The 110,642-nt window shown below is 40.9% G+C and overlaps 2 protein-coding genes across 3 annotated transcripts; both read right to left on the bottom strand.

Moving 5' to 3' along the window:
* Positions 1-3,363: 3,363 nt before the first annotated feature.
* On the bottom strand, positions 3,364-37,034 carry EPHX4 (epoxide hydrolase 4). The gene is made up of 7 exons (XM_072638614.1): positions 36,511-37,034; positions 34,129-34,214; positions 18,225-18,382; positions 16,193-16,321; positions 10,113-10,216; positions 5,689-5,837; positions 3,364-4,025 (listed from the first exon to the last, which is right to left on the bottom strand). The coding sequence occupies exons 1-7, from the start codon at positions 36,757-36,759 to the stop codon at positions 3,788-3,790; spliced, it is 1,113 nt and encodes a 370-aa protein (XP_072494715.1). The 5' UTR covers positions 36,760-37,034; the 3' UTR covers positions 3,364-3,787.
* Positions 37,035-49,032: 11,998 nt separating this feature from the next.
* BRDT (bromodomain testis associated) lies at positions 49,033-88,203 on the bottom strand. 2 transcript variants are annotated; one of them, XM_072649070.1, is made up of 17 exons: positions 87,536-88,203; positions 82,198-82,436; positions 80,754-80,891; positions 79,152-79,266; positions 77,103-77,245; positions 76,400-76,753; positions 74,041-74,169; positions 73,390-73,578; positions 72,563-72,741; positions 72,156-72,445; positions 71,747-71,896; positions 54,803-54,906; positions 53,695-53,818; positions 53,492-53,583; positions 51,821-52,026; positions 50,363-50,519; positions 49,033-49,190 (listed from the first exon to the last, which is right to left on the bottom strand). In XM_072649070.1, the coding sequence occupies exons 2-17, from the start codon at positions 82,429-82,431 to the stop codon at positions 49,116-49,118; spliced, it is 2,679 nt and encodes an 892-aa protein (XP_072505171.1). In that variant the 5' UTR covers positions 82,432-82,436; positions 87,536-88,203; the 3' UTR covers positions 49,033-49,115. The 2 variants fall into 2 exon arrangements, with proteins under 2 accessions (XP_072505171.1, XP_072505172.1); XM_072649071.1 differs by lacking the exon at positions 50,363-50,519.
* Between the last annotated feature and the right edge of the window lie 22,439 nt (positions 88,204-110,642).

Genomic DNA, 110,642 nt, shown 5'->3' with positions numbered 1-110,642 from the left:
TTGGAGTTACAATTTATAATATTCTCAAACAACAAACAAAGTTCCATAGTCAAGTGTAGAACTTGGGTAACAGTCTCAGAACAACAATTATTTAAAATATCAGCATACCCTCTCTCTAAGAGTCTGTTGTGATGGATCTTTGTATCTGATTCTTCATGGCCCCATTTAGGGTTTTCTTGGGAAAGATACTGGAGCAGTTTGCCATTTCCTTCTCCAGCTCATTTTACAGATGAGGAACTAAGGCAAAAAGAGAGAAGTGACTTACCTAGGATCACATAGCTAATAAGCATCTAAGGCCAGATTTAAACTCATGAAGATGAGTCTTCCTGCTTCCAAGCCCAATACTCTATCCACTGCACCACCTAGCTGTTCCAGAAACTGGTTAAACCTTCAATAAAAATAATATAAAAAGATTTCTGTGCAGAATATTGTTTTCCCAGAACACTGATTAAATATTGATAGGCATTTCTCATTCCTTTGAGAACAAAGACTTTAGACTAAAGTACTGTCCCATATATTATTTTGTACTATGTAGCCTAAAGAAGAAAATGCTCGAGGGAGGCATTCGGTATCTTTTCATGCTACCATTCTGTCTATATTGCTATCCATTCACAAACTCTTCCAAATTAGGAAGTTTGAAGCCTTGAGAGTCAGATTACATCCATTCCATCAGACACATCTAACCAAAGGATCCTTGCTTTCATTTTGCAAACCAGGAAAATGCAGTCATTTAAATCGGCCACACTGCAATCCAAATAGACTCTGAGGATAGCCCAAAGCAGAATTTATGCAGAGTCTGCAGTACGCAGGCCCCATGGAGAGCCTACAAGATTGTTTTACTGAGCATTTCAGAAAATTTGCTGATTGCAAGTGGAGTGCCAATACGATTGCTTTTGGTAGCTTTGGCTCCAATAGTCTATAAATAATGTTGCAGGTATATAACTAAAGCAGCTGCAAGCCAGGCTTCTTACAGAGAAGTACCTTCTTACAGCATTGGTGATTCCCTGGACAGTGCAATGTCATGTTAAAAGTACCACTCTTGGAGTCATGAGGCCTGGAATTAAGTGCTGATCTAGACATTGATTAAGTGACCCTAAATAAATCATGTAATGTCAGTTTCCTCATTTACAAAATGTGAAAAATAATACGATCAAAAATTAAGAGCTAAAAGGGAATTTAGATGCCCCTGACTAAAACCTCCTAATTTTGTAGAAGAATCACAGAACGAGTAAGTGATCTCCCCATGGTCACACAGCAAATATATATCCAAGGCAGAATTTGAATCCAGGACTTACTGATTCTAGGTCCTGGGCACTCTCTACTATCACAACCTCACAACATTGTTGTGAGCAAAATATTTTGTAAACTTGAAATCCTTTTAGAACAATGGTAGGACACTTGACCTGGAGTGTCTTGAGTTCAAGACACTCAGACACTTGCTGGTTGCATGATCTGAGCGAATCACTTCACCCCTGTTTGCCTCAGTTTCCTCACCTGTACCTACCTCCTAGGGTTGTTGTGAGGATCAAATGAGATGATTATAAAATGTTTAGCAAAGTGCCTGGCACATAGTAAGTGCTGTATGTGTTAGCTATATTACTGTTATTATTTAAAAACACAAATTACAGTAACTGCATGCCTATATTTGTTAATTACTGGCTTATCTCCATTTTCACAGAATGAGTATGTTGTCCAACCCTTAATTCTGAAGTATAGCTTTTTTTGTTGTTTGTTGGAGTGCTATCAGGTGACTAATAAAAGGCAGATGTCATAACATGGGTACCATAACCTCTTAAGCAGAGAAAAGAAATATGCTCATGAGAGTACAGGGTTGGGTGATTCTCATCTTCTTAGCACTGTGGCATAATGAATCTTATTCAAATGGACTTGGTTATCTTTAACCACACAAAACATGGTGGTTAGAGTGCTGGACTTGGAATTAGGAAGACACAAATTAAAATCTTTTCTCAGATATGTACTGGTTGTATGACCGTAAGTCATAATCTCTCTCAGGCTCAGGTTCCCTTATCTATAAAATAGGAATTTTATTATACCTTCCCACACTTGTGAGGATCAAATGAGATACCCTATGGAAAGCACTTTGTGAATTTTAGAGTTCTATAGAAATGCTAGCAATGGTTGTGAAGGACTATTTTACATTCTAGCTATGCTTTGGCTTAGCACCGCTGACCATGGCCACTGGCCCAATGTTTCTGGTCCTCTGTCCTGCCAAGGGAATGCCACCCAGAGTTTGGGCAACCGTCCCTTTGTTTTATAATCCTCATTTTGGACCTTAGACATAGGTATCCCAAGCTTCCTGAGAGCAGGGGCTTACACTTCTTCTGTTTTCCCACATTGCTGGACATATCACTCAATAAAATACTCATTGTACTGAGCACCCATTTGGGCAAAGGGAGTTGGGAGTCTTTTGAGTGCTGTGGCTGTTTAACTGGATAAAATAGGATGAGTAGTTTATGTGTGTGCTTCTCCTTCTCCCCCGTTCTTTTTTTTCAGTTTTAGATGCTTTAAGATGAATATATGGATATATAAGGACAAACACAATGAATATATAAAGAATACCATTATTTGTATAAGTATCTTATTGTTTAGTCACTTTCAGTCATGTTTCCTCATTGCAGTCCCTTTTGAGATTTTCTTGGCAAAGATCCTGGAGTGGTATACCATTTCCTTCTCCAGCTCATTTTACAGCTAGTTGCAAACAGGGTTAAATGCCTTGTCCTGAGTCACACAGCTAGAAAGTGTCTGAGGCCATATTTGAACTCAGGTCTTCATGACTCCAGATCTAGTGGTCTATCGACTGTGCCTCCTTGAGCCTCTCAGCAACTTTGATGAGCAAACTGAGGCAAACAAGGTTAAGCTACTTGCCCAGGGTCACACAGCTAGTGTTTGAGGCTGGGTTTGAACTCAGTTCTGACTCCAGGCCTGGCCCTCTCTCTACTGAGCCACCTACCTGTCCATAAATATATGCCCTTGTAAGTATAATACAATGTTATTATTGCAAGTAATATTACTATAAATATATTACTATGTTATTGTAAAAATATAGTAAATTTCATTTCAGCTAATGACCACAATGGAAATTAGGGTGCAAGCCTGAACAAATAGCTTTCACCTATAAGTGAATGTTATACAGAAAGCTCCATTTTTCTACCAATTACTGGGACATGTGAAACCAATTTCCACAAATCAGTGATTGATAGTAAGAAATTTACAGTACCAGGGGGTATTCATAACTCTCTCAAAGGACACAAACACCTCTAAACATAGCTGTCTTCAGATGAATATGGTGACATACCATGAGACCCAAAGATTTGGTAACAGATTTTTTTTAATGGTTAAAAAAAATAGTCGAAACAAACCAAAACTTTCCATTAATAAAATGAAAATTGACATCATCACATAACTGTCTTTTCATATGGCACACTTATCTCTTCTCATTTTAAACTTGTAAAAGGCACCACATGTTAACATAATGAAGAAACTTTAAAAAAAATTCATCCAATTTCAACAATTTTTTTATATAAGTAAATATATTTTAAGGCAGGTATTTTATGTGCAAAACAGAAGAACAGGGAAAAAACCCACATTAACATTACAGTCTTACACAATCTTTTTTTCAACACAGTGAAACAACTGTGTGTCATCCTAGTCACAATACAGTACAATGAAAACAGTGTCTTCTGTAACAAAGCCTAAACAGAATGCTGAAACAGTCATCCCCTTTCACATCATTTCTTTTTGGCTGTTACAGGCTTTTCACTTGTCCTTAAAAAGACTCATTTTTCCTCATTTCTTCTTTAAGAAATGTCCATATTAATTTATTCACTATGTCAGGTTGATCTTGCTGAAGCCAGTGGCTGGCTTCGGACAAAATCGTCAGCCTGAAATGGCTCTTGACATAAATCCTTGTGACTTCAGCCATCTCCACATCCATAAATGCATCTCTTTCTCCCCACAAGAGCAATGTTGGAGTGGTCACCTTATGATACTTTAGTGGCAGGCAGCTGTGAAGAAAAGATGCAGGGACTTTCAACGTATCCTCAAAATTAATACTTTTCTAATGTGGCAGTATGTGTTCTCCTGGGAGACCAACCTATGTATTCAATCTATTAAGATTTTCTCTCTAAAAAAGGATCCTGGAAATAATAAGAGCTAACATTTGTGTGGGACTTTAAGGATTACAAAGTGCTTTTATATATTTTATCATCTGAGCCTTTAAATAACCCAGTGTAGTAGGTACTATTATTATCACTATTTTACAGATGTGGAAACTGAGGCCAAGAGATGTTAAGGCACTTGCTCTAGATTCTAGATTCAAAAATCAGGTCTTCCTGACTCTTAGTGGTTAGCTGAATTTAAATTCGATTCTAGTTAGATAAGAACATTCATTTACTTTAAGTATATATACATATATGTGTGTGTGTGTATATATAAGATATAATATATATAATATAATATATAAAATATATATATACACGTACAAAAACTCCTGAATGTTGGAATGAAAGGGAGCTTTGATCTGTTTCCTTATAATTGTTGTTGTTCATGTCCAATTCTTCAAGACCCCTTTTGGGGTTTTCTTGGCCAAGACGCTGGAGTGGTTTGCCATTTCTTCCTCCAGCTCATACTACAGATGAAGAAACTAAGGCAAACAAAGTTAAATGACTTTCCCAGGTAAGTGTCTGAGGCCAGATTTGAACTCAGGAAGATGAGTTCTCCTGACTACAGGTCTGATGCCCTATCTGTTGCACTACCTAGATGCCAAAAATAATTGATATCCCACAAAGAGACTGTTGTTTAGTCATAACCAACTCTTCATGACCCCTATTTAGGGTATTCTTGGCAAAGGTACTGGAGTGGTTTGCCAGTTCCTTCTCCAGCTAATTTTACAGATGAGGAAAATGAGGCAAACAGGGTAAAGTGACTTGCCCAGGGTCACACAGCTAGTAAATGCCTGAGGCCAGATTTGAACTCAGAAAGAAGAATCTTCCTGACTCCAGGCCTGGCATGCTATCCACTGTGCCACCTAGCTACCCTATAAGCATATTTAGTTTTTAATGCTTGTAAATAATTTCTGAGATTTTTTTTTAATGAACATCTGAATTAGGAAAATGTCTTATGTATTTAACAAAACTTAATAACCTTTCTCATCATGCCTAATATTTTGTTCTACTAATTATATCATTCTACTCAAGTAAACATCTATCTTATGCCATGTTAGTTGATTGACTATTGGACACCCAAGCTGTATAATACAGGAAGGAGTGGAATGATGATTTCATGAGAATAGTAATGATCATCCCTCCATAAATTAGGATGTAAGTCATTCCTTTCATGTCATCGAAAACATGCGGATCTGTATGACTTCCTGAACTGTTAGCAGAAAGTAACGTAGACTGGAGTTTCCCCCTCCATGACAAATAAGCTGGAAATTCCCACTTCTTAGATGAAAATAAATAAGATAATTGAATTTCAAACATAGTTTCCATTTTTCCTAGTAAAAGACACACAGACACAAAAAGCAAAGCAGACAAATGACCCAAACCCATGCAACTGGATTCCCCCAAAGACTAGAAAGACATGGCACTCCTCTCTCCTGTCCTTGAGATAAATCTTTGGTTCTCCAGAATTCAAGTGGAATATTTTGCCCAGCCAAAAGACACTGACCTGAAGATATTTCGGAAATGGTTAATTGGGCCCGTCAGTGCGCCAGGTTGAGAAAAGACATAAACATAGGCTTCAAGATCTTCTGGGGTTAATCTGCACCCTTTCTTTCCAATACCAGTCCTCTGGCTAGTAAATAAATGTTTCAGAGCCTATGGTAGAGAAAAGGTGAGTCTTTATATGCTGTTCCATAAATCCAATTGTTGCTTTCTGATGGAAGGTTGAGGTGGGGGTAGCTACCCAGTATGCCCCTCCTCCTCTAGATAGGTCAGTCACCGTCCTCACCCGCCCCACACTCATTATTATCTTTGCTTGTGCTACTTTTGCCATATGTGTTTCCAAATTCTAGGGGGCCCATCACCATGAAACTTTGCCTGAATCAATTCGATTCAATCAATATTTATTAAGCAGCTTCCATAAGCAAAGGCAATTTTGCTGGGTGTTAGGGATACAAGGAATCAGTCCTTGCTCTCAAGGAGTTTACATATTATTAGGGATATATAATGGGTAATGGTTAAGTATAATATAAGATAGAGTGTGATGAGAGCTCTAGGAATCATTGAGAAAGGAGAAAGCACTAGTAGTTGAGGGATTCAGATAAGAGAAGGTATTTTACTATTATATTAATAACCAATTATTAAATTGGGATTCAGACTGTTCTCCTCCATTTCCTCATTAAGGCTCAGCTCTTGTTAAAAAGTCTGTCTCTGAAGGACATGACTGATTGGTCTTAGCCCTCAAAGAACATGCTCTTCAATCTTAGGAGGGACCTCACCTCCCACTCCCCACTCCCACCCAACTAGGAGACCTAACTTTTGTATAAACAGAATCCAGTCTGGGTGAGTTCTTACCCTGGGGAAAGGAGCCCCTGTCCTTGTACTCCTCCATTAGAGTTTAGGGTGACCCAGCTCATGAAAGAGAAAACCAACCAGAATGGTTCCCCTGTCCAGAGCGCTGGAGGCAGCTGAGTCTCATGATCAGTTCTTGGCTGAAGACTTTTAGCTCACCTCCTCATTAAATGTCCACCAATCAGGATTGATTTTCACTTATCAAAGGAATTCCCTTTCAGAAGAGATTTAAGCTGTCAGGGTCTCCATTACGCATCTTTGGTTACTGAGAGAAATGACTGACCATTTATTGATTGCAGGTTAGCCTAATTAATAAATTGATTGTTAATTACCCAGAAACTCTGTCTGTGGGGGTTTTTCATTCATCACACCATCACTGGGCCTTGAAAAAAGAATTAGGACTCTATGGCCTCCCATTGCATCCTGGGCCATCTCCAGTCATTCTGATGAATATCTGGTCACTGGACCCAGATGGTTTAGGAGGCTGGTGACCCTGCACAGTCCTTCCTCACTCAAAACAAAGTCAAGTGCAAGTCATGTCATCATTTCTCTGGTATCATGGTCTTCTTCCAAAACAAAGGATGAACACAACAACACAAGGAGTCTATGGGGAAAGATTCATTCATTCGAAAAACATTTATTAGGCACCTACTCAGTAGCAGTTACTGTGAGGAAAGGAGGAGTGCATTCCAAGATCGGTGCATGGAGGAAGGTGATGGAATATTCAGTTTGAGGTACATACAATAGTCTAGATTTTTGGTACAAAGAGTACAGAGAGGAGTATAATGTGAAATAAAGCTGAAAATGGAAGTTGGTGCCTCTCTTTCAATGGGAGTCTGCAGGACCTGTTGGAGGTAATAAGGGGCTGTTGAAGACTTTTGAGTAGGAGAGGGACATGGCCAGACCTTGACCTTACGATGAAGGTTTGGCAGCTGTGGAGGATGGTTTGAAGAGAAGAGAGACTGAAAGCTGGGAGGCTAATTAGAGGGCTTTTTGAATAGTTTAGAGGATAAGTAATGAAGCCTGAATTGTTGTGACATATTCAGTTCAAAAGAGAAAGGGATAAATGTGAGAGATGTCATGGAAATAGAATGAACAAAACCTGTCAGGGGAGTGGACATAGGCAGTAACAGGGAGAAGTCAAGGATGACTGAGCTTTCAGACTTGGATGTCTGGGTGTATGGTAAGTATAGGATGAAGAGAAGGGACAGCCAGGTGGAGGTTTCCAGCTAGGGATGTTGGTCTGGAGTTCAGGGGAGAGATTGGGATGAGAGATGCAGATCTGGGAGGCATCTGCCTCAAAGTGATAACTGAACACATAGGAGGAGGTGAGAGTAATAAAGGAGAAAAGGAGAAGGAGCCTGAGGCAAAGCCTTGGGGAACACCTATGCTTAGGGAAGACTTGAGAAGACACTAAACAAATAAAGGAGATTGAAAATGGAAGAGAAATGAGGATAATGGTGCCTATTATTTGTTGTGAGGATCAACTGAGATGCTATATGTAAAGCACTGTGCAAACTATAAAACTCTATGTAAATGCTAGCTATCATCACCAGTATCTTTGTTGTTGCCACTGTCCTCCTCCTCCTCCTCCTCCTCCTCCTCCTCCTCCTATTAAAAGGAGTATTCATACACATTAAAGGAGAAGCCTGGAAGAGCAGTGTCTCAGAAGCCAAAGGAAGAGTGTCCAGAAGAATGACTTGGTCAAGACAAGCTCAGGCAGGCCAACAAGCATTTATGAAGTGCTTCCTGTGTGCCTGTCTGCTAACATGGAACTGGGATAGCATTTTTTTTAAAAAAGAACACCCAAGGAGGTAACTGGGTTCTTTTTTCCTCTGTGGTGCGCTTAGAAGATGAGCTACTGGGAAAGTCCTGTGGGTGGGAGAGGGAGCTAGACCCTGGAAAGCCACAGAGAACACACAGCACTACTCTTGTTGAGAGAAAGGCAAGAGTACGACTTTTATTCTAAGGGAAAGAAGCATCTTCCAGGTTGTGAACTTGTGAGCTACAAAAGGGCAAGAGAATATCCGGAGATTTTCTCTGCCAGAGATCCAGAAGGTTCAGTCCATACCAGATTTTGTAGACAGCTGAGCCCCAGAAGGAATCAAGTCTCAACTGACCTGCCAGACTCTGGCAAAGCAGAGAATGCAAATCAACAAGCAAAAACCATTTATTAAAGACTGAGGCTATATAGGGGAGTGTGTGCCTCAGAAGATTGGGGGCAAATGTTTGAACTTCTGTTCTTACTCTATCTTCTTAATAAATCTCCCTTTGTAAAAACTAATTAATATTGGTTGGTTAAATGATTCTGGGGTTTAAATCACTGTGGGGAATTGTTGATACGATGGTACTGATGATAAGAGGTAGCTAGGTGGCACAATGGATAGAGCCCTGGGTCTGGCTGGAGTCAGGAAATCCTGAATTCAATCCAACCTAAGACACTTACCAGTTGTGTGACCCTGGGCAAGTCACAAACTGTTTGCTTCAGTTTCCTCAACTATGAAATAATTATTGTACCTACCTCCCAGGGTTATTGTGTGGATCAAATGAGATGATATTTATAAAGCACTTAGCATAGTATCGGGCACATGGTAGACACTATAAATGTGGAGGATATAAGGGAGATCTTAATTGTAACTACAAGTTGTGATTTGGGAAGAACACATAATGGTGGGGTCTCAAACAGGTGTCTTTAAAGAAGGGCAACCTCAACCTCTCAGGGGATCCCCTAGAATCCTGAAGGAGATGTGTCCTTGCTCTGGGGATTTGACTTCCCAGTTTGAGGCAGATTTGAAATAAGGATCCCCAGAGCTGTAAGACCACAAACAGAATGAAAAATTGAAAGGATGTCAGGGTCTAATGAGTCATTTGAAAGGATAGTAGATCCTTGGGCATGTTTATCGGTAGGGAAAGACTAGTGAATAGGGATTGATTAAAAACAAAGGAGAGAAAGAATGATTGATGGGGCAAGCTCCTGGAAAAGGTGATTCCAATCAATATTTACTACTCCCCCACCTGACTGTTCAGGGTACCTACTGAATCTGTTCAATTTAACACTTTATTGTGTAATGTTTTACATTATTCTTTATTTGTTTTAAGCCTAATTATTTCATGTTTGTTTAAGTATGACACATGGCATTATTTCAGTGTGCTATGCACAAGCACATTGGTGAGCATCTTTCTGGATTTCTTTGCCCACAGAGGCCACCTCTTTCTCTGGTTCTCTTTTTACCATCTCCTGCCCTCCCTGCCATCCCTTCTCCTTCCCCAATATGAACTTGACAGTCCTTGGCTTTTTATGTGGGCAGTTCAAATGCCAGCGCATGCCAAGTGTCAAGAATAATGACAGGTTTTTAAAGGCTTTCTGCATGATGCAGACAGTCAGGAATAGATGCACCAGAATGGTACTGAATGAGGGCTATTGCCTAAAATATAGAAAACAGAAACAAAGCAATTAGAAAGGTGAAATCTTTAAATCATATGGTGAAGTTCCCCATTGCCTGTGGGTTGCTTTTTAAGGCCCAAATTTGATTAGAATCTTTCTCAGGAACATTAATAATTGCACTTGGATAAGCTCACCTTGAAGTCATTTATGGAGAACATGAATTCTGGGAACCAAGGCATTTGAAAGAAGAAGTAGTGACCAGATCTGATCAGCTGCGAAGGGTGCCAGAGGATGTATTCTGAAACAAAAATGCCCAGGAATTAAAAGTAAAAATTGATGATTATTTGGGGAAAAAATGATGGGGCAGACAAACTGAGTAAAAATTATAAGGAAGTTAATCAATCAGTTAGTCTTTATTAAGTACCTACTATGTGTCAGACACTGAATTAGGTGCTGGAGATGTAAATGCACATTTAGGGAGTGCTAATATATGACATGTTAATATGGGCAATCTCTAAGCAGGTATAAATACAAAAAGTATTTACAACAGACACTAGAAATTTATTATAATGTTCTTTGCTCTAGAGGGGAACTTAATAAGAGGCAGGTCCATTTTAGACCATATCCTGAAGGGATTAAGAAATAATAATAATAATAGCATTTATATAGCATTTTAAGGTTTGCAAAGTGCTTTTACATATTGTATCTTAACCCGATGAGAAAGGTAATGTTATTATCTCCATTTTCCAGATGGATTTAGGCTCAAAGAGATCAAAAGACCTGGCCTGAGTCACACAGCTAACAAGTATCTGAGGCAGGATTGGAATTCATGTCTTGCTCATTCCATACTCAATATACTCTATCCACTTCATCACTTAGGGGTCACCTAGATTTTGCTAATGAAATATCAAAATGGCCTTGTTCCATGATGATTTCATCTCATCTCGTGCTTCTTATCCTATCCAGCCATCCACCTGGCCATTTTCTTGCACACTCTCCTGCCTTGAACATATACCCTTGATATACACCCCAGATTTCCACCTCTTGCCCTGGAACAGAATCAAATCCACACTATCACTGCTTCTGGAACTAAAACCCCCTTCCCTGGACTCTGGTCTCATATCTGTGTAGTCTCCCTGTATTAGAATATAACCTCCCTGAGGGCAAGGTTTATCTGTGTTTATTTCCCTGGGCTTAGTGTAGTCCTTAACATACAAGAAGTCCTAAGAAAGGATTTTCATTGATTCATTAAGATGGTCCATCATCTGGATCCCAAGAACAGTAAAGTGGCACTGCTGTAACTATTTTAGTGATTCATTTCTACACTTCTTTTTAACAGTAGTATGTTAAGTGTTCAAAGAATTCACAAAAACCTCTGAGAAAGTCAGGGATACACCTTGTAAAGACCAGATATTGCAGGGGATGGGGAGGGGAAGGTCAAATACTGCCCAATCTCATGTTATTCTGTACAATGTCATCCTTGAAATTCATGCAGTCTGAGCCTCAGTCTGAGGAAAGCTGAGTTCAGCCTCTTAAGTTCACTGTCAAGGTGACTCAAAGCTGTCTCCAGGGACGTATGGGAAGGTAATTATTTGTTGTTATTGTTTAAAAAGTTTCCACAGTATTATACAATGAAAGAAGGAGACTGGGAAGGGAATTGAGAGGCCATCTAATTGAATACTCCCATGTTATAGAAGAGGAACCAAAGGTCCAAGAAAGATGGACCATGGAAGGGAAATAACTTGGCTAGCAACACATGGAGTCATCAATGAGTGGTCAGAAGCAGAATCTGAACCCAGGTCCTCTGATTCTAGAACCATAATGTCTGGCTTAGAGTTGCTATATCTCTTGTCACAATTAATGTAAGGATATATTTGCTATTTAGGAGTTTTATAACTACAAGCGCCATATTTCTTTTGTGAATGTAATTGACATTGCTCCTTGGAGAATGTGTTCATGCCTGCTCATATTTTTCTGTAGCTAGAATAAGAAATTGAGGACTTTTCTCCCTAATATTAAGATTGTAGATTAGGATTTTCTCCCCTGTGGAAACTTCCCCCTGGACATATGGTAGCTCAGGATGTGCAAGGCATGTGTTTGACACATCCATTCTAAGTGATCTTAAGGACTCTTCTCTCTCAAAATGGATGGTCAGTTTTGCAGTGTTCTAATGGAACAAGCCCCAGACTGTCAGACATTTTAAACTTCTGTCCCTTGTGCTCAAAGCTTTCCCTTTTCACAATTGTTCATGTGTACACATCACTTTTAATATACTCATCTCAATCCATTGTCTAGGAGAAGGCCTCAAGGTTCTAAGTATGTAGGCTCTGAGGCAGCTATTTTCCTCAACACTTAGAGGCCTCTTCAACAATTAATTTTTGCTTATTTTTGGGTTCACAGCTATATTCCAAAGAGATGATGTTTCCAGAAATGTGATCTGGATAGATGAGGCATTATGATAGTAAGTTTTTTCTAAAAAATCTTAATTTAGCAAGAAGATCTATTTGGCAAGATGATTAGAGATCTCAGCATAATTAAGGGAAAAGTGTATACTAGTAGGTAACAGTTACAGAACTCTGTAAGGTTCCTCACAACAACCCTGTGAAATAGGTGCTGTTATTATTCCTGTTTCACAGAGGAGAAAACTTAGACTGAGTTGCTCACGGTCTTATGGCTAGGTAAGTGTCTGAAGTAGTATTGAAATCTAGTTTTACTGTCTTAAAGTCCAACATTCTGTCCACTACAGCATTCAACTGCCTTCAATATAGAATGGTTGGCAAATTGTAGGGAGAAAGAGATTGCTGAATGTGTCCTTTGATGTTCATATTAACTCAGGCTGTGCTCTAGTTCTTATTGACAGAAGAGTTCCAGAAACATAGCCAACTGTCATTTTAGTTGAACTGACTAGCCAGCAGTCTCTCTGACAGAATAAACTGAGAAAAGCAGACTTCTGGGTCAACTGGGCAAACATGAAGATGGTTCAATACAAAGTTATGGGTGAAAAGGCCTCTGAGAATGACTATCAACGTAGCTCAGTTCGAAAACTTGAATTCTCTACTGTCTGATTGAGGGATTAGATGTGTTCTGCTTGGTCCCAGAGGGCAGACCTAGGGACAATGAGGACTTTCAGAGGGACTAATTTAGGACTGGTATAAGGAAAAACTTCCCAAAAATTAGTACTATCTCAAAATGAAATGGGTTTCCTGAGGAAGTAGTGGTTTCTCCCTCATTGGCTGTCTTTAAGCAAAGCCTGGAGTATTGTGTGTGTGTGTGTGTGTGTGTGTGTGTGTGTGTGTGTGTGTGTGTGTGTGTGTGTGTAATTCTTATAAGCCTGGGTTGGACTTCAGGGGTTCTTCACCATCTTTTGGGCCTGGACCTCTTTGGCAGTCTGAGGAAGCCTATGAACTCCTTCTCAGAATTATGTTCTTAAACGTGTAAAATAAAGTACATAGGATTACAAAGGAAACCAATTATATTGAAATAGGGTTTCAAGTGCCTACTTAGTACAGTGCCTGGCACACAGAAGATTATTATTTTAAAAATACTCAAGTTGAGAGATCGCTGGTCGATAGTCATTGAGGTACCTTCCGACTCTGAGGCTTTGTGATTCCCTGGCCCTATCTCTAATATGGCAGAGTTAGGACAACGGGATATCTGCACAACTCAAATTGTATGTTCATAATGTAGCAAAATTTATATTTAGGGATCATTTCGAGAGTAGTTATTCAGGTATACTCCCCCATCTCTTCCTGGCTCCAAGCCATGAGAATTTCCATTTTTTCTTCTCTTGGTTTATTTTAAGGAAGGAGGGAAATCCAAGATGATTTTTCTGGGCACTATTTCCACATTCCCCAAGCCCCCCATTTCCCATAGTAACAGGAGTTCTTAATTGAAACTATGAGCTCCTTGAGGGCAGACACTGCTTTATTTTTTTCTTTTTTTTGGGGGGGGGTACATCCAGCACTTTGCACAGCCTGGCACATAGAGTCATTTTTTCAGTCATGTCCGACTGTTCATGATCTCAATTGGGGTTTTCTTGGCAAAGATACTGGGGTGGTTCACTATTTCCTTCTTCAGCGCACTTTACAGATGAAGAACTGAGGCAAACAGGGTTAAGTGACTCACCCAAGGTCACATAACTAATAAGTGTCTAAGGCTGGATTTGATCTCAGGAAGGTGAGTCTTCCTGATACCAAGTCCAGTGCTCTATCCACTGCACCACCTCGCTGCTCCCTAGCACATGTAAACCCTTAATAAATGTGCATTGACATGGCTTGACCTGAACTTGTGAAAACTTGGTAAATGCCAATAAAAGGGATGGAAACGTTTAATGAAATCCTATTTGCTAAAAGTAAATATAAGTGAGGTCAGCCACTTTTCCTATTTCTTTCAGTTCCTCTTATCACAGCTTCAGAGTTCCTCTGAAGAGGGCTGCCACTACTGATAGCCATAGCCATCAGCCAGGAGGCAAATTCGTTTCATAGCTGCCATGACTCACTATTGTCAAACCAATGTCATTGCATAATCCATTCCTCCTGCATTTTCCTTCCTTACCTTCCATTTAAATAAGCAAAATAGTAGCTTAGAGGGTTTGTGCATGTGTGCATAAAATTATACAAGGAAATATGCTAAGATCTGCTTCTTTAAGATTGTTATTAACCTTGATTTTCCTGTTAGGGATGTTCCCAAGGCATCTCAAAGTCACCATATCCACAAGAGAACTCATTACGTTTCTGCTCAAACCTATTCTTCTTTTGAACTTGCTGACTGACGTTGGGGGCAATATGGCTTCTGGTCACCCGAGTTCATAGCCTGAGATTATCACCAGCTCATCCCACATATCTGATTGGTCAAAAAGTCTTGTATCTTTCTCATTTGCCCACGTATCTACACTCATACCTAATCCAAACCCTCTTCTTTCACATAAACCACTGTAACAGCCTCCTAACTGGGCATCATGTCTGAAGTTTTTCTCCTCTCTAATCTACCTTCTTTGCTGTTGTTTTTGTTTAGTCATTTCAGTCTTGTCCAACTCTGTAACGCTATTTGGGATTTTCTTGACAAAGATATTGGAGTGGTTTGCCATTTCCTTCTCCAGTTCATTTTTTACATATGAGGAAACTGAAGCAAACAGGGCTAAGTGACTTGTCCAGGTTAACACAGCTAGTATGAGTCTGAGCCTGGATTTGAACTCATGAAGAGTCCTTATCCCAGCCACCTGGCAGCCCTAATCTAGCCTCTACACAGCTGTCAAAGTGACACTTCCAAAAAACAAAGGTAAAACTATGTCACTCAAACTCTGCTGGCTCCCTCTCACTTACAGAATCACATTCAAGATCTTAAGCTTTTCGAAAGCCTTCCCAACCAGACTGTAACCTATTTTTCCAGCCTCAGAATATATTACTCCCTTGCATGCACTCTTTGAACCAGCAGGACTGGAGTTCCTGCTGGTTCTCACATGGGACATTCTTTTTCCTATCTCTATGACTTTGTTTTCCCTTGCCCAGAATGCATTCCCTTCCTTCCCTTGGTCTCTTACAATCCTTGCTTTCCTTCAAAGCTCAGTCTAATTGCCTCCTCTTCATGAGGATTTTCCTAATTCTATCTCCCTGTATACTGTGTGTGTGTGCGTGTGGAGAGGGAGGGAATAAGCATTTAAATAATACTTACTATGTACCAGGTACTGTGCTAAGTGCTTTACAAATGTTATCTCATTTTATCCTCATAGCAACTCTGGAAGGTAGATGCTATCATGATCCTTATTTTAAGATGAGGGAACTGAAGTGGATGGAGGTTAACTGATTTGTCCAGGGTCACATAGCTAGGAAGTGTCTGAGGCTGGATTTGAACTCAGGTCTTCCTGACTTCAGGCCTGGTGCTCTATGCACCACAGCACCACCTAGCTGCCCCATGTATATGTGTGTATATTAAATATATATATGTATGTGTGTATGTATGTATATGTATGTGTGTATATATGTATGTATGTATGTATTTATAACATATGTCCCCAGATAGAATGTTGGTTCATTGAGGGCAGGGAGAGTTTCATGCCTCATTTCTGTCTTTGTCTCCCCAGCACCCATCACCAAGCACCATGTCTGGCACAGAGGAAATGATCAATAAAAGGTTGTTGACTAATTGATCCATCTGTCATCACTGCGCAGTATTCAGTGACAGGATTGGTGCAGATTTCTATTTTGCATTTTGATCAACTTGGGCTCATTTGTTACATAAACATGGAAGCTAACAAGTAGAGACTTGTAAAACTCACCTGTGAATACATTCGGGTGAGGAAAATTAATCACCACAAGCTTGGTCACCAGTTCTGGATAACAGATGGCAATGAGCCAAGCAATCATCCCTCCCCAGTCATGGCCAATCAGAACACACTTACTGTAACCTGAAAAGAGAGCAAATACATACACGCACACGCACACATTCATAATATATATATACACACACATATATATTCACATACATATGTGTAATATATATGTTATATATATATATATATGGAGAGGGAGAGAACAGTAATTAGGTTTTATATATAGTTGCTCCTCTGATCCCTCTTTGTTCTAGAAATAACAGTAAACTTTGACATAACGCTTTAAGGTTTGCAAAGTACTTTACAAATACCTGATTTATCCTTACAACTACCTTGTAAGGTAGGTACTATTATTATCTCCACTTGATAGTTGAAGAAACTGAAGTGGCCAGAGGTAAAGTGACTTCCCAAGGTCTCAGAGTTACTAAGTGCCTGATCCTGGATTGGAATTCAAGTCCTCCTGACTCCAGGTCCAGCATTCTATCCACTGTACCACCTAGCTAGCTTAGTAAACATGGCTTCAAAAAATGCTCTGCCATCATGTTCAAAAGTATGATCAAGGTCCAAGTTTCATTAATTTTTATGATGAATATAAAAATTACTTCTTGAATGCTTAAAGAAATTTTGTTTACAGTAAATCCAGGCAAGTCCTATTAAAGTTTAAATTTATAATTCTCTAAATGTGAGAGTCTCCAATGAGTATTAAAAAAGTAAAACCCATTGATCTCAACTAACGGGGAGTAGGCGTAGGTGGGGGGATAATTGAGTCATAGATTTCAATGTGGAAGGGACTTTGGAGACCAAGTCAAATGCCATCAATTTAAAGAGAAGAAAACTGAGTCTAGGGGAAGATTAAGTGACTTGGCCAGGCCATGGAGCTAGTAATTTTCTAAGGCAAGATCTGAATTCACAACTTCTTGATCCCAAGTCTACCCACTGTACCTCCTGGAAGCCAGTTAAAATCAGGAAAATCTGAATTATAGAATTTATGTTATTTTTTCATTTTCTTATATTTTTCAATAAGCATTTATTTCCTCTCCCTATCATCCAACACCTCATGACAAATACAAATAGTCAAGTCACACCATTCAAGTCCAAAAATGTAGGTTTCATTCTCCATCCTGAATCTGTCACTTCTCTGTCGAGAGGCAGGGAGCATGCATCCAGCCTCCAGAATCATGGCTGCCAGACCCTGAGTCTTTTGGTCGTTTGGCTTTGCAACAGTGTTATCATGATATAAATTGTTCTCTTGGTTCTGATCACTTCACTCTGCCTCAGTTCAGCCAAATGTTCCAGGTTTCTCTGAATCTATTCCTTTCCTTATTTCTTATGGCACACTCGAATTCCATTACATTCATAAGTTGTCATTTGTTGATTCATTCTCCAATTGGTAGGCACACTTTTAATTTTCAGTTCCTTGTCACCAAAAATAGCTGTTATACATGCTTTTGTACAATCAGATATTTATAGAATTTATTTTAAAAAAATGAAATTTTATTACTCCGAGTCAAAAAGACTGTGTTCAAGTCCTGGTTACTTACTAGCTTTGTGACCTTGGGGAAATAACTTTCCCTCTCTGGGTCTCTTTTTCCTCATCTGGGAAATGATGGAGTTGGACTAAATAATAGTTCAAGTTTATATTGTTCATTAAGGTCTGCAAAGTGCTTTATATATATTATCTCAACAATGCTGTGAGGTAGGTAATACAGATATTATCATTTGTTTTACAGATGAGGAAACTGAGGCTCAGAAAAATTATTGGACTAAATGATGTCTGTGGTACCTTTGCTAAACCAGGCTAATAAGATGTTGCTAAATAAAGATTCTATAGGGATTGCTTTTTAATGAATGAATAGCGAAAAAACTTGTTTGTAAATGAGGACCTCTCCCCTTTGAATTCCTGTTCACACTAGTGATTCCCTTAGCAAAAGGAATGGTGTTACCTATATCTATATCTATAATGATGTTGCTCACATACCTAAAGAGTCTAAAATATCTTTTATGTCCACAACAATGCAGTCCAACTTATAACTCTCTTGATGAGAGGGAGCATCTGTTTCTCCATAGCCTCTCAAATCCAAAGCTACAACTCGATATTCACTCTTAAATTCCCGTAACTGGTGTCGCCAAGAGTACCTGTATCAGAAAGAGAAATTAAACATGGGAGATGAAGTTATCACTATATTATATATATAATACTATAATGTTATATCATATTAAATGCTACACAATTTCTAAGTAAAAAACCATAAACTCAAATCATTTGAGATGAAAAAAAGAATAGCCAGTATTTACATAACGCTTTAAAGTTTGCAAAATTCATTACAAATATTATTAATTTGATACTCGTAACAACCCTCTTTGGTAGGTGGTATCATTATTCCCACCTTACAGATGAGAGAACTGAGGTAGACTGAGGTTGAGGATCAAACAACTAGAAAATTTGTGAGAGGATTTGAACTCAGGTCCTCCTGAATCCAGGTCCAGAGGTCTGTCTCCAATGCTTCCTAGTGGCCTTCAACAGAAATAGAAGTGATGTGTCTATTGACAAGCAGAGAAATGACATTTGAGATGGAAATGTTAGTTTTCTTCATTAGACAAGAACATGGGATCTCAGATTTAGATCTGTAAAGGACTTAGCAGTTACCTGGTCCAACACCTTCACAGTACAGATGAGGAAACTGAGGCCAGGAGGGATGATGTGATTTGCCTGGAGGCAGACAGCTAGTAAGGGGCAGAGCCAGACTTTGACATGGGGCTATCTCTGCCTCAAGGAATATTTCTTTTTGCACTCTGCCAAACTGAGCTGTCCTTGTTGTCCAAATCACCTTTCTGTTATATTTTCATTTACTCTGATGCTATCAATCTGGGGGGCATTAACTGAATGATGAAGCTGAGCCACTGGCTTTTGTGAAGTCACATCTTTTATTTCTAGGGGTAATTAAAAGATTTGACGATGACAAAAAATGAAAGGGAAGATGAATTGGAGAAATTGGTCAAAGCTCATTAGCTAGACCAGCAGATGGTGGAGTGAAAGGACTAAAACCCTCTTTCCCTGCAAGATCATTTGATTGACCTGAGACCATCAACTTACTTCCCTGAAGAAGCACACTTTACTCACCTTATGCCACTGTAGAATGGGGCCCCATTTTTTTTTTAGTAGTAACAGCTTAGTAATGGATGAAATAGTCTAAAGATAAGAGAAAATCACCAATTACCATAGAAATATTAAAATTATAAAAATTAGAGATGAACCTCTGCTTACTAAAACTTAAATCCTCCTATAGTAATGATTTCAAATGAAGAATAGAAGTGAAATAGAAATAGAAATTGGGGAGAATAAACTAAAAATTATTAATGCAAGAAGAGTCTGTAAGGTTTTGTGAAATCCAGAGATCGATGAGATTTCAGTCTAGATGAGAAAAAAGTTTGGGGGAAAAGTTAGATTAGAAGAATTACAGAAGTTTTTCATCAAGAAGGGACTTTTAAAAGCATCAAGATGAACCTTCTCATTTTACAGATGAGCAAACTGAGGCCCAAAGAGGGGAGAATTTTGCCTGAGTGGGGGGAGGGGACCAACAAAGATCTCCTGAAGAAGATGGCATTTGAGTTGAATCTTAAAGGAAGTCAAGGAAATTAAAAGTTGGAGCTAAGGAAGGAGAGCATTCCAGGCATGGGGCACAACCACATCAAAGGTGCCAAGATAGAAGAAGATTGTCATGTACCAGGAAAAAGCAAATAAGCCAGTATGCTTGGATTGTGGGATATGTGGAGGTGAGAAAAAGTAAGAATATGGGAAAGCTAGGAAGGTACTTGATTGTTTGTGGTTGTTTAGTCAGTTAGTTGTGTCTGGCTCTTTCTGACCCCATTTAGGGTTTTCTTGGCAAAGATACTAGAATAGTTTTCCATTTCCTTCTCCAGCTTGGCTCATTTTACAGATGAGGAAACTGAAGCAAACAAGGTTAAATGACTTGCCAAGGTCACACAGTTATTAAGTGTTTGGAGGCTGAATTTGTATTCAGGTCCTCCTGACTCCAGGTATGATACTCTATCCACTGTGCCACCTAACTGTCCTGTGTATCAGGTTGTGAAAACATTTAAATGCCCCTTCATATTTTATTCTGGAGGTAACGGGGACCCCCAGGGGTTTAACTGAGGGTCATTTGTATGTGTGTGTGAAATGGTCTGACCTTTGTTTTAGGAAAATTGCTATGTGGAAGATGCACTGGAGAAGGGGACAGATGAGTCATGGCAACCAATTAGAGGTCAAATGTCATAGTTCAGGCTGTGTGAGTGAAGAGAAGGTTGATGAGAGATGTGGAGAAGTTAGAAACAAGATCTGACAACTGGGGAGGTGAATGAGAATGAGGAAAGGGGGCATTAAGTTTGTAAGCCTGGGATTCTTGGATTGTCTCTCTCATTAGAATGTACTCTCTCTGGGGGACAGAGCCAAAATGTCAGAGTAGAAAGAAGCACATATACTAGCTCTTCCCTCACAGCCCATAAAATACCTGTAAAGAAAGACTCTCAACAAATTCTAGAGCAGCAGAATCCACAGAACAACAGAGTGGAGGAGATTTCCAGCCCAGGGTGACCTGAAAGGCTGACAGGAAATGTCTGTCACACTGGGAATGGAGCCTAGCCCAGCCTTGGCTGTGCAGCATGGCTCTGGGAGGAGGAGGAGAACCGGCTGGGGGTTGGAATCCCCAGTTGCAGAACCCTCAACCCACAGGCACCAAAGGTTAGTGACAGGTTTTTTCCAGCTGATCAAGAAGGGAGAAGAGCCTTTCCATAGCTCCGGCCTCAGGCGGCAGCCCCAGAGGCCCAGAAGCCACATTGGGCCAACAGCAGCAGCTTCCACAGCAGCCCCTACAGCAGCCCCCATCCATTGTTAGATCATAAAACCCCTAGGGGCACTGAGCAACTGACTCTTACCTCAGCCTTGTGTGGTGGCTCTGCCCCCACCTAATACTCCTGGGGGATTTGAGCAGCTGATCTTTATCTCACACTGAATGTAGGCCTTGCCTCTGAAACTTATTTGAATCTCAGCCCCCACTGCTGGCTTGGTGGAACTGGAGGCAAGGTGGTTGTGAAGAGAAAACTCTACTACTCAGATTCTGGACACAAAAGTTTCTGCTTACTCTCAGACCAGTGTACATGCTTGATTGTGCCACCTTGGATGAACTGAGATCTTACAGATCCCCAGAGTATACCCTACTCTTGACAAAGGATCCAAAAGTCAAGTAACTGGTTGGGAAAATGCCCAAAAAAGGGAAAAAATAAGACTATAGAAGGTTACTTTCTTGGTGAACAGATATCTTCTCCCATCCTTTCGGATGAAGAAGAACAATGCTTACCATCAGGAAAAGACATAAAAGTCAAGGCTTCTATATCCCAAACATCCAAAATAAATATTCAGTGGTCTCAGGCCATGAAAGAGCTCAAAAAGGATTTTGAAAATCAAGTAAGAGAAGTGGAGGAAAAATTGGGAAGAGAGATGCAAAAAAATCATGAAAAACAAGTCAACACCTTACTAAAGGAGATCCAAAAAAATGCTAAAGAAAATAACACCTTTAAAAATAGGCTAACTCAATTGGCAAAAGAAGTTCAAAAAGGCAATGAGGAGAAGAATGCTTTAAAAAGCAGAATCAGCCAAATTGGAAAGGAGGTTCAAAACCTCACTGAAGAAAATAGTTCTTTAAAAATTAGAATGGAACAGATGAAGACTAATGACTTTATGAGAAACCAAAAAATCACAAAACAAAACCAAAAGAATGAAAAAAATGGTAGATAATGTGAAATATCTCATTGGAAAAACAACTGACATGGAAAATAGATCCAGGAGAGACAATTTAAAAATTATAAGACTACCTGAAAGCCATGACCAAAAAAAGAGCCTAGACATCATCTTTCATGAAAGAAATTATCAAGGAAAACTGCCCTGATATTCTAGAGCCAGGGGGCAAAATAAATATTGAAAGAATCCACCAATCACCTCCTGAAAGAGATCCTAAAAGAGAAACTCCTAGGAACATTGTGGCCAAATCCCAGAGTTCCCAGGTCAAAGAGAAAATATTGCAAGCAGCTCAAAAAAAAAAAAAAACAATTTGAGTATTGTGAAAATACAATCAGGATAACCCAAGACCTAGCAGCTTCTACATTAGGGATCGAAGGGCATAGAATATGACATTCCAGAAGTCAAAGGAACTAGGACTAAAACCAAAAATCACCTACCCAGAAAAACTGAGTATAATACTTAAGGGGAAAAAATGGTCTTTCAATGAAATAGAGGACTTTCAAGCATTCTTGATGAAAAGACCAGAGCTGAAAAGAAAATTTGACTTTCAAACAAAGAATCAAGAGAAGCATGAAAAGGTAAATAGCAAAGAGAAATCACAAAGGACTTACTAAAGTTGAACTGTTTACATTCCTACATGGAAAGCCAATAATTGTAACTCTTAAAACTTTTTTCACTATCTGGGTAGTTGGTGGGATTACACACACACACACACACACACACACACACACACACACACACACACACACAGAGTGAGAGACAGCCAGAGAGCACAGGGAGAGTTGAGTAGGATGGGATCATATCTAAAAAAATGAAATTAAGGGGTGAGAGAGAAATATATTGGGAGGAGAAAGGGAGACATGGAATGGGGCAAATTATCTCTTATAAAAGAGGGAAGTAAAAGACTTTTCAGTGGAGGGAAAAAGGGGGGAGGTGAGAGAGAAAACATGAAGCTTGCTCTCATCACATTTGACTCAAGGAAGAAATAAAATGCACACTCATTTTGATATGAAAATCTATCTTACAATACAGGAAAGTGGGGGGAAAGGGGATAAGCAGGAGAGGGGATGATGGAAGTGAGGGCAATGGGAGGAGGGAGTAATTAGAAGTCAACACTCAGGGAGGGACAAGGTCAAAAGAAAGAATAGAAGAAATGGGGGGCAGGATAAGGTGGAGGGAAATATAGTTAGTCTTACACAACAGGACTATTATAGAAGTCATTTGCAAAACTGCACATATATGGCCTATATTGAATTGCCTGCCTTCCCAATGGGGATGGGAGGGGAGGAAGGAAGGAAGAGAAGTTGGAACTCAAAGTTTTAGGAACAACTGTTGAGTATTGTTCTTGCAACTAGGAAATAAGAAATATAGATAATGGGGTATAGAAATTTATCTTGCCCTACAGGACAAAAGAGAAGATGAGGATAAGGGAAGGGAGGGATGTTAGAAGAGAGGGCAGATTGGTGATGGGGTAATTAGAATGCTTGGTGTTTGGGGGTAGGAGGAGGGGAGAGATGGGGAAAAAATTTGGAACTCAAAATTTTGTGGAAATGAATGTTGAAAACTTAAATAAATTAAAAAAAGAATATACGCTCCTGAAAGCAGAGACTTTCTTGTTGCTTTTCTCTGTTTATGTCCCCAGAACTTGGCAAACAGTAGGTACTTAATACATGCTTATTCATTCATTCACACTAACATGAAAACATTAAGCATAAAATTGACACTTAGATTTATGACTGTTATGATAGCTGATGCCCTCCCTTCCCCTTATTATACTCCCTCTACTGATAGGGAAGATTGGAGATTTAGAATGTTATAACTCAAGGGGCAGTTCAAGGAAAGACTGGTTTGAAAGACAAAGCTCATACTAGGACACAAGTCCCTCAGTAGGTAGGCACCAGTTCATTCTTTCCAGTGTCTCATAGTCAAACACACAGAACAAAAAAAATCCTGCAAGGAAACCTTGTTCTCCAGAAACAAGGAGAGCAATAAAGGCCTACCCTATATAAACAGCCTTGGATAGAAACAGGACTTCTATACACAACTCTCCACACCAAAAATGCCAAGTCTGACCACTAGACAGTGTGGCAACAAGGTTCCTTCGATAACAACGTCAAGCTATCACTTAAGAAGACACTCAGCAAAGAAAAGCAGTGAGGTTCAGGTGAAGGGAGGCTGAGTCTAAATGGTGACCAACAAGAGGTCAAGTTCCCTAATTAGGTCTGATAGTGCTTGCCTACCCATCTGCCTTGCATCCAGGATAGGGCAGAGCTGCTGTCTAGCCTAGGTAGTAACAGCTGTGATGTCTGGGCAGTCTGTTTTCCTGCACTAATGCAATGCTGGAAGCACATAGTGCCTTGGCAATGTCAGCACCATGGCCAGAGATCTGTCTAACTTAGTGCGTCCAAAATCTTTCATGAGTTGTGGGAAATGAATGACAATAACAGGCCACATTTATATAGTGTGTTAAGGTTGGCAAATTACTTCTGTCACCACTACCTTGAGAAGTAGGTAATACAAGTATTATAATCCCCATTTTACAAATGAGGAAAGGAATGTCACTGTAGTAAGAGGGATTTGGAAATATTGATAAACACTCACTCTAGGTTGGGTGATGGTAGCTTACTTTGTTATTATTATTATTAGTAGTAGTACTTTAATGGAGTAGTACTTCATCATTATTATTAGTAGTAGTAGTAGTAGTAGTAACTAGTATTTGACTATTCATATTTCCTATAAAGGTTTTTGTTTTTCTTTTCCTTTTTCATTGGGGAAGGTGGGAAAGTAAAGTGATTTTTGTTCATTGAGAAACAATTAAATTTAAAAAATCTTAAATCACTAGAATTTATATAGAGCTTTAAAGTTTGCAGAGCACTTTATATACTTTTTTCCCTCATTTGATCCTCACAACAACTCTGGGAGGTAGGTGCTATTTCATCCTTAGATATCCTATTTTAGCCACAGATAAGGACATCAAGGCATAGAAGAGGTTAACTGATTTGCCCAGGCTTACACAGACAGCACATGTCTGAGGCAGGATTTAAACACAGATCTTCATGACTTGACGACCAGTAAGTATTCTCTCTACTGTGCCACATAGTAAAAAATGTACTGACATCTAATCTGCATTTCAACTCTCAGCTCCCTCAACAGACTATGAGCTCTTTGAGGGAGTGGATTATCTTTTGTTTCTTTTTGTATCTCAGATGCTTAATACAGTCCCTGGCACATAGTAGGTGCTTAATGAATGTCTATTGATTTATTGATTAAATTTATGAAATAATTGCTATGCCCACTTTCTACGATAAGGGACCTCTTTTTGCTGTTGTTTTAAACCCAAATCATTAAGTCAGTTCCTAAGAAAAACTGTCAAATCTCATTGCAATGATGAAGTAGATTTGAACAATGGCAATTCCTAGGCAATTTTCATCTCTTTGATGAACAACCAATTAAGTAAGCTATTTTAGTCAACTATTTGAGAGGCAGTTAGGGGGACAACATAGCTTTCCTGAGTTTCTTGAGTTCAAATCTGGCCTCAGACACTTACCAGCTGTGTGACCCTGGCCAAGTTACTTAACCTTGTTTGCCTCAGTTTCCTCATTTGTAGAATGAGTTGGAGAAGGAAATGGCAAACCCCTCGAGTATCTTTGCCAATAGAACCCTAAATGGGGTCTTGAAGAGTAGAACATGATACAGCTGAACAACGGCAAAAACTATTTGAATCATTTTCATCTATATTTCCTTTTGCTTCTGCCAAGGAGTTTATCAGTACAATAGACACTTTCCCAGGTTTTACTATATTAAAATAACAAGGGTTCTCATCTTTACCAGGCAGACCTCACTTCAGATAAAGAATATCCTTTCTTTCTCTGTTTTTTGGATCTCTTGTAGAGGCTGGGCTGTTGTGATCAGCCACTTTGTGCTCAGTGGCATAAATAACCCTTTGTAAAATGCTCACATGCCTCATCACTCAAGAATTTTGATGAATACATTTTAGACAGCTGGCGAGAAAAAGGACTCAAAGCACTCAAAGAAACTGCTTTGTCAGCTCAAAATATTTTTAAAAACTGATTCAGAAGGAGGAGGGGAAAGAACAGCAGAATGTCATCTTTTGGCAAAAATCAATTTCATTTCCAAGTGTATCTGGCCAAAGTACCTTGGTGTGTGTTTATTTGTGCCAGGTCTTTGTTAGTTTCCTGTAGCCCAACAAAGAGTTTGCATTGTTTTTGAAAACTCCCTAAATCTATAGAAACTGAGCTGGAAAGTGGAAAAAAAAACACCACCTTCTCTGGAGTTAGAGAACTGGGTTTAAAATCCTGCCTCCGACCCCATTTATGTGCCATTGGATGTCGTTTAATTTCACTGGGACTCAGTTCTCTTACCTTTAAACTGCTAGGGTTGTACTAGATGGCCCTTGAAGACACCCACCTCTAAATCTATACTCTTGTGAGTGACTACAAGTCAATTGACCTCCCTGGGCCTCAATCTTCTCATCTATAAAATGAAGGGCTTGTACCAGATATGGTCTCTGAGGAACCTTACAATTCTAGTGCTGTGATCCCTTTCCATGGATAATTCTTAGATGGTGATAAGAATGCAGTATGAGAGGCTGTGTTGTTGAGTGGAAAAGGGATGGATTTGGAGTGATTGGAATGGGTTTGAATCCCAGGTTCTGACACTTAGTTGGTGCATGAAGATGGGGAAATCTCTGGCTTATTCTCTAACTCTAGAATGGGGATTGTATCTTGTCTTACCTCCTTTCTTAGGGTGCAGGTAAGAGGGATACTTTGCATGTCATCAAGCTTTCCATAAAAGTAATATTAGAGAAAAGTGAACCAAAGAAGGAAGAAGACTCCCACCAAAAATTAATAGGATGATGATAAGTGAGAGTGCAGATCTTTTCAACTCCCATTTTTCATCTTTTGCCTTTCAAGGAGAATGATCTTTGTACTAGAAAGAATTGGAGATAAATGGGTTAATTCCAGTTGATAACTGGAATAAGTAGGGAGATAGTAAGAGAGTGCCTGGTTATTCTTCTTGAGTTCACATCACCAGTACCAAAAGAAAAGGCAAACAGGGTTGTTGAGCCACTGTCAGTGTTTTCTGAAAGTTCAAAGAGAATGGGAAAGGAAGCACGGTTTGGGGGAAGGGCAGATGTCTCAATTTTTAGAAAACTGAAGAGAATGGACCCTATAAATATTGACTAGTTTTGCTTGGCTTCAGGAAATTAGGTGGAGCAGTAGACAGAATGCCAGGAGTAGAATCAGGAATACTCATATAAAATCCAGCCTTAAATACTTACTAGCTGTGTGACCCTGGACGAGTCACTTAACCTCTGTTGGTCCAACTGTTTCCACAACTGTAAGATGAGGATAATAACAGGGTTATTATCCCAGGGTTGTTGTGAAAATTAAAATGAAATGTTTGTAATGATTAGTTAGCACAGTTCCTGGCAAATGATGGCTACTTAATAAATGTTCATTTCTTTCCTTCTTGGCAAAATTCTAGTACAGAATTTGTATTTCAATATAATTAATTTCCTTTGCAGTGCCTTGTATTTAAAATCATTACTGTAGGAAGTGTTCTATAGGCTTTGCTAAACTGCCAATAAAGTCATGACCTTTGGAAAGCAATTTGGAATTATGCCCAAAGAGTTGTAAGTCTGTGTATACTCTTTGATCCAGCAATGTCACTATTAGGTTTCTTTCCCAAGGTGATCAGGCAAGAAGAAAAGGTACTTATATGTTCTAAAATATTTATTGCAGCTTTCTTTGTGGTGAAAAAGAATTGGAAATGGAGGGAATGGCCATCAATTGGCGAATTGCTGAACAAGTTGTGGTATAGGATTGTGATGGAACATTATTGTGCTGTAAGAAATAATGAGCAAGATGCTTTCAGAAAAACCTGGAAGACTTACATGAATTGATGTGGAATGACATAAGCAGAACCAAGAGAATGTTGTATATAGTAACAACAATACTGTTCCAAGAGTAACTGTGTAATGTAACTCTGTGTAATATGATCTTTCAAATCAGCTATGAAGGACTTATGAAGGAAAATGCTATCCATCTCCAGAGAAAGAACTGATATATGGAAGTATGTATTGTTTGGTTTTACACACACACACACACACACACACACACACACACACACACACAAAATGTTGGCCTTCTCTAATGTGGATTTGGGAGAAAGGGAGGGAGACAACTCAGAACTTGAAATGTAAATTTTTAAAATAAATATTTTTAAAAGTCTGTGACTAAAAAATAGAAAGGGTAGGACACCTTGGTCCAAGGCTTTTCTCCTAAATTATAGGCAGGTTTGACACACTGCCCTATTATTAAGGGAAGGTAAGCTGTTAATTGGATAGCTAGTTGGCACAGTGGATAGAGCACTGGACCTGGAAAGAGGAAGACTCATTTTCATGAATTCAAATCTGGCCTTGGACACTTACTAACTGTGTGACCCTGGGCAAGTCACTTAACCTTGTTTGCTTCAGTTTCTCATCCGTAAAATGAGCTGGAAAAGGAAAAGACAAACCACTCATTGCCAAGAAAACTTCAAATGGAGTCACAAAGAATCAGACATGACTGAAATGACAGAAAAACAAGCTGTTACCTAGCAATATTCTCACTTGGGACAAGTGGGTATGCCCTATAAACCAATGGTGTCAAACTCAAATAGAAATGAATCCCTGAAGCCAAATTTTGACTTAGAGGACTACAAATTAGCATCATTGATGTTATACTGGATTTTCATTTATTTTGTTAAACATTTCCCAGTTACATTTTAATCTGGTTCCTGCTACACTTGGGAGTCATGCTGGCAGCTTATGGCCATTAGTACCAAACTGGAGTTTGAAACCAGAGATGTCTACTCTGCTGGAAGAGCTGCAATACAAGCAGGTAGAAACTGCCAAGGATGGAGCCTGGCAAGAGAAGAACAGTGCTGTCCATGGATGGGGCCACTGGCTACCAGAGCCAGGGCAGCCTGGAAACACCTCCCAGGAAAGCCCTGTGACTTTACCACCCTAATGCGAATGTATGACTGACCCATCTCATTGTGACTCTGATTAAAGGGATGACAGATGAAAAAGGAAGTCACAATTATGGAGAGCTAGTATGGCTTCATCAAGATTAGGACATGTCACAGTAACCTCATTTTCTTTTTTGACAGGTTTTCTAGACTGGTAGATCAGGGGATGCTATGTGTGTGTGTGTATGTATGTATGTATATATATATATACACACACACATATATAAAATACAAATACACACACAAATAAAATACATATACACACACACGCATACACACACACACACACACACACACCTGGTTTCCAACAAACCATCTGGCAAAGGTTCCCCTGCTATTCTTGTGGATAAGATGGAGAGATGTGGTCTGGGCAATAGGATTTACAGCTAGGTAGATTTTGAAACTATTTTAAATATAAGACCCAAAGAGAAGCCATTAATGATTATGTGTCAGCTTGGTAGATCTTTAGGGTAGTAATCCAATAATTACTTGTGGCCCTTTACTCATTGAACATGGTTGTCATGATTTGGATAAAGGCAGAGATAGACTGCTTTTCAGATAAGACAAAATAAGGCGCATAGCTAACATATTGGGTGTGTGTGTTTGTCCTTTGTTGCCAAAGAAGATCATGCCATCAGAGAAATAATGACATGACTTGCACTTGACTTTGTTTTGAGTGAGGGAGGGCTGTGCAGGTCACCAGCCTCACTTCTCCTCCAGAGCCATCTGAATCCAGTGACCTGATATTCATCAGGATGCTTGGAGATGACCCAGGATGAGGCAATTGGGATTAAGTGACTTGCCCAAGGTCACACAGCTAGTGAGTGTCAAGCATCTGAGGTGAGATTTAAACTCTGGTCCTCCTGACTCCTGCACTGGTGCTCTATCCACTGCACCACCTAGCTGCCCTAAGTCAGAATCCAAAGACCTTGACAGGCTAGAATGTTAGGATTAAACTCATAAAAAGAAATTTAATAGGGCTAAACACAAAACATTACAATTAGATTCAGAATAGCCAACTCACAAGTACAAAAGGGGGCAGACACAACTAGACATGCATTCATCTGAAAACAACCTGGGGTTTCAGTGAAACTGCAGGCTCAATAGTAGGTAATAATGTGATATGGAAAACAAGCTAATACAATTATTAGCTGAAACAATAAATATCAGAACATATAAATGTGAGTTCCTTGATTGTAGGAATTTTTTTTCTTTGTTACTTGTATCCTCAGTTCCTAGAACACAGTCAGCACTTAGTAAATGTTTGTTAATGGACTGATTAGGCACATCTGTACTGTTATTTCCGGTGATGGAGGCAAACTTTTAGGAGGATCATCAATAAATTGGATCACTGAAGAGGGGTGACCACGACAGAAAGAGGACACAAGCTCCCATCAGGCACTGTGTCCTGCATTGGGGATATAGTGACAAAAATTAGACACATCTTGGTCTCAAGGAACTTTTGTTATTCAGCAATTTTTCAGTCATGACTTTGTGACTCAGTTTGGGGTTTTCTTGGCAAATATACTGGAGTGCTTTGCCATTTCCTTCTCCAACTCATTTTACACATGAGGAAACTGAGGCCAGTGGGGTTAAGTGACTTGCCAGGATCACACAGCCAGTAAGTGTTTGAGGCTGCATTGAACTAGTAAAGATGAGTCTTCGTGATTCCAAGATCAGTGCTCTATCCACCACAAGACCTAGCTTCTTACTTGTCCTATGCAGATTGGTTGAAATATCTGGATAAGCTTCCTTGGCAGGCATCTTATGCCTTGCTAGGATCTTATGAGAGCCTTCATCACGTATTTGAAAGGCTATTATGTGGGAGGGGGATTCAACCTATTTTCCTCTGCCCCAGAGGGTATAATTAGAAGCATTAGGTGAAAATTACAGGGAGTCAGATTTTGACTCACTATGAGAAAAGAATTCTACAGCAATTCGAGAGCTGTCCAACAATGCCTTTGAGAGTATCATTGAAGTTTTCCAAGCTGGGTTTGGTATTCATGCTTTGGGTTGTTCTTAGGGCAGCTAGGTGGTACAGTGGATAGAGCATCAGTGTGGGAGTCAGGAGAACCTGTGTTCAAATCTCACCTCAGACACTTGACACTCACTAGTTGTGTGACCTTGGGCAAGTCACTTAACCCCAATTGCCTCATCCTGGGTCATCTCCAGTCATCCTGATGAATATCTGGTCACTAGAATCAGATGACTCTGGAGGGGAAGTGAGGCTGGTGACCTACACAGCCCTCTTTCATTCAAAAACAAAGTCAAGTGCAAGTCATGTCATCATTTCTCTGATGGCTTGATCTTCTTCAGCAACGAAGGACGAATACACATTTTTGTTCTTAGGCAGCCTGGAAATCTCCCCTCTAACTCAGGGGTTTTTTTATTTTATGAATGTAGAATAAACATTATTGCTGAAAAGTAAGAGGCAGCTCATCGTCAGTGACTACCTTTTCAATAACCTGGAATCATATGAATCAATTGCCATAACACCAGTGAGTAAAGGGAAAGAAGGATGTCTCTGACAGGGACAAGGAAGTGTTTGCTACAGCCACTGTACTACCCATAATGTGTCTGAATGTTTCACGTTTTGGGCTCTGATCATGTCACTCAGAAAATGCTTCTCCTGAACGCAGACTGAGCCCTTCATTTTGCTCAAAAGCCTTCAGTTCTCTTTTGCCTACAGGATGAGATCTGATCCTTCAAAGCTTTCCACGGCCCCACCTTTCTGATTTTATTTCCCATTCCTCTCCTCAGGCACCATGTGCTCCAACCTTGAATATCTACCATTCCCCAAATGCTCCATATGCCTTTTTACCTGCTTCTGTGCCTTTATTCACATTATCCTCTCCACCTGGAAAGCCCTCAATGGCTACCTGCCCAATCTTACCCTTGTTTCAAGGCCCAAATCAAATGCTGCCCCCTTCCATGGAGTCAAATCATGGTCCTCCTCCAAATGGATGTGATCTCCAACCCCCATCTTATTTTATGTACACTTATCTTATGACACTAATCATAATTTATTTTTCATTACAGTTGTGTTGATGTCTGCCTCCCCTGCTAGATTTAGATTCTGCATACATCTGATGTTTAATAGATACTTGTTGAATTGAATGGAATTAATCTGTAATAGAATAATTTCAAGGACTGAGGGTAGGGTAGATATTTTGGGCCAAAACATAGGATCCTGGCCTGAACCCATATTACATTATCTACTCTACCTCTTTATGCAACCCATGGTATTAATCACTTTATATCATAAATAGAGTCAAACTCCATCGTACTTAGTTAGAAAAAAATATGGCAAAACATTCATTTTGACATTTTATCGAAAATAAAAGTCCACATATAAGGGACTCTTTAGCAACAATTTTGTATTTATTCAGTAAATTCTGATTTTTCCATCCAGCTATTGACCAGGCTGACCTATTTAGCTTATGAAACATCACAAGATCACATTTAGACCTATGTGATCAAAACCCAACTTCTCCTTTCACTAGCATGAAAAAAAATAGTTTTCAAGTTCTGGTAAAAAAAATCAATATGTTGTATTTTTCTGTACTTATTATTTCTCATACAGTGTTCAAACATGGACCAGTTTCCTCCTCAAGTATAATGGGAGCAGGCTGCTAGCTATTGTAGGGGGGTGGGAGTGATCTGTGCTAACCACTGTCATGAATTGTAGTACACATAACCAAAAGGAAAAGGTAAAAAAATGTGTTCACTGGAGCAGATAGCCACCTTCCAGGCCTCAATTTTCTCAGTTGTTAAATGGGGGAGTTGGATGAGGATGATGTCTGCTGTGCCTCCTAGTTCTAGTTTTCTATGAACTCATCACCTTGTTGATATGTAATGAGGCAAAAGTGTATTGTAAAGTTGATGCCCATTGACTGGGGAATGGCTAAACAAATTGTGGTACATGAATATAATGGAATATTGCTGTGCTGTAAGAAGTGATGATTGTGGTGAATACAGAGAAGATGCAAAGATCTATATGAACTGATGCAGAGTGGTGTAAACAGAACCAAAAACACAATATACACAGTGACCACAACAATGTAAGTGGAAAGCATGACAACACACCCAAAAAAATCAATGGTAAAAAAAGCAAGGAGGACTCTGGTAAAGAGATATGAGAAGACACCCCCAACCCACCCCTTCATGGAGGTGGGAGTTCCATGGCATAGGTTTTCAGACTTTTCCAGGGTATCCATCAGCTGTACTGATTTTTTTCCCTTTGAAAAAAAATACTACTTGTTATAGGGGACAAGTCTGTGGGAGGGGGAAGGGCAAAGATACTGGAGTTAGCTATGATAATGTAAGAAACAGAAAATATAAATAAAAACATTTTTTTAAAAAAAAGTATTTGATGATTCCTATGTACATTCATGTACCACTTTCCTCTCCCAAGACTAAGCTTCCTTAAAAGCAGTAGCCTCCTGGTTTTTTGCTTTCCTCTTTTAAAATTTTCTCTATTTTCTTTTCTTCTGCCCCACTGCCTTGTCCCTAAGGCCCGAGTGTATCTAGTGTTCACTTTGTAAATATTGACTGATTGATCACTATTATTATCATATCATTCCTGTTAGGATTATTTTGGACCTGTGATTTCATTGGAGTAAAGAATTTCCTGTATGGAATCTCCTTCCACTAATTCAGACTCATTTATTTGTCTATGTCTTATAGTCACGCAGCACTGAGAGGTGGCTTCCCCAAGGTCACACAGCAGGCTTGTGCCAGGTCTTCATGACTCCAACACTCTATCTACAATGCCATTTCTCCTAAGAGCATGCCTCTTAGTAAAGGGAAATGTGTAGCCTAAGTTCTTTACAGTTGCTATTGGAAACAGATTTGTGTTGTTAAAATATAAACTTAGGAGGCTGTGATGTGCATGAACAAAACCCCACCATTCAGGCCACAAATTGGAGCAAATCCCAGTGGTAACAACAAATTAGAGAGAGCTCTGGCAAACGTCATGACTTGAAAATGAGAGGTCATACCATGGAAGGTCAGTGAAGTCTTTAATGAAAGGAAGGGAAGTGGTTTTTACCAGAACTCAGGAAAGCCGTGTAACAGCAGCAGAAGAGGCTTGCCCCTCTCTCCGGCAGCTACATAATGAAATCTTAGCCCTGAGTCCTGCAGGGAAAGAAGGGCAATAGAATTTCAGCAATATTTTGAAATAACAAGATAATAAGCTGTTTTTACATTCTATTTTTAAGATACTCATTTGTATTATTTTCTAACATCAACAAGAGATAAATGAAGCCATGACTTATTGGTGGAGTGAATTCTTCCCAGTAACTTTCCTCCCTACACTACTCTAGGGGCAGATCACACATTATGAGGTAGAGGTAGAGAAGCAGGGTTACCACTGTGACTTTCATCCCACTGAGGTGTCACATTTCATCGGTTCAGGCTCTGCAAGGCAGAGAGAGAATTCTAATCTGAACGAACCTCCCTGTCTTGTTTACCTCCTCATCCCATATTTTGCTCAGCATACTAGTCAGTATCTATGCCATCAGTTACATAATTCACACCTCTCCTCCCTCCCTTTTTTTAGGTCTTTGCTTCCCACATTTTTTTCCTGGTCAGATGCTGTTTATTTAGTGTTCCTCATTGCCTGTTTTCCTCCCTCTCTTGGCCATTCCAGTAATCATTCCTGACAGTGGAATGCCCTGAGTGTTCAATATTTCACTTCATAGGTAAGTGACATGGCAAGACAAGGAGAAGAAAAATTACAGGAACAGAGAGAGAGAGAGACAGAGAGACAGAGACAGAGAGACAGAGAGAGATAGAGAGACAGAGACAGAGAGAGGCAGAAACAGACAGAGATAGAGAGGGACAGAGTGACACAGTGAGAGGTAGAGAAAAAAACACTAGATGAACAGGAAAAAAAATTTGGAGTAATCAATAGAAAGAAAAGCAAATGAATGCATAAGGAGGAATGAAAACTAGCAAAGGCATGAAAGGCCCAAGGCAGAAAGTTAGAAACTAGAGTTTGTGTCAAGTGTCCCAGAACAGCCTTACAGGTACTCAAAGAAAAAGGAAAGCCCCTGGAATTTCCACTGCTAATTCCAATTGGTCCAGGAGAACCTGTCTGACTTTTGTGTTGAGTTTAGAAGATACACCTACCTACTAACTTGTGAGGGGTTAAATGGTTAAGAATGGATGGAAAGATTCTCCTGGCTTGCTTGGTACAATTAGGTATATTGTGTACTGCCAGGATTTCGAGAGAATGCTGGCCCCCTGGCCCGGCCCCTCTATCTACTGGGCAATTTCCATCCCAACGGGAGGACTTCCTTGTCCTGGAGCCTATACTGCAAAAATGTCACGAAGGCTCAGGCTCCCGACTCCAAAAGGAGCCTGGGAGCAGATCTGTGGCCAGGTAACAGCAAGTAACCCAAGAGCCAGATTGCTTGGTGCAGTGTGCCTGGATCTGCCCGTGTGGCAGGGCTCTGAAATAGAGGCCCTGGGTGCTTGTATGTATCTGCCAGGCAATCGGGAAGCACCGGGAAGGAAGGAAAGGCTTACGTTTTATCCAAGTCCTCCTTAAGCTTACTGCACCGCTCCCGCCGCCCCCCCACCATATGTACTGTGAATCGTTTGCTAATCATTTCTAGGGCATCTGGGGATGCACAATTCCTGGCTCTTCTAATTTTCACTGCCTCAAATTTCCTATGAATTACTCTATTTACTTTTTCGTTCCGTGCATTTTTGACGCGACCAGGTGCTCATAACCCCTTGGGTATCATAGTCCCTTAAGGCTGATCTGAGTTCTAAGGGCAAAAAGGAGAAAACCCCTCTGCAGAGGAAAAAGACGGAACTACTGTGTGTGTGTGTGTGTGTGTGTGTGTGTGTGTGTGTGTGTGTGTGTGTGTGGCGGGGCGGGGAGTGGGGGGAAGAGGCCCCACAATTGAGGACCGGATCCTTTTTAAAGAAATTCAAATTCCCCCTGCCCCCCTCAAACCCGAGCTTTCAATATGGACTGCTGTTTGTCAGGTCTGAGTAAGTGTGCGGATGTGCCCCTTCCCTCCCCCCCCATCTCTCTCTCTGTCTCTCTCCCTGTGTCTCTGTCTCTGTCTCTCTGTCTGTCTGTCTGTCTCTCTCTCTCTCACACACACACACACACACACACACACACACACACACACACACACACACACACACGCAGGAGGGCTAGAGAAGAAGCGAAACGTGAGCACATCCACAACCCACAAGCCTTGGCCCCTCGCACCCCTCCCTCTGTTCCGAGCCCCCATCAGTCCTCTCGCTGCCCTCTGCGAGCCCTCCACGCTGGCGGCCCACCGTCCCGGTCATGGCTTGGCACCAAACTGCCCCGGGGTCACGAGGGCGATTGGGTCTCCCCGGGGCTTTCCTGCCTCCTGTGCTCCCACCGCGGCTGAGCCGTGGCCGGGGGAGCCTTGGCCTTTACCTTAATCCGCACGTAGCAGTGGGTTCCCAAGGAGGGGTCGTTCAAGCAGGCTGGGGGGTTCTCCCGCACGAGCCGCTGGAAGGTCTGGCCGGGTCCTCTCCCGAGGCTCCACAAAAGTTTCAGCAGGTGCATGGAGGCGCAGAGCCCACAATAGCCATACACCAGGGTCCAAAAAAGCAGAGCCCGGAGAGCGGCGGTCAGCCGCGCGGTCAGCCGCGGCCAGCAATCCCGGAGCCCGGCCATCGCCATCGGAGACGCGGAGCTGCGTCCTCGGCCCCTGCGCCCGGGTCCCCGGACAGGCAGGCGTGGGCAGGCGGGCACCGGCTCCTCGCACCGCCCTCAGCCCAGCCGGGGGCACCGACTCGGGGCTGACTGAGGCGAACCAAGCAGGAAGACGGGCTGCGCCGCGGGGACTCCCCCCTCCCCCGCCCTCCTGCAGAGCCTCAGAGGCGGACTCCCAGCTCCAGGCTCCCCAGGAGCCCGGCAGGTCCCAGCGCTCCGGTGCCCAGCCCTGGCGTAGCTTCGGAAGGGCTCGCTTGGGCCCCGCCCGCTCCGCGCAGCTACTGGCTACGCTGCCAGCCGTGCTAGGGAAAAGACTTCACCTGGCTAAAAGGGAAAACAAACGATGCTGGCCTTCAGGGTTCAGCAGGTTAGGCGGGGCTGGTAATGAAGAGACTAGACTGACACAAGTTGTGGCACGATTGTGATGGAATTCTATGGTGCTGTAAGATATGAGGAGCGGGGTGGTTGCAGAAAAACCTCGGGAAGACTTAAATGAACCGATGTAAAGTGAATTGAACAGAACCAGAACACCTGCAACATTGTACCCTGTAACTGAAACATTGTACCCTGTGACTGCAACATTGTACCCTGATCAACTGTGAATGACCTAACTATTCTGAGGATCCAAGGATTCAAGGCAATTCTGAAGAATTTAGGATGAAAAATGCCACCCATCTCCAGAGAGAGAACAGATAGAATCCGAATGCAGAGCAAAGGATATTTTTTAAACTTTATTTTTCTTGGTGTTTTTTCTTTTGCCACACAGCTAATACGGAAATGTTTTGAACGACTTCACATGTATAATCTACATCAAATTGCTTGCCTACTCAAGGTGAGGGAGGGAGAGAATTTGGAACTCAAAATTTAAAAAAGATGTTTAAAATGTTTTACATGTAATTGAGAAAATTTTTTACAAATTAAGCTAAAAAGAGACTAGACACACTGTCTCTAAAGGGGCAGATTCAAAAAGAAGTGAAATCCCTCCATGCTAGATTGTAAACTTTTTGAGGGCAGGGACCATCTTGTACTCTGTCTCCCCACCTCTAGCGATGCTTAGGATGGAAGTTTTAAAACGTAGCTTTGGCAGAATGGAAGCCTGGTTATAACAGTGAAGACATATAGGAGACCATCCCCACTGGATCACCTCTGGCATGCCTTCAAGGTTTATGATTAACTCCCATATGGCCATCTTTTCTAATTTGTTATTACATAGCATAACCATTTCATATCTATGCATTTGTGCGTAGGATCTTTCGATTCATCAGCAAATGTCTGTTCTTTGCCCATTGCTTTTAGACCTCTGTGAATGTGCTATAAGGTGCTCATGAAATATGCTGGGGACCTTTCTCAAGTTCTCTTGATATTACACTAAGTATATTTGCTGTACGTTTATGCTATGTAACCAGTCCATCTTTTTATTTTTTAAAAGTCAGATACAGAGCATATATAAAAGATAGAGAGTATAAATGGAAGTTCTTTTCCTCATAGAATTTACAATTCAATGTTGAGTAACATGTATGAAATCATATGATAAAAATATAAGACAGTAAACTAACTGTGTGATCCAGATTCTAAGTGCTAAGGAACAAGATGGCCTGGGAAAATGTGTGAAATTTGTAAAACAGGCAGAGTTTGACTTCATTACCTATGGCCACCCAACCCTGTATTCCCTTCCTCAGTGATCCGGATGGAGCACGAAGTGGTTGTGTATACCCAGCCACCAGGGGTTCATGGAAGCTACATGAATAAGAGAGAGGGTCAGTAATGTGGCTAAGTCAGCCAATTTAAGATATTTCATAGAGTGAGAGGAGACTTCAGGGGCCAACATACTTATTTTATATACAAGGAGGCTGATGCCCAAAGAGGTTGTCCAAGATTACTGAGTCAGGATTTGGACTCAGGTCCCCTGTCTTCCAAACTGGCATTTGTTCTATTGTGCAATTCAGATATAAGACTCGGGACAAATCAATAAGACACTCAGCTGTTCTGAATTCAAACATTTATTAATCAATCAACAGATATTTATTAAGCTCCTTACTATGTGTCAGGCCATGCATGAGGTGCTGGGGATCCAAAGACAAAGCTTTCATTCTATGACAATGATATTAATATTAATCTACAGAATGATAATTCACATTTCAATAGCATTTGAAGGCTCATGAAGCCTCATCTTCACAGCAACCTTCTGTGGTAGCACAAGAACTATTATTTCCATTTCACATACTAAGAAACAAGTTCAGAAAGTTATTTCCCACCTACTAAGAGACGGAGCCAGGATTCAAAGGCAGGTTTTTAACTCCAAATTAAGTGGTCTTTCTACTATCAATATTTATTTCAGCAATTCCATTTCTGATGATGTCCAGCATTGAGTCCAAACTAGAGGTAAATTCCTGTAGAGGGTGAGTTCCTTCAGATTCTCTTGTTTACAGAGGATAGCATCCTGATTACATCAAATCCTCAACTATTGCAGAGCATCCTGAATGAATGCACGTTAAAACGATTCAAGAGTTTAGAGTAACTACATAGGAAAAACCAAGTGGATGAAGAATATTTTTTGTCCAGATTATTATAAGAAGTTGGATGGACAATCCATAGAACTGTTCCATTAGTATACTCTTCTTAGACACTGTTAATGGATGTTGAATTGAATCCAAAGCTGGATAGGAAAAAAGCGAATTGAATTTCCTTCCTTAGGAGAAAACATGGCATTTCGAAGGACCCTGAGCCTCTGTGGAAGGGCTTCTTCTAGCCATAGGTAAATTGCCTACTGTCTCATCTCATAGGTAACAAAAGGCTCTAAGAGAATGTTAGGAGCTGGAGACTGGCACAGTTGAACTGAGTTAAAGAAAAAAATGTAGGTCATGAATAAACTTTGGCACCTTTGTTTTTGTATGAGATCATGATCTCATACAAAAGCCCAGCCAAGAGAATAAAAACCAGGTTCTTGTCTGAGATTTGGTTCAGCATCAAGCAAGGGATGCGTCAGAATCTTACTTCAACTTCTTTTTCTCCTTTCTTTATCCCCTTAACCAATCAAAATGCTCAAAAAATCCCAAAAACTGCATGTGCAATGAGTAGATAACTCCATGAAAAGTGAGAGAGCATTCCTGTAACACAGATATTGTACAAAAAGGGAAATATGGAAAGCCATCTTTGGAGAATCTCTCACACCACCACACTTTGGACAAAGATCTGAAATACCATAATATCCCTCCCATAGCTAGTCAGCTGCAAAGAACACTCTTTAATCAATCTCATTTGGATGCACAAAATCTTACTCATGAGTTTTCTCCTTTCCTCTTTTCTATAGTTCATTATATATGCTTTTTGAATAACCAAAAAGAAGAGTTGAAATGGGTGGGAGAAGCTAATCAAATCTCACTGCAAAGCTCACACAACTCGCCTTCCTTCACACTGTTAACAGTGAATATCCCCATTTCAGCATCTCTGTGAAACAAGGATCCATCTCTGTAACATCGGCAATTGTGTGGCTGAAATTCACAGAATATTCTAAAGAAATGAAGTTGTGGGTAATTGACCAAAGCCCAGAATAGCCATAAGTAGGATGCAAAATGTTACCAGTGAAGAATGACGCAGGAGGAAGGAGTGTAAAAAGTAGCATTAAGGGAGATTCATGCCCTACAAAGGAGGTAGGTGGCCATATAGTAAGAACATGGGATAAACATGCTTCCACTGGAATGCATGCAGTATCAAAGATCTATCTTCCCTTTAATCCCACTTCATTAGGTAGATGCCATGTGGAGAATTTTTAAGTGAGGAGAACAGAAAGGCAGGGAAGGGTAGTTTTGAAAGCTACCTTTTAATCTTAGTATATACTTAAAGAAAGTCAAGCAGTGCATAACAGAGGCTGCCTCACTTAAATCTAATTCACACAGAAGTCAAGACATCACCCTGAGATATCACTGGTCCTCTTTCAGAAAGAAGAACAAACAGCAACTGTGAATATGAAAATGCCTATTCTATTTATTAAGTTAAGAATAAAAATCAAAATTAATTTTAGAAAAAGAATTTATGTGAGAACAAGGGCAGAAGTAGCACAAGGATGGGTGGGGTTGGATAAGTTGCAATCTGCACTGTTCAACGAAAAATGCCCATCAAAGAGATCACAGATCCATCAAAATAGCAAAGAAGGCAGGATGTGGTCAGATCATAGGGCTGGAAAGACAAGCAGAGTTCATGTAGTCAGTTAGTAAACATTTATCAAGCACCTATGTGCCAGGCACCGGGTATACAAAGAAGGGCAAAAGACTCTACTCTCAAGGAGCTCACAATTTAATGGGGAAGGCAACATAAATACACGTAGGTACAAACAAGCTACACACAGGATAAACTGCAAATAACCAACAAAAAGAAGCCATCAGAATTGAGGAATTGGGATAAGTTTCCTATAGATGGTGAGATTTTAAGCTGGTCACTGAAGGAAGCCAGGGAAGCCAGGAGGTAGAAATGCAGCGTGAGAACATTCCAGGCATAGCAGACAGCTAGAGAAAATGCCCAGTCAGGATGGAGTTTCTTGTTCAAGGAACAGTAAAGAAGTCAATGACGTAGAGTACCATATTGGGGTGGAGGTGGGGGACGGCACAGGATGTGAAGAGACTGGAGAGGTAGGGGGAGGCAGGTTATGAAGGGCTCTGAGTACCAAGTAAATGGTTTTAAATGTCATCCTGGAAGTGAATGGGAGTTGCTGGAGTTTACAAAGGAGTGGGAGGGTGAATGATATTGTGGTAAGATCTGTATTTTAGGAAGATCAATTTGACAACTGAATGGAGGACGGACTGGAGTGGGGAGAGACCAACCAGCAGGTTACTGCAGTAATCTAGGTATGAGGTGATGCCAAAGGAGAGAAGGAGGCCTATGTGAGAAGTGCTACGAAGATAAAATCAACAATCCTTGGCAACAGATTGGCTATGAGAGGTGAAACCTCGTAAGAAATTGAGGATGATACCTAACTTGTGAACCTGGGTGACTGGGAGGACGGGGGTACCTTCAACAGTAATAAGGAAGTTTGGAAGGCAGGAGAGTTTGGAAGAAAGCTACTGAGTTCGGTTTTGGACATGTTGAGTTTAAGATCTAATAGGCAATTGTAGATGCAACATGGAAGGTCAGCAGAGAGGTCAGAGCTGGCTAAGTAGATCTGAAAATCATCAGTATAGAGATAATCACTGAATGCATGGGATCTGATGAGATCACTCAGTGAAATAGCATAGAGGGTGAAAAAGAGGTCCCAGGATAGAGCCCTGTGGAAAATCTAGTTATGCTGACCTAGATGAGGATCCAGCAAAGAAGATGAGAGTGGTCCAATAGGTAGTATCAAGGAGATGAGGGTGACTGACAGTTTTAAACACTGGTCAAGGTCAAGAAGGATGAGGACAGGCCATTCAATCTGGCAAATAAGACCATTAGACTTGATTCGGTAGAAAATGGACGCCAGTTTTTGAACTGAAATGATTATCAAAGAAGAATCTAAGTCTAGCACCTGAGAACTTTTGTCACCTGTGGGTTTCCTAGAAAAGCCACCTGTCTTCAAGCACTGTGGTCAACAACCACCAAAACCTTAGCTCATCACCCTTCACTTATATGTTGTTGTGGTTTTTTGTTTGAAAAAATGGTTTGTTTTTTAAGTAATCTAGTATTTGATAAACCCAAAGATCCCAGCTAATGGGGTAAGGTTATTTGGGAAAAATTGCTGGGAAAACTGGAAAGGCAAAAAGTAGATATAGATCAATATCTGACAAGACACAGTCCAAATGGGTACATGACATAAAGGATGATGTGTTAGAAGATCATGGAAAAAATTTACCTGTCAGCTTTATGGATAGAAGAGTTCACGACCGGAGTAGAGAGAGATCTATTCACAGGAGGCTAGATATACATAAAATTTAAAGCTTTTACACAAACAAAATCAATTCACCTAAATTATAAGATAAGCAGTTAAAGGGGAAGAAAATCTTTGTAGCAAGTTTCTCAAATAAAGGGTTCATTTCTAAGATATGTGGGGAACTTTATCAAATCTACAAGAGTAAGTAAGAGCCATTTTCAATTGACAGATGGTCGAAGCATATAACTAGGCAATTACCAGATGAAGAAATCCAAGCTTCTAGTAACCACATGACAAAAGTTCTGTAAATTTAAATAGAGAAATGCAAATTAAGGCAAATCCTACCAGATTTGGCAAAATTGCAAAAAAAAAAAAAAGTCAAAAGTTGGAGGGGCCGTGAGAAAAAAGGTACATTATTGTACTGTTGGAGGAACTATAGACTGGTCCAGCCCTTCTAGAAATCAATTTGGAACTGTACTCCAAAAATCTGTTAAATTATGCATATCCTTTGACCCAGTGATATCAATAGTAGTTTTATACATCAAAGAGGGAAAGGACCCATGTGTATGTATGTGTAAATATATCATACATACATATATCAGCTTTTTGTGGTGACAAAGAATTGGAAACTGAGGAGGATTCTCATCAATTGGGAAAATGGCTAGACAAGTTAACAATATCCGAATGTCATGGAAGACTACTGTGCTGTAAGAAATTACAAAGGGACTGGTATCAAGGAAAACTGGTTTAAGATTTGTATGAACTGATTAGTGGATATAAAATAACGATTTATACAGTAACATTACTGCAGAGTCAGACAACTTTGATGGACTTTAAAAATCTGATCAATCAATGACCAACCATGATTCCAGCGTACTCATGAGATGTGCTACCCACTTCCTGATAGATGATGGCCTCAGATGGCAGACTGAGGTTTTTTTTTAATATGGCCAAGGGAATTTATAAATTTTGCTTGGAGTGTACTTTTTGTAACAAGGATTTGTTTTCTTTCTCAGTGGGGAGTGGAAGGGAGAAAAACAGCGATTTTCACCACTGAAATTTTTTTAAAAAAATTACAAAATTTGACAACCACCAATAAAAGTGAATTCTTCTATATGCAATTAATTAAAACAAGATTTTATGAAACTGAATTTCTATCCTAAACATCTTGGGGTTTTTTGGGGGGGGGGAGGGGGAAGGCAAGGCATTTGGAATTAAGCTACTTGCCCAAGGTAGCACGGTTAGTGTCAAGTGTCTGAAGCTGTATTTGAACTCGGGTCCTCTGGACTCCAGGGCCAGTACTCTTATTCACTGTCATCTAGCTGCCCTATAGATCTTGTTTTTTAAACTATATATTACATTAACACAGAATTGCCAACACTGCCCTGCCTCTTTGGTGCTTTCTTTTGTATATTTTTAAAAAATATTTCATTGATGCATTTCTCTCTTTTTCTTTCAAAATCATTATCACTCCCCCTCTGGCACTCTCTCCACCCAAAAGGAAAGTCAAGTCTTTCCTTGTAGAGTGAAACAAAACAAATTCAGTCTTTTCTGAAAAAGCATGTCTTGTTCTGCTCCTGCACTCCATCCCTAAACCAAGGTGAGAAGCTTCATCATAGGTCTTCTGGAATTGGGATTGGTTTTTGAGTTCATCTGGGTAGCTAGGTAGTGCAGTGGATGGAACACTGGACCTCAAGTCCTGAACATCTGAGTTCAGATCCAGCTTCACATACTTACTGGCTGTGTGATCCTGGCAAGTCAATTAACCCATCTGCCTCAGTTTCTCATCTGTAAAATCAGAGAAGGAAGTAGCAAACCACTCCAGTGTCTTTGCCAAGGAAACTTCACGAGTAAGTCCAAGGGGGTCAGACACAACTCAACAACCAAAAACACTCCAGTTGATCACAGTTCTCAAATCTTTCAAGTTTGTGTTCCTTGCAACATTGTAGTCATCATACAACCTGCTCGTAGTCATTTCATTGTGTATCTGTTCACAGTTACCCAGTTTTCTCTAAATCCAAATCCATCCAGTATTTCTTATGGGCAATATCCCATTAAATTCATATACAAGTAATTCATTCTTCAACTGATGAGCACCCACTTTGTTTCTAGTGCCTTCCTCTACATTCTTCCCCAGACTGATAGCTTTGGGACATTAATACACATACATACACACACACGGACACAACACACACATATATGTAACGTATTAAGCACTATGTTCCAGCCATTGTGCTAGTGCTTTACAAACGGTATCTCATTCGAGCCTCACCATAACCCTGGGGGAAGGAGTTGTGTTATCTCCATTTTGTAGTTGAGGAAACTGAGGCAGAGGTTAAATGATTTGTCCAGCGTTATACTGCTAGTAAGCATCTGAGGTCACATTTGAACTCAGGTCTTCTAGACACCAAGTCTATTGCTCTACAGCCACTTTACCACCTAGTGGCAGTAATGCTGAGTAAAATGAAATGACAACTAATTGACTCCAGGGCTTCAAAACACATCCTCCCCTTCCCCAAATAAAATTAAAAACAAAAATGTTACAAACATGCTCCATTGGTCGTGGCCAAAAAGCTGAAAAGACACATCTCATTCCGTACTCTAAGTCTTTCCCTACCAGGAAGTGGAGGGCCTGTTTTAGCCCCAGTCCTGTGGAATCCTGGTTGGTCCTTAAGTTGATCTGAGTTCCTAAGTCATTTAAAATCGTTTATAACATGAATTGTTCTCCTGGTTCCGTTTGCTTCAACCTGCATTAGTTCATACACGTCTTAAGACATCAGGTTTCCCTGAAACCAAACCCTTAATGACTTTGCTCAAAATGATGACCCTCCACATTCACATGCCGTAACTTGTTTGGCCTTTCCCCAATTATTACCCTACGTCCCCACCTTTCCCCCCATTTCTAATTTTGCCACTGCACGAAAGGCCCTATTTTTATACTTCCTTGGTTGGAGTTTGTTTTGATTAACCTACCCTATTATCTCCAACTCCCTCCTTTCCCTTTTGACAGCAACGTATTTTTGTACCCACCTCTTGTCTATCTTCCTTCCTTTGCCCAGTTCTGATGAATGAGGTTCAAATCCATTACCATTTACGAAGAGAGAGCCTACTATGTGCCAGGTACTGTGTTCAGTGCTGGCAGCCTCCCTCGTTTGTATACACTTCTACCTGCACACATAATGTGGCAATTATTCCTAACTTTCCTTGCCCTTCCAACCCCCTTTTCCTTCTAAGATCAAGACCTAACAGAACCACTCCCAGGCTCTCTAATTTGACTTCCTTTATGACCCTCCCAAAGGATGATAGGATTGGCTTGTATTTGCTCTATTTCAATTTTCAAGGAGCTTGTTACTTGGGATAGGTTTTTGTACCTCCTTCAGGAAGTTCTGAATAGTAGCCTTATCAATAGTAGTGTTTTACCCACGTTATCTTGAGTGCCTCAGGGATTTGAATTGATCTCCACATTAACTCTGAGAAAATATGAACAGAAGTCTGGACTCACAGAAATATTTACGCTGGAACGGTAGACCCACAAAAGGGCTTTGGAGAGGACACGGGGCTGTTTTTGTCTCCACACCGTATCCTCAGGAGCCACTGTTTTTAAGGCGTTTTTTCCCCTCGAAGAGCAGGGGGGAGATCTGTCCTCAGCTTACCTTCCTCCTCCCCAGTTTCCCCTGGATTACAGTTTTGCTAGTATCATTACTGCCAGAGTACAGGCCAAACACTGAAGGCTATTATAAACACTACAGCAGGTTCTGTGGCCATCTCTACCATTCTCTTAGTCATGAGCAACTTCACAACACTCTGGGTCACCAAGACCATCTCAGCCCAGCCATAATCAATGCAAGTTTGCTTTCCTCAAATTAGGGCCTGGGCATCAAGGGAAAAAGGATGCAACCCTGGCCCTGCCCCCCAAGTGCTCTTCTAGGGTCCAGAACCTGGCAGGAGTTCACTGCTTGGAGAAAGAGAAAGGGCCCAATATTGGAAGGTCCCCATGGAAGCTTAGTCTCCCCATCCCACTTCATATTTTATCAAGACAGAGTAATGAATCAGAATTGTGATTATAAAATATGTAAAGATAAAGTGGATTGTCAAGGTTGTATTAACATCTGGGGTGTGTGCAGGTGTGTGTATATAGACATCATTAGATATATAAATATATACTGTACAATGGGGAATCTTATTTTGAAATGAATATCTGAATTCTTGAATTCAAAGTTTATTGTTTCGCAAGACCAAAAACTTTGAATGCATTTTCAAAAGTTAAGTCAACAGAAAAATTTCTTGAATTTTTTTGCACAGCTTTTTAGAACATGTCTAAGGGACAGTGTAAAGGCCGACATACTTCACATTATACAACCAGGATGCTGCTACTCATGACCATTTATTCTGCAGGACTAGGCCTTGTTTTCAGGTGCACAGCCTAATATGTGAACACCTTTACTCCCACGTTCCATATTTGTAGAGACTACATCATACTTCTACTACAAAAAAAAAAAAAGCTGCTGAAGCCTTCAAGGAACATGCAAATCCTTCATTAAAGCCTTGGTGACAGCTTGGCTTCCTCATGTACATGTGAAGGCGACCCTGAATTCTTCAAAGCTATGCATGAAGAATATAAACTCTGGTGCAACAGACCAGTTTTGAGTGTGGCTTATCAGTTAAATGAAGACCAGCCTAGCAAAATGTGGATAGGCTTCTAACCAGGTAATTGTTCCTCATGGACCACTGACCTTCAAGAATTCTAGGGAAGAAGCACCCAGAATGTGAATATCACAGAATCTTGTAACGTACTCAAGTACAGCAGGGTGCTCTTACAGAGTTATACAGATGTATCTATGTTCAATAATTATTTAGGAAATGGTAGTAAAAATGGGGTGGTTGTAAAGTCTTTGCCCAACTCTGGTAACTTTAGACACGATAGAAGTGCACTGGTAAACATCAGAAAAGGCAAATTCTCCAAGTACTTTATGAAGCAGTTTTAACTGTGAGTTAACTTTTACTCTTCTGACTTGCGGATTATTTATATGTTGTTGACTGTGTGTGCTCACTGCAGTTTATTTTCAATTCATTTTTTAAAAACATAAGTCATTAAATTACTGAGCAGAAACTAAACAACTGGTCTGAAAAAATGTGTCCAGTTAATACTGAAGGGCTAAAAAAAAAAAAAAAAAATCAAGTTGTATGGTTCTAATTTCAATTTCTATCATGTGGATACCTCAAAGTTATTAAACTTTAAAAGTGTACAAGCATTTTCTACCTGGAACTTAGTTAAGAAAAAAAAATCTAGAGTTTAGAGTTTTTAACGTTAGATGATATTAATAATAGCTAATAATTATGTAGTGCTTACTACGTGCCAGACACTGGGGTTAAGGAAGTGCTTTATAGAAATGATGTCACATTAGATTAGATGATTACACTGTCATCCAAATTTCAGAATGAAAAATATGGAGGCAGAAGCACTACCAAAGTTTTGTTGTGTGGACAGCAACGGTCTTTTGGACTATCAGACTGACAAACGTAGGCTGATTTACTTAATTTCTGCACACTTTTAGAAAATAATTAGGATGAAATAAATTCTTAAAAATATTCTTTCTGAAAAAGCCATCTAGTATGCTAAAGCCTAGACAGTCCATGTGGCTGACTACAAAGCTGGGAACACACACTGGAGCCAGGCCCAAGGGTGTCATATGGATGCTCCCAAGGGGCATAATTACTACTAAGCTCTTTACAGAAGACTTCAAAAGGAAGTACTTTGTTCAAGTTTAAAGCATTAAGAGCACAGAGCTCAAAAAGTAGTGCTCACAGTTGAGGACGGGGTGGGGAACCTGAGGCCTCGAGGTTACATACATCCTCAAGTGCGGCCCTCTGACTGAATCCAAACTTCACAGAACAAATCCCCTTAATAAAAGGATGTGTTCTGCAAAACCTGGACTGAAGTCAAACGGCTGAACCAAAAAACCTACAAGGCTACATGTGGTCTCAAGGCCACAGGTGCTCCACCCCCGATTAGGAGAAAGCCTTACAGCAACCCACTGACGGAGTCTTCTATTAAGGTAAGTGCTCATTTTCAAAGGCAAATAAATGCTTGATTAAAAAAAAAAGGTAAAAATTAGAAAAACACAAGGGTTGAAGGTTCAAAGTCCTTTAGGTTGTTCTGGAATATTTCTATATGGGCTTCCTAATATTTCACAAGACTATCTAGTAGGCACCCATAATTAGGCAATCAGGATTACAGAACTATGAAATTCCTTGTAAATATAGCTCATATAAAAAATACTTGGAATATAAAAGAAACCAGATTTTAAAGAAAATAGTTCAAAGTTTTCTTAATCACCCTGTATCAGAACCCACTGTGACTGATAACCAGGGTAAAAAAAAACCTGCTCTCACACCCGGGCTTGGGCTCTGCTGTTAAAGTTGGCTCCCTTTATTTAGGCCCAGAGTTTAATCAAATGAACCAACCGATGACTAGCGCAGAGGGTCAAACTTCACCCAGGTTTTCTTCAAAGGTCATCATGATGTCACTTTGCAGATTCATGTCAATGGTGCTGGCCATCTGTGGACAAGGAAGAGAAATGAAACAGATGCCGAGAACTAGGAGAGAAGGAGTCATTTTTTCACAAGAAGACCTTAATCAATCCATTCAGAATTAATTCTAATAAATGTCTTTTCCATTTTACCAGAAGCAGTTTATTATTGCACTCTTATTTTCCTGAGCACTTCAGATACTAGACTAAATCTTTACTCCCCTTTGCCTATAGGAAGAAAGCACTGTTAATTTTAATTTTAACAAAACGTGTCCCCCCCCTCCCCCCTTTTTTTTGTTCAAGTAGGTTTTATAAAGACCAAGTGTTTGTTCTGGTACAGACGCTCCAGAGAAGGAAGCAGAATATCACAAGGAAGCATCTGGTAGGTTAGGATTCCTTTGGTCACGGTGCAGGAGGCCCATGAGCACTGCTCTGTATAATCAAGCTTGGCTAAGAAAACATCCCCTCAGGGATGCAAACATTTGAAGGGCCAAGTCTTCAATTCAAGTCTGACAACCCTCACCCAAATATCCAGGAGAACCAGCACAATGCTCCCTAAGTAGTCAGAACAGCTGCTGGACATGGAAGACCTGGTCTGAAAGGACACTCACTGTGAGGTGATGTGGATTTGGGGACCAGAAGCCAATAGGCACTCACTGGCGGGCAGCAACTGCCAATTAGGCTGCTTTGGTTTAAAAAAAAAAAAAAGCTTGAAAGCTACACGAGATGGGGAAAAGAAATTAAAGAACAAGACAGTGCCCAGGCAGGAACGTGGCCTGGGGAGAGAGAAGGAAGCTGCCCTCCTGAGCAGGGCACACGCTCCAATCAGGCTTCTGCTACATTGCTACAGTCCCAAGACACCTTGCTCAAATGACCAAACAGCTGATGTGCAAGCCAGAAACGAAGACCATGAAGCTTTCCTGGTTCTGCTTGGAAAGGCATACGCACACAAATGAACTCAGTCATTCTCACACAGGAAAGGAAAGTGGGAGCCAGAGGAAGGGAGAGAACGGTAACTTAGAGGTCTCCAAGACTGGGCATCAGGAGAAAGAATATCTATATTCTCTTGACCTTGGCCTGGACCTCAGGAAACTGAGGCCAGGGACAGCGAGCAAGGCAGAGGATGAGCCCTGGGCAGATATGTAAAGTTTTGTGGCACTGGGAAGACCCCCTGCGAATGAATGACCCATGTTTTACTTACAGCTTCCCTTCTTCTTCTCTCCTGCTCTCTCTTTCTTGCCAAATTACGATCTTTGATAAGCCAGGGATCTTCCTGAACTTCCAATGGTGCCTGATGCGGCTTTTGTAATTCAATGTAACATTCATCTTGAATTTTATTTGCATTCTTTTCAAAGTCCCTTTAAAAACCACATTTTTGTTTCATCAGAAAATATTAAAAGCTATGCAAGGACTTTATTATCTGGTTAATATATTTAAAGCCTGCAAAAGGTCTACTAAGCTGTGTTACTTTATGATACAGGGTATTGTTTTGAAAACAGTGTAAAGTCACAGAAACTTTTGTTTAAAAAAAAGTTAAACTTTAAAGGTAGGTGTGTGTGTGCGCACGCGAGCGTGTGCATGCACACATGTCCCCACAACTTCCCTGTATTGGACACAATATACAGCTTGGGAACAAAAGCGGCACACAGAAAGGTGGTCTTCACATAAGACTCACGTGTCATCTTTACAGTTGACTTCACTGTTGGCATTACATCCATCATGGCACAGTTCACATGGTTCATACTGACATAAAATGGACATACATATATAAAATGGATATACACACACATATACATACATATATACACACATATATACACACACACACACACATATGTATATGAAAGCGGGGTTCTTGATTCCAAAATGAGAAAGGCTAGGTCAAAGTGAGGAGAGATTTGCAGAGGGCCAAATAGCAATTATTAAGAATTCTGAGGACAGTACCAATGCCTGTGAATCACTGAGCCAAACTGGCCCCATGTGCTATTATTAACTCAAGCTGCCAGTCCAACTCTGCGCCCTGGCACAGGTCCTGACCTCCTTAAGACTAAATTCAGATGATCCCTTGTCAGCATTCTCTCCATTCTCAAATTATCAACTTCCTCATGCAGAGGCATCTTTGATTCCCCACACACATCTATGCTCAGTGACAATGGAGGCGTTGATGTATTACCCTTGTATTCTCAGCACCTAACTGTGCAAATGCCATGCACACTTCTTCAGTCTCGTCAAACTCTTCGTGACTCCACCTGGTATTTTCTTGGCAGAGATGCTCACGCAATTGGCCATTTCCAACTCATTTTACAGTTGAGGAAACTAAGACAAACAGGGTTAAGTGACTTGCCCAGAGTCACACAGCTAGTAAGTGTCTGAGACCAGATTTGAATTGAGGGAGAGGAGTCTTCCTGACACCAGTCTGGGCACTCCCTGCACCATGGAGCCACCTAGCTGCCCTGCCTTGCACATAGTAGGCACAATTAATGTTCAACTGAGAAAGAAATCTGATCCATTCCAAGTTATTGTTACTTCTGAAGAGCACTTATATGATCAAAATATGAGGCCATCTATTCAAACTATAATGTGAACAAAAAGGCTGAAGTACAGACTACGTGGGTCCACTTCAAACCGATGCCCTAACTTCATTGCAAGAATCTCATACCTCCGTTGATCTGGTTTGGCTGTTGATTCCTCCGGCTTCTGATCCATCTGCTTCCTTATCGGTTCCCGTGTTCGGGTCTTCACTTCCTTTTCTATAACTGCTTTTCTGAACTGCCTGAAGAGATCATCCGAACACTCTGGGAACACTGAGGTTGTGACTGTTTTGCCTAGACTTGTCCAACAGTCCACGTTCTTGATCTTTATATCCTAAAAGAAATGTTTCAATGTTAGCTAACCCAACATAAGAAAGGCATAAAGGGGGGATCAACAGAAGCATTTACAAACACTATCCCCCTAAACAAATCTAAGCTCCTACAACAAAAAAGAACACTCCACTCCACATCAAGAATAAAAGAAAAAGAGCCCTCCTCAGGCTGCTGTTAATAAACAACGAGCACCAATTTCCTTGTAATCAGTGATATTAAGGAGAAATATTTACATGGCCAATTTGGAACAGTTCTCACTTAGGCAGAGTTTTGATAGAAGAATTAAGCAGCAGATTAAAAGAGTTCATTTTAAAAACTTATATACCTAGGTTACAGATTTCTGGGGTTTTGTTTGTGGGTGTGGGTGAAAGGCATGGGAATAGAGGGACAGGTTTAGACCAGACCGAAGAAAGATGTCTTGGTACAGAAAACGCCAAGGGAGGAAGCCCCCTCGGGCAATTCTGTTTACACCCTCCTTGCCTGAAGCTCTGGTCCAGAGGGTCAGAGGCAAGATCTGAACCAGCGTCAGTCAGTCAGTCAGTCAGTCAAGATTAAATTCACTAAGATTAGTTGGATTCCATTGTTCAAATTAGTAAAACTCAATTGAATTAATTTTGCTGTGTGCACAGTCACTTAGTGGCGTCAGGTTTGCACATCTCATGGCTCATGTTTCTTTCCTGCAACTACTAACTCAACTGCAAACTAAGTCAACATTTTACAAGTCCTTGCTGGGTTAGTCAGCATTATAAACAGTTCATTAGGTCAAGTACAAAGACTAGACGGGCTCATATGGCCAATTAATAAGACAACAAACATCTGAGGAACACTGCCACGCTGTTATAAAAAAATCATGTCAAGCACAGATCATCTGGTAGCATTAAGTGAGGTTAAATCACACAAAGTATGGTGAAATGAACACTGGAAAGGGAGCTGCATTTGAATTCTCCTGCTGCTACCCTCTTTCTCTGTACGTGACCTGTGAACAGAACAGGCTGGAGAACTTTCCAACTCTAAGTCCTAGGATATCTGACTTTTAGATCAAATTCAGGTAAAATGCCAAAGCCTGAAAAAAATGTCTTTAAGGATAAGATTAAATGGAAGAATCAAATATTTGTTTTTTCAAGAAAATAGTAGGATTCAGTGTTAGGAAGTGTTAATACAAAACAGGACTTAATATACAATGTTAATATACATGTTTCACGAAATCTATTTCATACACAAAAGCTACATCTTGGTGGAACCCAAAAATGGTGTAACTGATGGGGCAAATTTAGAAAAACAGCAGAAGGCCTGTTAACAAAGCTATTACAAATAGTCAGGAGGTTTGAGGCTGAGTACGCACTAAGATTTAACAGAAAATGTCCACAGAAATATCTTCAAGACAACTTCTTTATCTTTTGGACAATTAATATGCAGTCACTGCATCAACTTCCTCCCAAAGAAGAGCCCAATGGAAGTACTCTCACCTTCTTAATAGGAGCGTCAAGTTCAGGCTCTAACATATCTGACTTACTGCCGGTCTGGTGCACTATGTTAGCGATGGGCTGCCCAGGCTCCCCTACAACACAAATTGTACATTTCAAAGATGTGGGCATTGTGGAACAGCATGACAAATATTTAATTTGGAGATCCAAGGACCCAGGCTCAAATCATGGCTATTCACACTCACTTTCCACTTTTTTCATAGGTTTAGTGTCGATTCCTTCCCGCATCGTATTTAGGAGAGGGGTTGAATTTCCAGCACTCGCTACAGACATGGCGTCATCTTTTCTGTCACCACTTGATGAAGTATTCTAGGGGGAAAACACACCCCAAGGTAGTTCAGTGATGTTCTGAATTGATCAGCTGGATGTTACTAGATTGTAGAACTCTTAGTCACAATTCAGCTTCTCAAATCGTTTTCATTATTCAAAAGTTTTTAAAAAACAAATACCCTCAGTTCTAACAGGAAATTGTGGCTGTGTAAAGCCAGTTGCTACTGGTAAATGCTTTTACTATCTTAATTTCAGTATCTAATTTTATGTTCAGGTTTAATCTCAAATTTTACATCAGTTCCATTAAATGGAACCAAAGAACATAACTGATCACATTTCACTAGCAGCCAGTTAGTCAAAGTTAATCAACAAGTACACAGATAAACCAAGTATTTTCATTATACTTTCAGAAATACGGATGATAAAATATGGATGAAATAAAAGAAGGGTGGGCCTTGAATTTAAAACCTTGGACAAGTCCTTTACAAAAGCCTGGACTTCAAAAAGAAACCCAGAGGAGGAGTTGGACTAAGTAATTTTGAAGGTGAAGGCTTCCATTTTTAAATCTGTGATCTTACAATGGAATGTTAACATTTTTTTTGTAGAGGCAACCTATTAAAATCCTAGAACAAAAAACCTACTTTTTCATTTTCAGAAGAAAAAAGACCAGAGCAGTCTTAGAAATCATCTCCCCCAGCTCTCCTCTGGCAGGTGAGGAGCTAAGACTAGCCACAGGCCATCTAGCTGGCCTCAGGATCCCACTCATGGATGTTTCCCATCAGACACCACTGTCTTTCTGAGAAACAGTTAGAAAGAGAACTCACAATTCTAAATGGAGCTGATGTGCAAACTAGAAACACTTACTCACTGCAAAAGAAGCTGAGACCAACTCCATGTTTCTAAAGACCTTCCTGGTACCTTCAAAGCCAACTCCAAGGCCACTCTGACAAAATGGACTAGACAGACACTAGAACCAGTATTTTAAGCTTCCAAGTCCTATTTGGTACAGTAAAAAAGAGTTACCTCTGAAACGGTAAGAGTAGGTTTGATGGGCTCCAAAGTGAGGACATTCAGGGTATTTTGCAGCAGAGAACAAGCACCTACTGAGGACACAACTTCAGGAAGACCTAAAAATTGAGAATAATGTCAGCACCACGTTGTACAGGCTCAAGTTACCAGCATAAGTAGCTTATCTGGCATAGTTAAAACAAAACAAGTGTACTGGTACTCTTTACCTAGCCTCCTTAATTGGTTCAATACAGACAACTTCGTTTTGCCTAAAAGAAACTGATTGGAAAGTGGGGGATAAGGGGATAAGCAGGGTGGGGGGATGATAGAAGGGAGAGCATGGGGAGGAGAGCGCAATTTGAGGTCGACACTCATGGGGAGGGATAAGATCAAAAGAGAATAGAAGTAATGGGGGACAGGATAGGATGGAGGGAAATATAGTTAGTCTTATACAACACAACTACTATGGAAGTCATTTGCAAAACTACAAGGATTTGGCCTATATTGAATTGCTTGCTTTCCAAAGGGAAGGGGTGGAGAGGGAGGGAGGTAAAGAAGTTGGAACTCAAAGTGTTAGGATCAACTGTCGAGTAACGTTCTTGCCACTAGGAAATAAGAAATACAGGTAAAGGGGTATAGAAAGCTATCTGGCCCTACAGGACAAAAGAGAAGACGGAGACAAGGGCAGAGAGGGAGGATAGAAGAGAGAGCAGATTGGTCACAGGGGCAATTAGAATGCTTGGTGTTTGGGGGGGGAGGGGATAAAAGGGGAGAAAATTTGTAACCCAAAATTTTGTGAAAATGAATGTTAAAAGTTAAATAAATAAATTAAAAAATAAAAAATAAAAGAAACTGATTCCATGGCAACAGTGCTATATATGCCAGATGATTCCTGGCCAACCTAAACACAAATGATAAACATTTACAACTGAGCAGAACCAGAACAAAGTATATGTTATAACAAATAAACATGACACAAAGCATTCAGGATGCTGATCAATGAACGCACTAAGTGGTTCAGAGGGAGGCAGATGAAGCACGTAACGGAGATAATGGGCTCAGAATTCAGAGTGAGACACATCTCTAAATACCCAGGTGCCTGCTTTGCACTTTGGGTTTTCTTTTGCCGACTGCCAAATAGGAGGAGCCTCCTTGCTTTCTGGGGCAGCACATTCCATTTCCAACAAGTTCAAATTGTTTTTCTTTATCATCCCTAAAATTAGTTGCTTTTCCAAATTCTCTCTGTAGTCCTTGCTCTACCCTCATCTAGGGATTAAAAAAGGTAGTGTCCCCTACTCACCAAATATTTGACTGCAGTTATGCTAGAAACCTTAAGTATTCTATCCCTAATGAAAAAGCCGCTCAGGGGTAGAGCCAGTGATGGTTCCAACATAACACACACAAAGATGTAGAAAATGCACCAGACTGATCCTGATGAGAAAATTTAAAAAAAAAAAAAAAGCACAGCAATTTCCTTCTTCAGTCCAACCGGGCCTGGGAGATCACTGGCTATAGAGACGTTATCTGACTAGGCTGGTGCTACTGGAAGTACTGCAGAAGAGGGACAGGCTGCGCCTTCGGCCAAAGGCCCTTGTGTAGGGTGCAGGCACAAGCACCAAGCGGCAGCTCTGTCACCTACTGCTTTGTTCCAGGTTGCAGATCCAGAGCAGAAAGAGGAGGGAGACCTGGTCTAGGTGTGGCACTCCAGGGTGAGGAGGGCTCAAGCAGTTGTGTGGCTGACCCCAGGGGCTGAGGGGTTCTAATTGGTCCCAGGCTTCCGACAGCCAGGGCAATCCCTGACCAAAGGGAGCCTGCACTTCAGCTCCTCCGAACCAGCAGAGTTCCCCACATGACTGAGAGGGGGGATGCTGCCAGCAGTCTACTCGAACCCCAAATGGGGCAAGCCCACAGGCCAGTTGGCCTCAGATGCAAACCTGGGCCTGGAACTTACAGACCTAAGGGTGCCCTAAGGCCATTCTGGGTTTGTAAAAGCTTGCAAATCCCCCAGAGGGCACTGTCTCTGGGATCAGAGAACAACAGAATGCTCAACACCCCAAGAAAACAGCAACAGAAATAGCCCCTACACTGCCTTTAGAAGGACAAAGTCAGGTCCTAGTGAACGAGCAGACAACGATAAAAAGACACTCGTAAAAAGTGATTCTGATGACAATGACATTCAAGACAAACCCCTAAGAGAACAACTCCCAAAGATCGACAAGCAAAGCTCTGAAGATAGAGAGTTTGGGCACAAGTTCAGTGGGCATTCTTAGAAAAGATGAAGCAAGAGTATTTAAAAACAGCTAAAAACATGGAAAAGAAATGAGAGGTATGAAAGAAGGAAGCGGAAAGAAGCAACAGCTCGGAGCAAGGTAACAAACTCCTGGAAGATTAGAATGGACTGAACAGAAGCCAACGATTCCATGAGGTAACAAGAAATATAAAAACCATCAAGAGACTGAAAGCGTGAGGTAACAAAAACCAATGATCTGAAGAAAAATTTAAGAACCTTGGGACTGCCTGAACATCATGGCCAAAATAAAGAGCCAACACATCCTAAGAGCAAACACCAGAGGCTGAAATAAAAGGAGCCCCCAGTCACTCCCTGAAAGAAACCTCCAAATGTAAACTCCCAGGAACATCTCAGCCAAAATCCAGAGCTTCCGAAACAATGACGCCGCAGCAGCCAGAGGAGCTTCAGTCACGATCACCCACGATTTAGCAGCCACTACAATACAGGAGCAAGCTTAGAATCTGATACTCCAGAAGGCAAAGGAGATGGTTTACAACCAAGAAGCGCTTACCCAGCAGAACGGAACATAATTCCACATGGAAAAAGCTGAACCCTTAATGAGAAAGAACTTACAAGCATTCCTGATGAAAAGATTGGAATTGAGTTAAAGCTTTGAAATATCAACACAGGACTGAATAAAAACATAAGGCAAACATGAACAAGCAATCCTCAGTGAGTAGACAAGGACAAACTGTTCACATTCTAACATGGGGAGATGACACATGTCCACTATCGTCGAAATCACAGAGGTAGTCAGATCAGACGGAAGGCCTTAGAGTGGTTCTATTATGTCTTGATGATCCTTCAAAGAAAAATGGAATGAGAAAAAAGAATAGAGTGGAAGAGGGGGAAGAGGTGAAACCAGAACCATGTTCACACACTTGGTACACAAAGACATACAATTGGGTAAAGAAACATTTCACACCTGGGGCATGGCTGACCAAGCTGCAGTATGTGAATATCATGGAACGATGTGAACAGAACCAGGACATCACACACCCTAGCAGCCACACTGTGCAAGGACGGTTTCTGATACACTTAGCCCTTCACATCAACACAAGGACCTGAAACATTCCCAAAGGACTCTGATACAAAACACCATCCACATTCAGAGAAAGAACTACAGACCTGGGACGCACAACGAAGCAGACTATTTTCTACGTTGTTATATGTTTTACGGTTTCTCCCATTCGCTTCAGTTCTTCTCTGCAACATGACTAATGTGAAAATGTGTTTAACAAGAATGTATGCGTAGAACCCATATAAGCTTGCATGCTACCATGTGGATGGAGGGGGAGAAAAATTTATGGAAATGATTGTTGAAAACCGAAAAATTATTAAAAAACAAAAACAAACATAAAGAAACGTTTCACACAGGAGGGAATAAGGAAAACGTGAAAATAAGAGGGAAGGTAGACTCGGTGAGGGAAAGGGCCTTAAGCACAACTATGGAAGGTGGATTTTGAAGGGCTTAAAAGAAAAATAGATAAGAATCCATTACTGGTCTCTGGTTGAGCAGACGAAGGGGCAGAGGAACACTGGCAGATTACATCAAACCTGGAGCACTGGGGATGAGCTCACAACACTGTTCTTTAGACAAAAAAAGGAAAAATATAGCTGAATGAAGTATATGTAAAGTAGAATCTAACAATTCTTTTGTTTGTTCTCAACGTGAAAGATCCAGATGTACACAGTTAAAAATAAAGGGCTCGAGTAGAATCTATCATGCTTCAGCCCAAGGCAAGGACAGCAAAAATGACCTCAGACAGTAACATCAAACCCAAGCCTAATTTACAAAGATAAACATATATTTAGCTTCAAGACACCATACAGAATGAATTCATCTTCATACTAAACATACGCATGTAATAACACAGCATCTAAAAAATCTCAGAGGAAAAGTTCAATGAGTTTTCAGGTACAAATAGACCATAAGACCACTAAACTATCAAAACTCTCAGACCCAAATAAATGCAATAATAAAAACCAAGGAATTTCATAAATTCAATACAACTTCAGAATATATTAGACATGATAAACTTCTGGAGAATACTGGACAGGAATAAAAAGAAGCATGCATATTTCTCAGGTGTGCACGGCACTTGCACAAAAAACTGTCCATGTACCAAGGACAAAACCTCACAAAAGCAGACAGGTTAAAAATCTTCTTTCATATTTCAGAGAGAGAGAGAGAGAGAGAGAGAGAGAGAGAGAGAGAGAGAGAGAGAGAGAGGAGAGAGAAAGACAGAGTTCAACAAATTGGGTATGCCACTAAAACAATAACAAATTAAAGCCTCCAAATTAAACATCAAAATAGAAACCACAAAATCAAAGGAGAGGTTAACAAAACCAAAAACCCCAATGAATTAATAAAATTTTCTCGATAACACTATTGTATCATTATTTAATCTATTAGTAATTTTAACATAATTTAATCTTTTAACATACATATATACATTTACTGTTCACAATTTCTCAAATGACATTTTACTTTTAAAATTCTTACTTGAGAGAGATATGCTAATTTGTGCTGATGGAAGGCTTTGCAAAGTCTGTAAATGTTGAGGTTCTTGGCGCTTAAGAGCTAACAGATCTTGATTTGATTTCCTACAGGAAGACAAAGTCTGAAAACCAACAGCAATATTAGAAACACAATCCCTTCGCAGGGAAACGTATTTGCTAATGAACAATCTAAATGATTAACTGCTATTTAAGTTTCCTTGTCATAAGAGACTACAAGCAATAATGAAATCAACTCTGTTACACAGAGATGTGTAAAAGCATATATATAGAATAAAATATACATGCACATAAAAATTCCACCATAAACATTAATCTTTGATATTGCTTACGAAAAATTACATTGATGCAAAATAAAAACATACTCACATTAATAAGCTAGAATGTACTATTTTCAAATGAACCCTTTATGCCCAACCCCTAAGGACAATTATGTACTTATCTGAAGCACTGCCTTTCCAGGTGGCTGAAGTTCCACACATATTCCCCCTCCTCCTGGCCAATTTCACTGCTTAACAAAAAGTATGGTCCAGCTTGATCATCCATGTTATTCAGTATGCTTAACTCTGAGTATTTTGAAAATAAGATTTCTTTCACTGAGAGTAAGTAAAAGATGTATCACAGACTCTCAAGAGAAAATTCCAAAAAAGTTTTGAGCCATGAAAGCTTCACTGGAAAAAAACCACACAGCCCCTTTTTAAGGGACCTCTTTGAAAAGAGGAATATTTTCATAAATAAATCTTCTAATTAAAAATATCTAGACACACATTCTTACTAGGCTTCTATGGCTGAAAAATATTTCACCATTTCCAAATCCTTATAAATCTCAGTACTTTCCCAAGTGATTTTATTACTCGTCTAAGCTGCACTCTCCTCCGCATCTTGGGCCCTCAATGAAACAGTTCACCTTTTCCACATTCTCCACTCCTCAATCCCTTGTTCCTACGTCGTCCTCTAGTCGCTTGTGCTTGGCCAAACCACAACTCAGCATTATTCCCACATACATCTTCCACTTCTCATAGCACATGATGCTTAAAAGAGCTGAAGCTAACCTTGCTAACTTTGTCCAATACATACTGAGGTTACCTGATCAGAACTGGGCAAAGCAATCCCCATTCACTTCAACGACCGACTTTCACCATCTTCTTCTCAAGCCTCGTACCTTACACCAAGTGTAATGCTCTCCTTCCCTCAATCTTCACCACTCTTGTCTCCTCTTCTACTCCAGATCCTTTCCCTCCTCCCAGGCCAATCTCTTTTCCCTCTTGGATCCCAATCCCTTCCACCTTCACTAGCAGACTGATCACCTTGCCAAGTGGCTCTTTCCTCACTGTCCATATACACAAGCAGGTCTCTGCCCATGCTTCAAAAATATCCCCACTAGATGTTACCAATCCCTCCCATCATCCTACAGGCTCTTCTCCATCCTCATCCTTCCTGACCCCTCTGCACCAGCTGACTCAACTGACCACTCTCCTAAATCCTCTCTCTGCTCTGAATTTGCTTACTTCTGCTTCCTCCCCCTGTCTCACTGAGCTCCTTTGCTTGACCTTTTTCCTCTCTGCCCTCCCTAAAGGCTTTGTCCTGGGCTCTCTTCCCTCCAGTCTCTTACTTGGTGATCTTGTCTGCTCCCTGAGTTCATTGTCTTCTCTAGGAAGATGACCCACATCTAGACGTACAAGCCCCTTCCTGGAACACTAGTTCCACATTACACACTGCCTTTAGGGAATTTCAAATTTGTTGCCCCATAGGCATCCCAAACTCAGTACGGGATACTCAGAGCTCTTTATCTTTGTACTCACACCTATCCTACCCCTCTTCTCAACTTCCCTGTTACTGATGAGAATATCATTATCCTTTCAATAACATACATAAAGAGAGCTTTTTAGAAAATGTTTTACATTCAATAATGGGAGTACAACAAAACTCTTGTGAAGTACTGCAAGATTATCTCCCTCCAAAACCCCACGAACTTTCACCACCAGCAACACTTTATAAACTAACATTAAACACCAGTGAAATTAAGTATACACCTGAAGCCACTCCTGTAAACATCAACCTCTCACACTCTTAGGTAGGCTGACAGAGTATGTACAGGGTTCACTTTCCCCGTATTTTCTCCACAGTCCCACTAGTATTGACGTTGACTTTTCCCAATTCTGAATCCATTTATTTTATCTGACTTCCACCTCAAAAGTAGTTTACTATACTGTGAACTACAGATTCCACTTAGAGCTCTAGCTCTTTGGAAGGAAAAGATTTTTGGTGTTTTTTATGGCCAAGTTGGAAAAGAAAAAAAGGCAAGTTCACTCCAGCTGGTAAATTTAAACTCTGAAAATGATGACTGATGATAGAAGCTCCTATTTATTTAGTACTTCCAAATTTGTGTAACCCTGTATTTACATCAGGAGACAGCTAGGTGGTGCTATAGTGCTCAGAGAACTGGGTAGGAAAGACTCAGCCTCAGACTAAAACTCAGAATGACCCTGGGCAAGTCACCTGGTTTGCCTCAGTTTGCCATGTCTTGTCTGGTTTGCCATGTCTGCAAAGTGAGCTGGAGAAGGGAACAGCAAACTACTCCAGTCTCTTTGCAAAGAAAACCCCAATGGGTCACGAAGAGTCAGACATGACTGAACAACAAATGTTCACGTTATCTGATTCTCATGACAACCGTGTCATCAGAGTTATAATCACCACTCCCATTTTGTGGATGAGGAAACTCAGGCTCAGGGAAGGTTAACTGACTCAGCCCAAAGACACACAGTAAGTACCTTAAGGTAGGATTTGAACCGGGGACTACCTACTATACCAAACTGCCACTGAAGCTGCCACAGTCCCAGGCAGTTAGATAAAGCATCATGCAAGAAAACAGGCTCAGATTGCCTAGGTTTTTAATTCGGCACAGAGCAGAGCCTTCAAACTACATTTTCAATGTTAAGATAGGCTAACATTCTTAAAAACCTTAAATACTTTAGAATCTACTTACCTTCATTTTTCCCTTGGAAGGGGAACCACTCTTTCTGATTCCAGTTAACATGGGGAATACTTCTGTAAATGCATATAAATCCGTTTCTCAGTATTTATTAGTTCAGAAGGCTACAACATCTTATTGCAGGTTACTCTATATCCCCTAATTTGTATTGTTAGAAGCTAGATTACTGAAGACTCATTTGAAGGTAATTAAGTTAAGAAGCAACTCCCAATTTAAGAAACTTTTATACAGCATTTCTATGCCCCTTTACCACTGGTCAAAAATCTCTAGCTATTAAAAAAAAAAACAAACCTCCAACACTCATTTCCAGTTAAACCTTCATCCCCCACAGTCCCCATCTGCCTAGCATCTGATTTCAAACTCAAAGGGGCATGCATCCAGTCTAACCCCTTGTTTTAAAGACAAAGAAGCTGATGCCCAGAATCATTCAGGAAGACTTGGGAGCTGGGACAACTCTGGTTCCCTGCCCACCCTCTCTGAGTGGGACTGAGGCATGTCAGAAAAAGGACTTGACCTCTTAAGATTCAGGGCAAAATCCAGCCTACAAATCTGCTCAAGTGGAACTCCTTACAAATGACTGAGGGCACAAAAGGGCCACCCCGTGATGCCATGGTTCGGCAACTAGAGCGGAGGATGGCCCTAAACCTGGGAAAGCAGTTTGTGGACACTGTCTCCAGTTTCTGTGCAGTTCCTGCCTTCCCAGTGACAGACGCAGACACACACAGATAAGTAAGGGACTGACTGAAGCACTTGCCTTGGTCTGACCGTCCTAGACCCTTCATAGCCTCTTGAAATGTTTCACTAGATGTGTTCCTGTCCTCCCCTTTCCTAAAATGTTTGATGCCATGACAAAATTATGTTCCACTTGACAAAAGAATTTCAAATCCTTGAAGTATTATCTAAATGCCACATGACTAAAAGTATTGATTAATCAGGAGTTTGGGTAGGGTGGTGGAAGAAAAAAAAGATGGGGTCAGAGGAGAGAACAACATTAGCCTGTCCGATTAGGAGAGGAAATTCTACCTGACTAGCTTCATCTGACCCTGTGTGTGACTATCTCTCTTTACATATACATACATGCATGTTACATCTAAATGTATATGTGATATACACTCCATTTCCTACATGAATGATTAACGTAAAAAAGGCCTTAGTCAAATGCTCCTGTAAGGCTACTGTTCAGTGAGCATGTTGATAGTTATTAGAAATAATTACAATTAAATGTAAGCATTAAGTGACTATAACGTTCAAACGAAGACTGCTTACGGCCCAACTATGATACGCAGTTCATTTACAAAACTGCTCTCTACCAAGTTGGGTAGACAGTGTGAACAGGCTGTGAATTGTCTACTGCCTTTGAAAAATTGCCCAGGGCCATCATCACTGCATTTCTAACAATTGCAAGCTTCTAATTGGCACCAAGGCTTGTATCTTAAAAGTCAACCTTCTTCTGGTGCTGCAGTCGTCTGCTAGTTTCTAAGGTATTACAGTTGTAGGTTGTCACTGGAAAGACAAATCAAGGAGCTTGGCAGGTGCCCAAGCACACTGCAGGCAGGATCCCGGGAAGAATTAGAGGAGGTCAGGTAAGAGGGAGTAAACAGGCAGCTAGCTCACAAGCTCCACTGATGTTTGGGGAATGGCCAGTGAAGCAGCATTCATGGGAGGACAGAGTTGAGAGTGGCCCAAGATGAAAGGGCAGGTATGGCTTGTCATTTGCTGCACCACTGGGCGGAGGGAGGAGCCAGAAGAAGACTGCAGGTGCCACACAACTGTGCTAGGGACATCAAGTGTAACAGAGTAAGAGTTAGAATGTTATTTCCCTCACAACATCCCTGTGAGGTAGGTAATACTAGGTATTATCATGCTTACAGTCACCTGGAAGGTAGGTTTCAAAGTCAAGATTTAAACCTTAATCCCCATCCCTTGGGATATTCACTTTAAGGAGCTTACTTTTTCACATGGTTGGGGTAAAATGACTAGCCTACACACAGATAATTTATGTAATGAGAGGAAAAAAAAATACAGAAAACAAAACTAGAGGATTTAGGTAGAAAAATTTTAAAAGATAGAAATGAGTAGACAGTACAATTGATTTTTTTTCCATTAAGAAATATCTTCAGACTTGAAAGAATAGGACAAAAGTGTCTAACAAGCTAATATACATAAGATATGTAGTCATATCTTTTCTCAAGAGAGAACTTGGCTGGGCTGGATGAACTCACACCACTTTGTCCAGGCAAACTATTCTCAGTATTGAAAGAGCTGGCAGATGTGATTACTGAACGACTGGGAAGAAACGCCACAGGAGTGAAGGATTCACACTGGCCTGACTCCTAACACCGAAACAGAGTAAATGAGCACAGGGAGCTGGATTTAAAAAGAATGATGCATGAATATAGAAAATATAGTCATAAAGCCACATAAGCAACAGGGTGGATTATTTAAAATGCAGAAAGGGGAAGGCAGTTCATTTATTTTAATAAAGCATTTGATAAGTCTCCATAATGTTTTTCTTGTGTAAAATTTGGTAATACACAAGCTAGAAAATAGTATAAATAGGCAGGACTTGGAACTGGTGGAATGCTCAGGCAGAAGTCATCAATAGATTAATTATCTCTCTAGAAGTCCATACTGCACTGCCCTAGGAAACTGGACTTAGCATGGCACTGTTTCAACTTTTATCAATGACTAATAAAAACAGATGCCATGCTTACTGAATCTGCAATTAACAAAGCTGAGAGGTAAAGGTAAAATGCTGGATGAGAGTGAATAAAATGAGTAACAGGATAGAACTCAATGAAATCCATTAAAATGAAATTTAAGTCACAAGTCTTAGACATGGGCTCCCAGTAGAAGCTAGAATAGACACTGCTAGACAGTATCTTCTATGGAACAAGAGCGGAGGGTTTCATTGGAATGCAACCTCAATGACTGAAGAGCGTAATATGTGACATGCCAAGGGAAAAAAAAACCAAATGCCACCTTAAGCTAACACAATAGTAATTGCCATATAATTAACCCCATCGGAATTCATTCCATATTACTGTGATTCCTTCTGGCCATACAGTTGAAGGAAGATTCTGAATGGAGCAGCTAGGGCATGCAGAGAAAGGCAAGCAAAACAGTGATAGTTTTCACGAAAAAGGGTTCAAGAAACTAAAAATATTTAACCTAGAGGAGCTTAGAGATGGTAAAGTGGGAGAGTGCAATGTGTCCTAAAGCAAGTGACATACTTCCTGTGCTTAGTCCTCCAGTGGTGTAATGATCCCACCATGGAACAGGCTGCCTGGGAAGGGAACATTTTCATTCGCAAACAGCATAACTGGTAGAGAACCATCCTTTTTCAGATATGGTATGGACTGAATGGTCATAGGCATCTCTTCTGATAATCTAATTTCAAAGCTGTTAGTATTTAAATTTCTTGACTAACGGACGTACTGTGAAATCAGTACCCGTTTACTAATGGACACAAATTGCAACATGGAACTTTACCTAAAAGATGAACCTTCACAGATGCAAACCAGGACCCCTAGTTGGTTCTTACCCTTCACTGCTCTAAACGCCAACTCTTAAAGCCTTTTTTAATCTTTTTTTTTTTTTTAACCTCTACAGCCTTTGACACAATCAATGCCCCCTCTTCCCATATAGTTTCCTCCCTAGGTTGTTGTGACGCTGCTCTCCTACCTGACTACTTTTTATCCATCTTCTTTGCTGGATCCTCCTCCAAGGTCATGCCTACCATCAGCGGCTGTCTCCGAAGGCTTGATCCTGAGCCCTTTCCTCTTCTCCCTCCTTCCTATCTTGCTTGGTGCGCGATTGGCCTTGGCTCCCATGGATTCGATGATCACCTCTATGCAGATGATTCTCAGCACTACCCTCGTCTCGAGTCTCCAACTGCCTAGAGAACGTCTGAAACTCAACATGTTCTAAAATGACCTCTTTCTCTTCTCCCCTGCCCAAACTCTCTTTTCTCATCCTAACTTCCTATTCCTGTCAAGGGCACCACCACCCTCCCCGGGGCACCCAGGCTCACAAGGGAAGGTGGTTCTCCACTTGGTCCCTTTATCCAATCTGTTGCTAACTCTGAGTTTCTACCTTTACGACATCTAGCGTCTATGGTCCTTTTTGTCCTCAGACTGCTGACGTTGCCACAGGCCTTCCATCACTGTACACCATGAGTACTCCACAAGGGCAGACCCGATGGATCTCCCTGCCTCAAGCTGCTCCCTGTTCCCTCCCAGCCAAAGCACCTCACTACAGCAGAAGCCTGGTCATGTTGCTCCCCTATTGCCTAGCTCCAAAAATCTCATGTGAAGTCCTTCCACAAAACAGCCTCCTCTTCTACTTTGCTTCCTGCTCCCCACCCAGCCCCGCCTAGCTATTTCTCACAGTGACTCAGGTCTTCTTGTCTGTCCATGCCTAAAATGGGCCCTCCCACTCACCTCTCCCTGGTTCCTTGTCCAGTCCCCTCTCCACTGGAGTGCCCCCACTTACACTACATCTTGAGGGTAGGGTACTTAGTTGCCTACACATTATCTCCCAATTAGATTGTGAGCTCTCTTGAGGCATGGACTGTGTGTCTTCCTTTCTCTTTATCCCCAGAGCTGAGCACAACAGCCAGCACACAGCAAGCACTTAAATAAAAGCTTTTGGTGACTGGATTCAGGCACAAATCAGAGCCCTCTATCCTTTCTGTTCACCTATCTTACCTGACCTCAAGCTCCCAAAGAAGGGATATTCCAAAACCTAGCAACGGATTGAGAATAACGTCACTGAAATCTTTTCTTCCAAGGGACCTAGTAGCGAACAAGAAAGTCATGAGCCGTTAAAACTAAGTCCTCGACTCTTAAAGAATAGATACAGCTATTTTGTATTTTATTTAGTCACCATGAAACAGAAAAGTAGAGGGCTGGCTTCATAAAACTGATGTCTTAGCTCACAGCTCTGAAATCAAGTCAACCTCAAAAAAATGGAGCCAGGGATTTAAAAATAGTCTTTTTAAGTTTTGACTAACTAGATAGAATACTTTTCCTGATCAAATAAAACTTCCACCATATTTGTGGTTGCAGCATGCCTTATTTTCTCGAAAAAATAAGGGGATCACCACTGACAGGTATAAAAGTAGCACAAAATCCATAGCTGTTTTCTTACATGGCACCAGTTTGTCTTGTCTGTGATAGTTATATACCTTTGATTACACTGGTTTAAATACAATTTTCTTCATACTCTCATTTTTGGCTGTTTATTCAAGACAAAATACATGACTGCCCATTTTCTTCTTCCTTTTCCCCATTTAAACATGTGAATTGACCCTGTGACCAGAGAATGGGCTTTAGGTAAAAGTACGACCTTGCTGATGGAGGAGATAGGGCCCAGCTGATCATTTCTCTTATTCTATGAATGCTACCACTTATGTAAGTCAGGTTATGTTTCACATTCCTCATCTTGTACTAAGGACTAGTCTCTCTTAGGTGCTCACTGTAGAGGTATCAAACTCTGGTCCTCCCAAAACTCCCTAGCAGCAGCCCCAATCAGGTAAAAATGTAACTGGGAAATATTTAACAAAAAAATCAATTCAACATAGATAATGTTAATTTGTGGTTGTCTGTGTCAAGAGACAGCTGACAGTTCTGGGTTTGACACCCCCACATGCATGAGCCTCGGCCCTCACGAGGCACAAGCCACCACTGATCCATCAGGATGTGGTGCTGGGCAATGGTGCCTCCACTCTCAGCTTGGATGGCTGATCTTGGCTCTGATACTTAATGACAGTTATTTACATCAGGAATTGTTCTAGCCACAGAGCAACATGCTACCACAATCATTTCTTCGGCTTCTGTTTTGAATCTCATCTATCGTTAGTGAAATGGAAAGCGTATGAAGCACATTTAGATATCACGCCCTCCCCTCTTCAAGCTCACCAGTGTGTCACTGTCTTACCTGCACATGAGTACTTTAACCTTTTTGTCTCATGGGCCCCTTTGGGCAGTCAAGAGAAGCCTACAGACTCCTCAGAAAAATGTTTGTTGCCTACATTCCTTACTGAAGGAAATATGCTAAAAAGCTAGAGATAAAGACATGCTTGAACAGGAAAAAAACCCACAGCCCCTCCAGCCCGGCCTGACAGGCATCTTGGCTGAAATCTTCCTGCAACACTTCAGTCAAACAGAAATTGGAGTATTTTTGAAGTGCTTTTCCCATTTCTGTGGACTTTTCCCTGGAGATCATTTTTATTTTTTCATACAACTTCATTTTTCAGTTCCATATATAATTTCAAATGGCATAGTTGTCTTATTTCAAAACAAAACTTCACAATTTTCATCTACATTAGTAGGGAACTGAAAAGCTCAAATTTCATAGTTTATGCCAGATGTATACAGTACGGTAAATATTGGAAGGCAAGACACATTAAATCAAATACAGACAACGTGATGATACACATATGGTAACAGAATACAAAAACCAGTACAAGATTAACATCAATCCTTCAGAGACAATGTTAAGTGGGTTGTTTCATTTAATGATGAAAACATTTCAGTCCATCTTGTTTCTCTCCCATGTTGCAAATACAACCCAACCATGCTCCCCATTCCCTCATGCCCTATGTCTTCCCGTAAATCCACCAGGGGTGCGGATGGAGGCCACCCACATCAAGAGTGCCTTTGCATTTACTTGCCATTGCAAGGATACCATTAGAGCAAAGAGGTTGCTTTTTTCCCTTCATCTTGCTAGTAGACCAAACCACCTATTTTTCCAAACCAGGTATTTCTGATGCCAGAGAACGATGATGCAAACCTAAACGATCCTGTTAAACACAATCATTGATTGTTAATTCCATGGAAAATTCTCCATTTCTTCGCAATTTCTATTTTAGGAAGACTCCAAAACATCCTTTGATGTTGACGTGTTTAATTTTTAATGTAAGTTACACCCATTCGTAAGAAATAATTGGTAACAAACCTTGATGCTTGGCCCTCAAAAGATATCTGCCCATCCAGGACTCTTTAAAGTCTAAGCTTAAGACTACAAACAAAACCCCTAGAAACACATGGTGTTTCCTAAGCTACAACTGGATGATTTAAGTGGGTTCAAGTCTAGAACAGAAAATGAACCATAACTTTTTCATTAAAGGTCACCCTCCACTTTATCACAAGTTTTGTAGGCATAAGTAGAGAGATAGAGGGTGTTTTGAGGCTTATTTACTCTCTATGTATAACACAAACATATACATACATACATGGCTTTCCAGGAAACTTAAGTATCTTGCCAATCTCAAAACTGGATATAAAGGAAAGAACTGTGGTATTCTGTTTCATGATATGACCAAAGGTGGACACATCATGCTGGCACTAACCCTTAAGTATGAATTTTCAGAAAGCAGAAACTCAGAAGCACCAAGTTATACACAACCCTTGAGCAATGTAAATGAATTTTATAAAATTACTGAAAATAGGTGAGATACAACTGGGGAACAAATTGGATAACAAACACCTGAAACAAGACTCAATTCAAGATGACCAAAGTAACATTGAGGCAAAAGGAAAGGCCTGTTTCATGTTTTCAGTTACTAGGAATGCAGTCAAGGCTGTAAGCTACCTGCACACAGGAGCAGAGTGAGTCAGGCCATGATTTCTGTTTTCACTGGTGTAGGGAATCCCCAAGGATAAAAGGCCCTCCCCTCCAAAGCAAACAGGCGCTCTAGCAGAGATTTATTGCTTCAGTGAGATGCTAGTAGCATGGAGAATTTAAGTGACTCACTCTGAAGTAGCATTGCCAGGAGTCAAGACTCTATAATGTGCTATCAGTTTTGTAAATAAAGAATAGTTCGCATCATAACTGTCATTACAAATGAGTCGGCTTTGTACGTGTAGACCACCACTTCTCTAAGAATCAAAGTACTTAAAAAAAAAAGCAGCTAGAAAAATTTTTGCAGTTTGTCAAGACTTGTGGAGTTTTTAAAGCTTACACAACTAAAGAAAAGACAGAGCAATTTACCTTGTCAGTTCACAAGCTCTTTATTGGGTGAAAAATTACAAAGGTAAGTACAATTTTAAAATACTAAACGCAGCTTAGGTTTTTGTGAAGGTTGCTTTTTGTTTTAAAAAAGTCAAAGGGGGGGGGGATGGGAAAGTCTTACAATATCAGCGGATCCCAAATCTTTTGTTTAGCATGACAAATTTTAACTTAAGTTCAAAATGTACAGCATTCTATAAAACTGCAATATAAAGTCATCACAATTGAGAAATGTGAAATTCAGAAGTCAGTACTGTATAAACTCAAACAAAATAACGTCTACAAGTGAAACAGTTATTACAAGCCAAGAAGTAGAATTCTTCCAAATAGCAAGTATTCTTAACGTGACAAAATTATGAACTAGGGCTCAGCCTTGATGCTACTTAGCATGTCATTCATTTATGAACAAAGAAAAAGAAAACTTTCAATACATGAAAAAATACCCCATCCTCTCAACTTTAATTGAAATTTTTGCCAACTCATTAGCTTTGTGGCAGTGATTGTGAATGAACTGTAAGACTATTTTCTAAAACCAAAGACCCAATGAATGGGGCATGAGTTGCTTCTCCGGACAGAATTCTCAGCTGTCTCAAACTTAACTGTACAAGGTAACAGGTTTTGCACAAGCGAAGAACCTAATGTGCAAAACCACTTTGCTACAATTTGATTCAAAAAGGGAAGTCTAATTTGCAGGGATAGCAGGAATGGTTGGTTTCTCAATTCAAAACACTAATTCAATTCAGAATGAAGTATCACACCACAGAGAAGACATTTTACAGCCCTGCTATCCATGATAAACCAGATTAGTCACAGCCACTATAAAGGGAGGTGCCTTTAGTGACCCTTTATTTTTGTGATAAGCTAATGCAGATCTAACATTTTACAATGTTTTATTAAGCGACTGTCACTGTCTTAGCCAACTGTTAATTATCTCTTGGACATTACCAGCCTATCAGAGACTTATGCAAGTTCACATACTTCAAGGCAGGAAGCTAAGATTGGGATGGAAAACAAGGCAAATGGATCTGGCGGTATAAGTCACAGCTTCCTGTTAGATGTAACAAATATTCCTTAAAGAGAACAGTTATAGCCTTTCAAGGAACAGACATGCCACCTACACAGAGATGAAAAAGGGGCAGCTAACCTGAATCGGAATCGCTGCTATCAGAAGAGCTTGAGTTGCTGCTGCTGCTTCCTGAGCCTGAGGAGCTGCTGCCACCAGCGCCACTGCTGCTGCTGCTCTCGCTCAACCGTGTGGCCCCTCCTGTGGCCTTGGACAACTGAGTTTTCTCAGCTGGAAAACAGAGGGAAAGATGATAAGCTACCGGCAGGACGAAGGGGACATACCAACACTTTAAAACAGGCACCTACATTTTGTTAGGCGTTTTCTAGAATTTAACTGATTACTGACATCCAGTAACCGCTTTTCCAACTCCTGTCTTTTCTGTGAATGAAGCTCTTCCTCGGATTTCACTATCAGGACAAGACGTGAGCATGACCACAACCAAATGCAAACACCAGTTGAACTTCTGCTCAATTGCAGCACTACGTACCGTGACATTTCCTGGGTCTCTTTCTTAGGCAGCCCATGACGTATCTTTCTAGTTCTCTCAGGGTTGATGCCTTTAGTGTTTCAAAATCAATTTCTATCTCATCAGGATTAGAATTCCTTAAGGATGGTTCTCTTGACTCTATTATATGGACCACTCGCCCAAGTTTATCTCCGGGGAGCTTGTTTATATCCAAGCTTAATTGCCTTTTCTCATCATAATTCATAGGCTTAGCATTATCTTCCTCCTCAGATTTATATGCCAACATTTGTTGCTTGGCCTTTTTTGGCTGACTGTAAAAAATTTTATTTAGTTTAGTAAGCACAGATAATTCTGGGAGATATATGTATGTGTACATATGCATATGAGTGAGAGGTGAACTGCATGAATAACCATATGAAAAAATTCACCTATTTTTCAGCTTTTTCTTTAGTTTTATTTGCTTAAATTTTTTCCTCTGACTTTCATCTTTGTTGATGCATTTCTTTGTTTCTTTCTGCTTCTCTCTCTTAGATCTTTCATTCTTTTTCTTTAGCTTATGGTACGGTACTTGAGACAGAACTTGCAGTTGTTGATGAACAGCTTTAAGCTAAGAGAGAGAAATATTTAACACTTTGAATTAAACATTAAAGACAATTATAAAAAATCAAGAGGCTGCAAATTCAGACATATTATCTTAAATAAACTTTAGATCCTCACATTCCTTTGAAGTCTGCACATTCAATTTTATTAATTAATTATGCTAGGAGAAAATCTCCTTTTCCTTTAAATATAAATTAATCGTCTCCAACTTTCAGATATGAAATAAAAAGGCAGACCAAAGAAACAAGAAATTTAATTACAATTCAAAAACAGATTTGGAAGTTGTCCAACAGACTAAAAAGAATTTCCAAAATAAGCAAGTAGTGTGCCTATAATTTTAACCATAAAACAGGTTATAACTGGGTTTTTTAAAAGTTTGAAATTACTTTCATCTGGAGACATTTCAGAACCATCTTGTGAATTGCTTACACATCAAACATCACTCAGTGTAGCTAGCAAAATGGAAACTGCTCAATATAAAGAAGTTTTTGGTTAAAATAAATACCAGCCCCTTCAAATTTCTTGGACTGTTTACCAAACCAATGAAACAATTGCCTGGTTAATTTAACTGGAGGACAAATACCCTTATGATGCCCAAAGGTGAAGTTCCTGATCCGGCCCAACCAGGTCGTAGCACAGGCCTGACGTGATGTACCTGCTCCTGAAGTTTTGCAAGGTGTTGCACTCGCTCATCAGGAGACTCTCCAGAAGAGTTGTCTTCAGAGGAAGCATCACTGCTACTTTCTCTACAGAAAGCTTTGGTGACGTCCTTCTTAATGTAGCATATAGACATTCTTTCAATGGGTTCATCTGGGATCTTAGCAAACTGCATCTCAAAAACATCCTAAAACACGAAAAACAGGACTGTCTACTTGATATTTAACAGACACTGAACAGCAGAGCAGTGCTGCTGCTCCTGAGGAACGTTCTGCAGACACTATCAATAATACCTGGCAGACAGTGGGCATAGGGAATACATCCCAAGCCACCCATGTCCCCCCTTCTCCCCCACCCCCACCAGGTGCCTCAGTAGGGTAAAACTCTTTCTCCTCTCCTCAGGCCACAGGAGGGCTACACTCTCACTCCCGTGAAGCAATCACACAAACCACTGAGACCACACAAGAAGACAAGTACCTGCTTCATCCTCCACCACCGAGGGACCCTTTATTAAGAGTGACTTCAGTCGGATCTATTCAGACAGTGAAACCTCCAAGAGTTACACTGCAGAGCTCAAACTCTTTGAAGTCACATAAACAAACTATATTCTTAAAATAAAAAAAAAGCAAAGATCTGAGTAAAACCTCACCTGAAGGGTTCTTGCCATCACTACCACCTCATGATCTGGTGGGTTATACTTGTAGCAATTCATAAACATTAACCGAACATCTGCAGCAAATTCATGTGCGTCCTTATATTCCTGGTTGTCCATTTTTTTCTATTAAAAATATTTCAGAGTTTAAAGTTCCAAAAGCATACTAGAAACAAGCCATCCCTAATTTGCACTTCCTCACAGCGAGACACCTCTTAGCACACTATATGGCACACCATTTTCCCCTCCCTTTCCTCAAGTACCAAAGGATAGCACCACATTTGTTTAAAATCCACATGCTCCAAGGTACAAACACTCTTCCATAAGGCAAAGAGCTAGCTGGGTGGTATGGATGACCAAAGGTTTTAAACCAAATGACTCCATGTGTCTGTGGGGAGGGTGGGAGGGAAAATGGAACTACAACGGGACCAGGACATGCACAGTGAATAGATGCCTGAAACGAGGCAGTACTGCCCCCAGCCCCAATATATATCCCATACCATCAAGATCCAGAAATCCCCCCTGAACCCAGTGAAGACCAAGACATCGTAAAAATCTACAGTCAGAATCCGTCCAGACAGAACTGACTAGCAGCAGGAACAGGGACCTCAGCAGTCAGCCTTCTCAGCCTTCAAGACCAGAGAGGGCTCTGCCTTGGAGATGACCTAGTGCGGGACCAGCCAGGGCAGACCACAGCAAGCAGAGCCCAGAACAGACACAAACACCAAGTCAGGAATTACAATGGCAGAGATGAGATCTAAAACGACTGCCACCCTAGAAACACTCCAAGAGACCCAGCAAACCCAGACCACAAGGGAAGCAATGCACCGTGCACAAGCAGCCACAGAAATACCTGGAAGAAAGTCATGAAAGAGGTTAAAAGATGAAATGAGAGCACCCCAAAGCAAACACACAAAGGATCAGTCAACCTTATCAAGGAAATGGAGTCCTTGAAAACCAGGACAGACCAAACCGTCAAGACTCCAAGAGGCAGCAGCACCAATGCAAGATGGAAGGTATCCAAAGTAATTCACTTGGAAATCAGGTGAAGGAGAAATAATTAAAGAATCACTAGACGATTTAGAAACCAGGACCAACATTCTGGACACTGTATTTTAAGAAACCATAAACAAAAAGAATCCATCCTAACCTCCTCAAAGGAAGCACAAGAGGAAAAGTAGAGCAAGCATCCTGAAAGAAACAGCTCAGATGCCAAGCAATCCCACTGAGGATCACTTCAGTCAGCTTCTACTCTAAATAGGATCTCAGACCACGACATCCCTAAAGACCAAAGAGATAGCCTTACAATCCTCTAATGGATGAGAGACCAGAGCCAGGTGGAACTCTGGAATACCCCATCCAGAGTGGCTCAAAAAGGTCAACTTGAGTAACTGAAAGGAACTTAATGATCATGTTGTCCTAATACCCTAATGAGGAAAAGAAACAAGTATTCCTCCAGAGTCTTATTGACTGTAAATGGCTGCACAGGATAGTGGGAAGTTAAACAAGGAAAGAAGAGGCTCTAGAAGTGCCCTGAGAAAAGAAAGAAGGTAATAGAAACATTCGGGATAGAAAGGAGGAAGAGATTAGATCTCGTTACTTTCCACAAGTGAGATTCATGAGAACAGATAGGAAGAGGCATCAGAAGGGGGTCAATTCTCATCCAAAGAGGACAAAGGAAGGGCCAACAACACGCTACCAAGATGATCCAAATCAACACAGAACCAAGCAAAGACTAGGGGACAGAGCAGACATGAGGGAGGGATACTGAAAACAATCTTCCTGGGCCAGAAGGTAGATGAAAAGGAGGAAAAAGAAAAGCAAATAATTCTAATTTAAAGTCGATACCTCTTAAATAGGGAATGTCTGAACAAATCGTGGAGTATAATAAACAGAAGGGACTAAGCCATATTAAAGAGGAACAAGGATCATTTTAGAGAATCTCGGCTACCATGAAATGATGCAGAGGCAGGGCTAGGGGAACATCCGCACAAAGTCAACACCTCTCAAGGAGGAGATGACCAGGGGCCTTAGGATGAAATGGTCCCTCAGGCAGCAGTGATGGGCTCCAGAGGCAGACATCCCCTCCTGGACACAATCGCTGGGTGGATTCCTTGTTCTTAGCAATGGTTCACCTTTTCTAACAGTTCTATCCAAGACCACCATGAAATCCCATCACTAACAGTTTAAATACAGTGCACAACACTTTTTGATCACTGGAGGGAATACATTATGAAGCAACAGTTTGGGATTCATGAAGCTACAACAATGAAACAAGTCAATATAAAACCTTAGCCTGATGACGAAAGGACACTAAAGACCATTAATTACGTAAACAGAAGACAAAACCACTTACTTTAATTGTTCCCAGGTCCATTGGATTTTTAACAACATCGTAGTAGTTATGGAGTCCTAAAGCAGTAACATCAACGGGCTTATAAAAAGGCCAAGCATATGCGACATGTTTCTTTGAAAACATTTCTTTAAGAATCTCACTGCAGTATTTTAATTGCTCAGTTAATCTGACACTTTTCACAACTTTATATTGTTGCTGAGAATCTGATATGATATTCTTCACTATTTTTTCTTTTAAAAGTGGCATTTTAGCAGATTTGTGTTCCATCAGAGATGGTGAAGATTCACTACTTGCTGTAACTATCGAAGTTGTAGGGGTTGTAGTATCTGCTTTCCTTTTCACACCCCTTTTAACCTAGAAGAAAATTTGTAATTTAGACGATTATTCAGTGTTAATTTTTCAGAACTTACAGAAAACATAGTTTATGGCATTTAAGATGAAAAAAGTAGACAACAATTCTAACAGTAACACTTAAAATGAAGGTTCAAAACTCCTTTCTTAAGAAAGTCAGAAACTTTGCTTAAAAACGTTTTGCAAAAATAAGCAACAACAGGAAAGTTTGTAGTCCCTTAAAAATTAAGGCTCATCTAAGATGATTTTATTGCCACCTCAATTTTAACTTTTCACTCAATACATATTTAAGATATGACACGGCACAACATCCCAGTGTATCTAAAGCTCTTTTAAAGACTTCTCGCCTTACTTGCGTTACAGGTTGTATGGTACAGCTTGGTGCAGCTGCTTTAGCAATGTGCAATGGAGAAAGTGGTGTCTGAGGACATACAGAAGACGGAACTGCTTGCTGCTTAGCTACAATAGCAGAAACTCCTGAAGATGGCTGCATACCTAATTAAAAAAAAAAGTATTCCAATGAGTCAAATACTGACAATCCTTTCAGAATTCCATTTTTATGCTTTCACTTTCATACACACACCCGCACACAGAAAACAAAACCTAGATGTTATATTCCACCCATATTTCACAAACTTGTAGTTCAACTGAAATTATTATACAATTTTTCTGGTTTAAATGATCTTTCCAGGCTTCCCTATTTTGAAATGAATGGAAAACATAAAGCCTTTCTTAAGGAGATGAACGCATGGGAGTAACACAAAGCCTTCCAACTAAAAGCATCTTCTGTTAGGCCCTAGCCTTCCTCATCCCAGAAATGACTAATGACCAGCACTTAGCACAGGGGCTGCCACGTACTAAGCACTTTATAAACATGTATTGACCAATTGCACATCAAGGTCAGTGGCTCAGAGGGGTTGGAGCTAAGAGTCAGGCTTCTCCAAGGAGAAAGGATGAACATGAGGCTTCACTGTTGGAAGCTTCCTTCCTTCAGGACAGAAAGTGGCTAAAGCAGGGAAGCCATCAAGAAAGGAGCAGTAAGTGAACATTCTGGAACGTTAGCCCAAAGCTACATTTCAACTTACTTTCTTTTCCTTGTTCAAGGTTCCTGTTACTTCAAAACCACTGGAGGGTAGAGTCATGTCCATGGATAAGCATGGGAGGACTACCTCAGTTTGGACATGTCTTTCTCTCTAGGCTAGTAGTGACAGAGTTGCTAGATTAAAATCAAATTAAGTTAAATGACTGCCGAAGACCTCCATGTGAAAGAGAACAGGATCTTATTCCCCATGACTGCCAATGACCAGCAGTCAGTTCTGCCAAAAGCAACATCGTCCTCAGCACCAGGATTTACACAGCAAGCCCTTTACACATCACGTCATTTGACGTGTATTAGAACATAAGCTCTTCTTCATGGTCCTCCTCAGGGCAGTGTCTGGCACTTCAAGGCTCCGTGGGCTAGAGACAGGACCCAAGAATTCTGTGAACTCTGCTATCAGCTACCTCAGTTTCATTAAGCAGTGTTGATGGCAATGATCCTGGAAATACAACTCAGGGATTCAGATGATAGCAGTGGTACTACACAAAAAGCACGAGTCAGGAAATGACTCATGACAAATCTTGAACAAAAAAACCACAGTGACTGCAGAGAAGAATGGGCTGTCATGTACTGTCACAGGGGAGAGCAGTCGAGGGTAGGAGCCAGAATGACCTTGGAAACCTGAAGGGACACAGTTCAGATGTCCAATCAAGAGTGCATTATATCACGGGACTAGTTGTTCTCTGAAGGTACTTCTACAGCTGAATGTTTTGTGTCACTTAATATGAAGAAACATTGGTGCAGTCATCCAACACCCTGACACCTTACTGATACTAATATAAAATGAGGCTATTAAAGCCATTTTATTTACATCATATTAGGAGAATTTTGTTACTAAGAGTTTCTTCATTCCTGTTATACCTATCCTCAGGTCTCAGAACACATTTTTTTCTCTTCAATTTCAAAACATGCTTTTGGGAAAAATGGGATTTCTGAGGTTCACATCCTTGGCTAAGGAGGGACTCTGAGGTTGCTCTCTCCCAGTATTCCACAGAGTTCCTCCTTGCTGGTCAGAATGAGGACCAAGGCAGTGCTGTGGGAACAGGCAAAGTTAACCTATTTTCTGTTTTAGCAGAATGAGCCGGCACATGTGGTATGAGAGCCACCAGGAAACTCATAAAGGCATGATTAACATGGCACTGACTCTTGGAAGGAAATCTAATGCATGACAGTGAGACTTGCTGACCAAACTTAACCAGGACTGGAACCCCCTTAATTTGTAACTCAAAACACAACACGAATTTAGACCAATCTAACAAAGCTCTTTCCAATCAGACCCTCTCCCATCCGTTGGGTTTTTACCTTTTCTTTTTCTTTCCTTCCCACCTATCACTAGTTCCTCTGAAGGCATTTGAGACAGTTTTTGCATAAACAGTTTCTCTAAGGCTTGTGCCATGAGAACAATGTCATCACCTGGCTAAAAAACAAAAGATTTAACATGTTATTTGGTTATAATCGCACCATTTGAAAAAACATCACGTGTGTACAACATTTGGTATACCACACAAGGTTCATAAAAGCAAATCAAAAGCTACTGCGCTTCTCACACTACCACTACAGATTCTCTGTGCAATGAATATAATAATACTCTGTAATCATTATGCCCATTTTGTCTCTGGAAAAGAAGTAAGGGTCTAGACTAAGATGGCACAATGAGGCAGAAGCATCTCCCAGCATTTAAGAGCCAGAAAGCACGGCCTCAGCAGCCACTGGGAAAGAGACCACAGTTCATAGGTCAACGTTAAGCAGCTGTGGAGCCTGAGGTGGAGGATGTTCTTGTCCTGAGGCAGGTAGAGATGTTGGCTGTGCACCCCCTTGGACTGGTGGCCTCCGACTTCTTGTCCAGCGCTAGCTTACCTATGGAAGGGCAAGCTTAACCTTCTACAAAGCAACTCAGTTTATCTGCCCCAGGCATTCCTGCCTCCCTGCCTTTGCTCATGCTTTTCCCTCTACCTAGAATCCCTCTTCCCATTAATTCCTATTTCTAAGGGACACAGTGTGGTCACCTGATACTACCTGGGTGACCTCAGGCAAGTCACTTAACCCCCCCTCCCTGAGTCTCAGTTTTCTCATCTGCACAATGGGCAGACTATCTCTAGATTCCTCCGCTCTTAAGCTGTGTGACTTTGAACTTCTGAAATATTAACTCCTTCAGTCAGTCATGACCCCCTTCCCTCTCCAAAGAGCACCCTACACCTAAACCATGCCAGTACACACATCATCCCTGCGACTGACAACCTGGCTGAGCCCATGCAAGCACTACACTTCCTGTAAGCTTCCCAGCTCTCTATCCTTTCCTCTATCTATACGGGGATACCAAGACTGAGAAGACATGGACCAGGTCTATGTAGTCTTCTGCATCAACAGCAACACAGCTATCTATATATGATAAATGCTTAAATTTGTTTAACTGCAGAAAAAATAAAGACAGCACAGTGCATACTCAAATACTGAACTGAGATTTAGTATGAGACACCAAGTAGGAATTCAGATATGTTAAATACTTGAGTATTAACTATTTGGGGCAGTTGGTGGCTTAGTGGAGAGAGCACTAAGCCTGGACGCAGTCACTCTAAATCCAGCCTCTAGCCCTTCCTAACTGTGTGACCCTGAGCAAGTCTCTGCCTTGGTTTCCTCATTTGTAAAAGAGGGATAACAGCAGCTGCCTACCAGAATCACAGGATGAGATAGTAACTGTAAGCACACAGTACAGTGCCTGGCACATAGTGATACAGAAATATTAGCTATTATTATTAGTCAGTGGATGAAAATTGGAATAAACTCAAGAACGTATACAACTAAAAAGATAAACTGAACATCTGGGAGTCCCTAACACACAGACAACGTATTTTCTAGGACTTGGAGTCCTCTAATCAGTCACTCTGATCAGGAAGGGTAACATACCTTGTTATACATATAACAATTGGAGAACATTGTTTTCAAGTCTTCTATACATTCTGAGGCTTTCACATAGTATTTATGTTCCAAGCGCTTCTTAATTGTACTCAAATCCATTGGCCTCTTAATGATGCTATAATAGTCCTGGGGGGTTTAAATCAGGATAATATGAATGCTAATGAGAACACATTTGCCACAATTACTGGTGCACAAATGAAAGAAGCAAACATCCTTTGCTGATGTCTGTCACAGGAGTATTTATACAAATAAAGAGATTCAGTTCTATAATAAAAACAGAATTTTTAAAATATACAGAATTACATAATTAACCTTATGCGAAAACTGACAAATTTGTGACAAACTTGGCATATTAAATTACTAAATATACCAAAAATCAGTCTATTCTATTAAAGGAGGAAATATAACTGCAATGCACATTTGCTAAGAAAAGCTAATAATTTGCACCAAAATTTCTGAAAGAACTGATTTCATTCAGGTAGAAAGTCAGAGGTGGAGGAAGGGGGAGAACTCAGAGGGTATAGGGAACACCTTAACAGGCCATGTCTAACTTATTTCAAGTCTAACTTACGCACCACATCCCCTTAGTAACATCCAAATTGGCCAGCTCACTGCAATGAGAAACAATCCCGCTGCCTGGCTCTGGAATGAGACCTCCAGAAATCTCACAAGTCGGATGGGGCCCAAGGCTGCTCGGACCACTCTAAACAAGGACTGGGCAACCTCTGGTTTCAAACCTACCTGATGATACTTTTAAGGATAAAGTGTCCATAATAATAGCACTTTGGGGACAAACCAACCACAAGTTTAAGGCCAGAAAAGGCACCTACTAATTGCTAAAGGTTGTTCTGCTTTCCTTCCCTCTTTGGGGGAAGTAAGTGGGAAATGGGAAGGGGGCAGTGACCCTAGTGTATATTCTTCTAGAAGCTTTCTAGGCCTCATGTTCTTAATCTATCTGTGGTCTCAACCTCTGATTTCATCAATATAGGAAAACTCCGGACTGTGGAAACCCCCTTCATGAAGCTGAGTTGTGGGTAAACTGGAGTGTAGTAACTGAGCTGACTTTTTCCAGAGTTGCCTCAAAGCCCCAAGAGGCTCCGTGAGGGGCCTAGGCAGAGCACTGCCCTCTATCCAGAGGGCCTTTTCTAATACACAACTGCGGTAACTCCTACCTAAGACATCCACTCCTAGGGAAAAGAATCTGTGACCAGAATTACAGAAATTCTCAGCTGGAGAGTGTGAAGGGAACAGACAAAACCAAAATGATGGCTAACAGCTCCAGTCCTTCTGCAGATGAGAAGTCTCAAAGGCTTCAGAAGATAGGGCCTGCCCCGGTTCAAGGTTCTAGCCACCTTTTCAGCTAATGCTGTTAACAGAGGAATATTAGGTCCCCCAAAAACAATCCCCCTCCCAAACCGGGTCCCCCACTCACTGGGAGATTGAGCTTGGCCGCATCCACGGGCTGCTGGAAGGGCCAAGAGAAGCTGTGCTGCCACAGAGCCTTCAGGACCACCTTCTGGAGGTACTGCAGCTGGTTTGTGAGGCGGCCAGTCTTTCTGGCATTTATGTACTCTGGTGGAGGGGGGTTGACAATAGCCATCTGTCGGCTTGACAAAGACATTCTGAACAGCTTTTTTCCTGATAGGGTGTTGTCTTCCCTACACATATATCCTGGGGAGAAAAAGGCAAAATGTGTTCAGACTTTATAACCAGGTGAGAGATCACCACACTGAGTCCCAGAACGCAGGCCCTAAGATTCACAGTCTGATCACTATCAGTGTTGGAAAAAGAAAGTCCATCAACAGCCTAGTGACTCCCAATACTCACACCACAGCACTTCATGCCCTCCCTGAAGTAAGTAAGCTCTTACCTTTCTGTGTCTCTATCCCCAGTGCTTAGCCTAGTGTCTGGCACAGAGGCAGCCACTTAATAAAATAATTTTTCATTCATTCAAAGACATTACTTTTGTCCAATTAAAATCACTGAAAGTTTGCTCATTGTGTAGTTCTTAGTAATTTTAAGTTTTCACATTTCCATTTGTTTTCCTAAAAACATTTATGATGTGTTTGAAAAAAATCCCTATTAGATAGGCAGACTCAGGCAAGGGCTAGTACCTAAATAAATATTCCAGATGGAAGTGTGTGTAATCAAAAAATTGTCTTGTGGACACTACTACAAACCAGTTAAAAATTAAGATGTAGAAAAACAAAAGATTCAAATGCCTTAACATAAGCCAGCTTTACATTCATGTTCCCTGCCAATTCAGCCTTCCTCCTGTTTTTTACTCTAAATAGCCCAATGCCCGGAAGGTATCCACTTCTGTCTCTTTAAAAAAAAAACCAAAAAACCTCAATCAAGAACTTCGTACACAGCAACAACCACAGTGTGTGAGGATTTTTTCTGGTAGATTTAAAACTTCACTGCAATGCAAGGACTTAAAAAATTCCCAATGGTCTTTTAAGGCAAAATGCCTCGGGCATCCAGAAAAAGAACTATGGAATTTAATCCCAGAATACAGCAGATCATTTTCTTTTGTATTAGATTTTGGTTGGTTATATGATTTCTCCCATTCATTTTAATTCTTCTATGCAACATGACTATGGTGAAAATGTATTTAATACATTAATGTAATAATATTTAACGTATGTGTAAAACCTACATAAAATTGTATGCTGTCTCAGGGAGGGAAAAAAAATCTAAGTTACACGGTAATGATTGTAGAACACTGAAAATAAAATTTAAAAAACTCAATTAAAAATTTATACCATCCCCAACCTCCATTGAAAAACACAACAAAAACTTTGTAACTAATAGGGATAGTCAAGTAAACTCTGGCAACTGGCCAAATTAAAAAAAAAAAGTCTCATTCTATAGCACACACTCACCTCTCCTTAAGAATGCCTAGAGTCCTTCAAAGCTAATCTTTTAACAACCTGAATTTATTTTGTCTACCTCCAACAGAAGGTAAACTCCTGGGAGAGTGGGGTGGGAAGATTATTCCCTAGAGCCCAACACAGGGCCAAGCACAGCGTACTAGACACTTATCAAGAAGCTCTGCATATTCACTTTTCTACTTTGATTCCTAATGTTCTGCACATGAAACATCGAAGTGCTTAATAAATGCTTCTTATTATTTCAATCAAGCACCTAAAATGCAGTCAATGCTTGAGTTTCTCTGTTTATTTCATCAAAATAATACTACAGAATGTTAGAAAATTACTTCTACGGTAAATTAGAAACCATCCTTTGCTGAGTTTTCATGTCTGTTCTGGCCTCTGCAAGTCACACCACCAATCCCTCCTGAGCACTGGATGCCTCTTCTGGATTTCTTACTCTTTCTTGCTGACCTATAACATCAGCTTTAATAATTCCAATGACCTCATACAAACCCTGTACCTACAGCCTGATTCCTCTCTTCTGAACTCCATGCTTCCACTAGCAACTAGCCAGGAGCATTTCAAATCCAACTTGTATAAAACAATCAGTCATTAAACATGTTAAGCACCTACTATATTCCAGCACAAAAAGGAAGCCATCCCTGTCCTCAGGGAGTTCTTAATCTAAGGTCTACACAGACCTAGTAGCCCTTCCAATCTCGGACACTGATCTCTTGCCTTCTTTACGTCTGATCACTCCCCTTGTGTCCCTTGGTAGAGGTTCACCCCGAGACCTCTCCTCTTCTCTCTCAATACCATTTCACTTGGTGATCTCATCAAGGAGGAAGCACTGAAACTTTGCAGTGTCCCAGAATAAGTTGTTCCTGAGATTCTGATCACAGAACTCAACACTCCAAGAAAGGACCCAGACATTCCCTCCAGGAGTATGCAGAGTCCAGCCTAGCATCACATCAAGCCTGAAGTCAGAAGCAGGCTGGGAGAATGACCAAGAAAAAAAAAATCTCACCATACAAAGTTACAGTAGCATCAAGGATGCTCAAAGCCATAAACCCAGAAGAGTGACTCTAAAAATGTCTATGAGACTCAAAAGAATAACACGATTTGAGCACAAATTCAACTAGAATTCCCAGAGAAGTTGACCCAGGCATGAAAAAAGTTTCCCGATATGATGAAAGTGCTAGAGGAAAAGGAAAAAAAAATGAGCGCCTCTGAAGAAAGAATTGCAAAGCTAAGCACCAGACGTACAAAACCTTGCCCAAGCAAGTAACTCTCTGAAAATTAAAATGTGCCAAATGAAAGCTAATGGCTATGAGATTCTTTTTAAGTAAAAAGATGACAACGCAAAGTATCTCATAGCAAAAACTAGTCTGAAACAGAAATTAAAAACAAAGAATCATAGCACTACCTGAAAGCTAGAACCAAAAAAAAAAAAAAAAAAAAAAAAGCTAAACATACGATGTAACTTCTCCAAGCCAGTTTCTTCCTAAGTAAAACGACAGGGTTGTACAACATCTCTCAGAGCCATTCCAGCTCAGGATCTTTGATCCTGAGGTGTACTAAGACCACAATAACAAATGCAAATGACAAAAACTCAATGCTTTAGGAAATTAATGTCCTAAGATAAGGAGGGAATCATAAAGGAAGGAACGAAATTAAAAAGTGATTGGAAATTAACTTAATCCTAAAGAATGAGCGGGTCAAAAAACAAATCAGACGCAAGATAAATAATTTCATCAAAGTAAAATACCAAAAAGGAACATGCCAAAAAATCTTTGGGACGCAGTCAGAATAGCACCTAACACATTTATCTCTAAACACTTCCATCAACATGAGGGAACTATAAAAAAAGCTCAAAACCTCAAATTAACCCTAAAATATAGATCCTGAAAAATCAGAGTCAAGATGAACAAAATCCATTGAAAGTTAAAAAGAAAAATAATAAAATTAGGATCGGTTTGAGGGTTGGGTGAGGGTAGAGAACGGGAAGAACAAAAACAAAACCGATGTACCACTCTCCAAACCTTTTCATCCCTCCTTGAACAACATTTCCTTCTTCTCCCATCCATCCCTACTAGATGCATCTCATACAGACAGACGGCTCCAGTGCTAGTCAGGGGCAAACCAATCTGCAAAATAAATCCTATTCCATCCTCCATCTTTGTAAGCAGCGTAACCAACAACATGGGAGCGCAGACTATGCCCTGGAAAGCAGCCCAAGTCTTCGAGTTCATAGGACAGTGACCGTCTAAAGGCAAGCGGATAGATTTCCCGACTCCGAATTCACCACTTCTGGGCCGGCCTCTTGCCTCTCTGGCTTAATGGGATCCTCACTTGTAAGACTGTATTCAAGACTGTGCAAAATCCACTATCCGTTACCTAACTCGAATCAAAGGCAGCCTGCCAGACATCTGTCCTAGACCGCTACCTTCGGCAACATTCTACAATCAATTCAAAATATGCGACCTTAATATCGTAAAATGAAGGAATTCGTACGTTCTAGGCAAGGAGTGGAGGCGAATAACAACAAACCATGTTAAAAATATTTAATGTAAAATCATGTACAAAATGTGATTTATACGTAACATAATATACAATATATTATATAATTACATAGTCTATGTTGTTGCATAATTAATGCAACAGACATATGTAATAAATTATATATACTGATAATAAAAGAAGTTTTAAAAGATTTAAACGTTTAAATAAATTTAAGTGTCCTTTAAAATGAAATATTTAAATTACATAAAGTGATTAAAATGGAAATAAGGATAACAAAATAATGAATAAAAAAATTCAACTGATTACATGTAACAAAAGTCTTCTGCACAAACAAAATTAATGCACCTAAGATATGGAAGGAAGCAATGGAATAAGGAAAAAGAGTTTCTGCCAAATTTCTCTACTTTTGATATCCAAAATACGTAGACGACTCTATTAAGAATGTCCTAAATCACTAATAATTGGAATAATTGGGATGCAACTCACACCCAGCCAACGCAAGCTGTGCAAGCTGCAGAGCTCGGGGGCACAGCAGCTACAAGCTCGCCTCCTCCCTAACCACAAATTACCGTGTGTGTCTATTTCTGCATTTGCATCAGCTCCACTAGGGAAGCAGCCCTCGGCCATGCCCGCATACACACCCGCAGCCCTCGGCCATGCCCGCACGCATGCCCGCCCGCAGCCCTCGGCCATGTCCGCACGCATACACACCCGCAGCCCTCGGCCATGCCCGCACGCATACACACCCGCATACACGCCCGCAGCCCTCGGCCATGCCCGCACGCATACACACCCGCATACACGCCCGCAGCCCTCGGCCATGTCCGCACGCATACACACCCGCAGCCCTCGGCCATGCCCGCACGCATACACACCCGCAGCCCTCGGCCATGCCCGCACGCATACACACCCGCATACACGCCCGCAGCCCTCGGCCATGCCCGCACGCATACACACCCGCATACACGCCCGCAGCCCTCGGCCATGCCCGCACGCATGCCCGCCCGCAGCCCTCGGGGCAGGGCCCCCGCCGTGCTCACGGGGGGGGCGGGGGGGGGGCCCACGCAGCTTCCACGCACCAGCCCAGGCCCCAGCTCGCGTCCTTCCGGCCTGGGCCGGATCGGCCGGACCTGCCCAGCCCCGGCTCACGTGGCCGACGCCCTCCAGCCCCGCCTTAGGGCCACCCAAAGGCTCCGCTGGCGCTGCGCCACCCGCTCTAACGGCCCCAGCAACCGCCGCGGGCACGCTGGGGCCCGGAGCTGCCCTCCATCCCCTCGAGAGCGAGCCCAAGGGAAGCCCCCCGGGACAGCGAGAGGTAGAAGGGGGGCCGGGTGGGGGAAGGGAGAGGGCCCGCAGTAGCAGAATACTTACGCCGCTCACCCGTCGCCGTTACCGCTCACCCGAAATGGCGGCAACCAGGAGCCTAGCGCAGCCCCCTTTTATAGGCGGCCTAGCAGCGTCCCTCCGCTCATTGGTCTGTCTGGGTCACGCGAGCCATGCGAGGGCGTGGCCTGGCCCCAGGCTGCGGCCCAAGCTGCAGTCGGCTTCCACGTGCCCCAAAAGTCGTTTTGCAGAGCCCGGGTTTTCTTGGGAATGGCTCGGATTTTCTTGCAAATCTGCGCAGAATGTGGGACTCCCTTGCTGGTTTAAAAGATGCAGCTAATTGCATAAGACAGTTTTGACCACTTTGGGTGCAGTTGGCCAGCCCTTCTCTTTAAAACACTGCCCTCCAACTTTGGTAAGCTGTGCCCCAGGAATGTTTTGCAGAAGGGGGTTTACGGTTTGCAGCGACTTTGAATTTTTCCGCCCGCTTTTGGATCACCCGTGACTTTCGTTGAATGTTAGAAACGTGCAAAAAAAAAAAACAACCCGATAGAATAACTTTATTATAAGTTTTGCAAAAAAGCATATTTTCCCACAACTATTTTCCAAGCCAGGTAGTGCAAATTATCCCTATTTTACAGACGGGAAACTGGTTAAGTAATTTGCAGAAGACCAGGTGCAGCAAGTAAGCTCCAGAACTGTAAGGCAGTGTAGGTGGAGCCTTCCAACGCCCCATAAGACAAATTTAAACCTGCTTTCCGAGAGGAAGTGCATTTTTCAAAAATCTCACGCCCAGGTATTAGCCGAGTCAGGATCTTGAACTCCGTTCCTCTGACTCCCTCCCAATTCAGCGTTCCTCCTGCAGTCAGTTCTCCATGTTCCTAGCCCAAAGCCTTTAAGGGTATCTTACGGTCTTAAAGGTCTGGGAGGAGGGTGAAACTGGAGTGGGCTGGAGATTTCAGAAATGGAGTCTGGAAAGAGATCAGCGCGCAATTGGAAAAGTAGAGCTGAGTCCTGCTAATAGATCCCTCCCGTCCCCTCCCTCCTTTTCAAAAGAGAGGCCAAGATTCAGTTCAATAAGTATTTATTACGCGTGCCTGGCCCAGGATGACCGAGAAGCTGGGTAAAGGAACAGGGCTCCGGGAGCAAAGCCGGGCTTCCCAGTCCCTGCCAGCTCCCTGCAAGGAAAGAAATTGACTACCCCTGAGGCTTGCAACAAAAAGCTCTTCTCTTAAGATAGCTTCTCCAAATTGGCAGGCACCCGTTTCCTCCTTATCTCTGTAACTCAAGCTGGAGCTGGACTAGAGGGTTAGGAAAACGGAATGTCTGGCCATTTAAAGCCGGGCTCATTAGCTCAGGCTCCAGCTTCTTTGGTCAGACACCGCCATTTTCCCGGTCAAGCCAGATTCAGAAACTTGTGGCCTCGTTCAAGCCCCTGCCCTTAGTATTGTTACCAAGACTACTTTCAGAATCTCCTATCTCTTCGTTACTTTACGTTCTCACCCCGCTCCCACCCATCCAGAAAGGCAGCAACTAGGAAAGGAGACTGAATTTGTGAGACAGACAAACTAATGGTTCTGCGTAGTTCCATTCAATTCAACTTCTATTAAGAGGCTTTCTATGTGCTAGGGACTCGTTAGCCTGGGTGAAAATAGGCTTCTCTCCTATGGTTGTTGTGAGAACCAAGTGAGATAATCGTCATTAAGCACTCCGAATTATGGCTGGCACATAATAGGGGCTAGATAAATTTTAACTGTTAAATATTATTATTGTTAGATGGGGAATAGAAAACTTCCCAAATCCCATGAGACAGTTCCTGAACTCAGGGAAGCCTGTCTTCTGCTGATAGGGTATGATACACAGACAACTGTCTATCATCTGTCTGTCTGTCTGTCAATCTACGTGTCTATCAACCTAACTACTTACCTGTCTATCCATGAACCTACCCATTTATCTCTCCATCTACCTATCTTGTTTTTATTGACCCAATCCAAAATACTTTTCCTTTCCCATATTCATTCAGCCCTAAAATGTCATCAGGTCTCCTACTTGAGAAACCTTGAGGAAAAACTACCCTTGAATACATTTAAATCCACCCTTCTTGCCATCCATGTCTTGCCTATACCATTAAAATAGCATTCTTTGTAAAAATACACTTTACTTAGTAGCTTCTGGTTAGAGCCCTAAATCAGAAACCTAAAGACTTCCATTTGGATCTTACTTCTCTCCTTGTCACATTTCCTAGCCTTCCTGGCTATTGTACCTCAGTTTCCTCATCTGTAATATGGGAGACCATAAACATTGCTTATATTTATACAGCATTGTAAGGTGTGCAAATCACTCCACATACTTTATCTTATTTGAGTCTCATGACCAAGCTTGTGAGGTAGGAACTCTGGGTATTTGAATTTTACAGATGAAGAAACAGGATCAGAGAGTAAATTTTGAGAGACGTTGTTCATAGGCAGAGAGCTATACTAAGTGTCGGAGGTGAAACCAGATCTTGAGTATTTTGTAAAGTTTAGAATTTTCTGTAAGCTTTATTATCACTCAATAGTTATTTACTCCTGGTGAATCTGGGACCAGAGATAAAGAGGAGAAATGTTATTTAAGTAGCAAAGAGAAGCTATACAGGAGGAGGCAGTGAAAGTAAAGGGTTTTTATAAAGACCAATTTGTTTTCTCCAAAGAAGTGTTTGACAAGCACTATTGATAAATATTGATTGATTGACTGATTGATTGAGTAGCAGGAGAAAATGCTCCACTCATGGGTGTGGATCATCGTTTTTTAATAGCAAGTAGACATGTTTTGACTGACTGCATCAGAGAGTAGAAAAAAAACCTTAAAACCATAATATTATTTTTTTTTAAGAAACAGATCATAATGAAACAGGAGGAAAGGTTTTGGCTATCTCTAACATAATGTAATTGACTATAGCTAGTCCTGGGAAACAGCAGCTAACTTTGTGGCCCCATCTAATGGCCTCTCCTTATTCTGACCTCTCTGCCACCTTTGACCCTTGATTACCCTCTGATCCAGGATACTACCCCCCACCCCTTTTCCTCCTACCTGTCTCCTTTGTCCAGGTCATGCCCTCTAAACTTTCATGCACCCAGGTCTCTGTCCTGAACCCCCTTCTCTTTCTCATTATACTTGGTGACCACAGCACTTCCCATGGATTTAATTACCATCTCTGTACTGATAATTCTCAAATTTACCTATCCTGCCCTAACCTCTCCATTGTATATTTATTATACACAACGTACTAAAAATCTATAATTATTATAGATTATAATATGTAACATATTATAATGTAACCATTGTATTTTAACCTCCAGGCTCACATCTCCTACTCCCTTTCAGACATCTCAAACTGGATGACCTGTAGACATCTTAAAATCAACATGTCCAAAACTGAACTCATTACCTTTCCCCCAAAACGCTCCCAGCTTCAGAACTTAGCTATTACTGTTCCAGTTTCCCAGGCTGAGACCTACAGGTCATCCTCAGCTCCTAACTTTCCCACCCCCATACCTAAACTGTTGATAAAGTCTATCAATAACTTGAGTGGTTCCCTAGCACCTCTAGGATTAAATATAAAACCCTCTTTTAAAGCCCTTTATAACCCAGACAATCTACACCCACACATACACCTTCTCATTCTTCTTAAACTTTACTACCAACTATGTATTTCTATCCACTGTTCTCTTTGGTCCTGACTTTCTCACTCATGGTGCGTGTGCCTGGAAGACTTTCCCTCTGCTCCCGCTTCACAACCTCTGACTTTCTCAAGTCAAAGGCCTCCTCGGCTGCTAAGTTAAACATCTACCTTTTAGGTAGATTCATCTCCGTAGAAGTGTATTCTCCTTGAGGTCAGGGCCTGAGGCTGCAGAGCGGGAAAAGGAAAAGGGAAGGACAGATTTTTGTTTGTTCTTAGTATCCAAAGATGTTATCACAGTTCCCAGTTAAGAGGTTTAAAGAGCAGCCTGCAACAAATTCACCCACTCAAGCCATCTTTCAGTCGAGCCAGTTTATTGTAACCCCAATAGAAGGGGGGTAAAGTTCTTTTCAAGAGCTGGCACCCTAAATGGGGGTGAATCTAAAGTTTATATAGAAAAGGAGTATGGGAAAGGCATGCCAGGGATATCAATCAGGTAATGTGAGGGTCCAGGTGTCTTTGGGAGCTATGGATGGGAAAGTGTAGGGAACGTACCAGACGTTGAGGGAGGTGTCAGACGCTTGGACCTTGGGGATCTGGCAGGAGGAAGAGTCCTTGGACCAGCCAGGGACAAAAATCCTTGGGCCAGGCACTCTTCTGTCTGTTATGATAAGTGGATTACAGTCAGGCCTGCAGCAAGTGAAAATTTTCTCATAAGGTGGGGGTAGGGCTAGGTTACTTTCAGAGATATGGTCTTAGGGCTTTTTGGGGTCCAGGTCCCACCACCCCATCAGTACCCAGTAATCCCTTAACAAATACCTGTTTATTGATTAATTGAGGGGCTGAACAGCAGTTATGATAGGGGCAGGGAAGGGGAGGAAGGAGGAACTAGGATCTGTGATCATGGAACTTTAAAGTTTACAAAGCTCTTTAGGAAGAAAAACAAGCATTTATAAAGCACTTACTACATGCTAGCACTATACTAAACCCATTTGATCCTCACAAGAACCCCTTGAAGTAGGTGCTATTATTATCCTCATTTTACAGATGAGGAAACTGAGGCAGACAGTTTTTAAGTGACTTGCCCAACGTCACACAGCTAATAAGTATCTGAGTCTAAATTTGAACTCAGGTCTTCCTGACTCCAGTTCCAATGCTCTCTATCCCCTGTACCACCTGGCTGCCAATTGGATCCTTAAAGAGTTAAATTTCTAGAAAGAGATACTGATGACCAAGAGCCAACTTAGTTTCATTAAGAGCAGATCATGCCAGGCTGCCCCTATTTTCTTTTTTTGAAAGGAATTACTAAAGTTTGAAAGGAAATACTAAAATAACAGAAGAATGCAGCAGTTATATTTTAGTTGGATTTTTTTTTTTTTAGCAAAGATTTTGCTACAGTTATGGAAAGGATAAAAAGATATGGATTAAGTATACTTTAGATGGGTTCACAACCAGTTGAAAGGCCAGATCCAGAGTAGTTTTTAAAGGATCAATGCCAATGTGGCAGGGGGTGCCCAAGGAAGTACCCAAAGGATCTGTGCTTGGTCCTGGATGATAAGAGTCAGGATCCAAAAGCTATTCAAGATCCTCCACAATCCAGTGCCATACTTTTGCTAGGCTGACTTCCCTTCACAGACTCCAACATAATTTTAGGACCAATGACACTCCTGACTGCAGTCCGAACCAAAGTGAAATGTAGTTCCTATTTGGTTTTAATATCTGATTTGTTTTCCTTTCTAATTTTAATTTTAATTTCCTACCTGAAAATTTTTAAAAAAGATATATATAAACACGTATGGTTTTCTTTTTTCTTTAAAAATGTTTTAAATTCATTTTGAACTTTAATACAAAAAGACAAAAAAAAAAGAACATTTCTATGTGCACAGCACAACATAAAAAGAGGATTTAATATAAAACCATGAATTTCCATTTCATACTGCTAACTTTTAAAAGAAAACAACTATCTAATAAGTACTATGCATAATTTTCAAAGTTACCCTGCTTTTCTGTGCTGTTCATTGTACACTTTTTTCTCCCTCCCTCCTTCACTCTTCCGTTTACCTTAAAAAAGACTACCATTAGACACAAGTGTGTATAGGCATATAAAATCATACTATGCATACTTCTGTTTATCAGTTCTTTCCCTGGTTGTGAATCGAATCTTCCTTCATAGGTCCTTTGTAGCTGATTTGAGTATTTATTATATTCAAGTTATTATTATTATATCAAATATTATATATATCAAAATTTATTATATTCAAAATCCTAAGTTCAAAGTTCTTCTCAGAACAATATTACTATTACAGTGTACAGTGTTCTCTTGATTAGACTCATTTCACTCTTTATTAGTTCATGAAAGTCTTTCTATGTTTTTCTAAAATCAATCAGCTCATCATCTCCTGTAACACAGCAGTATTCCATCTCAATCATATACTAGAACTTGTTCAGCCATTCCCCAATTGATGGGCATCCCCTCAATTTCCAGTCCTTTGCCACCACAAGGAGAGTTACTATAAATATTTTAGAACATATAGATTCTGATCACCTTGGGAAACAGATCTAATAGTGGTATTGCTGGGTCAAAGGGTGTATATAGTTTTATAACTCTTTGGGTATAATTCCAGATTGCTCTCCAAATGATTGGATCAGTTCACAATTCCACCAACAATGAACTAATGTCCCAATTTTCCCATATCCCCTCCAACATTCTTTGCTTTTTCCTTCTATCGCTTTAGCCATTTGATATCTCAGAGTTGTTTTAATTTGCATTTCTCTGATCAGTAGTGATATTAGAGCATCTTTTCATATGACAATATATAGTTTTGATTTCTTCACCAAAAAACTGAATATTTATATCCTTTAGCCATTTACCAACTGGGAAATGATTCATATCTTATAAATCTGACAGAATTTTTTACATATTGGAGATATGAGATCTGAGAAATTCTCTAAAATTTTTCTCTCAGTTTTCTGTTTTCCTTTTAATTTTGGCTACATTGGTTTTATTTGTACACAAACTTTTTAATTTTAATGTAATCAAAATTTTCTATTTTATACTTCACAATTTTATTCATAAACAAATAAAACCACATATGTGGTTTTCTAAGTCAATACATGGCCTGAGAGAGCCCTATGTATATTTTAGTGACCCCTGTTTCTATTTGAGTTTGGTTGGCACCACTGGTATACGTTATAGTCAAAGTAGTCTACTCCATCCTCTATAAATGCCTTCTACTTTCCCACCTCTTGAGTCTTTGAGAGGTCTCTCAGAGGGAGACTTGGACCCCACCTATTATTCAGTGTTCTCTTGAGGTATATGGGCCATTCATACACCTTTGGTGTGAGGTCTTTCTGAGCCCTTTACAACCCTTACCACTCATCCACCTTTGGTGTCTACCCAGCACCCAACTCTTACCTTTGGCTCCGAGAAGCTACAGCATTCTCAGCTGAAGCAGGTGCTGTGGAAGGCTTAGAATTTGGTCAGATGTCTAAGGGACGTGGAGGTCCCCAGTCATCGCCAGTCATCCTGACTTCTGCCTCGCCATTGGCCTCTGATGACTCTGGAAGAAAGAGTGAGGCTGACACTCTGTGCAGCTCTGCCTCACTTAAATCCAATTCACTAGCAAGTCAAAACCTCACCCCTGATGTTATTGGCCCTCTTTGAAAAAGGAAGTAAAAACCACAAAAACTCTCTTGGGTCACTGTCTTGTGGCCAAAAGTGCAAATGCACGAAGCACGTAGAAACAGCAAGCCCATAGAACATAGACTCAGCAGAGGTATTTAAGAAGACCTGGATAAGGAGGGCGATTTCCCCCTGAGCAGCTCACCTGCTAAGGCCCAATGTGTAACATTGTGTGTAACATTTTCATTATCCTAGTGAAAGGATGCAGCTTTTGCCACTCTTGGGGTTGTAGCTGCAGGGACTCCTTCCCACAAAGTGAATGAGCTCCTTACAATTTTAGCACAAACATCAGCTCTGTAGAAACCTCTCCAAGTTCTTTATCGTCATTCTTCCCCTTCAGTATGCTACCCTTTCTTTTCCCCCACTTTCATTCCTCTTTAAGCATGACCAAACTCATCTGCTTAACAATGGGAATAAGGGAAAGGATTCCTTTGATTCTCCAATTATCCTTCCCACCACCACTGTCCATGACACGGTCCTTTCCTGAGTCCTCCATTCTGAAAGGGCATCTGAGGATAGCTTGCTTTACTGAAACACAAAGCTTAGGATCTAGTCAGTCAATCAGCATTTATTGAGCACCTATTATCAAGCTACATATACAAGCGGAGAGACAACACTTGCCTTCAAAAAGATCAGTCTAATGAGGGAGAGAGGCCACATGCAAAAAAATAGAGAGAAGACAGGTTGCTGTCTTCTCAGGGGGAGGGCACCAAGATTAAGGTGGGATTTTAGCTGAGACTTGAGGGAAGCCAGAAAAGCTTAGATGTGAAATTGAAGAAGGAGAGTGTTCCAGGCATGCAAGCAGTCAGTGAAAACACTGTGAGACAGGAGAGGATGGAGGAACAACTGAGGCCAGCATCATGGGATTACGTAGAGGGGACTAAGGTGTAAAGAGATTGGAAAGGTAGGAGAGGGAGAGGTTATGAAGGGATTTAGAAGCCAAACAGAGGATTTCATATTTTGTCCAGGAGGTACTAGGGAGGGGTGACATGACCTGCACTTTAGGGAGATGAGCTTCGCAGCTAGATGGAGGATGGACTGCAGTGGAAAGAGTTTTGAAACAGGGAGATCAAAGAAGCTCTTGTAAAAGTCCAGGGATGCGGTGATAGGAACCTTCACTGGGATGATGGCAGAGTCAGAGAAGATAAGGGAGAGTGTAGAGTAGGCTGGATTCACAGGACTTGACCCTTCCTCTGATCTACTTGCTTTCAGAGCCTGGAAACCCAAACCCTTTCAAAGACAACAAAACGGTAAAATCATGCAGCCAGAAGACCTGAAGGTTGAGAGGAGCAAGGCTGCGTTGTACAAATGGTTCCAATCAGGAAACTAAAAAACCAAAATAACTGAAGCATTCTTGAATTCTTACCAACTATTCAGAATTCCCAAAGAACCTCCTAAACTAGCTTAAGTCTCTAATGACAGGCTCCTGAGGGAGAACAGAATGCAATTAGACAGAAAAATGAGTGATGTATTGGAGTGGGAGAGGCTAGAGGTATAGAGACCAGTTAGAAAGCTTTTCAATCAATCAATTAGTCCATCAACAAATATTTATTAAATTACCTACTTGTGCTAGGCACTGCACTGAGAGCTTTACAAATATAATCTTATTTGATCCTAACAACAGCCCTGGGAAGTAGGTGATATTATTATTATTATAATATCCATTCTATAAATGAGGAAACTGAGGCAGACCAAGGTCAGGTAACTAACCCAGGGTGGCAAAGCTGGTAAGTGTCTGAGATAAGATTCAAACTCAGGTCATCCTAACTGCAAGTCTCATAGTCTACCCACTTTGATAAAAAAAAAAATGCAGTGTAATTTTGGGAGGGAGGGCACTAGCAGCTGCAGAGTGGGATCAGAAATGACTTTAGATGTCTTGAACCAAGTGTTGAAACAGCCAGGGATTTCAAGAAATAGAGGTGATGAGGAAGAGTTTTCTAGGCAGCAGGACAAGTCCAGATGCCAGAAACTGGTAGCCCCCTTTGAGGAGACAAGCAAATAGCCCAGCATGGATGGATTGTAGAGTGCAAGGAGTAAAGTAACATCTAAGATCCTAAGAACAGCAGCTAACATTATAAGGTTTTGAACCTTGGTGAATGAAAAGGTGGCGGTGCCCTTGAAAGTAATATGTGCTTGAAAGTAATAGGGAAGCTATTACAGAAGCATTTATATATTATAATTATCTCATTTGATCTCTTCAGTAACCCTGGGAGGTGGGTGCTATTTATCCTCATGTTATACATGAGGAAACTGAGGTAAATAGAGATTAAATGACTTGCCCAGGATCATATAACTACTTTTGAATTTTAATTCAAATCCATCCTGAGTCCAAGCCCAGTACTGCCTTTACTGGAAAAGGTAGGTTATAGAGAATTTTAAAAGACAAACCAAGGAATTTGGTTTTGAGCCTCAAGGCTTTAGGAATTTATGGAGAAGGGGAATGACATGATCAGACTTGGGTTTTAGGAAAATAATTTTTTTTGGTTAATGTCTAAAATTATTTTTTTTTTCAGTGAGCAAAAATCTCTTTGCAAAACCACTCTACTGCCAGCTGAGAATGAAAGAAAAAATGAAACCCCTGTTATAAACATGTAGAGTCAAGCAAAAAATGTTTCTGCATTGGCCACAAATATGTATGCATGTATGTATGTACATACATATATATATGCATCCATACACGCACACATATATACATTCTCCATTCTGCTGAGGAGGGTAGCATGTTTCATCATCAGTCCTCTGGAATTGTGGTTGATAACTATGCTGAGAAGAGTTCCTAATTCTTTCCAAGTTGCTCTTCTTTACTATGTTGTTATAAATTATTTTCCTGGTTCAGTTCACTTCATTCTGCATCAATTCATACAAATCTTTCCAAGTTTCTCTGAAACTATCTCCTTCATCACTTCTTACAACACAACAGTATTCCATCACATTTATATACCAAAATTTCTTCAGACATTCCCCGAGTAATGGGCAACCAGTCAGATTTCCATTCTTTTCCACTTCAGAAAGAGCTATAAGTATTTTTTTACATTCTTTGTTAGAGTTTTGTTTTGTTCAGAACTAATCTTTGCCTTAATTTTGTGGCCGAGTGGTTTTCAGTTGTATTTTTTCATGATCCCATTTAGGGTTTTCTTTTCTTTCTTTTTTTTAAAATTTAGAGTTTTCTTTTTTTTTAATTTATTTTTAAATTTATTTATTTAACTTTTAACATTCATTTTCACAAAATTTTGGGTTCCACATTTTCTCCCCATTTGTCCCCTCCCCCCACCCCAAAACACCAAACATTCTAATTGCCCCTATCACCAATCTGCCCTCTCTTCTATCATCCCTCCCTTCCTTTGTCCCCATCTTCTCTTTTGTCCTGTAGGGCCAGATAACTTTCTATACCCCTTTACCTGTATTTCTTATTTCCTAGTAGCAAGAACAGAACTCGACAGTTGTTCCTAAAACTTTGAGTTCCAACTTCTCTTCATCCCTCCCTCCCCACCCATTCCCTTTGGAAGGCAAGCAATTCAATAGAGGCCATATCTATGTAGTTTTGCAAATGGCTTCCATAATAGTGGTATTGTGTAAGACTAACTATATTTCCCTCCATCCTATCCTACCCCCCATCGCTTCTGTTCTCTCTTTGGATCCTGTCCCTCCCCAAGAGTGTTGACTTCAAATTGCTTCCTCCTCCCACTGCCCTCCCTTCCATCATCCCCCCCCACCCTGCTTCCCCTTCTCTCCCACTTTCCTGTATTGTAAGATAGGTTTTCATACCAAAATGAGTGTGCATTTTATTCCTTCCTTTAGTGGAATGTGATGAGAGTAAACTTCATGTTTTTCTCTCGCCTCTCCTCTTTTTCATTCCACTAAAAAGTCTTTTGTTTGCCTCTTTTATGAGAAATAATTTGCCCCATTCCATTTCTCCCTTTCTCCTCCCAATATATTTCTCTCTCACCACTTAATTTCATTTTTTTAAGATATGATCCCATCCTATTCAATTCACTCTGTGCTCTGTGTGTGTGTGTGTGTGTGTGTGTGTGTGTGTGTGTGTGTAATCCCACCCAGTACCCAGATACTGAAAAGTTTCAAGAGTTACAAATATTGTCTTTCCATGTAGGAATGTAAACAGTTCAATTTTAGTAAGTCCCTTATGACTTCTCTTTGCTGTTTACCTTTTCATGCTTCTCTTCATTCTTGTGTTTGAAAGTCAAATTTTCTTTTCAGCTCTGGTTTTTTCATCAAGAATGCTTGAAAGTCCCCAATTTCATTGAAAGACCCTTTTTTCCCCTGAAGTATTATACTCAGTTTTGCTGGGTAGGTGATTCTTGGTTTTAGTCCTAGTTCCTTTGACTTCTGGAATATCATATTCCACACCCTTTGATCCCTTAATGTAGAAGCTGTTAGATCTTGTGTTATCCTGATTGTATTTCCACAATACTTGAATTGTTTCTTTCTAGCTGCTTGCAATATTTTCTCCTTGACCTGGGAACTCTGGAATTTGGCCACAATGTTCCTAGGAGTTTCTCTTTTTGGATCTCTTTCTGGTGGTGATTGGTGGATTCCTTGAATACTTATTTTGCCCTCCGGCTCTAGAATCTCAGGGCATTTTTCCTTGATAATTTCATGAAAGATGATGTCTAGGCTCTTTTTTTGATCATGGCTTTCAGGTAGTCCCATAATTTTTAAATTGTCTCTCCTGGATCTATTTTCCAGGTCAGTTGTTTTTCCAATGAGATATTTCACATTATCTTCCATTTTTTCATTCTCTTGGTTTTGTTTTGTGATTTCTTGGTTTCTCATAAAGTCATTAGCCTCCATCTGTTCCATTCTAATTTTTAAAGAACTATTTTCTTCAGTAAGTTTTTGAACCTCCTTTTCCATTTGGCTAATTCTGCTTTTTAAAGCATTCTTCTCCTCATTGGCTTTTTGCACCTCTTTTGCCAATTGAGTTAGCTTATTTTTCAAGGTATTATTTTCTTCAGCACTTTTTTGGGTCTCTTTTAGCAAGGAGTTGACCTGCTTTTCATGCTTTTCTTGCATCTCTCTCATTTCTCTCCCCTCTCTAACTTGATTTTCAAAATGCTTTTTGAGCTCTTCCATGGCCTGAACCCATTGAATATTTATTTTGGATGTTTGGGATACAGAAGCCTTGACTTCTGTGTCTTTCCCTGATAGTAAGCATTGTTCTTCCTCATCTGAAAGAATAAGAAGAGATATCTGTTCACCAAGAAAGTAACCTTCTGTGGTCTTATTTTTTTTCCCCCTTTTCTGGGCATTTTCCCAGCCAGTTACTTGACTTCTGAGTGTCCTCTCCACACTCACCTCGCCTCCAGATCCGCCCAGCTAGTGCTTGGGGTCTGAGATTCAAATGCTGCTTCTCAGCCTCAGGGCTTTGGGCGGGGGCAGGGCTGCTATTCAGTGTGAGATTAAGTTTAGGTGCTCAGGTGCGGGCAGGGCCACCTCACAGGGCTTGGTTCCCTCAGGGGGTTTATGTGGAGACCTTCAACAATGGATCTGAGCTCCTGCCTGCTTTGGGAGCCCTTGTCCCCTGCTGCCTCTGCTGCTGCCTCCTGATGGGGCCTGGGTTATGGGGACACCCTGCTCCCCTCTCAGCAAGCTGACAAGACCCTCTCACTGACCTTTGGCACCTGTGGGTGGAGGGACCTGCACTGCCACTGGAGAGTCTGTCCCTTAAGCCTGCTGGGATCTGCTCCTCTCGGTGCTGCATGGCCAAGGCAGGGCTGGGCTCTGCTCCAGGTCCGATGCGCGATGGACCTTTCAGGTCAGTTTTTCAAGTCTCTCTGGAACAGAAATCTCCTCCATTCCGTTGTTCTGTGGCTTCTGCTGCTCCTTAATTTGTTGGGAGTTCTTCTTTTCAGGTATTTTATGGTCTGTGGGTTCGGAGCGAGCATATGTGTATCTTTCTACTCCTCCATCTTGGCTCCTCCCCAATTTAGAGTTTTCTTGGCAAATTTACTGGAGTGGCTTGTCATCTCCTTCTCCAGCTCATTTTACAGATGTAAAAACTGAGGCCAACAGGGTTAAGTGACTTGTCCAGGGTCACTTAACCCAGAGATGGCATGTGGCTCAGTGGATAGAGCACTGAGCCTGGAGCTAAAAAGACTTGAGTTTAAATCTAGCTTTGGATATTTCCTAGCTATGTGATCCTGAGCAGGTCACTTAATCACTACTTGTCTGAAAAAATGGATCCCTTGGAGAAGGAAATGGCAAACCATACTATGTCTTTGCCAAGAAGAACCCAAATGGGGTCCCTCTAATTTCTCTTTTCTGCCCTTTCCTTTCTATTTCCCTACTGAGTGAAATGTAGGAAAATCCTTTGGCAGCAGTTCAGAGAATGGATTGGAGTGCTGAGAGGTTTGAAGCAGGGAGACCAATTATCAGGCCATTGCAATGCGTGTGTTTGTCCTTCGTCCAAAGAAGATCATGCCATCAGAGAAAATAATGACATGACTTGCACTTGACTTTGTTTTGAGTGAGGGAGGGCTGTGCAGGTCACCAGCCTCACTTCTCCTCCAGAGCCATCTGGATCCACTGACCAGATGTTCATCAGGATGACTGGAGATGACCCAGGATGAGGCAATTGGGGTTAAGTGACTTGCCCAAGGTCACACAGCTAGTGAGTGTCAAGTGTCTGAGGTGAGATTTGAACTCAGGTCCTCCTGACTCCTGCACTGGTGCTCTACCCACTGCACCACCTAGATGCCCCCTGGCCACTGTATTATATCTGGGGTGAAGTGGTAAGGGCTTAAACTACAATGACGGTCAATGAATGGTGGGAAAGGGATGCATGCTCAAGATATTACAGAGTTAGATACGATAGAACTGCTTGTATATGTGAAGTGAGTGAGAGTGAAGAGTCCAGGATGAACCTGAGGTTTTGAACCTTGGTGAATGAAAAGATGTTGGTGCCCTTGAATGTAATAGGGAAGCCATTGCAGAAGCCAGGTGGAAGAATCCTCTCTCCTAACAGATTTGTTGGTGCCATCTAGTGATGATAATGGGTAGTTACATATTTTCTAACTGCATGGTGGTAGAGACTGGTGAGGAGTTAATCCCATTTTGTCACATTGTGTATATAATATTTGTGAATATAAAATCCAAGCCAGTTTCAAGGGTTACTTATAAAAAATTAATAAGCTTCATCTGTCTTCAGGTGTGCCAAAGGAAAACCAGAGTAGATTTATGATTGTTTTACAGAGGAAAAGATTGGACAGAAGAGACTTAAAATGATAAAAAACCAAACAGAAAAATAGGAGGCTGGCTATGCAGCCTGCAGCGTGTCACTAATGATCATTTGAACTAAATTTGATTGAGAGCTGATTATAGAAAGGGCTTCATATTATTTTTGTAGCTTTTTGCTTTTCTCCCATTCTGCTTTCTTCTGCCATAAAGGGCTAACACATACCTCTATAGTGATATTGCAGCAGGGAGAGCATTTTATAGTGCTCTGAGGATTGGTGTCTTGTTGGCCAATTCTCTTATTAAAACTGTTTTTAAAAATCTTCGAAAAAGTGTTAGTAACGATTTTTTTTAACAGTCCTATACATACAAAACTGTTTAAACAATACTTTTTTTTTCAGCAGCAATGATCTGAAAATAAAGTGAATAACCATCAATAGTGGAAGGGCAAAACAAATTGGGATACCTAAATGTGATCCAAGTTTGGCTCTGGAAAAGTGTGGAGAAAATTTACCATGTTCCCTTCTGTGCATATGTACAGGATAACGATGAGATGTCTGGAAATCTGTTGTAAAATAATCTATTGAACAAAGTAGGAATATTTAAACTGAAATCTTAGGGGGTCATAAGTGTCTTTAAATGTTTGAAGGACATGATCAAGGGGGACTAGATGCATTCTCTTTAACAGGAGACAATAAAATCAGGACCACTATGTGAAAGGGACAGAGGAAATTTTGTATCAATATATAAGCAAGTCTTCCTATAAATAAAAGCTGTCCTGAAAGAGAATGGACTGGTTTGAGAGACAGTAAATTTCCCATAATTGAAGGTGGTGAGATAGAAGCTGGACAGTCACATGTAAAGGATGTGCTGATGTCAGAGCTTTAACCCTAGGAGGTAAATTAGGAATTTATTGAGAAGGGGAATGACATAGTCATGAACTCTTTATTTGCCTGGGACAAATTCAGTTGTGGGGTTCTTATTATTTGCACTTCATTCTCCAAGAAGGTGATGTCATGACTCACAAATGAATTGGATTTAAGTGAGGTAGGTCTGTGCAAGGTCATCAGCCTCACCTTTTACTCCAGAGCCATCTGGGTCCAGTGGCAAGATATAGATAGATCAGGATGATTAGAGATGACTGCCCCACTTGTGCATTGGAGGGAGGGACAGAATATGGAAAGGTAGATATCCTGGATCCATTTGCACCTTAGTTCAGTTCTCCATTCTTGACCCATGAAATGCTAGGATGAGATGGATAAGGGCATGGCAGAGGGGGAAAGCAGTCCCTGAAATAGGGGTATCACAGAAATGGGGGATGTCCGGGAGCTTGGCAAGTTTATAGGGGCAGTTGAACCATATGGGCTTGTGGGGGAACTCATGGTATGCAGATAATAGGGTGGAGAAACCCTTTCCTGGATGCTGAGACCCCATGGCCCAATTCTAATCTCCCTTTGCTAGTGAGAGCTCTGGAAAGAAAAGGAAACAAGCATTTATTAAGCACTGACTGTATGCCAGGTACTGTGCTAAATTCCAGGGACACAAATACAAGCAAAAAGAGAGATAATCATTGTAAGCAAGTAAATATTGCCTTGATTCTAAATTTAAATCCAGATTTCACTAGTATATTATTTTATGTCTTTGTTTTATCAAAACATATTTAAAAGAACTAAAGATAAAACAATTGAAAACTAAAAACCAGATAGTTCATGCCCTCAAGGAACTTATACTTTAATGTGGGAAGACAATACATAAATGGAGCTGCAGAGGAAGGGAAGGGGAATGAAAGTATCCAGAACAGGGAGTAGTTTTAAAGGCCAAAAAATCAGGGACAAGGCCTGGAGAGGAAGGAGGGCTTGGGCCCTTATCCCAAAATACAGGCTCCAAGATGAACTGAGCAGTGGGAGAACGGCGGGGGTGGGGTGGGGATGGGGGGTTGTTCGGCCTAATTGCTGTGGGCTGCCCGAGTCATCTTACCTTCGTCCAGGTCTTTGGTGGCCATCTGGATAAATGTATCGAGAGAAGAGACTTTCCAGAGTCAAACAAGGGTTAGGCTTTATTCAGGATCTTGGTTACATGTCCATATGCAGGTGAGTTCTTCCCCAGGAGAAAGGAACCCCCCTCCTCTTAAGGAGCAAGGATCGCACAGCGAGAAGACGGGGCAGAAGAGGGGAGGGACCCCTCTCAGGCTTTCCTGTCCCCACTTTAGCTCTCCCAGCCACATAGTCCATACGTGGATACCGTGCATGCTCTCAGTCCCCTAGCTAATCAACAAAAAGGTGTGCTCAGACCACGGACCAGTCTCAAGGGTGGGATGCTCTCCCCAGCAAGATTCCGCTGAGAAGAAGTGGAGAAACAAGAAAGCTCGAGTCTCACTCCTCAATTCCCAGCTGTTGCCTGGGGGGCCTCATGAGAGCTCGCAATCAAGAAGCCCTCATTTTTACCTGCCCAAAACCATTCACGTGAGAACTGAGCTTACACCCCAACAGGGGGTGGGGGGTGGGGCAAGCCCCAAGGAAGGATATTGCAAGTAAGGAGGTCCCAAGGAGGTCAGGGAAGTTTCATCTCTAGCAGCAGAATAGATATGGTTTTGAAATTCACCAAGTCAAAAATGAGGTCAGGAAGGTAATGAAGCCTGCATTCAGTGATCTCTGAGTTCTGTTTCCTTTCCCATTTCCAACTTCCAAAATTCTGTAACTATTATTAATGAGGGCATTTGGGGTCAGGAGTCTCCCAAGTGTCAAAAGCTTATGCCCGCTTAACGTAACTTTTCTGTTACATTAATGAAATTGTTGCACCCTCCCACCTTGTAACACTTGGGGACAATAGATTGAAAGGACAGCACTGGATAAACTATATTTTGCATTACTGCCTTATGTCCTTCCGAACACAGATTTTTTTTTTTCTCATAGTGTTCTGATTTGGTATTCCTGTGAAAACCACTTTTCCTTCAGCATTCCATAAAAGTTGTCAGCTATTTGGGTATTTCATTTTTCCCCAAATGGAAATTTATCTAGGACTTAATTTATTTAGGATTTATTGATTTGAATCCAACATTCACGCTCATATTTTCTGGTGAAAAATAAACCTGTTTTAAAGAAAATGAGATAATAGGCATGCAATTAAAAATTAAATTCAATTTCATCATGGTATAAATAATACATGAAAGGTATGATTACGGCAAAAGAAGAAAAGGTTGTTGATAACTGTGCAGATAAATATTTTCGTAATGCCACAGTGTTGATGGGGTGCTTGGGTACATGTTCATAGTCCCCAGTTCTAAAATCACATTTCTTCTAAATCACAATTCTAAAATCACAGGCAGTTTCACCCCAGCCCAAGGACAGCCTGCCCTAGCAACAACCTTTATCTGCCTTCCTGACACAGTAGCCATCTGCACCTACCCAGCTTATTAGTCTGAACCAGCTGTGTACTGGCTGAACTGGCTGTGTCCTCGGTCATAATAACCCATTTTCTACTCACTGACCAATCATATGTATCCTAGCCTTACGGACATTGATGAGAGCAGCCTAGTATGACTTAGTCAGTGTTTGGTTGACTTAGTGACGGTTTTAGGCTTAAAACCACACCTCCATGTAGCCCCACCTTGGGCTATTTCCTGATGAACTCTGGGTAAAATACCTCCAAAGTAGATACTAAAAATGCATATTCCTTTAAGAACTAACCACTCCCTAATCCTGCCTTGAATCACCTAATTAGCATATTTGGCACATTTTTTTACTATAGAATATCCAATATAAACTTTACCTGTACCCTATTCAAATCGCAGGTTCCCTAAGAACTCTTGCCTGCTGAAAAGCGTAGTGAATCTTTACCTTGACTCCAAGAATGCTTGAGTCCTACACTTCATTCCAGGAGACCTGTCCCTGTACTCCCATCTTTGGGGGATTTCATAATTTCATAATTTCATCCATTCCATCCCCCTTTCCAGTCCTCATCAATTTCTTTAAAACTACCTTTAGTAGACTACCTTTAGTAACTCTATATAGAAGGTAATCTCTTTGAGGGCAGGTACTATTTAATTTGTGCCTTGGTAGGTTCATCGCCTAGCACAGGTGCTCCTAATTAGATGCCTAATGCCTAAATGTTGGACTGAATTGAATTAAATTGGTTAGATAAATGGGAACATAATTTGCATTTTTGATTTGACCACTGGATGGCAGAAGATACCAACAAACCTTGTAGTTGGCATGTCTAGACTGAAAGGTCTGGCTTGGCTTGAATCCTTCCCTGATTAGAAACTGCCTGGGTCAGTCACAGCAACTGCAGTTGGGGAGGAGGGATGAGAGTGGTCCAGGATGGAGCTTGAAGCTACTACCTGGAGCCTGGAATTAAAGGAATGGAAGAAGCCATTAAAGGGAAAATCAAATAGAATTAAGAATCCAAAAGGTCCTGAATCAGGAGGGGTTTTCCTCTCCATTCTACCATCCCTGGAGGCCTAGCATTTGTAAAACAAAAGGAACTCCTTTGGGACTTCAATGGTGGGAAGTTCTCAGCATCCCTTCCATCTTCGTCAGATTCATCCCTCCTGAGGTTTGGCTTGGGGTCCCTGGAATGTAATGAGTGCCCAGGATCCCGGCAGACTTCTACTATGAGTGCCTTTAAAAATTTTTTTTTTCTTTTTTAAACCACTGACACTTTTCAGCCTGACCATGGTGAATTCAGCTCTAGAGAGCTCCCTGCTTGAGTGTTCTAACCCTCAATTTTAAAGATGAGGAAACTGGTAGTCAGGATGGTTCAGAGACTTGTCTAAGGTCACGCGGCTACTAAGTAAGTAACTGAGGGAAGATTTGAACCTAGACCCTTTGACTCAAGAACTGGTACTCTTTCCACCGTTTGATGTATATTTTTGTGGGTATCCTTAAACAGGAAATGATGGCTTGAAAGGATATAAAATAACGTATTTAAAAATATGAAATTTTCTTAAATTTCACACCAGTCATTAGTTCCCCATCCATAACAATGGTCTTGTTCATTTCAAATGCGTACTCTCTTTGGCATCAGTCTCTCTTAAATAGCTCACTATTTGGGGGTGTACTTTCTCTGAAAAGTTTGCATATGCAATTCACATTAGTATTCATGGGAACCATATGCATGCATTAAGCTATGAATTAAGTGGGATAGCAGAAAATAACTGCTCTGTAAAAATAATCCATTTTATGGCTTAAATTTACTGTAAGACATATAACTTGGTGCTGAAGTAAAGCAAATTTGTCATATTCAATTCCATAGGTTTTTACTGAGTCCCTACTGTGTGCATAGTGTTCTGTTAGGCAACTCGGGAAGGAAGACACATAAGGTAGGCCCTGTCCTTTGACATCTTCCCATCACAGGATTTCATAGCTGGAAGGGATTTAACAGGACCTTGATAGTAAACCTGATGAATGGTCATCCAGCCTTTGCTTGAGTGGAACCCACTACGTTCCAAGGAAGCCCTTTCTATTTTTGGATTGGCTTAATTTTTAGAAAGTCTTTCTGGTCATCAACCTTAAACTTGCTTGTTCTCTGGGACCAAGTAGAATAATCCTAATCTCTTTCCTGCCATGATCACCCTTCAAATACTTGAGAAAAACTAAAAAAAAAAATTCCCTAAATTTTCTGTTTTCCAGCCTAAGCATCCCCAATCCTAGCAACTGGTCTCCGTTTGACACAGCCTCCAACCTCCTCATCATCCTCGTTACCTTTCTCAGGATATTTTCTAATTTTTATCAATGTCCTCCTTTAACTGTGGCTCCTAAAACCGAACACAATTACTTCAGTTAGAATCTGACTACAGCATAGTACAGTGGAATTGTCAGCTCTTTATTTCTGGAAACTGTGACTGTTAAAATAGCCTAAGTCCACATTACCTTACTTGGATGAGTGAATGAAAAAACATTTATTAAGTGCTTACTATGTGTAAAGTACTGGGGATATAAATAGTAAAGGTAGACAGTCCCTACCCTTCCCAAGCTTACATGTTCTAATGGGGGAGGTTTTCGGCAGCAAGTTAAATGGAAGATCCCATGGTCCTTAGGGTGCAGTGGCAAAGCAGATGATAGGAATGAATGTTTCTTTTAAAATACTATTTCCACTGATAAAAGCCATATTTTTTTTTTCTGATGTTGAAGCATTGAACAGTGACAAAGACTTGGGTGGCTCATAATTCAGAAATTGCCATGAGGTGATCTGGGGATGCTGCTAGTCACCAGTGGGAAAATGGGACATATTCCGGACTATTTCTAGCTAAAAGGGAGAAGGAGGAAACATGTTCAAGGCCTTCAGAAGGGAGGGGAAGGAGGGGAAGGAAGGGCCTTGCTCAGTTTCAAGGTTCTTCCTTCCCCTCCTCACCCTCCACCTCCAACGTAGGCTCCAAAACCACACGGATGCTCCAATTTCTGGAATTGTGAGGGGGTAGATCTCCCATGACTGATAGGCCTGGAGATTACACTCAAGTGAGAAATAAAATTCAGTGGACATTTCCCTCTATAAGATGTAATACAGATAGCTCTTCTTACAAACTGTAAGCTTTCAGTGTGTGGTAACAGTCTATGTAATGTCCTCAATAGGTTGACCACTGGTACATTTGCATTTTATACATATTCAGTTACCTGGAGAGAGAAAAATCTTTATAGAATCTTTCTTATTCTTTGCTCCTTTGACTATAAAGAAAATTAACTTGTGAGACTTTGAAAGATTTACGTAGAGATTTTTCTGAAAGGTTTTTTTGTTTTTAAGAACATGTTTAAGGAATATGTTTCTTTTGCATTTTTAATCATGGAAATGTATTTTCAGTGATTCACTAAGACTTGGAACCATTGATTTTCCCACTTTATATTAATCAATTCCACAATTTAAAAATGTCCTTGACAATAAAAATTTTATGTAAACATACTGTGATTGAAGACAACTTGCGAACAACTCATTCTATGCCCATTTTTGATTCTTAGGATTCTATGTTCATATAAGCATGTATATACACATATACAATAGTCACTTTGGAGAATCAGAGTGGTACAGTGGATGGAGTCAGGAAGACTTGACTCTAAACACCGGCCCTGAGACTTAGCTGAGAGATCCTGGGCTACCCACCTCTATGAACAAGAAATTCTCTAAGACTTAGCTACTAAGTAATAGATGGGCCGTATGATTTGTTATTAGAATGCATTTCGGTACCAATGAAATTTACTTGGGCCATTGATGGACAATGTCTGCTGTCCAAGGGCTAGCCAATCAACACAGATTCCTATTAAACTGTAAGCTCTTTGAAATCAGAGATTGTCTGTTGCCTTTTCTTGTATCCCTAGTGCTTAACACAATGCTTGTAGGTATTTAATAAATGCTAGCTACGTCCAATGAGGTTCATCAGCAGGTTGGATAGAAGGTGATGAAATTTTTTTCCCTCAGTAATTCTTGATGACCAAGTTGCTGAAGGACTGAAATCTTCATCGGTGAATGGAGCAGCTAGTTTGCCTACTGCCTCTGGAAACACTGTCAGCTATAGATTGGTTCAGATTCAAAGGCACTCAGTCATTGCTGTGGTCCTGAGATCTCTGCCTAAGTACGACCTCAGCTTCCTATGCAGTCAAGTTTTTATACTTGTTGAACACCTACTATGTGCCAGGCTCTGCTCTAAATAGGGACAGGCTGTGGAGTCAAGGAAGTACCACACTAGCCCTTTCAAGCTTTGAATTTGACCTCTTTTGCTGGCATGAATGACAACTCCTGTTACTGGGATATGATCGATCAAGGAGGGATCACAAGGGAAAAGGATGGGAAATGCCATTAGCCAAATGGGAGGTTTGAGCCAATGGGGTCAATTGAATAGTTGAATGTTCCAATCATCATAGTCATAGATATGAGATAAGAATGGAGTATGTTGCAAACTCATACCTTTATCTGCCCAGTAAACAAGGTGGTATAGTCTCCATTACACAAATATACCAATACCTGTTTCTAAAAATAATCTTTCAATTAATGAGCATTTATTTTCTCTCCCTCCCACTTTCCCTTCTCTGAAAAAAAGAGAAAGAAAGAACCCAAACCATTGTAACAATATATATAACTAAACAAAACAAATTCTCACATTGGCCATGTCCAAAAAAGTATGTCCCATTCTGCATATTGGGTCAATTACCTCTTTGCCATCAGGTAGATGGCATTTTTCATCACTCTGTGCCATATTTAGCCTGTTGAGCTATTTAGTCCCCAGACTATCAGGATGACTGTGAAATTGTAAGATCAAAACCTACGGGAGCATGTTTTAAACTCTCTGTGTGTCTCTTTCTCTCCCCTTCGCTCCTTTCTCCTTCTCCCTCCCTCTCTGTGCTTCTTTCTCTGTTTCTCTCTGTGTCTCTGCCCCTGTCTCTGTCTCTCTGCCTTTCTCTTATTAAATATATGTAATTTGGCTGCATAGAATAGGCTGCATAGATAGAGGACTGTCCTTGGAGTCATAAATATTCTTCATTCTTTGAATGATAGACATAGCATTCAATTTCTATCTCTGACAGATACTAATGGTGTGACTGGTCAAAACATTTAACGTGCCCATGTGCCTGTGGTAACTGACTTGAAATTACAGAGAAGTTGCTAATTTGTATCAATGGAAGGGCTCCCAAAGTACC

Source organism: Notamacropus eugenii, chromosome 2 (assembly GCF_028372415.1).
Source record: "Notamacropus eugenii isolate mMacEug1 chromosome 2, mMacEug1.pri_v2, whole genome shotgun sequence".
NCBI classification, from domain to species: Eukaryota; Metazoa; Chordata; class Mammalia; order Diprotodontia; family Macropodidae; genus Notamacropus; species Notamacropus eugenii.
The sequence above is the reverse complement of the archived record's forward strand: the minus strand, read 5'-3'. Positions and strand labels throughout refer to the sequence as shown.

Bases quoted from the DNA above. Each gene is read 5' to 3' on its own strand.
- EPHX4 (XM_072638614.1), bottom strand. From the start codon at position 36,759: ATGGCGATGGCCGGGCTCCGGGATTGCTGGCCGCGGCTGACCGCGCGG. The intron at 16,322-18,224 runs GTATGTGAGCAA...CTCTCTTTTCAG, and splicing joins AGATATTTTAGACTCTTTAG to GTTACAGTAAGTGTGTTCTG. The intron at 10,217-16,192 runs GTGAGTTTTACA...TTTTTGTTTCAG, and splicing joins TCACCCGAATGTATTCACAG to AATACATCCTCTGGCACCCT.
- BRDT (XM_072649070.1), bottom strand. From the start codon at position 82,431: ATGTGTAGGGAAGACAACACCCTATCAGGAAAAAAGCTGTTCAGAATG. The intron at 54,907-71,746 runs GTTAGCTGCCCC...CTCAATTTTTAG, and splicing joins TAGCAGCGATTCCGATTCAG to GTCTTCCTGAAGTTGTGTCC. The intron at 53,584-53,694 runs GTGAGTGTGAAT...TTTGTGTTGTAG, and splicing joins ACCTATGAAAAAAGTGGAAA to GGGAGCCTGGGCAGCCCATC.